Source organism: Heterocephalus glaber, unplaced genomic scaffold, assembly GCF_053883595.1.
Source record: "Heterocephalus glaber isolate CG9 unplaced genomic scaffold, H.glaber_assembly_v1.0 deba00001497, whole genome shotgun sequence".
Lineage (NCBI taxonomy): Eukaryota > Metazoa > Chordata > Mammalia > Rodentia > Bathyergidae > Heterocephalus > Heterocephalus glaber.
In genome coordinates this window covers 51,086,934-51,231,112 of record NW_028258320.1, presented here as the reverse complement: position 1 = coordinate 51,231,112, position 144,179 = coordinate 51,086,934, and the positions used below count along the sequence as shown (strand labels likewise).

General features: G+C 40.3%; 2 protein-coding genes, 1 long non-coding RNA gene and 8 pseudogenes across 4 annotated transcripts; 7 read left to right on the top strand and 4 right to left on the bottom strand.

Annotated features, from left to right (window-relative positions):
• The first annotated feature begins 5,979 nt into the window (after positions 1–5,979).
• On the top strand, positions 5,980–15,177 carry Scart1 (scavenger receptor family member expressed on T cells 1). Its single transcript, XM_087185353.1, is given in 11 exon segments — positions 5,980–5,986; positions 6,456–6,761; positions 6,941–7,262; positions 7,332–7,645; positions 7,724–7,792; positions 7,795–8,037; positions 8,389–8,454; positions 8,529–8,847; positions 11,720–11,820; positions 11,823–11,882; positions 12,407–15,177. Coding segments are annotated over 11 exon segments (2,094 nt in total). The 3' UTR covers positions 12,694–15,177.
• A 16,426-nt stretch (positions 15,178–31,603) lies between these two features.
• LOC147825693 (zinc finger protein 670-like) lies at positions 31,604–33,257 on the top strand (annotated as a pseudogene).
• A 9,924-nt stretch (positions 33,258–43,181) lies between these two features.
• LOC101706633 (CBY1-interacting BAR domain-containing protein 1 pseudogene) lies at positions 43,182–44,148 on the bottom strand (annotated as a pseudogene).
• Positions 44,149–49,486: 5,338 nt separating this feature from the next.
• LOC101724960 (scavenger receptor cysteine-rich domain-containing protein SCART1-like) lies at positions 49,487–107,378 on the top strand (annotated as a pseudogene).
• Positions 52,101–54,404, top strand: LOC101724957 (tudor domain-containing protein 3 pseudogene; annotated as a pseudogene).
• Positions 71,909–73,864, top strand: LOC147825692 (protein FAM24A-like; annotated as a pseudogene). Its single transcript, XR_015440412.1, has 3 exons — positions 71,909–72,018; positions 72,812–72,935; positions 73,578–73,864. The product of XR_015440412.1 is annotated as a protein FAM24A-like (transcript).
• Positions 79,619–80,767, bottom strand: LOC101708691 (centriole, cilia and spindle-associated protein pseudogene; annotated as a pseudogene).
• Positions 80,846–87,811, top strand: LOC101709053 (uncharacterized). The gene is made up of 5 exons (XR_015440413.1): positions 80,846–80,921; positions 81,168–81,271; positions 82,407–82,538; positions 85,433–85,583; positions 87,366–87,811. It is a non-coding gene; the product is annotated as an uncharacterized LOC101709053 (long non-coding RNA).
• LOC101724601 (KH domain-containing RNA-binding protein QKI pseudogene) lies at positions 91,351–92,590 on the bottom strand (annotated as a pseudogene).
• A 12,320-nt stretch (positions 107,379–119,698) lies between the features above and the next one.
• On the bottom strand, positions 119,699–121,218 carry LOC101724246 (actin-binding protein WASF3 pseudogene; annotated as a pseudogene).
• A 17,397-nt stretch (positions 121,219–138,615) lies between these two features.
• Positions 138,616–139,545, top strand: LOC101724604 (olfactory receptor 13A1). Its single transcript, XM_004838989.2, has one exon. It carries the CDS (start codon positions 138,616–138,618, stop codon positions 139,543–139,545), a length of 930 nt encoding a protein of 309 aa, XP_004839046.1.
• The last annotated feature ends 4,634 nt before the right edge of the window (positions 139,546–144,179 follow it).

Sequence of the window (144,179 nt, the reverse complement as noted above, 5' to 3'; positions counted from 1 at the left end):
CATGTTCTATGTGTGAGTATGTGGTCTATTTTGGAGAATGACCCATGTGCAGCTGAGAAGAATGTGTATTCTGATTTTGTGGGGTGGAAGACTCTGTAAACATCTGTTAAGTTCATTTGTTCAAGAGTTCGGTTGAGTTCTAGCATTTCATTACTTATTTTTGTCTTGTTGTTCTATTTTTGACAGTGGGATGTTGAGGTCCCCCACTACAATTGTATTAGTGCATATGTGACTTTTCATGTCCATTAGTATTTGTTTTATATAGTTGGGTGCACTAGTGTTTAGTGCATAGATATTTATGATTGTCATCTCTTCCTCTTGGAGTCTTCCCTTTACAAGGATGTAGTGTCCTTCTTTGTCTCTCTTAATCAGTGTTGGTTTGAAATCTACTTGATCTGCAAAGAGGACAGCTACTCCTGCTTTCTTTTGGGTTCCTATCACATTGAGTATTGTTTTCCACCCTTTATCTTTCATTCTATGAGTTTTCTTTTGAATTAAGTGTGTTTCTTGTATGCAGCATATTGTTGGATTTTGCTTCTTGACCCATTCTGCCAGTCTATTTCTTTTGATTGGTGAATTGAGACCATTAACATTGATGGTTATAACTGAAACATACTGACTTGTCATTGCCATGACTTTTTCTTTTTGTTGAGTTCTCCCCCTTTCCATTTAATTTCTTGTCATGCCAGATGGGTTCATTCTGCTTTGCTTCCTGGGGTTGTGATCCTCAATGTCTGTTCCTAGGATATTGTGTAAAATTCTTTGGAGTGCTGGTTTGGTATTCACGAAGTTCCTAAGTTGCTCTTTGTCATGAAAGTATCTTATTTCTCCATCCATTTTGAAAGATAGTTTTGCAGGGTCCATCAATCTGGGTTGGAAGCTGTTTTCTTTTAGGGCTTGGAATATGTCACTCCAAGCTCTTCTTGCCTTGATGGTTTGTGTTGAGAAGTCTGCTGTGATTCTGATGGGCTTTCCTTTGTATGTGATTTGTTTCTTTTCTCTGACTGCTTGGAGAACTTTGTTCTTCTGTTGTGTTTCTGGAATCTTAACAATTATATGTCTATGTGTAGATTTTTTTTTGATCAAGGCTATTTGGAGCCCTATATGCCTCACTTATCTGTATGTCAAGCTCTTCCCTGCTTGGGAAGTTTTCTGCCATTATTTCTGTGAAGAGATTTTTTATGTCATCTCCACTCTCTCCTGTTTCTTCATTGAGCCCAATCAGTCTTATGTTATTCTTCTTTGCATCATCTAGCAGCTGCTGGATTGATTTCTCATGTTCCCTTATAATTTTGAAGCAATTTTTCTTTTCCTGGTCACTAATTGCAATCTCATCTTCTATATCTGAAATTCTGTCCTCACATTGGCTCATTCTGCTGTGTAGACTTTCAATGGGGTTTTTCATGTCCTGGAAATCTATTTGCATCTGTTTTTTGGATTCCATTTGTTTCTTATGTTGGGATTCCATCATGTTCCTCAGCTCCTCTCTAGATTTATTAGTCATGTCTTGCACTGGGGGCACAATTTCTCCTGTTATCTCAGAAATTATTTCTGATTTCATTTTTTCCAGATCCCCTTTTGTTGGCAGTTCAGTGGGTCCAGGAGGTTGAGTATCAGAGTGTTCCATCTCATTTCCCTTTGGGGTTGCTGTAGGTAATCTGGAAGTCTGGTTTTGAGACTTATTTACGTGTTTTCTCATTTCGACTGGGGCGGGGGGCTGTTAGCGCCTGCACAGATTACCTCCTCTGAGCTGGGAGACGTGGGACAGGGGCCAGGAGCAGCGGTAGGGATGGTGACCCAAAAGCCCTTTCCTGTGGGCTGGGAGCAGCGGGAGGGATGGTGACCGGGAAGCCCCTACCTCTTGGGCCGGGAGCAGTGGAACTCAGTACCTTGGTCTGGTGGTCTGGTGTCCTCTGCATCTTTGTAGTGTGGAACCAGGTGGCTGCCTGTCTGCAATAGGGTGATTCAGCGTCTTCCGCGCAACTCGGGACCTCGGTAGGGCGTGCACAGACCTGCCTGTCTGCAGCGGGCTGATTCGGCGTCTTCCGCGGGACTAGAAATAGTTTTTAAAAAGAAAAATCAAAGCAAAAATTTTCTAGGTACTTGGAATCACTTTTCTCTGGGACGTCTAAGGTTGAAGTCCACTAAGTATGGAGGGGTTAGTGTTGCAGCTGCTGCCCATTGTGATCCCTTTCAGTTCACACCAAATAGTTGCAGAAATACAAGCAATGCTCCATGTTTCTTGCTGAACAGGTTAGCAGAATACTGACTATCCCTGAATTCTCTCCAGAAGCATTTTAGTATGTGGACCCAAGAAAGTGATGAATGTTGGAACTACAAGCCATTCTTTCCAACCAAGTTATGGAGGGTTATGATTGCACCAGGTGGGCATATACTCACACCAGAAGTTTGTGGCCTCTGCACCAGTGGTGTGGCCAATGCTGGGGACTGTAGCAAGCCTTTCTCCCTAAACATACTTTGGTAATATGTGGGTCATACTAGGTGAGTGTACATTAAAGCCAAAGGTTTCTAGTCTGTGTGCCTGGTGACCTGGCAAATGCCCAAACTCAGCACATCCCTGAAATGCCTCCAGGCATTGGGGGAGCAATCAAACCACTGATTTCTGTGCTGGAGGAGGGTTCAGCCAAGATACTTTCTGGCCCCTGCATGAAACCACATGTGCCTGGTGTTGCTTCTCATCACAGAGGGCAGAATCACTGATCCTTTTGCTATCTACTCCCCTTTGCATCATGGCCCATGTTCCCTTCGTCATAAACTTCCCGCTGGGCCCGTGTCAGACACTCCTCCAAGCCACAACTTTCCCATGTGATCATCTCCCACACAGTCAATGTGTGCAGAGGGGGGAGTTCATGGGGACCTAAACAGTGTTCTAGGTTTTCTGATCACTACAATAGAGCTCCTAATGACAGGGCTCTTCCTAAGGCGACCCCTTGTTGGCAGACCTCTGAGAGTTGGTGAGTAATGCAGTTAATTTCTTCTCTAAACCTAGTTTCTTTTTCTTCTTCTTTTTTTTTTTTTTTTGTTTTTTGGTACTGGGGATCGAACTTGGGCCCTTGAACTTGCAGGGCAGGTGGTGGAACCACTGAGCTAAATCCCCAGTCCTAAATCTAGTTTCTTGAGCAGGAAGAGTCACTTTTGAACAAAAACCTTGAAATAGATTTAAAGTTGTAAGAACTGTGAATTTCTCCTGCAATTAAGACCACTAGTCTGCTGTTATTATCAGAGGTGTTTGCATTCTCCATTTTACCTCATGCTTAAAAAAACAGGTTTCCTTTATTTCAAGAAAATTTTAAATTTCCTTCTTGATTTCTTCATGGACATATGGGTCAGTTTAAGAGAATTAAAAAATTTCCATATATCTGGAAAGTTTCTAACGTTTCATGTGTTGTTGATTTCTAGTTTTATTTCATTGCAGTCAGAGAAAACACATAACACAATTTTCAGTTTTTGGAACTTGTTGAGACTTAATTTGTGGCCAAATATATGGTATTGCATTTCTTAGTTCCTTGAGTTACATTGTTAGGTTGTTAGTTTCAAATCTTTTTATTTTTGAAGTACTCAGGATTGAACTTAGGGACTTCAACATACTAGGTGAGTGCTTTACCACTGAGCTTTATCCACAGACATCATTATTATTGTTATTGTTATTTTGAGACTGGTTTTTACTAAGTTGCTCAGGCTGGCTTCAAACTTGGAATCTTTACGTGTCAGTGCCCTTCAAGTATCTGAGATTATAGGTGCCTGACACTGTGCATGGCTTTTCCTGTTTTTAATTTTTTTTGCAGTAGTAGTTGAACCCAGTCCCTTCACAATGAGCTACATACCAAGTCCTTTTTTATTTTTTATTTTTGAGACAGAATCTTATTAAGTTACTAAGTTGTCCATTCTGGATTTAAACTTGTGATTTTCTTATCTCAGGCTCCCCAGATACTGGGGTCATAGGCCTACCAGTCATGCCTGGCTTCTTTTCATTTTCTGATGGGTGCACTTTTTGCTGTAACCTTTCCTCTAAGTATTTTTGCAGTGTTCTATGGGTTTTGGATCATTTTTTTCTTATTGTTTTGTTTGATTTTTCAATTGTTTGGTGGTGTTTCTGGATATTGAACCTAGGGTCTTGTGTATGCTCAGCACACATCCTACCACTGAGCTGCATTTCCACCCATTCACAGGACTTGCAATGTTGTGTTTTCATGTGCTTCAGAAAACTTTAAAGTTTCCTCTTGATTTCTTCACAAACCCATTGGTGGTTCAAGGGAATCTCTTTCAAAATGTCCATGTACTGTATCTTTATAATTTCTCAAGTCCCTCGTGTTGCTGGTTTTTAGTTATATTCCATTGTGGCCACAAAATACACTTGCCATTATTTTCACTTTTTGAGTCTTTGTGGCTTAACATAACCTGGGATATGTTCCATGTTCAAAGAGAAGACTGTGTCTTCTGAGGCTGTTCTGTAAATGTGTGTTAGGTCCACTGGTCTATACTACAGCTTGGTGTTTCTGTGTCATTTTTTTCTTTGAAGGATCTGTCAACAGATGAAGGTGGGATGTTGCCATCTCCCTCTGTTTTTGTAATGAATCTGGTTTCTTTCTTGAGATCTAATAATGTTTGTTTTATTAAATTGGGTACTCTGGTATTGGATGTACATATATTTATGCACAATTATTATAACTTTTTGTGTAAAAATAGACCATTTTGGTCTCTTTTATACTTTGAATTTAAGCCTGTCTTATTCAATGTAAATATAGGTACTCCGGCTTACTTTTGGTTTCTGTTTGTGTGAAATATCTTTTTTCTGTCCCTTTAGTTTCAGTCTATGTATAGTTTCTGGTGAAGTGAATTTCTTGTAGGGAGAATATTGCTGGGTTTAATTTTTTCATCTAGTATCTAATCATCCAGCATATATATCTTTTAATTGAAGAATTTAATAATGTTATTGCATTCAGGGTTATTATTGACAAGCAAATGCACATTCCCATAATTTTGTTAATGTCTTCTGTTAGTTTGGTGTATGCTACATTCATTTCTTATCTTTTGTTGTCCATCTTTGTGATTTGGTGGTTTTCTGAAGTGATGAGGTTTAATGAATTTTTTTTCTCTTTTGGGAATCTGCTCTACTGTTGAGTTTTGTACTTTTTTTTTTTGAGTTTTGTCTTTTGTGTGCTCTCATCCTTTTGCTTCTAGTGTAGCATGCCTTTAACATTCTTTTAACTTCTATCTCTTGCAGGGCTGGTCTACTGTTAATCAGGTTTTGCTTATGTTTCAAAGTCTTTAATTCTCCTTTTCTGAAGGAGAGCTTTTCTGGGTATAGCATTCTGGTTAGCAGTTTTTTCTTCAGGACTTTGAATATCCCATAGTCTTTTCTTTCTTGGTCTGTATAATAGTGTCCAATGAGAAGCCTACTGTTAGTCTTGGGGATTTCTTTTTAATGTGATTTGACACTTTTGCTATTTTTGGTGCTCTTTGTCTTGAACTTTTGACAGGTTTACTGTAGTATGGCTTGAAGAACATTTGGGTCACATTCACTGGAACCTACAACTTCTTATCTAAAATATTGCCAAGTCTCTATAACATCTCTCTATCATTTTTCTGCACTATATTAGTAAAATTAAATTTAAAAAACTTTTCCTGCTAAATAAAAAACGCAGTATTTAGAGATATATATGATCCTACTACACTTGGTTTTTTTAGTTTTAGCCCCACTGCTGTTCTGTAGATATCCTCTTTTTCCATCATTCTGTTTCTCATTCTTGAAAGTTCTACTTACCTACCACCAATACCATTCAACACTGAGATTTTTCTCTCTCATTTTCTTCTCTTATTTCTTCCTACTGATATTTTGAGGCCTAGCTCAAATATTTCTGCCCTTTTGGAGGTTGTTCTAAACAACAAATAATTCCCCATTTTCCTACAATCAAAATCAGGAATTAATTTCTCAACATATATCTTAAAGCTCCAGTTATGACAGGTATTGCTTGAGCTATGAACAAGAGAAAATTTCCATTGCCATTAGCTTACATCTGGGGCATATGTGCCTCCCCCCACCCCATATGTGGAGGGGGTGGGGTTAGAGAGAAGGCTTACTCTCCTAGTCTTTGCAGATTAATTGTGTTGTGTCCACTGACTTACTCTGCCTGGTCTCACTTTCTACTTATGCAGAAAGCCAATATAGGTAGCTTCTTTCTCATTAGAGTCCTCCCACATTCTGTATTCTGACAGTTGATTTTGACAGTTCCGCCAGCTTAATCACTGCTTTAGTGGAGGCATGGACATTGTAATTCCTTAGCCTAATTTTTTTGATACCACATTGCAAACCTGTTTTCTTGCCTTTAGCCTGACTCTTGAGAGCCAGTGTGCACTGTAAGGAGGCTCACATGAGCATCAGTGTCTCTGGGTGGTGGCCATCTGGAGCCTCACTGCTTCCTTTTGTCCCTCAGGGTTCCAGCTGGTCAATGGCAGCAGCCCCTGTGAGGGCCGTGTGGAGCTTCAGGTGTAGGGCATTTGGGCACCCCTCTGTGCAGCCCATTGGGACTTAGCAGATGCCACCGTCCTGTGCCACCAGCTCAATTGTGGGAACGCAGTGGCCACATTGGGAGGAGGTCACTTTGGGGACCAGGATGCTCCTACCTGGCTGGATGTGTTTCACTGTGTGGGGACTGAACTCTGTTTGTGGAATTGCCCATCCAGTACCCTAGGAGCGAAGCCCTGTGCCCCCGGAAACTCTTCCTCCATCCTCTGCTCAGGTTGGTGCCACTCTAGGACTGTGGTGGAAGAAGGTCAGGGAGCAGTGAACAGACCAGATGATGGATAAGAAGGGCCTGAGACTGGGTGGGGCTGCGTGGGAGTGATTGTCCTTCCCTTTTTCCATCCCTGTGACCCCCAATCTCAACCAAAATCCAAGATCCCTCGTTGTGCCTCCCAGGTCTCTCCGGAGCCCTTAGGTTGAGGGACAGACAGAGTAGCTGCGATGGTCGTGTGGAGGTCTCCTTGGACGGAGCGTGGGGCCGCGTCCTGCATGATGCCTGGGACCTGCGTGGTGCCAGCGTCGTGTGTAGGCAGCTTGGGTGTGGAGAGGCTGAGCAGGCCTACGACGCGCCAACCCCTGGCAGCGGTGCTGTCCCTGTAAGGCTGAGCCATGTGCGCTGCGCGGGCTCAGAGACCCGCCTGACCCAGTGCCATGTGTCTGTGTCTGTGCTGGTGGCCGCGGGGTCCTCATTGGACGTGGGTGTCGTGTGCTCTAGCGAGTGTGGGCCCCTGCTCTCCCTTCCCCTGATGTGGCCTCTCGTGTCCTTACTCAGCCTCTTCGCAGGGAGCCTCCAGGTGCGGCTGGCTGGGGGCCCTGGCCGCTGTGCAGGGTGTGTGGAGGTGCTGCAGGGAGGCACCTGGGGCACGGTGTGTGACGCCGCCGCCTAGGACCTGGAGGATGCCCACGTGGTCTGTGAGCAGCTGGGCTGTGGCCGCGCCCTCAACGCTCAGGTTGCCGCCCATTTCGGGAGGGGATCAGGGCCCGTCTGGATGGATGAGCTGGGCTGCCTGGGCAATGGGTCTGTGCTGTGGCAGCGCCCTTCGCAGGGCTGGGGCCGGCACGACTGTGGGCACAAGGAGGACGCCGGGGTCTTCTGCTCAGGTCGGTGCAGGGTCCAGTGTGTCTTGCATGTCCCCATCCTCCCATCTCCTCCTTGCTAACTGGCCTCTCTGTTTGCAGAGTTCACGCATCTCAGGCTGCAGAATTATGGTCAGCCATGCACAGGGCGGCTGGAAGTTTTTTACAACGGACTTGGGGTGGAGTCTGCCACGCCCCGAGCACTTCCTCCCTGGGGATCCTGTGTGGGCAGCTGGGCTGTGGGCCCCAAGGGCAGCTGCTGGCCAGGGCAGGGAGCTGGCCTTCCCCTGGGGCTTTCTGGCTGGCTTCTATTCAGTGCAGGCCCAGGCATGACAGGTCCCTGTGGCAGTGCCCTTCAGCCCCCTGGGACCAGCATTCCTGCTCCAGCGTGGAAGAGGCCTGGCTCCTGTGTGCAGGTGAGTAGGAGGCGATGTGCTTGTGTGCTTGTGTGAAGGGCGGTCACTGCTGTGCAGCTCCTGAGTTGGCTATGGACCATCTAGGGTCGTCTCAGACCTTTGGTTCTCCCCCAGTGAGGGAAGCAGGACTACTGGACTCCTTGGCATCTTCTAAGGACATACACAGGGGACTGGTGTGTGGAACCCCTCAGCTTGTGTGGCTACCCTCCCTTGAACACAAACAGTTCTGTTCCTTTCAAGAACAGAAACTGGTATGGAGATACAAAGGAAAAGGGAAGGAAAACAAATTTCCACAGAGTGTGAAGCTGCTGAGCTTGCAAATCCTGAGATGTTTCCTAATTTCCCACACAGAGAAGGCAGAGATTCCTGAGGACCATGAGCAGACTCTCAACTGCTCATCTGTGCTCAGCTGCCCAGGTATCCTTTCCATGTCCAGGTTCACCTGCCCATCCCACTGAGTCTCCAGAGATGACCATCGTCTCCTTTTTCAGAGGAAGGTGTACTGCGTGTTCGAGGGGGCGAGGATGGCTGCTCAGGGCGTGTGGAGGTCTGTCATGCGGGCTCATGGGGCGCTGTGTGTGATGACTCCTGGGACCTGGCCGACACCGAGGTTGTGTGCCGACAGCTGGGCTGTGGCCAGGCCGTGGATGCAGTGCAGGGGGCTGCGTTTGGTCCTGGATCAGGGCCTGTGTGGCTGGATGAAGTGGGGTGCCGTGGCAGTGAGGCATCACTGTTAGGCTGCTTGGCTGAGACTTGGGGACATGGTGACTGTGCACACAAGGAGGATGCAGGTGTGTGCTGCTCTGGTGAGTGGGTGGGGAGTTGGGGTGGGGAGAAGGGCACAGGGACAGTGTCTTTATTTTTATTTTTTTTCCATTTAGTTTATTGCTACATTTTAGGCATACAGTACAATTATGTTCATCATTGGGATCTTGTACCTGTGCATAATGTATCTTGGTTCTTATTTTTTCCCCATTTGCCTGCCCTCCCTTCATCCCCTCCACCGTTCCTAATTTACAAAAACTTTGTTTCCATTTTTTCCTTTTCTCATATTTTTTCTTTTCCTTTCTTTACTTTCCCCTACCCCTCCCACTTTCCCTACTCCTTTAGACCTTTTCTTCCTATTTCACAATATCAATTATATATTTTGATCCTTATTTACACTTTTAGTTTTTCACACTAAAGAAACTATTTAGTATTTACACATGTGTGTCCTATTTATTTCACTTAAGAGTATGTCCTCAATGTGCATCCGCTTAGCTATAAATGACTCTAGTTTCTCATTCTTTATGGCTGAGTAGTACTCCATTTTATTAAAAACCACATCTTCTTTATCCAGTCTACAGTTGATGGGCACTTGGGCTGTTTCCAAGCTTTAGCTATTACAAACTGTGCCACTATAAACATGGGTGAGCATATATCACTGTGGTATGATTCTTTTAATTTTTGGGGGAAGATACCCAGCAGAAGGATAGCTGGGTGAAATGGGACTTCCAATCCTAGTTGTTTGAGGTATCTCCATATTGATTTCCACAGTGGTTGCACCAGTCTGCACTCTCACCAACAATGAAGAAGGGTTCCTTTCTCCCCACAACCCCACCAGCAGTTGTTTTTGGTTGATTTCTTAAGTCTTCTTTTTTTTTGTTTGTGTTTTTTTGGTACTGGGGATTAAACTAGGGACCTTGAGCTTTCGAGGCAGGTGCCGGAACCACTGAGCTAAATACCCCACTCTATTGGTTGATTTCTTGATAGCAGCCATTCTTACTGGGGTGATGTAGAATCTCAGTGCTGTTTTCATCTGCAGCTCTCCAATGACCAGGGATGTTGAACATTTTTTCATATGTTTATTTGCTGCTTTTACTTCTTTGTCTGAGAAATGTCTGTTCATTTCAGATGCTCATTTTTGAATTGGGTCTTTATATTTGGGGGGTCTGATTTTTTTGAGTTCTTTATATGTTCTAGACAGTAGACTTTTGTCTGAGGAACAGCTGGTAAAATTTTTTTCCCACATTGTTGGTTGTCTCTTAGCTCTGTTGGTGGTTTCTCTCACAGTGCAGAAGCTTTTTAATAAGATGAGATCCCAGTTGTTGATTCTTTGTGCTAGTTCCCATGCTACTGAGGGTTTGTTCATAAAGTTTTTTCCTATGCCAATGTCTTCAAGAGTTCTACCTAACTTATCTTCCAGCAAGTTTAGTGTTTCTGTTTTAATATTTAGATCTTCAATCCACTTCAATTTTAGTTTAGTGCATGGTGAAAGATAGGGGTCTGATTTTAATCTTTGGCAAGTTGAAATCCAATTTTTCCAACACCATTGATTGAAGAGGCTATCTTTCCACCAGTGAGGACGGTTGACTTCTTTGTCAGGGATGAGGTAGCTGAGTATGTCTGGAGTTGTTTTTGTATCTTCTAGTCTATTCCGCTGATCCTTGGGCCTGTTTCTTTGCCAGTACCATGCTGTTTTTATCACAGTAGCTTTGTAGAGTAGTTTCAAGTTGGGGATTCTGAAACCCCCTGCCATGTCTCTATTGTCTAGAATTGCTTTTCCTATTCTAGGTCTCTTCTTATTCCAAATGAATTTTTGGATTGTTTTTTCTAGCTCTGTGAAGTATACTGTTGGGATTTCAATTGGGATTGCATTGAATCTATATAGTAGTTTTGGAAATCTGGCCATTTTCACTATATTGATTCTTCCTACTCAGAATCAAGGGATGTCTTTTCATTTTCTTATATCCTCTTTGATCTCTTTTTTTCAGGGTGTTGTACTTCTTAATGTAGAGGTCTTTTGCTTCCTTCATTAGATTGATTCCTAGATATTTCATTTTGTTTTGGATGCTATTGTGAAAGGGATTGTTTCCCTAATTTCTCTTTCAGGAGTGGACACTATCTTTAAATATCTGCTCTTTTCTCCTGAGCCTCATCCCCCCGCCCAGGTCTCTGGTGTGAAAAGTCTCATTTAGTGATCCAAACACAGGCTTTTACTCCTCTATCCTGTTGGGCTCTGGCTGAGTAGGACACGGACTACCTCTGTATTGGGCAGCTTTGTGCTACTCAGGATTGTCCACACCTCCTCATTTTGGTGCTTAGGTGTGCATTTTCCTGTAGGTGTCTTGGGAACTCAGTATCAGGTTGGTGACGCCTTCTCACCAGTTTTACTCTTGTTCCTGAGTGACCAGAGGGGCTTAGCTCTGCCTGGTCCTGGGGACGCTGGGACCCCATGTCCAAGACTGACTCTCTTTAAGTGTTCCAGGCATGTCAATTGCTTTCCTTCCCTCTGCATGCCTGAATGTGGAATCCTGGGCTGAGAGTAGCCACATGTCAGGGGGATTTCCTTTGGTGACTGTGGGGTTTGGCCTCTTAGGCATTGTGACTTTTTTTTTCCAAGGAAGGGGGCAGGGGCTTTCCTTTTTTCCCACACCTGGATCATATGTCCTGTGCCTCCTAACTCAACCCATCTAGTGGTTAGAAACCTACCTGGAATTTTCACCTGGGTCTTTTACCTAGCCCCTCCCACCTGGGCCCTGCACTTGGGCCATTCTCCCTTGTAATCTTGGGCCATCTGGAAGAATATCAGCTTGTCCAGGTAGCACTGTGGCCCATCTCTCTTGAGTCTCTCCCTCTACCTCAGAGGTTGAGGTCATCGAAGCACAGGGTCACAATGCCCTAGGCAACCAGAACACAGGAGACCCCGCCTTTCTCTATTCCCTACAGCCCCTTCCCTGACCCCTCCACCTGTTGCTGAGGCCTGGACTCTGCCTAAGACTGCCTGCCTGGTTCTTGGCTGCCTCGGGGGTTTGTCTTCCTTGTTCTGGGAGTTCAATATTGCTACAGCAGAGCTGCCTGCATGGGTAGGTAAATATGCCTGGGAATAATTAGAAAAGGGTCTGGGAGTGGAGGCTGGGTTAATCTTGGGAAACTCCAGCCATAGCAGGCCCTTCCTGTTCTGGTCCATCCCCTCCATACTGGCTTTCTTCATTCTAGCCCCTGTTTAGAGGCTAGGAAGGAACTATGAGGTGGATCCATCAAGTGTTGAGGACCTGGGGACTCTGAACTCATATTTCACTGTGTTTCTAAGATCAATAGATAAGGGCATGCCAACTCCTGTGGCACCACCAGCAGGCTTCCCCCTCCCCCCAACCCTTTTGCTGTCATTGCAGGTTGAAGGCCTCAGGGGTGGGTTTAGACCCTCTAGCGTCACTAGAATCCTGATCCCTGTGTGACCAGGAAAGTGCTTGGTTCCAGTGAGAGTGACTATTCTCAAGGAGACAGATGCAGAGGCACTGGGGTTCTCAATGTGCAGGGCTACAGGTACCAGGGAAGAGGGAGATTAGGCTGCAAGACTGTCCTTTCAAGTTCTTGTGTGTCCTTACAGGATCTGGACTTTCTGAGCCCCTGCCCTCTGAGGGTGTCTATGAGGACATCGAACCTGATCATGTGGAGGAGACAGAGGAGAGGCCCTCAATGTCTGGAGACCCAGTGCTGGAGGATTATGATGACATAGAAGAGCCTCAGCAAAGCCATGGGGAGGAAGCAGAGGAAGAGTCCAGAGTTCTCCTCAGCCCCTTAGGTGTGCATCTCTGTGCCTGTGGGTTCATTGTGCTCTTCTTGCTCTACTGCTTCTACTCAGAGAGCTCTGCTCTAGTTGATGCCTATATTTAAAATAACTGGGAGATGTTTCTCTGTGTCTGTGATCTTCATTTCCCTGTCAATCCTAGGATGTTGGTCTGTTCTCATATCCCTTCAAGAAGTTCCTTAGATTGGAGTCTTCTCATTGACATTTGACGTTGGGTCAGGGAATTTCTTTCTCTTCCTTTGGATATCTTTTGTAGCTGTTTAAAGTGTCTTTTTAGGTAGTTGGGTTGGGGGGTTTCAGGTTAGCGATAATCTTTGTGTCATATCACCAACTATATTGAACCTGTGTCAGCTTTGCAGGAGCTTTGCTTTGCATTGGGATTCCAGTAGGCCAGAACTCCTGGGGTTCTGAGAAATCTCTGAGGATTGCAATGCTTGTCTCTCTCCTTAAATGCAGATGGGGCTACTCTCTGCCTGAGACCTGAAGCTTAGCCAGGGATAAAGTCCTATTGTTGACCATAGCCCATCATATGATGCTCATGAGCTGACCATGGAAACCATGAATGTTCTCAGAGCATGAGAAGAACATAGGAGCCTGGGGTCTTCCTTATCCTCTTTCTTAAAGAAGATGTTATTAAATATACTTTGATTTCACCCATTCGTCAATAGTCCTACCTGGAAGGTTTTATCAAACTGCACCATGTTTCTCCTGTTCTGGGCCCGTTTCTCTGCCTCACCTTGGATGTTTATATTTTTGTGTGACACAGGCTTTTCATGTTTCAAGCTCATACATGTCCTTGCAGTTCTTCTCAGATTATGAAGTGGCCTTCCTTCATAAAGCCCATGTGGTAACCCCTCTTGTCATCTTGTCCTCTTTTAATGAGAGGTGGATACACCTGAAACTCAACTCTCACAACTGTCCTGTTTGATCCCGACAGGTCCTTGAGCACAGTCACACAGAATAACTCTGACCATTTTCAACTAAGACCATATCCTGAATGTCTATCTGGGACCACTTTTGCACACTAAACCAATCCATACTCTCACCCTCACATCTATCTCCAACCACAGACCCACTTGTGAGCACCAAATATGACCTGCCCCCAGTGTGATCAAAGCCTCTGTGAACACTCACATCCAAGACCTCCCTCCATGACTTCACTCTCTCTGGGAAAAAATTGCACTGTTACCCTCTTCCTTGTGATGTCTACAGTCAATCTGTACTGAATGGAAACATTTGTGGCCTGATGAAGGATGAACCCTCATGCAGTTCTGGTGGACAATTTGACCCTCATATTGTTCTGCTGTACAATTGACTCTCATGATATCACAGGGGAGAATAAGACCTCCCAGAATCCTTCTGGAGAATGGGCATGCCCTGCCAGACAGCATAGAGGCCTTGTGATGCTGGCAGTAAAAAGAATTTACCAACAAAGGATATAATAAAGGAATATACTTAGATCACTGGGTACAGTGGCAAAAAATCAGTGGGTAGGTTTCCAAGAGAATATATACAGTCAGGGTGAAAGATTGGAGGGAATGAAAATCTGGGAAAAGGCTTGAACTGGCAAAAGTAGATATTTTAGAAATGCATTTTCCAGGGCATCCTGTTCTTTGTTAATCTTTTAGGAACATCTATATTGTAACTGAAGTTGTACATCAAAGTTGCAAATTGTCAAGGCCCCAGAAAAGGCTCTTTAGACTTAAATGAGGATATCCATATATGTTAACTTTTCAGGAAAAACAACATTAGCTCAAGGGAGGAGTGGGTAGTTTCTGTATTTACTTTTATCCTGTGCTGATTTTAGTCCTCTTTAAGTAGTTCTTGATCAGCAAGTGCTGGACATTTTTTAGTATATGTACTGCTGGAGCAAGCACCTGGACACTTTTTTTTTAATGGATCCATATTAGTAATACAGGATAATGAGATTCATTTTGGAAAATTGATATGCGGACACAACTTGCATGAATATTTTTGCACATGTTACAGCCCTCTCCTTTTCCCTTAATCTTTCCCAGATCCCTTATCAAAAAAAATGTAGGTGCTGAGAACTTTAACCTTCTTGTTACAGGTCCCCATAGCTTTCTGGCAGATAATGGACCCTCATAATGTTAATTTTCTAATGTCCATTTGTATCTCCTTTTCAGAGTACTGTAGTTTTTGTTGTAGAGGTCTTTCACTTTGGTTAGGTTAATTCCTGAATGTTTAATTTTTCTTGTTGCTATTGTGAATGGTATTGTTTTCCTAAGTGATTTTTTTCGGTGGGATTATTATTGTTCTACAGAAACTGTCTTGGTTTTTGGTGTTGATTTTCTGTATTGTTTCATTGCTGAATTTAGTTATTAATTCTAGAAGTCTTTTGGTGCAACTTTCTGGGTCTTCTATGTAAAGGATCATGTTATCCATAAATAATGATAATTTGACTTCTTTCTTTCCTATATGTATCCCTTTTATTTCTGTCTCTTGCCTGATTGCTCTGGCAATGTTTTGTGTACTATATTGAATAAAAGTCGTGACAGTGATATCCTTGTCTTATTCCTGATTTTAGAATGAAAGCTTTTGGCTTTTCCCCTTTTGATACCATGTTGGCTATTGCTTCATCATAAATGGCTTTTAGCAGATTGAGATAAGTTCTTCTGTATTTATTTTCTTCAAATTTTAAAAATCATAAACCTATGTTGAATTTTGTCAGAAGCTTTTTCTGCGTCTATTGCTTTGATTATGTAATTTTTGTTATTGCTTAGTTTATGAAGTGTACTACATTTATTGATTTGTGTATGTTGAACCATCTTTGCATCTCTGGAACGAAACTTATTTGGTTATTATGTATAGTCTTTTTGATGATTTGTAGCATTCTATTTGCCATCTTGTTGAGGATTTTTATGTTAAAGAGAATGTTAGTTGAGTTCTTATCTGGCTTTTGAAGCAGAATAATGCTATCTTTCATGATTGAGTTTGGAAGTACTCCTTTCCTTTCAATTTCATTGAAGAATTGGAGGAGTATTGGTGTATCTTTCCTGTAGGTCCTATAGAATTTAGTGGTGAATCCATCAGGTCTTGAGTTTCCTAGTTTATATTTTTTACTGTTTCAGTGTCATTGTTTTTTATTAGATTTTTCATGTCTTCTTGTTTCAGTTTTGGTAATTCATGTGTGTCTAGAAATTTGTCTATTTCTTTGACATTGTTGAAATTTGGGGAAACAGCTTTTCATAGTAGTTACTAATGATCTGAATTTCAGTTATATCTACTGTAATTTCACCTTTTTAATTTTAATTGTGTTGATATTGGTCTTTTCTTCTTTTCATAAGTTTGGCTATGGGTTTGTCCATTTTGTTTATTCTTTCAAAGAACCAGTTCATTGATGCATTGATTTTTAAAAATATTTTTAGTGTAAATTTCTGCTCTGATCTTTTTCCCCCTTATGCTAGATTTGGGTTTGGACTGTTCTAGTCTCTTTCTTTCTTTTGTTCTAGTCCCTTTCTTTCTCTCTCTCTCTCTCTCTCTCTCTCTCTCTCTCCTTCCTTCCTTCCTCATACTGGGGTCAAACTCAGGACCTTGCACTTGCCAGGCAAGCGCAGTGCCACTGAGCTAAATCCTTGGCCCTTGTTCTAGTTTCTTGAGGTGCATTATTAGGGTATTTATTTGAGCTCTTTATTTTTCTCTAATGTGAGCACTGACTGTCCCTCAGGGGACAGCTTTCATTGTGTCCCATAGGTTCTGATAAGTTCATTTGGCATTATCATTTATTTCTAGGAATTGCTTAATTTCTTCCTTGATTTTTTTCCCTATGCACTATCGAGTGTTCTGGAGTGTATTAATGTCCAAGTGTTTGTAATATTTATGTGGTTTCTTTTGCAGTTAATTTCTAGTTACAGTATGCTGTGATCTGATAGTTTACATAGGATGATTTTGATTCTTTTATATTTATTTAAGCAATCTTTATGAACTAGTGTGTGTTCTATTTTGGAGATAATTCCATGTGCTGCTCAGAAGAATATGCATTCATAGTAGTAGCGTAGCTAATTATCTACATTCTGTAGATAACTAAGCCCATTTGTTCAAAGATGTGGTTCTTCATTAATTTTTTGTTTGGTTAATCTACTTGTGAGAGTGAAGTATTGAGGTCAGCCATTATGATTGTATTGGTGTTTATTTTATCTTTTGTGTCCAGCAGTGTTTGATTTTATCAAGTTAGGTGCACCAGTATTTGGTGCATATATTTATAATTGTTAATCTTTTCCTGTTAGACTCTTTTTTTTGGTGTCGGAGAGCGAACTCGGGTCCTTGCGCATGCGCAGAAGGTGGCGAAACCACTGCGCTAAATCCCCGGCCCTAGATTCTTTACTTTAATTAATTTGTAGTGACTTTCTTTGCCTCTTCTTATTATTCTTAACCTGAAGTTTACTTTATCTGTGAAAAAAATGCTACCCTTGCTTACTTTCTGGGTCCTGGTGTATGGAATATTAGTTTTCATCCTTTGAATTTTAGTCCATTTTTATTAGATGAATTTTCTTAAGGCAAAAGACTGCTGGGTTTTGTTTTTTAATCCAGTCTGTTAATCTGTGTCTCTTTATTGGGGAACAGACGTCATTTACACTGGCAGTTATTACTGATAGATAATGTCCCATTGTCATTTTCTTTTTCTGTTGTTGCTTCCTTTATTTTTCCCTTTTTTATGTACTTATTTTTTTGTGTATTAATTCTATTTAATTTTTTGGCTTTGTTGTCTGTGTACAAAATTTTTAGTATATTTTAGAATGCTGGCTTGGTATTCATGTATTTTTTAACATGTTCTTTGTCATGGAATGTCCTTATTTCTCCATTAATTTTTAAAATTTATATATTTATTGGTACATTTTAGGTATACAATACATTTACATTTATCATTGGGTGTTTGTACCTGAACATGATGTATCTTAGTTCTTATTTTTTCCCCCATTACCTCTGCGCCCTTCACCCCCTCCACCCTTCCCTATTTACATAGACTTTGTTTCCATTTTTTTTTCTTTCTCATAATTTTTCCTTTCCCTTCTTCCCTTTCCCCTTCCCCTCCCACCACCCCTACTCTCCATCAATTTTGAAAATCTTGCAGCATATATTAGCCTGGGTTGGAATATATTGGTTTTTTTTGACACCAGGGATCGAATTGGGCTTGTGAGGCAGGTGGTGAGACCACTGAGCTAAATCCCCAGACCAGAATTTATATTCCTTTAGAGCCTGAAACATCTCACTCCCAGCTCTGTTGGCATTTAAAATTTGTACTGAGAAGTTTGTTGTAATGCTAGTGGATTACCTTTATAAATGATTTTTTGCTTTTTTTTTGATAACTTTTATGATTCTGGCTTTCTGTTGGACATCTGGGATTTTAACTATGATGTTTCATGGGGATCTTCTTTTCTCATTGTAGTTATTTGGTGTTCTGTAATCATTGCTTACCTGTACATGGAGTTCTTTCCTTATACTTGGAAAGTTTTTTTTTAAAATTAGTGATGCAAACAGTTTATGCCCTCCCATATGACAGATAAAAACACATACATTCTCTAAGCACAAAGCTCATATTCACAAATAACTTTTGCTTAAAGACAAAATTTCAATTAACAAACACAGTGAGAATTTTATTTAATGCAACCACTAATCTAATGTCATCAATAAATTCTAAACAGTTTTACCACAAAACCAGGGTTATATTCAATGGACATGCATTAATAATCTATACAGTTTAACATTACACCAGAAAAGAAATTGAATATAATAGTATTCTTTAAGTTTTGGCAGTTTTCAAATTTCATGGCACAAATTACCAAAAAAAAAAAAAAAAAAAACCCCAAAAAACCACAACCCTGGAAAAACATATTTCAAATATTTTCAGTAAAATGGTAAAAAATTGAATAATCCTTTAACTTATCATATTTGGCTTAAAACTTAAAGCATCAAGCTGGACCCAATCTGTCAAAATTGACAGATAAATATTTACAATGAATAGACAGACTTTAGTTACAATGGTATGGCAGATCCAACCCCTATCAAAACCCTTTGGGGTTAATTTCTTAATGCAAACATGTTTGTATAAGTACTGTGGAAATATAAACCTGAAGACATACCTCGAATCAGGACAGGGATGAAAAATAACACACAAGTCAATCTTATTTTTGACCTGTCAGCACAAACCATTTTGGCTTCCAAACAGTCAATACAGTCCCTCAATAGAAAACTAAGAGTAGAATGTTCAGACCTTCTTCAATGTGATGAATGAGTGTTTTTCAACATATCCAAACAAATTGGGCACATTAATTTGCTGCGAAGACTTCTGGGTGAAATCACAATTTCCAAGGCATCATTTATTGCCTCCTGAAGTGTTCATTGTAATTTGTATAAGCTCAGTTCTCATGTTTGCTTAATGGCTGAGTTCCATTTGTCTGCACAGCCTGAGACATTGTGGCTCCTGTCCCAGTCCAGGGTTCTTCTGGCCACAGCTGGAGAGAGACTCTGGGGTCAGCTGCCACAGCCCCGGTACTGCTGCACAATATTGGAAAGTTTTCTGGTAGAAGGAAAAAAAACCCCAAAGCATTGGTTCCTTGAAAGTATAAACAAAATTGATAAACCCTTAGCCAAACTTACCAAGAAGAAAGAAAAACCCATATCAATGAAATTAGGAATGTAATGGTGAAATCACAAAGAACACCATTAGAGTCCAGAGAATTATAAGAAAGTACCTCAAAAACTTATATTCCAATAATTGGATAATCTAGGAGAAATGAAGACATCTTAGACCATATGAATTACCAGAATTGAATTAAGAAGATATAAAAACTCCAAAAGGGAAAATAACAGGCAAAGGTAATAAAAACTCTTAGAACAAAAAAAAGGCCAGGACTGGATGAACTCACTGGAGAATTCTATCAGAACTTCAGTGAAGATCTAATGCTGATAATCTTCAAATTCTTCCATAAAATTCAATGGGAAGAAGCACTGCCAAACTCATTTCTGGAAGCTGGCATTACCTTGATAACAAAACCAGGAAAGAACTTAACAAACAATGAAAACTGCAGACAAATATCTTTTAAAAAATTAATTTTATTGACACATATTTAATATACATAATGATCACATTCATCATAGGGTATTTGTACCTGTACATAATATATCTTGATTGTTGTTTTTTCCCATTCCCTTCCCCTCTTTGCAATGCTTCTTCTCTTCCTTATTTACAGAAACTTTGTTTCCATTTTTGTCCTATTCTCTTTTTCCTTTTCCCTTCCTTCCCTTCCAACTCTTCCTTCCTTGTTCCCCTTCCCATATGAACATTTTCTTCCTACTTTTCAGTATCTATTGTTCATTTTGGTCCTTATTCATTTGATCCTGCACTTTTGATTTCTCACACAAGAGAAACTATGTGTTTTTAAACATATATGTCTGACTTATTTCACTTAAAAGTATGATTTCAAGGTGCATCTATTTACCTGAAAATATCTGAAGTGTATCCTTCTTTATGGCAGAGCAGTATTCTGCTGCATATAAGAACCACATTTTCTTTATCCATTCATCCAATGATGGGCATCTGGGCTGTTTCCAAGATTTAGCTATTACAAATTGTGCTGCTATAAACATGAGTGTGCATATATCATTGTGGTATGATGCTTTTAACTCTTTTGGGAAGATAACAAGAAGGGGAATAGCTGAGTCAAACAGAAGATCTAGTTTTAGTTTTTTGAGGAAACTCCATACTGATTTCCATATTGGTGGTACCAATTTACACTCTCACCAACAGTGGAGAAGGGATCCTGTCCCCCCACAGCCTCACCAGCATTTGTTATTGGTTGATTTCTTGATGACAGCCATTCTTTCTGGAGCGAGATGGAATCTCAGTGTTGTTTTAATTTGCATCTCTCAAACGACCCCAGTGATGTTGAACATTTAAAAATATATTTATTTGCCATGTCTACTTCTTCATCTTAGAAGTGTCTGTTGATTTCAGATGCCCTCTTTTGGATTGGGTCTTTAGATTTGGGGGAGAGGTCTGATTTTTTTGAGTTCTTCATATATTCTACATATTAGTTCTTTGTTTGAGGAACAGCTAGTAAAATGTGTTTCTCATTCTGTAGGTTGTCTCTTCACTCTGTTGGTGGTTTCTTTTGCTGTGCAAAAGCTTTTTAATAAGATGAGATCCCAGTTGTTGATTCTTCCCAATACTTCTTGTGCAATTAGGGTTGTGTAAAAATATCTTTGCCTACATGTATGTCTTCAAGAATTCTACCTTTTCTATCTTTGAGCAGATTATTTTTTTTCTGTTTTAATGTTCATATCTTTGATGCATTTTTATTTTAATTTAGTACATGGTGAGAGATGTGGGCCTAGGTTTAATCTTTGACATATGAAAAGTGAGTTTTACCAGCACCATTTATTAAAGAGGTTATCCTTCTTCCACTTAAGGTGTTTGGCCTCTTTGTCAAAGATAAGGTAGCTGAATGTGCTTGGTGTTGTTTCTGCATCTCCTAGTCTATTCCATTAATCTTTGGGTCTGTTTTTTGCCAGTACCATGCTGTTTTTATCATGGTAGTTTTGTAATATAACTTCAAATTGGAGATTGTGATGACTCCTGTCTTGCCTTTGTTTGTTTTTTTTTGATACAGAGTCTTGCAATACAGTTCAGCGTGACCTTGAATTCACTATGTAGCTGAGGCTGGCCTCAAACTTGCAGCAATCCTCCTGTCTCAGCCTCCCAAGTGCTGGGATTACAGGCATACACCACCACGCCTGGAAAAAGGGACTTGCTTTTATTTTGTGCTATCAGGAATAAACTCAGGACCTTGCACTTGCCAGGTTGGCATGGTACCACTGAGCTAAATCCCCACTCTTTCCCCTGCCTTGTCTTTGTTGGTCATAATTGCTTTTGCTATTCTAGGTCTCCTCTGGTTCTATATGAATTTTAGGATTCTTTTTTCTAGCTGTGTGAGGTACGATATTGTTATTTTGATTGGAATTGCATTAAATTTGTATAATAGTTTTGGAAGTATGGCCATTTTCACTATATTGGTTCTTCCTATGGAAGAACAGGTAATATCTTTCTGTTTTTTAATAACCTCTTTGATCTTCTTTTTTCAGAGTACTGTAGTTTTCAACATAATGGTCTTTTACTTTCTTCTTTAAATTGATTCCTATGTATTTCATTTTTCTTGATGCTATTGTGAAAGATATGGTTTCCTTTATTTCTTCTTCAGTGAGTTTGTTATTTGTATACAGGAATGTTATTGATTTTTGAGTGCTGACTTTGTGTCCTGTTGTGCTGCAGAATTTGGTAATTCTAAGAGTCGTTTGATGGTGTTTTTGGGGTCTTCTATGTAGAGTATCATGTCATCCACAATAATGATAATTTAACTGCTTACCTTCCTACACTTATTGCTTTTATATCTTTCTCTTGTCTAATTGCTCTGGCTAATCTTTCCAGAACTATATTCAACAGAAGTAGTGATAGAGGACATCCTTGTCTTATTCCTGATTTTAGAGGGAAGGCTTTCAGATTTTGACAATTTAGTATGATGTTGGCTGTTGGTTTGTCACAGATGGCTTTTATCAGATTGAGATAAAGACCATCTATTCCAATTTTCAATTTTAGGGTTTTTATCATGAATGTGTGTTGGACTTTGTCAAATGCTTTTTCTTTGTCTATTGATGTAGTTTTTGTCCTTGGTTCTGTTAATGTGGTGTATTACATTTATTGATTCACTATGTTGAATCATCCCTGCATCCCTGGGATGAATCCTACTTGGTCATGACGTACAATCTTCTTGATGATTTGCTGCATTCTGTTTGTCAGTATCTTACTGAGCATCTTTGCATCTATGTTTACTAGGGAGATTGGCCTCTTTTTGATTGGGTCCTTCTCTGGTTTTGGTATCAGGGTAATACTTACTTCCAGGAATGAGTTTTGGTGTGTTGGCTTCCTTTCAATTTCATTAAAGAGTCTGAAGAGTAGTGGCATTGGATCATCTTTAAAGTTCTTGAAGAATTCAGCTGTGAATCCATCAGGAACTGGACTCTTTTTGTTGGTAGTTTTTTATTTGTTCTTCAATTTCATTGCCTGATATTGGGTTATTTAGAATTTTTATATCTTATTGATTCAAATTTGCTAATTCATATGTATCTAGGAATCTGTCCATTTCTTCTGTTTTCTGTCTTATTAGATACAAGTTCTCTGAGTAGGTATTGATGATCTTCTGGATTTCTGCAAGTTCTGTTGTGATTTTGCCTTTTTCATTACTAATTGCATAGATTTGAGTCTCTTTTTTTGTTTTGATAAGGTTAGCTAAAGGTTTATCAATTTTATTTAATCTTCCAAAGAAATAACTCTTTGATTAATTTCTATTGTTTTCTTAGTCTCAGTTGCATTAATTTCTGCTTTTATCTTTATAATTTCCTTCCTTGTACAAGCTTTAGGTTTAACTTGCTTATTTTCTAGAACCCCAAGGTTCAACATTAGGTTTTTTATTTGAGTTCCTTCCATTTTTCTGATGTGGGAATTCACCACTATAAACTTCCCTCATAGAACTACTTTCATTGCATCCCATAAACACCAGTATGTCATACTGGCATAATCATTCAATTACAGAAACTATGTAATTGCTTATTTAATTTCATCTGTGACTCACTGGTTGTTCAAGAGGGTATTATTTAATTTCCATGTGTTTATATAGTTTCTGTGGTTTCTTTTGCCATTTATTTCCAATCTCATTGCACTATACTCATAATATGCATGGTATAATTTCAATTCCTTTGCATTTACTTAAGCTTGTTCTATAAGCTAGTATGTGGGCTTTTGGAGAAAGTCTTGTGTCCTACTTAAAAGAATGTGTATTCTGAACTAGTGGGGTGGAACACTATATATATCAACCAAATCCATTTGTTCAAAGGTTTGGTTAATTTCTCATATTTCTTTGTTGATTTTTTTGTCTAGATGATCGTCTATTTGTGACAGTGGAGTATTGAGATCCCCATTACAATTGTATTGATGCTTATCTGATTATTCATGTCTGTTAATATTTGTTTTATATAGTTGCATGTGCTGGTATTTTGTGCATATATATTGATGATTATTTCTTCCTCTTGGATTATTCCTTTAACAAGTATGTAGTGACTTTTTTGTGTCTCTTGATAACTCTTGGCTTGAAATCTACTTTGCAAACAGGATAGCTACCTCTCCTTTTTTTCTGGGTTCCTATCACATTGAATATTGTTTTCCATCCTTTGACTTTTAGTCTATGCATTTCTTTTTGGCTTAAATGTGTTTCTTGGTTGCAGCATATTGTTGGATCTTGTTTCTTGACCCATTCTACCACTCTGTTTCTTTTAATTGGTGAATTGAGACCATTTACATTGATTGTTATTACTGATATGTATTGAGTTATCATTGTCATATTATTTTACTTTTGTTGGTCCCCTTTCTTTCCTCTCTCTTTAATTACGTGCCTTGCTTGGTGGATTCATTCTGTTGAGGTTGACAGAGTTGTCCTCATTATCTCTTTCCAGAATGTCTTTTAGAACATTTTGGAATAATGACTGGTGGTCATGAATTTCTTCAGGTGTTCTTTGTCGTGGAAGTATCTATCCTATTTCTTCATCAATTTTGAGAGTTTTGTGGGCCACATCAATCTGTGTTGGAGCTTGGTTTTTCTTAGGGCTTGAAATACTGCACTCTTCTTGACTTAAGGTTTTGTGTTGAGAAGTCTGCTATGATTCTTATGGGGTTTCCTTTATGGATGATTTTTTCCGTGACATTTTTAAATATCCTGTTCTTGTGTTGAATTTCTGCAATCTTGAATATTATATGCCTCGATGTAGATTTTTTGGATCATGGCTAATTTGGTTTCTATATGCCTCAGTTATCTGTATGTCACATTCTTTTTCCTAGCTTGGGAAGTTTTCTGCCATTACTCCTGTGAACAGGTTTTTTTAAAAATGTCATTTACACTATCTCCTGCTTTTTCATTGATTCTGATTAATCTTATCTTATTCTTCATTGCATTATCTAGCAGCTGTTGGAGTGATTTTTATGGTCCCTTGATATTTTAAAGAAATCTTTCTATTCAGGATTGTTAACCATAATCCTGTCTTCTAGATATGATATTCTGTCCTACATTGGCTCATATACTGCTGTGTATACTTTCAATAGAATTTTTAATCTCATGCATATCTGTTTGAATCTGTTTCATGCATTCTGTTTTTTTTCTATATTGGGAATTAATGGTTTCTATCATTTTCTTAAGGATCTCTATTTTTTAAAATCTATATCAACCCTAGCTTCACTAACCACGTTCTTCATTAGTGTCATCATCTCTGTAGTTATCTGAGAAATTATTTCTGATTTGATTTTTCTAGAAAAGTCCAGGTAGGTGGCTTTTGAATTATTCTACCTCATTGCCTCCTGGGTTTGCCTTTGGTGAGCTGTAAGTCTGGAATTGCATTTTGCTTTTCTGTCTTCTCATTTTCTTTTTCTTTCTTTTTTTTTTTTTGATTCCCCAATTTATGCTTATAAATTGCTTATGGTAGGTAGTTTTATTGCTAGCATTGAGAGAACCCTTGGGAAATGATTACTTCTCAGAGATGTCTTCCAGGTATAGCTGGATTTGGGGTTTCAAATCTGTTGCAGGATCCTCCCTGTTCAATTTATTACTGATTAGAAGTTGCTGCCTATTTGGCCTAGTGACTGGTTCTTTGGCTCTGGCCTATAGTTTTGTTTATAACTCTCAGGTAATCTCAGTGTTGGCTGCAAGGAAGAACAATTGATTAGAATAATTATGTCACCTTGGCTAAAGTAGTACAATCATAACAACAATAGCATCAAACACACCCTAGAAAATGACAAACTGTGGTAAAACTATTAATTTGTCACATTTAACCATATGAACAAGATTTGTAGTTATATAACAAAATCTAAAACAGATCAGAATATTATATACAGTAAATATCCCTTCAATATGGTGAATGTACCCTCAGGGGAGAAATTTAAAAGGGGTCAGGGGAAAAATAAAGAAATAGAAGAGAAAGAGATTAGAAACAAGGCTGGAGGACAAAGGAAGATTATGCAAGCTTTGGAAAACTGTTGAAGAATACAAGAAGGAATGAAATAAGGAAGAAACAGAACCAAGAATAAAACAAAACAACAACAAAAATAGACACAGTGTTCACACCCACATAAAAACAAGAACAAACAAGAAAACAAGGGGGAAAAAACTAAGGAAGAAAAGAAGAAAAAGAGAAAAAATGTTCACTTCATATCTATCTCTGCTGTCACTGGTAGACAGGTGGGGCAGATAGAGGCCACATCCATGTTGATTGATCTCGACAAGCCAAAAGTAGAATTATGGTGGGGTGGTGGATATTCCCAGCACACCTATGCTTTTAGTTCCACTGAAGTTCAGGCTGCTTCTGGATTCTGGCTGTGAGAGTGGGACCCAAACTATTCAGCCTGTAACACTCTGGGTGTCTCCTGCCAGCTAGAACTGGCTCTTTGACCTCCTGCTGGTTTGAACTTGGATCTTTACTAGCTTGAATGTGGCTCTGTGACTTCCTGCTGGCTTGAACTCATCTGTGCCTCACTCTGACACTGACAGCTGCTAGCTGGAGCCAACCAGCAACTGCTGTGAGTTGTGAGTTCAGTTGGTCCCTTTCCAAAATGACGACTGACCAATTGCTCTGTCCTGAGGGATATCTGAACCAGAAAAACTCACCATCCACTGCAGTCTGCAATATCCACTACTCCATTTCCACTGGTGTATTTCTCTGTGGAGCCCTCTGGGGTTGCCAGTAGTCATTATGCATCTGAAGGTTTGAGCAGCCCTGTCCATGCTGTGAACTGAGGCTCAAGAAGAAGCACCATTTCCCACCTTCCTCTTCTACATCGACCTCCCTGTCTTTGCTCTCTCCATGGGCTGCAGTGCTCACTTTAGATCCTTGTTTTGTCCCAGGGAACCATTGCCCTCCTTCTCTTCCTCACATTGCTATATTCCAGTGTCTGGACTCCACATCTTGGAGAGGCTGTTCTCTGCTGCTCACCACCCTGACATCTTCACAGAAGTCTACTGATATCTCTTGAGATGTTCTTTCTCATGAAATGTCCTTATTTCTCCATCTATTTTGAAGGCAAGTTTTGTTGGATATGTTAATCTGATTTGGAATTTATTTGCTTTTAGGACTTGAAATACTTCACTTCATGTTCTTCTGGCCTTTAAGGGTTGAGAAATATGCTGCAATTGTAATAGGTTTACCTTTATGCATCTTTTTTTCACAATCTGTTTTTAAAATTCTATTTTTTTGTTGAGCATCTTGCAATTTAATAAAGATATACCTTGATGAGCTTCTTTTTAAAATCATAGTTGTTTAGAGTTCTGGAAGCATTGGCCACTTGTATGTTGAACTATTTTTTCATAATTTGGAAATTTTCTGCTATGGTTTCTGTAAACATATTAGTTATGTTGGTCTCTAGTGTCTAGCTTTTTGGTGGTCTCTGTCTCTGTCTGTCTCTCTCTTTCTAAAGTTCTTTGTATACTTCATCATAATTTGCCATTTTGTCCTCAGTTTCAGATACTTGATATTAGTCATGTTTGCAATTTAGGAGTTCTAATACAGTTTTACATTTAGGGCATTTCTGTCTGATGCCTTTTCATCAATTCTATATCTTTGGTGAATTTGTCTTTCATGTTTTGAACTGATTTGGTCAAATCTTCCAATTTTTATTTATTTTTTTCTGCATCCTCATTGGGCATATCAAGTGATCATTCCTTGAACTCTTAGGCCATTTCCTCTTTGAACTTGCCAAGTTTCTTCATCCCTTCTTTAAACCATTTCATAGAGTTCCACTTCATGGTATTTGTTTCCCTCTCCATTTGTGCCTGTTTAGCTACCTTAAGAGAGCTGGAGGACCATGGGATTCTTCTGTTGCCTTACTTTCCCATGATCCTGTGTGTATGTATATCTATTTTCTTATTTTTTGTTTTTTAAAATCTCTCCTCTGTTTTTTTCCTTTATTTTGGTACTGTAGGTTGAAGTCTACTAGGATGGGGAAAGCTTGTAGTTTACATACAATTTTTTAGTAAGATATTGCCCCACAATGATGTATTTTTGGCTTTATATGTCCATAGATAATTTTTACCTCATCATTTGTTTCAGTAATTTGGATTGTGTCCCTGCATTTTTCAGAAAGAATTGCATGTAGTTATAACAGCGAAAGTAGATTTGATCGTATATCATATATATAATAAATCTTAGATTTATACTTTCGCACTTTATCAATCCTCTGTGTAGACTATGTTCATTTATTGTTAGCAGTTTTTCAGCAATGAGGTAGGAGAAGTGGAGATAAGAGACTGAACTGTGGCTGTAAGAGGAGTGTAAGACAGTAAATGGGTGGAGGTTGGTGGGGTGACAGTGAAAGGTGAGCAAAGAAAGTAAAGAAAATTTGATATGGGTGTCAGATTCTGTTGGAGTACTTTCAGTTGAGTTGAAGGGTTCATGTTGAGGGTTTTGAGAAGACGTTTGTTGGGATGAGGGTGAAATGTAGAGGAGGGAAGTGTACTTTGTGATTGAGGAAAGTTGTATGACTGCTAGAACTTGTTCATAAGTTTGTGTGCCTGTAATGTGGTAAAGAGGTACGGGGGGATGTGGGGCTAGGTAAGTTATGGAAGAGCCAAGGGAATGGGATGGGGAGGCTAAAGGGTTAGTATTGGAGATGATAGGAGTGGCTGTGAGAGAGCAGAATATGGCAAATTAAAAACTTGAGAGGAGTTTATATATTGGGAAATAGAATTAAGAAATAAGGTAATAGTATTGCTGTGGGGGCTCTAAGTGAAGAACCCCAGATAGAAACATGAGAAGGAAAAAAAATCTAGACACCAACTAAATCAGAGCAAATAGAATAAAAAATTGAACAAAACCAAAAATCAAATAAAGACACAAAAAATCTTAAACAAAACATAACCACACAATACAAAACCGAAGAACAACAACAAAACAAAAAATAAAACCTAGACAATATCTGATGAGAACCCATTTTAAATACTCCAACAAGATAATGTATATGTGACTCATATGTAGCTTTTTTGCCAGAAAGCCTGGGTGTTCATACTCCAATATCACCTTTGACCTTTCCACGGCAAAGCTGAAGCTAACCCATTCTCAGGATTTCATTCCACCAGGTTACAGGCATGCAAACAGAGTCTGATGCTGACCCCATTCATGGCTTAGGAACTCTTCCCATCCCCCTCCCTGGAGATGATGGTGGAATCGACAGGCAGATTCACTGGCAAATAAGGGTCAACTGAGTTGTGCCTATACACATTCTCCAGTGCATGTCCTCAGGAGATGGCAGCTTTCACATACTGGCAAGGAGTTCAAGAAATGGCTGTGACTGGCATGGAACCACTCAACTCCTCACTCTGCAGATTCCTCTGTAATGTTCTGCCCATAGCTCAGCTGATCTTCAGACCCACAGAGCCATGAGTGCTCATGGCAAGCAAAGGTGAGGGCCAGGGGCCATGAATGTGCATGCTGGGAATTAGCCAGTGGCCTGAACAGACAGACTTGTGAGCTGCATGGACTCAGCTAGGATGTCTGCCTGTGTGTCCAGTCTGGCCTGAGTCTAGTGGGGGGAGGAGTCCAGCTGCCACAGCACACGCTGGAGTGCAGAACTCAGGAATGCTTTCATACTTACTTTTATAAGAAGTTGCTGTATGTTATTCCTGAGCTTTCATTTGCCACAAGCTTTCATCTCCACAAACAATAAGAATGCTGCAGTTTCTTCACACCCTTGCCAAAACTTGTATCGTCAGACTTCCTCATGTTAGCTATTTTAATGGATGTGTAATGGTATCTCATTGAGGTTTTAATTTGCTTTTGCTTGGAGTGAAGTGAGACAATGGTGAGTGCAAGCCTCAGAGTGACCATCAGTGTTTTGCTTGCTCCATCCATCAAATCTTTCCTTCTGTTTTCCTGATTTTTGTTTTTAGTTTTTGTATTAAATTCATATTACTGCATCTATCTTATTTAAAAGATATTTTTTTGAGCAGTATTCGATTCAAAGCAAGATTGAGGAGAAAGAGCATATAGTTCCTAGTATTCTCTGGTCCTGTCCTTGTCAACATCCCCCACCAGATGAGGGGAATGATCGATGAACCTACACTGACACTTCATAATCACGCCAAGTCCATAATTCACATCAGCATCATTGTATACCTAAATAATCACCAGAGACAGATTCTCTAAAGAATAATGATATATATTTGGAAAGAGCAGAGCATTACACTGGGAACACATGTGTCTTAGTATACTTTGGGTGTTGTCAGAGATGTTGAGACAAGGAGACATTTTTAATCATCAAAATGAGGGACATTACTTTAGATATTTTCGAACCATAATCCTTTGCCACAAGGATTAACAAGGGTGATAACAGCCTGCAGTTGGGCACACAGTTGCTGGAAGAACATCCTTGCAGCAGTTTCCTTTGTGTGATTGTAGTCCAGAGTCTTCAGTGACAGTTAATCTCAGGCAGTATGTGTGTGACCTCTCTTTCTTTACCCCCCAGCTTTATTAATTTTTGACATAAGTGACTTCATTTTGATTGTGACAACTTTCACACAATAAATTTGAATGATAAAATGGCTAAAGCCTCTGAAGTTGATTTTTGTCACAATCCTATATTTAAATAACAGATATAAAAAACTGTAAAATTTAAGATGAATCAATCACAAGATGAGAAGATTTTACCTCAATTTTATCAGAATTAAATTATTAATAATAAAAAGGAAATCTAAAATTTGAGTGATATAGTGGGTCAAGGACTGCTTTAAGAACATCTGGTGCATTATGAATGATAACCTTCCTCTACACTATTTGGTGTCTAGTATTATGGCAAATTTCAGGTGAGGAACTGGCATATGGGAGTTTGATAAATCTTACACAATATTTCTCAACACCCTTACATTTCCAAGAGTTAATATTCTTTTCTTATACCATAGGACATATTTCATGAGGTGATACTTGCAAAATGCCTGGAGCAGTGCTTCGGTCATACATAGAGCAATGGGGCCATTTTTGTAACTGAGCATGCATTGAACCATAAAGAAATCTCAACACATACTTAAAAACTAGACCGAGTCTCATCATGTTTTTTGACCACAAATCAACTGTGTTAACTTTCTGTTACTGTATCAAACACCTGAAATAAACCAACTTAATAAGAGGAAAGGTTTATTTCAGCTCACAATTTGAGAGATTTGAGTCCATGGTTGATTGGTCCCATAATTTTTGGGCCTGTTGTGAGGCAGTACTTCATGGAATGAAGTTGGTGAAGGAAAGCTCACTTCCTAGAAGCTGGAAAGCAAAGAGAGAGGAACGGACCTGGGTTCTACTAGCTTCCTTCCAATGATATAGCTTCCTTCCACTAGGCTTCACCTCCTAAAAATCCTGCCACCTTCCAGTAATGCCTCAGACTGGAGAACACACCTTCAATGCATGGCCTTTGAGGGCCATTCTAGATTCAAACTATGGTGCTAATGGTTACAACTAATAAGAAGGGTAACTTTTAATGAACTCTTTGGATACTTAAAAACACTCATTCAAATTATTTGAGTCAAAGAGAAACTTAATTTGACACTAAGGACACAGAATTTGCCAATAAGGTTATGCCCCGGATCCCAATGACAGCACTGTGTTTTCAGAAGCATTTCAGTGAGTCTCTACCAAGGTACCTTGCTGGAAGGCTGCCTTAATCACACTTTGGGGGACCTCATGTACTCCTTTCTCTCTCAGGTTTTCAAACCAGAACATATCAAGAGTTCTGTGGGCTGCCAACATCCGGAGGTGGAAATATTTCTAGTCTTTCCAGTCCTTATGATTTCTTTCTTTCCTGATTGTTCACTTCCTTTAGCTGTTAAAACATTTTCAGTAAAGCAAACAAGAAAAAAATGCTTCAAACTTTTGCAGAAAAGAAATAAATTGTTTTACTCCATGGGACATACTGATGACCCCAGGTGAGTAAAGTTCATCAGTATCAGAGAACTGGCTCTCTAATGGTAGGTCTTTCTTAACTTGCTCTCCATCTGGGGAGCTTTACCCATTGCAGGTCCTGGTCTATCCATGGTCCCAGGTCATGCTTTTTGGGCCTGGGCTGTGCTGTCCATGGTGCCCTAATATTCAGCCAGGCTCTGGAAACAGTTTCAGCCTAGCATAGCTCTGGAGTGAGATGCTAAGCATAGTCTTGGGGTTTTTGCCCAGTAATGCCCTTGAACTAAAAGGGTTAGCTTCCTGCACCATGGGGAAGGCCTATCTCCATCAGCAAAGAGCAGATTTGACCAGTGGTAAAGGCCCCAGGGGAATGGATTTCCAGGAAGATTAGGCTGAGCCAATGAGTAGATATTGCTGGGGGTCTGATTCATTTCTTGATAGGGAAGGAGCCACTGCTGCAATTACATGGCAGGGACATTGAACATGGAGGAACTCAGGCCCTAGCTGATTCTGTACCAGTGAGAGTCCTGAGTGCAGGTGCCCTGACACCCCTATTCCTCTTTTGGTCCATAGGGCACTGTTAGATTCCTAGGTCAAGAAATACCTTCTTCCTCCGAGCACTGACACTGCACTTGCCATACTCAGCCTTCTCTAAGTGGCTCCCTTGAAATGGCATTTGAGTTTTTGTCTTTCTAGAAAGTTTGACCAGAACCTGCTGATTTCAGTGATTTACATAGCTGAAGGAAGATTTTTATTATGATATATTTTTATTTACCAGAGACAAAAGTTCAAGAAACAAGCAAAAGAAGACATGGATTTACATTTTACTCCACCTCCCCCCCCTCCGAAATCCATTAGCTCTCCATTCCTGTATCATGGCACCACAGTGTACACCATGATCAACAGAACATGGAGGAAGCTTGTATCAGTGGAGAAAAGTTTGGGTTGTATGAGCTGTCAGATGAGACTTGCTGGTCAGAGAATAGAATCCTCCTTTGTCAGGAACAGATGTGTAACACCAGCTCCATCATGAATCAGTATTCTATTTACCTGTGGATCCATTGAAGATTGTCTTTCTTTCCTGAGGAGGCTGTGACCCTTGAGGATGTAGCTGTGAACCTTACCAAGGTGGAATGGGCTTCGCTGAATCCACCCCAAAAGAAGCTCTACAGAGATGTGATGTGGGAAGCATATATGCATATGACTGCTATTGAAAGAACCTGTGGTAACCAGCAAATGGAAGAACAGTACAAAAATTGTTCAAGAAATGTAAGAAATGATGCAGACAAGTATTTGAGATTTGAAGAGATTCTGTATAAATGTAGTGAGCATGGAAAAACCTGCAGTGATTTCCAGTCCTTTCAGAAACGTGAAATGAGAAAGACTGGAGAGAAACAATGTCAATATGAGCAACGTGGGAAACCCTACTCTGATTTTAGTGAACAAATTCACCTTGGGGAGAAAACATTTCTAGGTAAGAAAAATGTGAAAGCCTCCAGCACACCCAGTGTTGTTCAAACCCAGGAAAGAAATCATGGTGTGGGGAGTCCATATGTGCACAAACAATGTGAAAAAACTTTTATGTCTTCATACAATATTCAAGTAAATGAAAGAATACATGCTGGAGAGAAGACCTATGTAACTAAGGACTTTGTGAAACCATTATCTCATAGTCATTCCTTTCACAAACATAAAATAATTTACACTGGGCAGAAACCTTATGTATGTAAGCAATGTGGAAAAACATTCACTACACAGAGTTATTATGAAATACATGAAGAAAATCACACTAGAAATAAACCTTATGTATGTGAACAATGTGGGAAAGCATTAAACACATGCGGTCAGTGTCATAGTCGTGAAAGAACTCACACCAGGGAGAAACCCTGTTTATGTAAGCAGTGTGGAAAAGGATTTGCTGATAAGTTCTCATTTGAAAGACATAGAGCGTCTCACATTGGAGAGAAACCCTATGTATGTAAGCATTATGGGAAATCTTTCAACTGAAAGAGTGATTGTTAAATACATGAAAGAATTCACACAGGGAAGAAACCCTATGTATGTAAGTATTGTGGGAAATTTTTCACTCAAAAGAGAAATTGTCAAATACATGAAAGAATTCACACTGGGGAGCAACCCTATATATGTAAGCAATGTGGGAAAGCATTCAGGACACACAGTCACTGTCAAAGTCATGAAAGAACTCACACTGGGGAGAAACCTTTTGTATGTAGGCATTGTGGCAAATCTTTCAACCGGAAGTGTGATTGTCAAATACATGAAAGAATTCACACAGGTGAGAAACCTTATGTATGAAAGCATTGTGGGAAAGCATACTGCACATTGAGTTATTGACAAAGACATGAAAGCATTCACACTATGGGGACCATATGTATGCAAATGATGTGGGAAAACTTACCCTACACAAAAATATTTTCTAATACATGAGAGAAATCATAGTGAAGAGAAACTATGTGTATCAGTAATGTGGGAAATCTTCAGCCAACGGAGTACTGGTCAAACACATGAAGAAATTCACACTGGGAAGAAACTATGTATGTAAGTAATGTGGGAAAGCACTCAGTACACAAAAGTGCCATCAAATACATGAAAGAAGGCACATTGGGGAAACTATGTATGTAAGCAGTTTGGGAAAAGATTTCATGCAATCTCTTCATTTTGCAGACAAAATTTACACTGGGGAGTAACTATGTAAGAAATGTGTGAAAAAGTTCTTCTGATACAGTGTCACTCACATGAACAAGGTGCCACTAGGGAGAAAGCTTATGTAAGCAATGTAGGAAAGCATTTGGCATACACGGGTATTAGTAAATACATGAAAGAAGTCACATGGTGGAGAAACCCTACATATGTATGTATAGAAACCTATATGTGTTGAAAATTCTGTGAAAATTACTCATGTAATGGAGACCTGTAGAAATAATATGAAAATTTTGATTTCAATATTTCTTCATTAAATTTCTAGAAAATAGGGCCGGGGATTTAGCTCAGTGGCTTTGCTGCCTGGTGTGCAAGCACAAGGACCCGAGTTCAAATCCCTGGTACAAAAAAAGAAAAAATTTCAAGAAAATATACTCCCAGATGGATATAGCCTAAAATGTATTCATTCTGTGTTTTTGAGTAAATTACTTGTAAATATCTGATCAATGTAACTGTGGTCTTTAGTATGCAAAAAAATTGAGTTGACATAATTATATATTTTTGTGTATGCTAATGTCATTGAACTTAACATATAATGTTTCCTAACTAAACAAGGTGAATTGAAGTGTATTTTTAACTTCCAAGTAGGGTTAATATTTATGTGATGTTTTGTTTTGTTTTTACAATTGGGAGGAATAGACCATGAAAAAGTGTACTTGCTTTTTAATTATTGGGATTTCCCACTAGCTTTGATTTGAATTTTGTAGGTATATACACACCATATTCTATATAACAAGATATTTTTGTATTTGATGTTATATTATATTTGATGGAGAGAGGCTTGTGAATGTGTTTTTGAGAAAAGTCAATTGTATTCACATGTGTATATTAGCAATATTGTGTTTTTCATATCCTGACAAAACACCTGTGTATATCCCAACATAATTGTATATTATATTATGTACATAATTTTGCCTAGTTGCTTTCACATTGGAGTCAATATTATGTCTTACATAAAATTTTGTTTCTTTCCAAAAAATCAGCTAGTTCTATCAAAGGAGGAAATCAGTGCTCCTTTTTAAGCATTACGTGCTTTTTGCAGTGACAATATGGTAAAGGGAGGTATGGACAGCTAACACCCCCACAGTTCATTCACTCCTAAAAAGATGTGGCTGGCTTCAGTTCTTGGTGAAGTGACCCCTGTCAGCTCATGCACAGTGCTCCCTGGCCACATCCAGCAGCAGTGCTTGCTTTCACCTTCCTCTTCCCTCCTGTCCTTATGGGAACTGAGTAGGGGGTTAGACACTGTTTCCACTGCCCCCACATGCACCCAACAAACATGGCTTGCCCCTTTATGGTTAAGGTTGTTGTGTAATTTAATTCCCTCAGGGACAAAAAATACTTTATGTGGACACCCTTAGAGTAAATGTGCGAGGGAGGGGAGAAAATTATTACTATTACTATTATTATTGTTATTTTTGGTACCAGAGATCAAACTCAGGACCTTGTGCTTGTGAGGCAGGTAGCAGAACCACTGAGCCAAATCCCTAGCCCAAGAAAATTATTTCTACCTCCACAGGTGAGAAATGAGCAACAGGAATGAAATACTCAGGAATAGTTCATCATGCTAAGTGCACAAATGCTTGTGTTCAAGGTTGCAATTTTAATTGTACACATGAAATCTTGTGATTTTCTGCTAATTGTCTCTTGTCCAGAAAACAAATGATCAGAAGCACAAGAGAGTGTTGGGGCCAATTGAAGCCTGGCTGAACCCTGCGGGAGAAATGAGCATCCCTGGAGGGGGACCTGCTGAGTGGGAGCCTAGGACCCTGTCCATGAGAGGCAGCCTTCCTGCCCAGCTCAGAGAGTGTGTTGGAGAGGTGGAGAGAATGCTGCAATATAGGAGTGGCTCCCTAAATGAACTTGTATAAATGTTGGGGTTCATGTCCATGTCCCATGAGTGACTGCCATTCTTATCTGATGCTGTGTTTTTCTGGAGTTAAGGAGTGAGCCTAGTGGGTATACTTTGGATTTATTGATATTATTACTGCACTTCTCTTTAGATAGCACAACTAAATGGAATCCCAGGGGATTCTTAAAAATTATTTATTTTTTATTAATACATGTTTGTAGTATAAAATGTTTACATTCTTTGTGGGGAACTGGTACGTGTATGTAATACATATTAATTCCTTTTAAAAATCCCCTTTCCCTTTCCTTCCTTCCTCCTCCATCCATCTCTTGATTCATTTTTTTGTACATGTTTGCAATACATAACATTTCCATTTGTTGTGTGGAGTTGACACAGTACATAACACATCTTATTTTCTTTTATCATCTCCTTTCCTTTGCCTCCGTCTCCATCTTTTGATCCCTTTTCACTTTTAGAAAGATCTACTTACCTACTTCTATTATCTATCTTTTACTTTGCTCTTTACTTATACTTTGGTTTTCTCATATAAGAGAAAATGTGATATTTAAGCTTGTGTGTCTAATTTGTTTCACTTAACATGATGACTTCAAGGTACATCCATTTTACTGCAGATGACTCAACTTTATCCTTCTTAATGGCAGAATACCACTGTATTGTGTGGAAACCCATGGTGTTTTTGTAGTTTGCAATAGTTGTGGGTGTCCTTGACATTAGCACTGCTGGCCTGGTCCAGTGTTTCTCCTTGGATCTCCCAATCTTGGGGCCTTACCTAGTGTCAACAGAGACAGGGTCCCCTCCCCGGGAGCTGTGCTGAACTTCTGGATTGCTTCATTTATTTCTCTGCATTGTGCTCCATTTCTTATCCTCTCTGTCATTTCTAATTTTTCTGTCATTTACCTTCCAATTTCAGGATATCTACTTTTTTTTCTCTTTATCAAATGGTTATTTTTCAAGTGTCTGGATTCTGGGTCACAGAGAGGCTCTATTTTGCTGCTGATTGCTACTTTGCCATTTTGGTTCACCTCTAAATAGCACATCTTATTTCTTTTTTCATTCCCTTCCTTTTCCCTCCCTCCTCTTCCTCCATCATTTGGTCCCCTTCTCTTTTGCAAAATATATATCTCTGTATTTCCTATTATATACCTTTTGTTATATAATTATTGTAGAATGTTATATAATTATTATACTATAATTATTTTCTTTTAATGTTATAATACATTATTCTGTTATATAATTATTATATACCTTATTTTGTTCTCTTTTACATTTTGTTTTTTTTCATTAAGTTTATTGGTACATTTTAGGTATAAAATACAGTTACATTCATCACTGGAATCTTGTACCTTTACTTGAGTATCTTAGTTCTTACTTTTTCCCTCTTCCCTGGCCCTCTCTTCACCCCTCCACCCTTCCCTGTTTGCAAAGACTTTGTTTCCATTTTTTCCTTTTCTCATATTTTTTTCTTTTCCCTTCTTTCCTTTCCTCAACCCCTACCACTTCCCCTACTCCTTTAGACCTTTTCTTCCTATTACACAATATCAATTATACATTTTTAGAATTACAATATCAAGATCTAGAAAACATTACCACAGATTTTACAGAATTTAAAAGGATATAGAAAGCATATTTCAAAAATCTGTTTTGAAATAAATTTGAAAACTTCTAAGAGGTACCTTGGAAGACAAATTAATGAAACTAACTCTGGAGGAAATATAAAATTTGAATAGCACCTATTAAAGAAAGTATATTCCTAGCTTAAAAACCTGCCTATATGACAACAACAGGCTCATATACATTTTAACTGATAAATTATATCATACATTTAAAACAGAAAAAAGAAGAAACACTTCTCCCCTCATTTTAGGAAATCAACATTGTGCTAATCCTAAAATTGGATAAAGATAATAGAAAAGAAAAGTGTGAACATAGATAGAAATTTGTTTAATGAAACAAACTATTAGAAGTCAGATCTGGCAGTATGTAGAAAGTGGTTTTATTATCGGGATGGCAGTGTTGGTTCAGGATTGGAAGATCCACCCTCAAAAGTCAACATTTTAATAGAGGAAAGGAAAAAACCATATGATCCTGTCAGTAGTTGGAGAAAAAGTTTTGGACTAAATTCTACAGCTGTTCATGGTAAAAGCTATCAGGAGACTAGAAGTAGAACAGAACCTGCTCAACAGATCAAAGACATGTACTCCATACTTCCAGCAAAAACACCTTATATGAATGGTGAAGACACAATGCTTTCTCCCTAAGGTGAGGAACAAGGGCAGATATGCCTACTCTTCTTCTGTCCATTAAACTTTGAAACATTGTCCCAAACCATAATAGTCTGGCAATAAAATGACACAATTAGTATAGGATTGGCAAGGTAGAACTAAAATCTTTATATGTAGATGAAATAATTATCTACAGAGAAAATACTAAGAAATCTCTAGGAGCCCCTAGAACTTGTATTTGAATTTAGCAGGATTAGAAAACACAAGGTATATATAAAAATTCAGGTCTATATATACTTGCTATAAATGAAGAATTGGATATTGAAATTTAAAAGTTATGTAGATGTAGAATGGACCTGGAAAAGTAAAAAGAAAAAGAAAACAGTGTTGGAAGACATTTAGTACCTAATTTTCAGACTTTCTCTAAAGCTACAGTAATCAAGGGAGTGTTGGTGTAAGGAAAGACATGTAGATCATTGGAATAAAACAGAAAATCTAGAAATAGAACCACATATATATGGCCCACTGAGTTTTGAAAGATTATTTAACAGTAACATTTTATAGAACATAAACTCAATTCAAGAGCAGAGGCAAAGATAGTGTTTTCAGCAAATGGCAGTAGAACACCTGTTATCTGTATGTAAAAAATTAACCTCAACCCTTTATTGCCATACTTAAAAAAATTTGAAAGGATCTATGAACCTAAATATGAAAGCCTAAATGTATAAATCTTTAAGAAGAAATTATAAGGGAAAATGTTTATGAATTTAGGGTAGGACAGAATTTCCTAGGATACAAAAAACATGATGTATAAAAGAAAAAAATGATAAATGAGATTCCATCAAAATTTAGAACTTTAAATGACATCGTTAAGAAAATTAAAAGTAGTCCTTAAACAGACCGTATTTAAAATACATATAACCTAAGACCAGAATATATAAAGAACTCTTACAGCTCATTAATAGACAACCCAATTAAAAAGTAGACAGAAGAAGATAATAAATAGCCAGTACAGCACGAGGAATGGTGTGCAACACTAGAATGAGAAAAATACTAATCAGTACAATAACAAGATTGAATTTATACTCATTAGGGATATGAAGTTAAATATTATAAAAGAACAGATGTCAGCTTAGGTGTGAACCAGTTAGAACTTTCTAATACTGCTAATGTGAATGTAAAATAATAAAACCATTTTGGAAAACAATATAGAAATTACCAACAGTTCTGTTCTTAAATTTTTACTTAAGAAGAATGAAAACACATATTCACAATAGATTTGTACATACAAGTTGACTACCCCTTATCTGAAATTCTTGGGACCAGAAATGTTTCAGATTTTGGTTTGAAATCCACTTGATCTGCAAAGAGGATAGCTACTTCTGCCTTTTTTCAGGTTCTTGTCACATGGAGTATTGCTTTCCACCCTTAACTTTTAGTCTATGAGTTTCTTTTTGATTTAAGTGTGTTTCTTGCATGCAGCATATTGTTGGATCTTGCTTCTTGACCCATTCTGCCAGTCTATTTCTTTTGACTGGTGAATTGAGACCGTTAACATTGATGGTTACAACTGATGCGTATTGACTTATCCTTGTCATGAGGTTTTCTTTTTGTTGGATTCTCCCCCTTTGCATTTAATTTATTGTTGCACCCAACAGATTCATTTTACTGGCCTACCTGGGGTGGTGATCCTCATTGTCTTTTCCTAGGATATAGTCTAAAATTTTTTGGAGTGCTGGTTTGGTATTCATGAAGTTCCTAAGGTGCTCTTTGTCATGAAAGTATCTTATTTCTCCATCAATTTTGAAAGATAGTTTTGCAGGGTACATCAATCTGGGTTGGAGGCTGTTTTCCTTTTAGGGCTTGAAATACATCACTCCAAGATCTTCTTCCTTGATGATTTGCATTGAGAAGTCTCCTGTGATTCTGATGGGCTTTCCTTTGTATGTGATATGTTTCTTTTCTCTCACTGCTTGTAGAATTTTTTTCTTCTGTTGGGTTTCTGGAACCCTAACTATTATATGCCTATGAGTACATTTTTTTTTGATCAAGGCTATTTGGAGTCCTATAAGCCTCCATTATCTGTATGTCAAGTTCTTTTCTCCTGCTTGGGAAGTTTTCTGCCATTTCTTCTATGAAGAGTTTTTTTATGTCATCTACACTCTCTCCTGTTTCTTTACTGACTCTGATCAGTGTTGTGTTATTCTTCTTTGCATGGTCTAGCAGCTGCTGGATTCACTTCTCATGGTTCCTTACAATTTTAAAGAAATTTTTCTTTTCCTGGTCACTAATTGCAATCTTATCTTCTAGATCTGAAATTCTGTCCTCACATTGGCTCATTCTGCTGCATAAGCTTTCAATGGAGTTTTTAATCTCCTGGAAATCTGTTTGTATCTGTTTTATGGATTCCATTTGTTTTGTATGTTGGGATTCCATCATGTTCCTCAGCTCCTCTATTTTTTAATCTGTGTCCTCTCTAGATTTATTAATCATGCCTTGCACTATGGGCACAATCTCTGCTCTTATCTGAGAAATTATTTCTGATTTCATTTTTTCCAGATCCTCTTTTGTTGCCAGTTCAGGGAGTCCAGGTGGTTGAGTATCAAATTGTTTCATATCATTTCCCTTTGGGATTGCTGTAGGTGATCTGGAAGTCTGGTTTTCTGGAAGAGGTTTGTTACGTATCTTCTCATTTCCTTAGCGGGGGGAAGGGGTATGTTACTTGCACCCATGTGGCTCACCTCCTCTGAGCTGGCAGCAGTGCTATGGTGGCCTGGGAGCCTCCTCCTGGGTGCTGGAAGTGGCTCCTCAGGTGCTCACTTTTTTATTGGGTTTTTTACGTGGATAGTTATAACTTTGTGGTTCTTTATATATTCTAGATATTAATTCTCAGTCAAAGGAATAATTGGGATTTTAAAAAAATTCTTCAGGTTGTTTCTTCACTCTGCTGATTGTTTCCTTTGCTCTGGAGAAATATTTTAATATAATATTATCTCATTTGTTTGTTCTTGGTACTATTTCTTTTGCCCTTGGGGTTCTGTTCAGAAAGTCATGTTTTCTTCAATCTCATTAATAGCCTTTCGAGATATATTAATCTACCATAGGTTGGCTGTTATTTCTTTTTAGGGCGCTCCTGACCTTCAGAATTTTTGTTGAGAAATCTGTTTCTGGCTGGTTTGCCAACATAAGTGAGTGCATTTTTCTCTATTTTCTATATTCTTCCTTTGTTCTCAATTATTGGCACTTTGACTATGTTATGTTACAGCAATGTTTTCTGTTTATATCTATTTAAATTTCTACATGCCTTCAGTATCTTAATAACCATCCCATTGCCCAGATTTGGAAAATTTTCTGCTATAATTTCTGCGAATGGTTTTTCTACCCCATTAGTCTGTACTTCTTTGCCTTCCTTGAGGCTAATGAGTCTTAAATTTGTAATCTAGAGTTGTTCAAGAGCTTTTGAATAATCTTCATTCTTTTTTCTTTATTACAGTCTGAATGTTGTAGCACATCTACTTTATCTTCACAATCTGATACTATTTCTTCCGATTTATCTTTCCTACTGCTGAAATTTTCAACTGAGGATTTTATTGACTATTGAGGATTCCATTTTGAAGATTTCTCTTCAGAATGTTTGTTTGTTTATTTATTTATTTATTTATTGGTACTGCGGATTGAACTAGGGTCCTTGCGCTTGTGCAGCAGGCGACAAAACCACTGAGCTAAATCCCTGGCCCCAGAATGTTTATTTTTAAGTGGCCTTTCAAATGTTGTAATGTGTTTCTTAATTTATTCAGCTGTCTATTTTTACCTCCTTTGAGCTCACTGATAAACTCAATAATTGTTTTATTTATGCTGGGGATCTGGCTGAGTGGCACCATGCCTGTCTTGCAAGCATAAGGTCCTGAGTTTGATTCCTGTTACTGAAAAAAAATAATTGATTCACTTAGATATTTAATTGTATCTCTTTAATATCATTAATAATTTGTCTCAGTTTTTAAAATTCTCTCCCTGTCCAATTTTTAGGAAGTTATTGATTTTTATTATTTTTTTAAATATTTCATGTTTGCAATATGTAATAGTGCATTTATTTTGGTGAGGTGGTATATATGTATTTCATATCTTAATCATTTCAATATTTTTACATACTCACTCCCTCACCTCCATTTCCTACACTCTATCTATGTTGTCTGTGCTCTGGAGATGCAAAGGATCCAGTCCAAGGTCGAGGGCCTGGAGCTCACTATAGTGTTCCATGCAAGTCTTTTGATTTATTTCACAAACACATGGAAATCGAACAACACAATTCTGAATAACAAATGGGTCACAGACGAAACTAAAGAAGAAATCAGACAGTTCTTACAATTAAATGACAATGACAATACAACATATCAGAATCTATGGGACACAATGAAAATGGTCTTATGTGGGAAATTCATAGCAGTGAATACTCATGTTAGGAAAACAGAACAAGCCCAATTAAATGACCATCACATGTCATATAACTATCGAAATTTGAATTAGGGAGAAGCTTGGCTTATGTGGAGTCTGCTAGCTAACTGGAGTTTTTTTTCCAGACCACTATTTGCTCAATGTTGGTTTTGGGGATCTTTCTGAAACAAATCACATCCTCTGGTGTCTTGTTGGTGCTTGAGATGCTTTTTAAAGTTTTTTTTTCAGCATGAATTTCCTTTATTTTTGCATTTATGGTAGGATTTTCTTTTGAGGTTTTCTTTATCAAGTGAGTATAAAGTTTTCAAGTCATTTAAGATGAAAATGGACATGTGGAAATTAATTTAAAATTAATTTTCTTCTCTGTAAAGTCTACCTCTTCATCTTCATCATCTTCTGCATGTTGATCCTTTCTTAATTGACAGGTAGATACCTGTCCTGTTTCAGATACACTCTTAGCTGACAGTGATCTCTGAAGAGGTGACTTTGAATTTGCTTTTACAATATCTAAATGAGATGGATAATCTAGTGGATACAGAGAATTTCGGAAAACCTCTAAATCTTCATCCTCATCAATCTTTTGTATATTTCGGTAGGCAGCAGTGTAGACCTCTAAAGCTTTGCCATGAAATAACATTTCGATTGTGATAAATTCTGAAAATATATCCTTGATATCCTTTTTTTCTGCTTTTCGAAATTGTCAATAGTTTCCTCCAGATGACGAGTTGTTCGGGTAACATCTGTTGAAGCTACGTGTAATTTGGTTTCTGCCTGTGAAGTTACACGTCTATCAGATGGGTTTCGTTGCCAGGTTCTTTCTAATTGAGTTCACTGCTTAGCTTCTCTATTCCTTGATGTTAACGCTGCTTTGAGACCATCCCGTTTCAGTTTTACAATTGCTCCATAAACTTTCAAAGGTTCAACCACTTTGGCTTCAAGTCTTTCAACCTCTGCTTGTCGATAATCCCGAAGTTTGGCAAACTCATCAGAGAAATTTTTCAGGTCTGCTTTAAATTTGGGGTCTCTGTAGAGGCATACATGTTAATTTCATTCGCCAGGAGGTCTGCTTTGTCTCGCAGTCTGGCAGTTTTGCGCACATAAGCAGCAAAGATTTGGCACAGCTCCCCAAAATGCTTCTCCACATTTGTGACAGCATCTTGCGGTTGTCTGATTTGAGCGTCCCGGCTTTCCAGGTTGAGCTTTAACATCTTGACTTGCAAAAGGCCAGGAGCCAGGGGCTGGAGCCCAACAACTGGGGCTCCCAGGCGCCCAACACGTGCTGGGCGTGAGCCACACGCACACCAGAGAGCCAGCCCCCAGGGCGCCGCCGCGCTGGCCCTGCTTTTTAAAGTTATATGGAGAATTTTTTTTTTGCTTAAATTCTTTTATTGATACATTTTAGGTATACAATACGTTTACATTCATCATTGGGTGCTTGTACCTGTACATGATGTATCTTGGTTCTTATTTTTTCCCCCATTACCTGTGCGCCCTTCACCCCTCCACCCTTCCCTATCCACATACATTTCGATTCCATTTTTTTTCTTTTCTCATAATTTTTCCTTTCCATTCTTTCCTTTCCCCATCTCCTCCTACCACCCCTACTCCTTTGGACCTTTTCCTATTTCAAAGTATCAATTATTAGTTATTAATCCTTTTAATCCTTATTTACACTCTCGGTTTCTCACAGAGAAACTCTTCAGTATTTACACATGTGTGTCCTATTTATTTCACTTAAGAGTATGGCCTCAATATGCATCCATTTAGCTATAAATGACTCTAGTTTCTCATTCTTTATGGCTGAGTAGTACTCCATTTTATAAAAAAACCACATCTTTATCCAGTTTCCAGTTGATGGGCACTTGGGCTGTTTATATGGTGAAATGTTTAAGTGCTTTTTGTTTTGTTTTGGTTGAGTTCTACTGCATTTGTATATTATTGTAGTTTTTTCCCTTGCACTGTTCTTTGAATGGTTTTAATTTTTGTATGTGTGTGTGTTTGATAATAAAGTTATTTTAAAAATAGATAGGAAATGAAGAAGCCAAATTGTCATTATTTGCAGATGACATGGTACTCTAAACAGAAGACCCCAAGAATGCCACCAAAAGTCTTCTAGACTTAATAACCAAATTCAGTAGCATAGCTGAATACATGGTCAACACAAAAAAATCAATAGCTTTCCTCTACACTAATGACAGACTCACTGAGACAGAGATAGGGCAAACAATTACTTTCACAATAGCATCCAAAAAACTGAAATACCTAGGAATCAACCTAACAAAAGAAATCAAAGACCTCTTCTCTGAAAACTATAGCACTCTGAAAAGAGAGACTGAAGATGATATCAGAAAATGGAAAGACATCCCCTGCTCCTGGGTAGGAAGGATCAACATAGTGAAAATGGCCATACTTCCAAAACTGCTATATAGATTAAATCCAATTCCAATTGAGATCCCAGCAGAATACTTCATGGACCTTGAGAAAACAATCCAAAAATTCATTTGGAACAAGAAGAGACCCAGAATAGCAAAAGCATTTCTAGTTAACAGAGACATGGCAGGGGTTATTTCAATCTCCAACTTGAAACTATACTGCTAAGCTACTGTGATTAAAAACTGCATGGTACTGCAAAGAAACAGACCTGAGGACCAGTGGAACAGATTAGAAGATGCAGAAACCATGCCAGACACACTCAGCCACCTCATCTTCGACAAAGGAGCCAAACACTGTCACTGGAGGAAAGATAGCTCCTTTAATAAATGGTGCTGGAAAAATTGGGTTGTAACTTGCCAAAGATTAAAACTAGACCTATATCCCTCACCATGCACTAAACTAAAATAAAAATGGATTAAAGATCTAAATATTAAAATAGAAGAACTGAACCAGCTGGAAGAGAGGTTAGGTAGGACTCTTGAAGACTTTGGTGTGGGAAAAGATTTTATGAACAAAACCTCAGTTGCCTGTGAACTAGCACAATCAATAAGTGGGATCTCTTCTTACTAAAAAAGCTTCTGCACAGCAAGAGAAACCACCAACAGTGTGAAGCGACAACCCACAATGTGGGAAAAAATTTTCACCTGCTGTTCCTCAGACAAAGATCTACTCTCTAGTATCAATAAAGAACTTAAAAAATTCAGACCCCCAAATTAAAGACCCAATCCAAAAATGGGCATCTGAAATGAATAGACATTTCTCAAAGAAGTAGAAATAGCAAATAAACATGTGAGAAAATATTCAATATCACTGGTCATTCGAGAGATGCAAATGGAAGCAATGCTGAGATTCAACCTCACTCCAGAAAGAATGACTGCTATCAAGAAATCAACCAATAACAAATGCTGGTGGGGCTGTGGGGAAAGAGGAACACTGCTGCTATGCTAGTGAGAGTGTGGACTGGTGCAACCACTGTGGAAATCAGTATGGAGATACATCAAAGTACTAGGACTGGAAGTTCCATTTGACCCAGCTCTTCCTCTGCTGGGTATCTTCCCCAAAGAATTAAAAGTATCATACCACAGTGTTATATGTGCACCCATGTTCATGGCAGCACAATTTGTAATAGCTAAAAGTTGGAAACAACCAAATGCCCATCAACTGGAGACTGGATAAAGAAAATATGGTTTTTAAATAAAATGGAGTACTATTCTGCCCCCCAAAATAAGAAATTAGAGACATTTATTGCTAAATGGATGTGCATTGAGGAGATACTCTTAAGTGAAATAAATAGGACACACATGTGTAAATACCAAATAGTTTCTCTAGTTTGAGAAACTGCAAGTGTAAATAAGGACTGAAAGGTATAATAGATAATGTGAAATAGGAAGAAAAGAGGCAAAGGGGAAGGGGAAGTGGGAGGGGTAGGGGAAAGGAAAGGAGGGCATGGAATTAATATGAGAAAATGAAAAAATGGAAATAAAGTCTTTGTAAATAGGGAGGGATGGAGGGGTTGAATGGAGGGCAGGGGAAAGGGGAAAAAGAGGAGAACCAAGAGATATTATGTAAAGGTGTAAATATCCAATGCTGAATATCATTATATTGTGTACCTAAAATGTACCAGTAAAATAAAATTTAAAAGAAAGAAAAATAAGAAATAACCATCAAGCTACAGAGAAGAAAAGGAATTAAAAGCAACATATCACAGTGATACATGCACATCCACATTTAGAGTAGAACAATTTGTAATAGCTAAGTCTTACAAACAGCCCAAATTGCCATCAACAAATGAGTGGATAAAGAAGATGTGTTTTTTTTATACAATGGAGGAGTAATCTGCCACAAAGAAGGGTGAGCTCCAGACATTTATAGCTAAATGGATGGACCTTGAGACCATGCTCTTAATTGAAATAAATGGGACACACATGTTTAAATACTGCATTCTCTGGTGTGAGAAACCCGAAAATGGAAGTAAGGACTGAAATGTATAATGGATGTTGGGGAATGGGAAGAAAGTGTTCAAATGGGAAGGGAAACAAGGGAGGAGGGAGTGAGAAAGGCAGGGAGGGACAAGAAAAAAAGTGAAAACAGAAGGAAAAAGTGGAAATAGCCCTTGTAAATGGAGAGGGGAGGGGATTTGAGGGGGGAAATTGGATAAAATAAAATAAAATTTATTTTAAAAAGAAGAGAAAGAGATTAGAAGCAAAGCTAGAGGATAAAGGAAGATCATGCAAATTTTGGGAAAGTAATGAAGACAGAAGGAAAAGAGAAGGAAGAAATAAAAACACACAGAACAAGACAACAACAACAAAAAACTAGAAAGTATGTTCACGTTCAGACTTATATAAAATAAGAGCAAACAAGAAAAGAACAGAAACAAAAAGAAAAGAGAAATGAGAAAAAAAAGAAGAAAAGAAAAAGAGAAGAAAATAGGAAAAAAGAGAAAAATGTGCATTTCAAAGAGTGTTTCTGCTGTCACTGGTAGACAACATGGGCAGAGTATGGACCTGAATTGATTAATTTTGGCAAGCCAGTCATAGCTTTACGGTAGAGTAGTGGACATTCCCAGCAAGGCTGCACCTTTAGTTTCACAGAAGTTCTGGCTGGTTTTTGGCTGTGACGGTGGAATTGGACCTGTGGAGCCTGCAGCAGTGTGCAAGCCACCTGCTAGCTTGAATTTGGCTCCTTCTGGTTTAAACACTGATATTGACCGTGGAAGCCACTAGATGGAGCTGGCAGCAGCTTTGAGTTCTGAGCTCAGTTGGCCCTTCTCCAAGATGGCTACCTTCTGATTGCTCTCTCCAAGGGACAGCCAAACCCCAACAACTCATCAACCACTGCAGTCTGCTGTGTCCACCTCTCTGATCCACTGGTGTGTTTCTCCGTGGAGGTCTTTAGGGTCACCAGTAGTTATGGTTCATCTGCATGTTTGAGCTGTCCTTCCCATGCAGTGAGTCTGGGCTCCAGGAGAAGGCACTGCCTGCATTGTCCTTTTTCTTTGTTGGTGACTCTCTCTTCACTGTCTTCTTGAGCTTTAATTCTCCCTTCAACTCCTTTTTGGGTCCTCAGGACCCACTTCCTTCCTTCTCTTCCTCATGTTGTTTTATTCCAGTGCCTGTATAAAAAATCTCAGAGAGACCCCCTCTCTAATGCTCAGCACTCTGCCATTTTCCCCAGGAATCCTGATATGTGTAATACATTCTTTTAATAATTTTGCTTCCTTGCAAATGGCATTCCATTGTCCACTATACTGAAAGTCCTGCTCCCCAGTTGGAATCTTGGGGTGCTGACCAAAATGTTCAAGAAATCTCAGAGATTTCCCGCTTATATTACAGTGATTAGTTTTCTCTCCAGCATCCATCTTACCAGGCTTACTAGGGAGATGGTCCATTGCTGAATACTTTCCATTATTTATATTCAAATCTGAAATATTATTTAAACTGAAATAAAAATTTGACTCAAGGACTTTGGGCTTAAGTCCTAATTAAACTCTCTCCTTATTTGATGTATTGGTAGTGGTAAATGCAACTTGCCACAAAAATCTTCCTTGACTTTCCTGGCTGGACTGAATTATGTCATCTACTTTCTGGACATCTGGGAAACTCTGGTTTGGGGGTTCTTCTACCATTTATGGGTCTGCTCCTCCCTCCAGCTTAAAGATTACCTCAGGTTGGGTGATGAAATACTCCAACAACATGAGGCTGTGGTTGATCTCCAGAATCACATCCCTCTACAGGGTCCTCTAAGCATCATCCAGGACCTCCCACTCCTCCCATGTGAAGTTCACAACTATGTCCTCAAACAATACCAACACTGGAGATTTTTTGTTGCTGTTGGAAAAATGTGGAGGACTCTAGATGGATAGAAGATCAGAGGTTGGGAAGTCCACAATAGCTATCTGAGTGATGGAGAGCCAGAGAATCTGGTAGGTATTCAGTCCAAGAAGAAGGAATCTACAGAACAAACAGGATCAAGGATATAACACAAGTCCCAAGTTGAAGGCCTGGAAGCTTGTTAGAGAATCACACATGCAAGTCTGTGTAGAAGACTGAAGAAACTGGAGACCTGTCTCACTCCAACATTCAAGTCTGGTCTTTTGCTCTTGCATCAACCTTCAGAGGCTCAGAAAGCAATGCCCCAACATATAAAGTAACTGTAGGGTGGGGCAGGATAGGGACAGGTAAGATGATGGTTGTGGGTAGGAGAAAACATGTTCAGGAAGAGGTTGAAAGGCTGTTTCTGGTTTTGTAGTGATGTCATTGAATGGTTAGACTGCATTTCTCACAACCATCTGTGCAGACTTGCAAGAGCAAAAGTGGTGATTGATTTAATAAGGAATGTGTCTTATGGAGGGAAGTTTTGAACCTGACAATTTGAGACTGGTCCCTAACTGCATAATAGCACTGTGGAATGCTGCATGTTTAACTCTAATCCAAGACCATCTCATCTTGACCAATTGCTCTATACTAAATCACATACCCAGAGCTGCTATTATTATTATTAGTTGTTGTTTACTTACTGACAGAATCTCCATAAATTGCCCAGGATAGCCTCGAGGTTGTGATGCTCCTTCCTTAACCTCCTGAGTAGCTGGGATCACAGGTGTGGGCTACCACACTTAGACAGAATTCTGCTCATTAAATCCTATTTAGACAAACCAGCAGATTGTGGTGTGAATTATTTGTTTGAAAATTTTTAACTTATTTGAAAGTATTACCTTTTAAATCCACCTCCATTTTGTTCACCTGCATTCTAGAGCATGAAAAAGCATATCTGTAAATTATTTTAAAATTTTAACAAGAAGTCCATATGCTACCTCTCTTCAAACCCATTTAAGAGGCATTTTCTCTAGACAAGGGTGGTGGTACTCATATGCAATCTCTTCCACTGGGAAGGTTGAGTAGGAGGATCCTCAATAGAAGCTGGCGTGGACAAATTTGCTGGAAAAAAGGGGGTCTGGGGATGAATCTCAGTGCTTAGGCCCTGAGTTTCATTCCTGATCCCCCAAAATAATAACAAAAATCAAAAGATAAAAAGAGTTGAGGATAGAACTCAGTGTTAGACCCCCTGCCAACATGAATCAGGTCCTGTGTTCAATCCTCAGTAACAGAATGAAAGAAAAAATGAAGGCAATTTTTTTTGTCACTCATTAATTTGTGCACCTTTGGGTGACTGTGTAAATCAACTGGAAACATTGCTGTGGTGTATGTACTGGAATAAAACAGCAAGATCTTAGGGAAATACTGTCTTGGTTACTTTCTCATTACTGGGACAAAGCACCTGACACTCACAAGTTGAAAGTTAATTTTAAAGAGGTTCATTTTAGCTCACAGTGTTTAGAAGTTTCATTCCATAGTTGCCTGGCTCCAAGACAGGGTTTTGTGGCAGAGGGGCATGACAAAGGAAAAACAGTCCATGGCAGGCAGGAAGCATTAGACCCAGAGATGAACATTTTTAACAGTAGGGATATATTTATTGATAATTTCCTTTGCATAGTGGCATAGAGATGTGCCCAATTACAAAATCCATCATAGTGTAAATTCCATGTTTTCCTAAGTCTTTTCCCTTTGGCAAATATTTATGGTAATTTCCCAATAAATAAAACTTTTGTGCTATAGTAGGTGAAACAAATCCCATTATACAGATGTTTCTTAGTTTATTTAAACAACCTCATGTAATTGACTTGGACTTTTAGCTGCTTCCCAAGTGTTTATAGCCCCACAAGAAGATGTGCATCTTTTCGGATTGCTGGTGACATGATATGTGTTGTTGTATTTTGATGAAATTGCTAAGTCTGTCTGTTTAGAACATACTGATCTTGGAAAAACCTCAGGTCTGCAGGCATATGCTATGTTGAGGCTGAGAAAGGCTATCATCCTCTTACCCAGCCCTGGTGTTGGAGCCGTGGACATCAGGGCTTTTTGCTGGGAAGTGGCTCCTGGTGCTTCTCTCACAGCTGGGACTATATTGGGCCCCAGTTGCCAGAAGCCCAGACTGGCCTCACCACTTGTTGTTGGCACTGTCTCTGCTTGGGAGAGGAGGTGAGTGGCTGCTCATTATGACAGATGAGGTCTCTGATCTGGGGGGAGGTGATAAGGTTGTTATGGGGTACTCTCTTAGAATGTCACTGCTGCATTAGAGTCGACTTTCCATGTGGAGGCAGAGCATACACGTCTGCTCTGAGACTGTCAGACTAGCAAGCTGCTGCTATAAGGCATTGAAGGCACAGCACTGTCTCCTCTGGTGCTGTGGTCCCTTCTCCTGGCCTGGTGGACCCTCTCTACAGGTGAGTATGTGCTGCATCTACAGGGTACTGGTGATCAGGTACACAGGTGTGCTGCAAGGCTTTTTTGGGGGGTGAAGGATCAGGGATTGTATAACAATGGTCATACCTGTACCTAATTTCTTTATGAATAGTTTTGCTAATTTTCATTTTATTAAAGCAAGCATTTTGATCCCAGGACATTCAAAGCATTAATGGTAGGAATTTCTAGGTAAAGTTGGGACTTGGCATTAAAAAGAAGGGCAAGCTGGCGCCTGTGGCCAGCAGGTTGTGGGCCGCAGCCTGGTAGGGCCAGGGCCCAGGTTGAGGCTTGTGCAGGGAGGTGGATGCTCCCCAAGAGACAGCGACAAGAAAAACACACTGACTCAACTGCCTGATTTTTACATGTTTTCTAAGTGCAAGTGTTTTTTGGGTGACTCATTCACTTTCATTGTGGTGTCCCTCAGTGGGGACTCAAAGCCCCAGCTGCATTCTTAACTCTAAGTCACCGAGGACCATGAGGCGAGGTAGGGACGAAGGCAATGAAGCTTGCACAAGTTCTCCTGACAAAGTCAATATAAATGACATCATCCTTATTGCTCTCAATACAGATTTGAGAACAATTGGCAAGAAATTCCTTCCCAGTGACATCAGCAGTGGTGGAAAGGTAGAAAAGCTTGAAGGTCCATGTGTTTTGCAAATTCAAAAAATTTGAAATGTTGCTGCACCAAAGGATAATGAAGAATCTCAGGCTGCACCAAGGATGCTGCACTTGCAGATGACGGATAGTCATATAAGTTGCACAGCAGTAGAATTTAGTTATATGTCAAAAATAAGCCTGAACACACCACCTGGATCTAAAGTCAAGCTGTCAGGTATTGTTTATATAAAAAATGGATTCTTGCTCTTGAATGACTCTAACACCACAGTTTTTGGCGGTGAAGTGGAACACCTTATTGAGAAATGGGAGTTACAGAGAAGCTTATTAAAACACAGTAGAAGCAACATTGGAACTGAAGGTGGATCACTTCCTTTTGTGCCTTTTGGACAGAAGTGTGCATCTCATGTTCAAGTAGATAGCAGAGAACTTGATCAAAGAAGATGTTACAAGTTACAATGCCTGTCAAACCTACAAATAATAATGATGAATTTGAAAAGCAATGGACTGCTGCTATTGCAGAAGTTGCAAAGAGCAAAGAAACCAAGACCTTTGGAGGAGCAGGGGGTGGTGCCATAAGTAATCTCAACATGAATGCTGTTGGTAACCGAGGTAGAGAAGTTTCACAGAAAGAAAAATCAACCAGATTGGAAGGGAAACATGAAGGTGTCTATAGAGAATTGGTTGATGAGAAAGCACTGAAGCACATAACAGAAACGGGTTTCAGTAAGGATGCATCGAGGCAAGCTCTTATGGATAATGGCAACAACTTAGAAGCAGCATTGAATGTACTGCTTAACAACAATAAACAGAAACTTGTTACAGGTCCACCTCCAAGAGGTAGAGGAAAAGGCAGGGGTCGAGTAAGATCAGAAGATGAAGAGGACCTAGCAAATGCAAGGCCTTCGGCACCAAGCACATTATTTGATTTCTTGGAGTCTAAAATGGGAAATTTAAGTGTGGAAGAACCTAAGTCACAGCCGCAGCAGTTTCATCAGGGACACCACAGAATGTCAAATAATGAACAAAATGGAGTAAAAGATAATAATCAACCAAGACATCTTCCTCGTAATGATACCAGGCAGCCAAGACATGAAAAACCTCCTCGTTTTCAAAGAGACATTCAAAATTGAAAGTCAGTTTTGGATGGCAGTGGATTGCCTAGAAATAGAGTTTCTGAAAGACCAAGTATTTCTTCAGGATCTGAAGTATGGGCTGAGGAGAGAATCAAGTGTGATAGACCATATTCTAGATATGACAGAACTAAAGATACTTCATATCCTCTAAGTTCTCAGCACAATGATGGTGCTTTTAACAAAAGAGATAATGCTATGCAAAGTAGATCAGGAAAAGGTCCAGCCTATGCAGAGGCAAAAGAAAATCTGCTTCCTCAAGAATTCATAGATTATAATAATCAGAAACGTGGGAAAAGAGAAAGCCAAACAGGTAATCCTGATCATTTTTATGACAGGAAATCATGAACAAAAAATAAAGCTTTCAGTGGTGTAAAAATTGAAAAACACTTTCATGTAAATACTGATTACCAGAATCCTGTCCGAAGTAATAGTTTCATTGGTATTCTAAATAGAGAGACAGAAATTAAGCCAGCAGGATCTGTCACAGTTATACCCTATGAAGATAAAATATTTTACAGTAGTGGGCCCAAAAGAAGATCTGGGCCAATTAAGCCAGAAAAAGTGGTGGAATCATCTATTCCTATGGAGTATGCAAAAATGTGGAAACCTGGAGATGAATGTTTTGCACTTTATTGGGAAGACAACAAGTTTTACCGAGGAGAAGTTGAAGCTCTCCATTCTTCTGGTATGACTGCAGTTGTTAAATTTATTGATTATAGAAACTATGAAGAGGTGCTATTAAGCAGTATCAAGCCCATTCAGACAGAGGCATGGGAAGAAGAAGGCACGTATGACCAAACTCTTGAGTTCCATAGAGGAGGTGATGGCCAGCCAAGATGATCTACTCGGCCAACCCAGCAGTTTTACCAACTTCCCTGGGCTCGAAACTAATATGAAAAAGGTCTTTGTGAAGAAAGGAGCTGTCAAAACCTCCTGGTCAAAACTTCTTGATAGACCTTCAACTTTCCCTTCAGAGTAAAATACAGCCATGGTGGATATCATTATTTGAAGAAACAAAAAGCAAATTTTTAGGGGGGAATATCCAAGAATGGGGAAAAAAATGAGTTAAACCTTTTACAAGTGAAAGGAAGATTTTTTTCTTCTGCCATCAATAAAACTATTGTGATATATATATATATATGAAGGGCAAGCTTTCTGATCCTGTATGATTATGAAACAAATCCCCAGAATCTTCTCCCTACATCCTGTGTTCTTGTCCCTTAAGGTCCTGCTGGGGAGGAGTCTGTGAGTCTCCTGGGTGGAGAAACTCGATGTGAAGGCCTCCTGCATGTGGAGCACCATGGGAAACAGGGCCTGGTGTGTGGGGACTACTGGGGCATGCAAGAGGCCTTGGTGATCTGCAGACAGCTCAACTGCAGAAGAGCACTATATACATCTCAATGTGTTTTGAGGCCCCAAGAAATGGGGCCACCCTGGCTTTATGGTGCTCAGTGCCAGGGTGACGAGGCCTATCTCTGACAGTGTTCTCTAGGTGGCTGGGGGCCAGTCAGTGGTTGCAACTGCCAGTGTGTGGTAGTTGTCATGTGCTCAGGTAGGTCCCCCTCCTGCTGGGAACCCCCTTCCGATGACTGGTTTTCAGAGGCACTGAGGTAAAGTCTCAGGGGATGAGGGAGGGTTTGGCCCAGATGTGAGTGCTAGTTTCCATGGGATTATTGGGGTTCTGGGGTTCCCTCTTGCTGCAGAAGGAGTCAGTAACTTTCCTTTTCTGTTCTGGATCTCAGTTCTCACTCTCCTGGAGCCCCTTCTCACTGATGTTTAACAGTGATCCCTTGGTTTCTGAATCAGCTGCAAAAATGTGCTTCTTTTGTTGTCCTCAGTGCCAGCTCAGGAAACACCTTGGGATGCCTCAATCCAGGCTTTCTGAAAGCTGTTCTCTGTGCTGTGTACACCCTGAGCATGACACACAGTCCTGAGAGGAGGGGGCACTGTCACTCCAGATATCCTGGGAACCAGCACAGGTTGGGGAAGCAATCAGGGGTCCTGACGATGCCCTATTTTTAGGCCAAATCCAGTCAGTGCTCAGCCCTTGTATGTGTGCCTTGGGCAGATGTTGGCAGGACCCTCTGTCTTCTGTGCCATCAGGTAGTTCCTTGAGACAAATAAGGCTGAGTGGAGGAGGCAGCCCCTGTGCTGGGACCCCTGAAGTATTGAACTCACCCATAATATTCTGAGATATGACTTGCAAAAGGAGGAAGCAGGTGTCTTGTGCAGAGAGCTGGAGTGTGGCAATGCTTTGCAGTGGTCCAGAGCCCACCCTGGAGGGCACACTGGTGTCCAGGAGCAGAGGATCATGACCTGTCATGGGACAGAGCCCAGCATTTTTAGTTGCAAGGTCAACTTGAACTTCCTAAATCAGTGTGACCTTCTGGCCTACACCGAGGTGGTGTGCACAGGTAGGCTCACCCCACACAGAGCCTGGACCCTTGTTTGTGTGTGAACAAAGAAGATCAAAACATCTGCACACAGGCAGTGTTAAGGGAAAGTTCTTCTCCTGTGTGGTGGCTGACATAACTGTGCATTGCCACTGAGCAGTGGTGAAGGAGCCCTGGAGTTCTCCTCTCTGGGGATTCTACTGTAGCTATGTCTACTCTCCTTGGGGTTCCTGTCTAGCCTGTGACCAGGTGGTGAGGCCCTGTTTGGACAGTGCTATCTACCTCTGCCTGTCTAGTCCCAGGAACCCGTGTCTGTCCTGAGGGTGAACATTCTTTGTGGCAATCACTTTGGGGGCCAGGGCCCAAGGATGATGCAAAGACCAGTGTCAGGGTCCTTGCTTTGCAGACCCAAGATCTTTCTTGTGGGCTCTTGCCTCCTGGGTCTGGGCCAAGCCAGGCGGTCCTGGATCCTCCTGCTTCATTCCACTATGTGGGACTGGATGGTGGGTTGTGGGGTCTCTCCATCCCTGTGCTCTTTGTGGATTCTGTCCTGCTCACCGATGCTCTGCCCCTAGGATATGTGGAGGCCTGGCTTGTTGGCAGTGAGGACCCCTGTGCTGGGCGCTTGGAGATTCAGCAAGGTCTGACCTGGGGCACAGTCTGCAGTGATGACCTGGACCTGGCCATGGCCCACGTGGTATGCTGGGAACTGCAATGTGGAGTGGCTGTGTCTACACTTGGATGTAGGGAACAGGGGAAGGGGACATTACCAGAACCTCTGCAGTGAGTCCTGGTCTCCTGCGAGCCAAGGCAGCACACGGAGAATTACACGAAAGGTAGAAAAATGAGACTGAGAAGAAGCTGAGCTTTGGGTCTGATCAGTGCTGCTCTGGGCCCCAAAGAAAAAAGCCCCCTAGCTTGCAGCACTTTTTATTCAGTAGATGGGGAAACAGATGTAAAAAGTGAAAATGCAGAGTTCAGTGCTTTACTTTAGGATAAACAAGGTGTAAAAAGACTGGGGGGCAGTGGAAATCTAAGAACGATGAGGAACTATGCAGATGAACATTTGGTTCCCCCCTGGCGTCTCCCGCAGGTGTGGTCTTGTCCTGGAGTGTTACAGCATCTGGGGATCACTGAGGTCTCAGTTGTGACCCGAGGCCAAAATGCAATTATGTCTGGAATGTCGTAGCTGGTCTGTAGGCAGGAGAACTAGGCCTACTCAAATGATTTTTCCCTAGAATTATGTAGCATTGCTCCCAACACTTGGGACTGCCCACTTCTGCTGGGGCTCAGGGCCTGTGTGGACAGAGGCTTTCCACTGTGTGGGCAATGAGTCTCTGCTGTTCCACTGCCTGCGGGAGGCTGGGAGTCAATGCCTGCATGACCGGGATGCTGGGCTCATGTGCTCTGGAGAGAGTGAGTCAAATCACCTGCCCCAGTGGGGTCTGGGCTGTGGTGTTGGTCAGAGGCAGGAGACTCTGAGGGGACTGGGCTGGGAAGATTTTAGGCAGTGGGCAGAGAGAGAGAGAGAGAGAGCTCAGCCTGACATTCCCTTCCATTTCTTTCTGTTTTGCATATGTTTATTCTATGTTCAGAGAATGGTATATTCAGTGTCGTTCTTCCACATCAGATATCAGTGCTTGTGTTTTTGTTTCAATCTTGTGAATTTTTAATGTGTTATATATAGCAGGCCCTTATTAATCTGTGAATGGCAAATATTTTCTCCCATTCTGTTTTCTGTTTTTAATTTTTGAAAACTGTCTTTTTTTTTTGGTACCGGGGATCGAACTCAGGACCTTCTGCTTGCAAGGCAGGCGGCGGAACCACTGAGCTAAATCCTCGCCACCCCCCCGCAAAATGTCTTTTGATACATGTAAGGATTTAATTTTGTTTAAGCACAACAGCATTGTTTTTCTTTTGCTCCTTTCTCTCTTGGTGCTGCATCTCTAAATATAATTCCCAAGTCCATAGAAATGAGGCTCCATTGCTATGCTTTGTGCTAAGACTTTTGTCTTTTGTGCTTGTATCAAGGCTTTTATCCATTTTGAGTTAATTTTGTACATGATACATGGGATTCGGCAGCTGGATATGTGAAAGTGGCTATCTGGTTTCACCAGCACTGTTTGTTGAAGAGATTGTTTCTTTCTCAATGAATGATCATGGCATTTTAAAAAACTACAATCATTAATCATATTAATTGTACAAATTAATCAAATTCCTTGTGATATTTCTATAGATGCATATACAAGGCACTGATTATGTCTAATCTCCCTGCTTCTACCATTACCTCTCTCCTCTCATTTTCCATTCCCCTGACTCCCTTTCCAGTCGCTTGTAGCTCTCTTCTACTTTCAGGTCATGGGTTTTTTGTTTGTTTATTTCTTAGCTTTCACATGAAAAAGAAAACCTATGTTACTTTTCTTTCCATGTATGACTATTTTACTTGACATGATACCCTCTAGTTCTATCCATTTTCATGCAAATGGTAGGAATTCAATGTTCTTTACTAGCAGTGTATGTATATATAATATTATATATTACAGAGTCTGCTAAAAAATATATACACACTTCAGGAAAAGACAAACTTTTATAAACATTTTAATACTAAATTTATCGAGATATCATGAGATTAATACAAGTTACCTTTGGCCTCTGCAATTACAAGAGGTGCTCAAAGTGGTGGCCATTAGGTTCCAGACCTTTATTTATTAGTATGGCACACTGCTGCTTGGATAAACTTGGTCATTGAGATTGCTGAATATGCATTTTCAATTTCTTCTGTTAGGGCTGGGAATATAGTGGTTTTCTGCAATATACAACATCCTCTAGGATCCCATACAAGAGTAATACTATCTGTTGAAAAAAATCATACTATTTTTCTTTTCCTGAAGTGTGTATACATTTTTTTGGTGGAATCTGTATAATATTTTCATATTCATTCATGGTTCTCAAGGCTAATTTCATATCTTGGCTATTATGAACAGTGGTCTTACACTTTTTCAAGAACAGATTGGGCCAGGGATTTAGCTCAGTGGTTCTGCCTCCTGCCTCGCAAGCGCAAGGACCTGAGTTCAATCCCTGGTACCAAAAAAAAAAAAAAAAAAAAAAAAGAACAGAGTGGTGATTAAGGTATGTGTTTATTTCTGGACTGTATAGTAAATCATTATTAAAGTAAGTCATTAATATCTCCAGTTCCATCCATCTTGCTGCAAAGACAGAATTTAGGTCCTTTTTTTTTTTAGGTCCTTTTTAATGGCAGAATTATATTACATTGTCTACATATACCACTTTTTTTCTTTTTTATACACCACATTTTCTTTGTCCATACGCCTAGCAATGTACACCTAGATTATTTAAGATCGTGATTATTGTGAATAGTGCTGAAATGAACATGTGAGTGGAGATGTCTTTTACATATCCAATTTCCTTTGGAATTACACCCAGTAGTGGAATTGTTGGGCCATATTGTAGTTCTGTTTCTAGTTTTTTGAGGACCTTCAATCCCGTTTTCCACAATGGCTATACTAATTTATATTCCCATTCACAGAATGTGAGAATTTTCCTACTGGGGACCTCTGAAATGTTATCAGAAACCTCTGCAGTAGGCTTCAGTCTCCTGCCCCATGTAGATGCAGGCCCGAGAAATAAATAAAACTAAAAGACAGAACTAAGAGAGACAGAAAGCGGAGTGCCAGGATGACCAATGCTGGTGCAACTGGCAAAGGCACTAATTTTTATTGGTAATCAATTGGGGTAAAGGCGAGCTATGTGCAAGGGCAGTACTATGTTCAAGAATGTGCAGTTGTGTGGTTTCTATGGAGATTAACATAAACAAAGCTCATAAAAGACAAGACAAAGCATTCTTCCATTAGTAACAGAATAGACAAACTATATGGCTGTAATTAGAACATTGTCCTTCTAGTTAAGAAGGTTTTAGTTGTGGAAATGGAATTTGTGTGCAAGCTACTCTGACCTTGGCACATAGACTTTGGTTGGACTCACTTCTATAAACAAGCCAATTGTGGGGTTAACTCTTTACAGCCTGCACTGCTTACAGCCTGCTTTGGGCATAATCAATATTGTGGTCCCCTGCATTTTTCTTTTTCTGCATTTTTGTCAGCATTTTTTATTTCTTGTCTTTTTGTTAATAGTCATTCTAATGGGGACAAGATGATATCTCATTGTGTTTTGATTTGTACTTCCCCAGTGATAAATGAAGTTGAGAATATTTTCATTACCTGTTTGTCCATTCATGCGTCTGTTTTGGGGAAATGTCTATATAGGTCATTTGCCCCATTGAATTGTTGCCCCAAACATGAATTGGTTTATTGCTGCTGAGTTGAGTTTTTTCTATATTGTGGATATTTAGCCATTGCTGGATGAATAGTTTGCAAATATTTTGTCCCACTTTTTAGTGTATCTCTTTACTGTGCCAGTTATTTCCTTTGGTGTGTATGTTGAGCCATCTTTACATTCCTGACATAAATCTTACTTATTTCTGATATAAAATCACTTTCTGCACCATTAGATTTGATTTGCTCATATTTTCTTGAGAATTTTTTGTGTATATGTTCATCATGGATATTGGCCTGTATTGGTCTCAGTTTTTTATGTCTGTCTAGTTTTGGTATTGGGATGCTGTTCATTTTACCAAATGAGTGTGAAAATGTTCTCTTCAATAATTTTGAATATTTTGAGAAGAATTGGCTTTTGTTATCATATAATATTTGGTAAAATTTAGCAGTGAAGCCATTCAGTCTTGGGCTTTTCTTTGTTGGGTGACTTTTATTACTGATTCAATCTCATTAGTTATTATTTGTCTGTTCAATATGGTAGGCTATATGCTTCCATAAATTTTCCATTTCTTTTAGGTTTTTGCATTTTTTGTCATATAGTTCATCATAATCCCTTGTATTTCTGCTATTTCAATCGTAATGTTTCTGTTTTCACTTCTGATTCTATTTATTTGCATTCTCTCTCTCTTTTCCTTGGGTAGCCTACCTAGCTAAAGGTTTGTCAGTTTTGTTTATCTTCTCAGAAATCCAACTCTTTGCTTCATGTATCCTTTGCAATGTCTCAAAGTCTGTATTTCAGTTGTTTTGCTCTTTTTTTTTATATCTTTCTTTCTATTACTTTTGGATTTTGTTTGTTCTTGCTTTTCTTGTACCTTGAGGTAAGTTGTGGGCTGTTAGTTTTAAATAAATTTATTTATTATGTATTTGCTTATTGTGGTACTAGGGATTGAAGCTAAGGGCTTGTGCTTGCTTGGTAAGTGGTCTACTATTGAGCTACATCCCTAGCCTGTATTGTTGTTATTATTATTATTAATAATTTTCATTCAAGTTCACATTATGTTTCCGAGGCTAGCGTTAATGTTGAGGTCCTCCTACTTCAGCCTCCTGAGTAGCTAGAATTACTGACATGTGACACCATGTGTAGCTCTTTCTGTTTTTTGATGTGCACAATTATTCTCCAAGAACTGCTTTTGAGAGGGTGCATATGTTTGGGGTCATTATTTTCTTTTTTCTTCAATGTTTCTGGTGGCTTTGCTGTGTATCAAACCCAAGCTCTTGCACATGCTATACACATACCCTACCTCTGAGTTATATCCATGACCCTCTCTAGGTTTATGCATGTTGTGTTTTCATTTTCATGTGTTTCAAGAGAATTTTAAATTTTCCTTTCAATTTCTTCATTCACCCATTGCTTATTTCACAGTATCTTTTAAAAAATGTCTCTATATTGCAGAATTTCTACAGTCCTGTGTTGCTGATTACTAGGTTTACTCCATTGAGGACAGAGAAGGCATATACCAAGATTTTCAGTTTTTGGAGTTTGTTGAGACTTTGTTTATAGCCTAACATGTGGTCTATTCTGGATTATGTTCCAAGTTCAATGAAAAGAATGTGTCATCTTTAGCTGTTGGAGGAGCGGTTCTGTATATGTTTGTTAGTTCCACTGGTGTAAACCGTAGTTTGACTACAGTTGTTGATCTTTTGTCTGGATGATACGTGCAATGATGTAAGTGCAATGTTGCTGCCTCCTGTTATTGTTGTACTGAATCCCGTGTCTCCCTTTAAATCCACAATGTTTGCTTATGTAATTGTATTCTCTGATATAGGTGCATGTAAATTTACAACTGTTATATTTTTTTGAATTGACCTATTAATCAGATAGTGACCTTTTCCTACATTTTGACTTAAAGCATACATTTTATCCAAGATAAGTATAGAAACTCCTTCCCACTATTCATTTCTGTTTCTGTGAAGTATCTTTTCCCATGCCTTCACATTTAGACTGTGTGCCTTTTCTGGTGAAGTGAGCTTTTTGGAGGCATGACATTGTTATTTTTTAAATTTTTAAATTAATTATTGGTACATTATAGGTATACAATATAATAACGTTCATCATTGGAAATTTGTATCTTTACATAATATATCTTGCTTCTTATTTTTTCCCCATACCCCTGCCCCTCCTTCAACCTCTCCACCCCTCCCTATTTACAGACTTTGTTTCCATTTTTTCCTTTTCTCACATTAATTACATTCCCTTCTTTCCTTTCCCCAATCCCTCCCACTTCCCCTTCCCCTTTAGACCTTGTCTTCCTATTTCACATTATCTATTATGCCTTTTGACTCTTATTTACACTTTCAGTTTCTCACACCAGAGAAACTATTTGGTACACATGCATGTCCTATTTATTTCACTTAAGAGTATTGCACAATGTGCATACATTAACTATAAATGCTGTAATTCTCATTCTTTATGGCTGAGTAGTACTCCATTTTATAAAAGAAACCACATTTTCTTTATCCAGTCTCCAGTTGATGGGCAATTAGGCTGTTTCCAAGTTTTAGCTATTACAAACTCCTGCTATGAACATGGGTGCACATACATCACTATGGTATGATTCTTTTAATTCTTTTGGTAAGATACACAGTAGAGGAACATCTGGGTCAAATGGGACTTCCAATTCTAATTCTTTGAGGTATCTCCATGTTGATTTCCACAGTGGTTGCAGCAGTCTACACTCCCACCAACAGTGAAGTGTTTCTTTTTCCCCACACCCACATCGGCATTTGTTATTGGTTGATTTCTTGATAACACAGCCATTCATTCTGGAGTGAGGTGGAATCTCAGGACTGTTTTCAGTTGCATCTCTCAAATGACCAGCGATGCTGAATATTTTTTCGTAAGTTTACTTGCTATTTCTACTTCCTTTTTTGAGAAATGTCAATTCATTTCAGATGCCCATTTTTGGATTGGGTCTTTAAATTTTGGTTCATACAAATGCCAAAATGTTGCATCCATTTTCAGGGTAACTGGAGGGTGTTTTTTTTTTCCCTGCCCAGAAGGTAAAGATCTCTAAAAATGCATGAGAGTTTGAACATCTCTGTGCTGTGGAACACTTGTGCAGAAAATGTTTACATCTCATATTTAGTAAAATTTGAGCTGAATTTAAAAGTTCTTCTTCCCTTGTAAAGAGAGTTGGTAAAAACATTATCCTTCTTTTAAAAATGAAAGATTTTATTGTAAGTCTATGATTCATTCTACATGTTTTAGAACTTGGATTCAAGATTTCAGGCATTTTCATCTTGTGGGTCCCCTTAGGATGTATGCTGTAAGCTTTTCACTCAGGATGCTAAGCAACAATCTAATCAAAAAGGATGAAGGCATTACAAGAGGACTTGATAGACAGAAGTAAATCTTTTTTTGTGTGCCAAAATGAACACAGGTTTTACTACACTAGAGAAGACAGTTGAGGGAACTTGACAGAGTTCCTGTCTATGTACACTTGGGAAACTTCTCGGTTAGCTACACTTTGTGCTTCTTATGGAAAGAATATGCTGGAGGATTTAAAGTTTTTATAGGGCTGGGAACTTGCATTTAGAATTGATTTTTATGTAACTGAAAAACTTCTGTTCCATTCTATCTCCAAGCTGTACCTCTCATCTCACACTTTCATTGTTCATGTCCCAGAAGCAGTCTTCAATAAAATATTTAAGGCATATAGTATTTTGACACAAAAGCTGTTATCTTGTGATTTAAGAAGATGATGTGTCTGCAAGAGTTATTCACATGTACGCTCTAAAATATTGCTGGAGTAAAATTCAAATTCCATCTGGTTCTGCAGGTGGAAGAACATTCAATTACTTACGGATCCACTTGCTCCGTTCGGAAGTCCCTTGAGGGCCCACTCACTCTGACCATCCTGCTGCCATTCTGCGAACAGGAGCCAGGGGCGGAGTCTCTGGCCTGAGTCCCCACTGCGCAGAAAGGTGCTGAGTCCAGAATCTTACAGCCAGGGCAGAACTCCTGGGCTTGGCCACAGGGCCAGGGCTAACGGTTTTGGGCAGGAACTTTGCCTGTCTCCTTCTCCTCCTCTGTCTCAGCTGAGCTGAGTGCAGTGTTATCTGGGATTCTTCAGAGCTGGAGCAGAGATGGCTGCTGAGATCCAGTGATTCAGGGCTGTTGGGGGACAGGGTTTCTGGGGTAGTGGACTTTGTCCAGAGCTGAGTCCATTGTCAGCAGGGCCCACCCCTTTCTCTCTGCCTGCCACTGTTCCCTAGTACTAGCCTCTACCATGTGATGCTTGACCAGTCCTCAGCTCCCAACTTTTTCCTTCCACTCCACTATTTGAAACTGCAGTATCTGCTATATTTAAGGGCAGAGCTCTTGGATGCTGGACCCGCTGTGCCACATCTGCAGGTGGGACCTGGACCAAGTCACTAATATTTCCTGGCCCTCAGGTTATCCATTTGGGAAATTAGGTCTAAAAATGTCCTGTTTTGGTTTGTTGACTTAAAAACTGCACGTTATGGACATAGCCATTAGAGCTCACTTGGATAGTGGAATACACTCCTTGCCACCAGATAGCCTTTTTGTGGCCAGGCCCAAGATGTGATGTCAGTGCAGGCAGAGGATGGAAGTGTTGCTCCACCCCAGCATCCAGGAGCCTTGTCGGGGGGTGTTCCAGTGGGCAGGAGCAAGGGGACCTTCCCAAATCACACCTCCTCACAGAGAGTCTCAGAACAGAACAAGTCAGTAACCCCTGGGGTCAGCTGATTGGAGCAGCTGAGATCACATGGAAGAATTAGCCACGGTTTATGGTTCTTTGCAAGGAGCCAGATCCTCCGAGAATGGTATAAATGTCAGTTTCACGAAAATCCACTCTAAAAGCCCGGATCAACTTCTCAATCATCCGCCCCCCTTTTTCTTCCCAGCTCTCCCAGAGTACCCAAGGAGATTCTGAGATCAGAGAGCATAATTACAAATGAGCTGCCCTTTCACCTATGGCCTCTGAGCCAGCTGCCTCAACCTGCAGAGCTCCAGACACGTGTGCGAATGGCTGATGGTGGGCTTCAGGTAGATGAGACCCCAGGATGATGTAAAAAGCAGTATTCTTTACCGTCCTGAAAAGATGAAATAATGGCAGGTAGACCGTGTGGGTATGGAGTTTTTAGATACCTTCTCATGAATGAGAAACCTGCCTCCATCAGGACTTCAGATGTCTGACACCCCTGTGACATATTGAGCAATAGGAATGAGTGACTTGAGGGCTGGAGATTTAGCTCAGTGGTGGCTGCACCTATCTAGCAAATGCAGGGTCCTAAGTTCATTTCCTGGTACCCCCCCAAAAGAATTTAGTGACATTAGAATCTTTGTTTGAGACAGGGTCTCATTATGTAGTCCAGACTGGCCCCAAACTCAGAATGATCCTCCTGCCTCAGCCTCCCAAGTGCTGGGATTCCAGAGGTCTTGAGCTCAGCTGGTCCCAGCACCCAGAAGGAAGCTTGCCCACTCCATCCCAAGGTCCTAGGGCAGAGAAGCTGAGCTGGTCCCAGAACCCAGAAGGAAGCTCCCTCGCTGCCATCCCAAGCTCCTAGGGTGGAGAAGGTGAGCCGTGTGGGTGCTAGAAGCACCCCCTCCCATGGAAATGAGAAGACACATAAACAAGCCTCAAAAACAGACTTCTGGATCACCTACAGCAACCCCAAAGGGAAACGAGATGGAACAATTTGATACTCAACCACCTGGACTCTCTGAACTGGCAACAAAAGAGGATCTGGGAAAAATGAAATCAGAAATAATTATTCAGATAACAGCCAAGATTTTACTCATGGTGGAAGACATGATTAATAAATCTAGAGAGGACACAGATTAAAAAAATAGAGGATCTGAGGAACATGATGGAATCCCAACATAGGAAACAAATGAAATCCATAAAACAGATACAAACAGATTTCCAAGAGATTAAAAACTCCATTGAAAGTCTGAGCAGTAGAATGAACCAATGTGAGGATAGAATTTCAGATATAGAAGATAAGATTGCAATTAGTGAGGAGGAAAAGAAAAATTGCTTTAAAATTGTAAGGAAACGTGAGAAATCAATCCAGCAGCTGCTAGACGATGCAAAGAAGAATAACATTAGACTGATTGGAGTCAATGAAGAAGCAGGAGAGAGTGCAGATGACATAAAAAACTGTTCACAGAAATGATGGCAGAAAACTTCCCAAGGAGGGGAAAAGAACTTGACATAGCCTTAATCAAAGAAAACTACACAAAGGCATATAATAGTTAGGATTCCAGAAATCCAACAGAAGAACAAAATTCTACAAGCAGTGAGAGAAAAGAAACAAATCACACACAAAGGAAAGCTCATCAGAATCACAGCAGACTTCTCAATGCAAACCCTCAAGGCAAGAAGAGCTTGGAGTGATGTATTTTAAGCCCTAAAGGAAAACAGCCTCCAACCCAGATTGATGTACCCTGCAAAACTATCTTTCAAAATTGATGGAGAAATAAGATACTTTCATGATAAAGAGCACCTCAGGAACTTCATGAATACCAAACCCGCACTCCAAAATATTTTAGACAATACCCTAGTAAAAGGCAATGAGGATCACAACCCCAGAAAACCCAGCAGAATGAATCCATTGGGTGTGACAAATTAAACGCAAAGGGGGAGAATCTAACAAAAAGAAAAAGTCATGACAAGGCTTTTAAATCTTTTAACTTCATCTCCCTAAAGAGTGTATAATTCAATCTTATTATTGTACTGATTAGTATTTTTCTGATTCTAGAGTTGCACACCATTCCTTGTGCTATACTGGCTATTTATCATCTTCTTACATCTACATTTTAATTGGGTTGTCTATTAATGAGCTCTAAGAATTCTTTATATATTCTGGTCATAGATTATATGCATTGTAAATATGGTCTGTTTAAGGACTACTTTTCATTTTAATGATGTCATTTAAAGTTCTAAATTTTGATGGAATCCCATTTATCAAGTTATTTTATACATCGTGTTTTTTGTATCCTAGATAGTTCTTGCCTACCCTGAATTCATAAATATTTTCCCTTATAATTTCTTCTTAAAGTTTTATACTTTTAGGCTTTCTTATTTAGGTTCATAGATCCCTTCAAGTTATTTTCATGTATGGAAAAAAAGGGTTGAGGTTAATTTTTTACATATGGATACCAGGTGTTCTAGTGCCGTTTGCTGAAGACAGTGTCTCTTCCTCAGCTCTTGAATTGAGTTTATATTCTATAAAATACTAATGTTAAATAATCTTTCAAAACTCAGTGGACCATATATGTGTGGTTCTATTTCTAGATTCTCTGTTTTATTCAAATGATCTATATGTCTTTCCTTACACCAACACTGCCCTGATTACTGTAGCTTTAGAAGAAGCCTTAAAATTAGGTACTAAATGCCTTACAACACTGTTTTTGGTTTTGTTTTTAACTTTTCTAGGTCCTTTGTACTCCTACATAACTTTTAAATTTCAATATCCAATTCTTCATTTATAGCAAGTATACACGGACCTGAATTTTTATATATACCTTGTGTTTTCTAATCCTGCTAAATTCAAGTACAAGTTCTAGGGGCTCCTAGAGATTTCTTAGTATTTTCTCTGTAGATGATCATTTCATCTACATATAAAGATTTTGCTTCTGCCATGCCAATCCTATCCTAGTTGTGTCATTTTATTGCCAGACTATTTTGATGGGGACTAGGTTTCAAAGTTTAATGGACAGATAAAGAGTAAGCATATCTGCCCTTGTTCCCCACCTTAAGGAGAAAGCATTGTATCTTCTCCATTTATATAAGGCATTCTTGCTGGAAATATGGAGTACATGTCTTTGATCTGTTGAGAAGTTTCTGTTCTACTTCTAGTCTCCTGACAGCTTTTACCATGAACAGCTGTAGAATTTATTCCAATACTTTTTCTCCAACTAGTGACAGGATCATATGGCTTTTTCCTCTCCTCTGTTTAAATGATAACTTTTGTGGGTGGATCTTCCAATGCTGAACCAACACTGCCATCCCTATAACAAAACCACTTTCTACATCCTGCCAGATCTGACTTCCAATAGTTTGCTTTGTTAAACAAATTTCTATCTATGTTCATACTTTTTTCTTCTATTATCTTTATCCAGTTTTAGGATTAGCACAATGTTGATTTCCTAAAATGAGGGGAGAAGTGTTCCTTCATTTTTCTGCTTTAATTGTTTGATATAATTTATCAGTTAAAATGTTTATGAGCCTGCTGTTGTCATATAGGTAGGTTTTCAAGCTAGGAATATACTTTCTTTAATAGGTGCTATTCAAATTTTTTATTTCCTCCAGAATTAGTTTCATTAATTTGTTTTCCAAGGTACTTCTTAGAAGTTGTCAAATTTATTTCAAAAAAGATTTTTGTAATATGCTTTCTATATCCTTTTAAATTCTGTAAAATCTGTGGTAATCTCTCCTAGATCTTAATATTGTAATTTAAAAAGTGTATAACTGATATTGTGTAACAGGAAGAAAAGCTCTAAAAGAGCAGGGGAATTGGGAGGGGAAGGGGAAGGGAAAAAAGGGGAAGGAAAAAATATGAAAAAAGGAAAAAATATGAAAAGAGGAAAAAAGTGGAAACAAGGTCTTTGCAAATAGGGAAGGGTGGAGGGGCTGGAGGGAGGGCAAGGGAAGGGGAAAAAAAATAAGAACCAAGAAACTCATGTAAAGATACAAGATACCAATGATGAATGTAACTGTATTTTATACCGAAAATGTACCAATAAACTTAATGGGAAAAATAAAGCCAGTAATGGTACCTTAATTACACTCTGAATAAATAGCAGGACAAAGGCTGCTGTTATAAATTTCACAAGTAGTGACTTAGTGTTAACCACGTTTAGATGTTGATGCCCCAGAACAGCTTTAATTATGATACTATCTGTTAACCTTCTGTGGTGAGAGTGGAATAAAGGAAGCACTCACTGTTTTGGGATTGCTGATAATAAACTACACAGCTACTGTGTTCTCACACAAGTCTATGTGTGGATCAAATTGATACACTTCCATGGAGGCCAGCAGGATACTTATTCACAAGATGATTATGACAGGCCAAACAGGTAGTCTTCAAAACTGACCTGCCATTTTCTAAGAGAGGCTATCAAAAGTCCTGTCCCTTTGTGCCTTCTAATTTTACCATGTTCTACAAATAAATTTGATCAAGGATGAAGGGACAAAGGAAACACAAGTTTTTAATGAGATTAGTTAAGTCCTTTCAAAGATTTAAAACAAAACCAAATGGGCTGGCAGTGGAATGCCTGTTTATCGTGTAAGGTCCTGGGTTCAATCACAACACTGCATGAAAAAGGTGGTAACATTTTAGGGCGGGGGTGTAGCTCAGTGGTAGAAGTGCTGGTCTACCATGGGCAAAGCCCACGGGTCAGTCCCTCACAGCACAAAAACAACCAGTCACCACAAACACACACTCTCACACATTCACACACACCCACAAACCAGTGTTGAACATAATATTGATAGGGAAAAGTTTTAGATAACTTAGTAGATTGAATATTAAGGTAGTTGTAGAAGCAAAATAAGTAATGTATTCCTTTAAGATTTGCTTTTCCCGTAACTCTTGTTGTTTAAGGTGATGGTTATCTGATTCTTTAACCAGTAACTTCATTATAGATAACACTTTAACCTAACAAAGTTTGCAAATGCCTGGGTATGCTTATCTTGTGTCTGTGACTTGTAAATAGGAATTGGAATTGTATTCACACATCAAAGACCACTAGGGATGAGATCATGACTAACAAAGGTGTAAAAAGAAGAGACTAACAGAGAACAGCACTGACAATGACCAGACCAGTTTCTGGCAGTACTGCCTGCTTGCAAGTAAAATTTTAATATTTTACCCGAATTCTGTGTCTCCATGTATTTCTTTCCGCAATTTCTAGAACAATATGGGAAACACTTGCTTTTATATAGTCCTAGTGGAAGGTGACATAATACAAGTACCACATGTCTTTAGGACAGCTAGACAATATATAAATATGTGGAATTTGGCCTGGTTATTTAAATTTGACTGATAATTCTATACTGAGAATTAATCTTAATATGATGTATAAACATGTAGAAGTGTTAATTATGATATGCTTATAATAGTAAGATATTGAAGACATACACTTTCACAGCTTATGTAAATTATGGTATGATATGCTTATAATAGATACTAGAACACACATTTTACAGATTATATATATTGCGGTAAACCCATGTAAAGAACTACCATATGTATAGTTACTTTTTTCAAATGAGGCAAATCTGTAGGAAAGATACCTATGATGTATATATGAAGAAAATCTATTCAAAGGATACAAAGTATGATCCTACTTAAATGTATAAAATATATGCAAATATTTGGAAAATCTAAAAGGAGAAAGTGGAGAAAATGTTTATATGTGAAATTATTAATAGTGTCTGTGAGTGGATGGGTGTACATAAAATTTTTTGGAATTATCTTTGCTTTCTGTTTTTCTGTAACATATTGCTCTTATAATGAGTTATTTAAAAGTAAGCAGATTAATGATTAAGGCTTTTTTCTTTATTTAGGGAATCACTCTTCAGCTGAGAACAAGAGACAAAAATAAAATGATTGTTCCTTTATACATGGTGATTACAAATCACAAGTCAGGGGTTACAATTTATATCTAATGTCCCCTCAAAGCCTCATAGACTCATAGGTGGGTTTTTGGGGAGCTCTACTTTTTTTATGTCCCTCTGGGGGCTGCCTCAAAATGTGGGTTATTTTCAAGGCTACTATGAAGCTAGAGGGTGAGTTATTGGACAGTGTCACAAACTTTATTGTTTATACTGAGCTTTGGTTGTTTCTCTTGAATAAATGCTTTACGGGATGCTGCAGAATTTTCAATGCTTTTCAGAGTTCTGAAAAAGCTGACTCTGAAAAAGTTTTGCTAGATTTTTCATTGTTTTGTGGAGAAAATTTTCATAGATTCTTGTGTTACCATTTTCTTGAAATCTTTTCTGCTGTTCATGACCTCATTCATGTTTTTGTCAGAGCAGCATGGAATTACCTGTGGTAGTTAAAATAACTCCCTCATTTAATTGAGTTGGCTTTGCTTGGTCAAATTACCTGCAAATCATAGAGACCTGGCTAAAACGTGTATCCTAATCCAGTGACTCTTTTGAGTTTTCTCCTCTTAATGTATGCTATGATGCCCATGAACCTATATTTGAATGGCTACATATTATTTCACTCTGTGAGTAAGACATAAAGTCTAACTAGTCTTGTTTCATTGACCTTTTAGATATATGAGTGCTTTTACATCTCTGCGCCCCCCACATTATTGTCTTTTATTTTTTTTTCCTACCGGGGATCAAACTCAGGACCTTGCGCTTGCAAGGCAGGCGGTGGCATCACTGAGCTAAATCCCCGGCCATTATTGTCTTTTTAAACTGATTGAAATCCCGTATTTAGTTTTGTTGTTCTTGTTTTGTTTTGTTTTTGTTTTTTGAGACAAGGTCTGGCTACATAGCTCAGGTCGGCCTTGAACTCACTATGTAGTTCAGGCTGGCCTCCTCCTGCCTCAGCCTCCCGAGTGCTGAGACTACAGGCTTGTGCCACCATACCCAGCTCACATCTGCTTTCAATTAGTAGTCATACCATAAGTTCCTCTGAAGGAAAGAAAACCTACAAAGGTAATGATTTAAGGTAATGTTCAGGCATTTCTATTTCCATTGGTGCTGAAATACATCTGAGCATGGACTAGAATTCAGAACTCCATGAAAGGGAGCTGCTATAGAGAGAGGTGATGTCACAAAGCCTGGGTACTGACTGAGGTAGGCATTGGAGTTAACAGTGGCTTTCTAGTCTACCTACTCTGGTGGAAGACTGAGCTTCTGAAAGTGAGTGATTTCTTCAACTTGAATCTTACTAATTGGAATTCTCCTTTTCAAATTAAAGGTATGAGAAACTTCTGGTTAGATGCTCTGTTTTCCTAAAGTGTATTTTAGTTGTATATATTTTTAAAACTTGGCCTTCATCCAGCCATGAATGATTAGAAGGTAGTAAGTATGCTTGGCAGTCAGACTGTTTTTTCTACTCCCCTTATTCACATTTTTCCAGTTTAAGAGAGTTAGACTAAGCAAAGTGATAAGTAAAAATTGAATTTCCCGGGAGGGTTTAAGATTTAGGATTTAGAAGCATAACAACAGTTTTTAGTAGAAAAACTCAAAATTTTTCCCTCCTAAAAAATGCAAAATTTGCAAAATGGATTTGGAGATTGTCAGAACAATAACATTTTGGAGCCATCATCCCCGTAGGAGACCCTGAGCCTGATGTACAGCGAGTGGTTACTTCTGACTGTGAACATAGTTTGGGAGGTCCAGGTGTCTGTGAGTAAAACCACTAGCTCCTGTGTACGCCTTTTTTTTTTTTGGTACTGGGGATCGAACTCAGGATCTTGCACTGTAAGCCTTTTTATTACATAAAGTCACATCACTGCCTGTAAAAGGTAAAGATTCTTTCCACTGCCTGTCATTCTGTTCTTCTTCTCTATGAATTTTGCATCTTAGTTTCTTTCATGTGGAAATAAACCATCTTATCCACACAGGGGGTCCAAGTTCTCCCTGAGAAGAGTCTCTGGAGGCTTACACATATAAAGATCTGTGTTTGGGCTCTCTTGCTTTTCTAGGCTACTTATTCCTGTGAGAGGAGGGAGGTAACCTTCACTGATTGTCTGTGCTTCTTTGCCTAGGTATGTCTGCAATTTTTGACCAGATAACGATACTACTTATCATTTGTAGTGGAACTGTGGTGACCTCGTTTGTCCTAATAGGCGCTGTCATCTGTCTTTATGCCAAAATGTTCCAGGCAGTGAAGTGAGTCCTGGGGATGAGTGAACAACACCCCCCTGAAATGGGACACCTGGGGCTGTCTGCTTGGTAGAGTCTAGTCCTCGCTACTGGTGCTATGCCCTAGGTGAGGTCAAGAACCACAGACAAATTTGCACAGGCAAAGTTGGGTGGCTACAGGATCTTGGGTTTGTTCTTGGGGTTGTAAGCTAGTAAGTAGAATGTTCTTAACAAAGAGGGAGTGTGTGACAGCAAGTGGTGCCTTTTTGGGGAGAGGATCCAAAAGATGGGACAGACTGGTTGTCAGCATCACAGCAGTGGTGTCCCCATTCTAGGGAGCTAGATGGTAGGCCCTGGAGCTCAGGACATAGCTTCAGCCCCTTCCTCCTTCCTCCTGCTTCTTCAAGGCCTGCAGCAACTAGCTGGGTGTTTTCCACTTGTTAGGCACTTTCCCTTACTTTTGTAGCCTGAATTTACAGGTACAGCAGCTGTAGGAGAGGAAGGGATGAGAGAGGAACTTGGCACAGGGGCAGGGAGCTATAATCCAGGGCTGGTGTCACATGTGTGGTTGGCTGCAGCCCTGAACTTCCCAGAGAGCTCTGAGAATTCTAAGAAATGCACTGAAAAGAGAACTTCTAAGCCTGTGCTTTGTATATGGCTTTTTTTAAGGGCTTCAAAGGAATGTGATCCTGAGGCTAACTGAGCCAACAACACCAAGGACAAGGTCATCCTGGCTGAAACCGCTGCCGTGGACTCTCGTCCCACCTTTCAATTTTGTGATGAATGCAAAATGTATGCAGATTATGATGCCCTACCATCTTGCTTTTGTGACATAAATGAGGGATTCTGATGTGGCCATGGGGGACACAAAAATCTTCATGAGCAATGTTTCTCTTAGAAGACTGTTTTGTTATTCAAATAAGTTATATAATTTTATTCTATACTATATACTGTAAGATGTTATTTCACATACATTTGAATAAATATGTAATATTGAAATGATCCACTCTTTAGTATTTTTTCTTAGTTATACATATCATATATATGTATGATATGCCTACTTTGAGACTTGGGGAAATAGCTTGTAATATTTTATGGCAATAGAAGCTAAAGAAATAAGGTAGAATATAAAGAGCAGCCAGCACTTTTCCAACCCCAGAAAGAAACCATACATTGACCTCAGGGCATTTTCAAGTTCAGCATCTGCTAAAGGTGCCACACTGGAGGAGTGTGCTCAGCGATCCTAAAGGGTTCCCATCTCACCCATTTCCTGTATTAGAGTCAGTGATGTCATATATCCTGACTAGGACACTATTCATCAGGACAGTGAGGACAGCTAGGCGGGACATCTCTGGGTATAAGTTGTCTGACCCGTGTAATTATGGGATGGAGCTTAGAGGCCTCAGAAGGACAAGTAGAAAACCTGAGAGTGGCCTAGCTGGCTTCCCCCATGTTCAGTGGCAAGTGCCCTCATCCAGAGATGACTTTCACATCAAAGTGCTGATTCAGCCCTCAGTGTTCTCAACTGTAGCAGGAAACTCTAGCCCAAGGCCAAAGCCTAGACTCCCTTTACCAAAGCACAGGAATGTGCCTCCACCACTTCTCCTTCTGCTGAACCCCTAGAACAGCTGTGGCAAACCTATGGCACATGTAGTATTGTGTTTTCTTTTTAAAATAAATGATGTTAATGTAGAGTTATTTTTTCTAAGTGAAAACTTCAGTATTCAGGTTTAATTGCAGCTCTGGCATTTTGCAATTAATAAGTGGGTTTTGGGTTGCAGTTTGGCATTCAGTCTCTAAAAGGTTAGCCATCGCTGCCCTAGGTCTCTTAAGTGCAGATGTACCACCTGTAATCACGGTATACTTCCTCTTTAACAAAACCCTCACTGATGAAGATCACAGATATGCTTCATCTAAAGAACCATTAATTAGCTAGTTACAGGAGATCACCTACTAAACAGGGATAACAAAGGAACAGAAGAATAGGAAATGAAAGAAGCCACAGCTGCATCTAAGCCACAGGGGGGTGTGTGGTATTGAGCTCTAGAAGAGGGCTTTGGGGTGGCTGAGTTTAGTCCAGTGGGTCAAGATGTCAGTGTTCGATAAAAGTGGGTGGGGCCTCACTGCCCTGCAGGATCTATCCTTGGATAGCTGAGCAGCTCCCTGGAGGCTGACACCCGCAGCCCCAGCAGGCTTTGGAAGCTAAATCAGGACTCTTCCCTGGAGGCTACTCTGAAACTCTAGCTGAAAATGACATGTCCATTTTCAGTTTCCAGCTGACTGTCCCCATTCCTCACCTGGCTTTGCTTTTCTCTTGTCACCACAAACTCTAAGCAGAGGGAGCATGAGGTCCCTTCTGACCTCATACAGTGGGCACTTGAATGTTAGCTCAGCCCCAGGAAGCCAGTGGCAGTGTGGTCCTGCATTGGCCTGGTCCAGGAATTGCAGGGAAAATGAGGCAGGTGGAACGAGAGGTCTCTGGGACACCCTTTGGTGGGCAGGAAGCCAGAGCCCCTGCAGCAGCTTTAGAGCCCCATGCATGCAGTTCACCTGCCAACTCTGCCTTCACTCAAGGAAGTTCCTTGACCTCACACAGCCTCCTTTATTTTTAGGTATGTAGGGGCTTGCACAAGTAACTGAGTGGATCAACTAGAGATGGTCTGGTTACCTGATAGGACTCGATAATTTGTGACCACTGGCCTGAAATTGGCTTTTTTCCTTTCTAGATCCCACGCTTGCTTCCTATTTTTGCCAGACAGCCTCTGGGAGTGACCACAAGATTCTCATATGTTGTCATTAACTGTGATGTGTCAACTTGGGTAAGAACTGCATAGGAGATTTGTAAAGGTTTGTGTGTGTTTGTGGATGACTGAGGTGTAGCCTATCAAACTAAGGTGGAGAGACTCATCCTGGAAAGAAGAGAAAGTCTGCCCTTTTTTCTTCAGAGGAGTTCTGGTCACCATTGCCTTTGAACATTAATCTCTATTTCCCTCAGGCTTCCAGAGCAGACTCTCCAGCCTTCCTACACAGATCCTCAGATTTCTGACTTAGAATCTTCCTGGACTCATTAATGACCTTCAGGCCTTTGACTTTCAACTGAGTCCCTGGCCTTTCAGCAGGCAGATGGCCATTTTTCATTCTTACACTTCTGATTTGCCAGATGGCCACTGGGAATCTTTGACTTCTTCTTTTTTTTTTTTTTTTGAGTGTTAATTAAGTTTATTTACCTTTTTCCAAACATATACAATATTAAATATAAGCTAAAAGCAATATATAGTTCTTAGAAAATACTACCCAATGGCCCCATTCATTGTCTGAGATTCGTGATTATAATGTGCTCAGCCTTTGTTCTTCCAGAATGTTAGTGAACGTGTTGCTCAAAACAAGCATAGAGTCACAGGAAACCTCCCCTAAATAAATTTTGTTATTATAAAACAAATCCAAAGAGAGGCCTCTAATGTCTTCATTCAGGTATCTGGAATTTCAAAATGGAAATAATTACTGAAGGAGCAAGCAGTGCTGTCCTATCTAACACTAGCAAGGAAAGGCAACTTTGGGCTGAAACTCTAAACACAGCGCCATGCAAGGGCTTGTTATCAAGCACACTTGCCCTGAATAACTCCCATTCATTTTGTTGCACAAAGACCCACTTCAAGAGCAAGTATTTTTAAACGACCAAGTCACAATTTTAGGATCACCTATTTTTAATAGGAACTGATCATAGACCTCACAGGAAGGACCTTCTATGGGTCTGGCATTGGCAGAATGAAACAGCACCAGCTTCACCCAGTTAAACATACAACACATGAACTACTCATCCCCAAAGCAGTCAACTCACCCAGAAGTTTGGCTTCACTTCCAAAAAGTGCTTTGCTTCTCACCCTCTTTGCCAGTAACACTTTAGGATATTGTAAGCACCAAGAACTCTAACATTCCATTTACAAAGTTTATGCCCACTACAGCAGTCACTTTAAAGGGATAGGGAAAGATGCTACAGGTGTTTTCTTGGGAAAATTATACAGGATTCTTTATTTGAAGTTAAGGCTACCAATATCCAAACAACCACTTTGCTTGCTCTCTTCTTGCAACTTTAGTTCGGGTCCCACAACCTAAGTGTACAGTCCTTTTGAGTTGCCAGCAACTGACGATGAAACACAAAGATACTATATATGAAATGAACATGTGCACTGTGTGCAAGTCAGATAACCTACAATCAATTATACCTTCAGCTCACTTTAAAAAAGAATAAAAGCTGGACACGGTGATACAGGCCTGTAATCCCAGCTAATATAGCGCCTCAGGCAGGAGGATCATGAGTTCAATGCTAGCTCCAACTTAGCAAGACCCTATCTTAAATAAAAAGTATGAAAGGCTGAGGATATATCTTAGTTGTAGACTGCTTGACTAGCATATCCAAGGCCCTTGGTTCAATCCCAGACACCATCACCAAAAAAAAAAAAAAGAAGGCATGAAAGCATTCAGGAATTTTATGGGGTAAGTGAGCAAACAACCAGGAGTGACATATTCAGACACCTTCTGTACAAGAGTAGTTAGAAGAATAGATTCATATTTTCTTCCTAATCCCTCAGGTCCTATAGAGTGCTAGACATTACTTTAATATTCTATTTCTAATTTTCAGTTAAAAGTAACTCCAAAAAACAAAAAATATGTTTAGGACAAATTGTTGTAATTAAAAACTTAAAAATTTACAAAGATTTGTGTAGCATTTTAAAAATTTCACTTGATTCTCAAATATTTTTAGACATTTTCCAACATGAAAGGTAATTTTGAACTATCTCACTATCTTGCATTTTGTCCCAAGAATTAGAAACATGATTAAAACCACAGTAGTTCTTAGAGTAAAAAAGGTATGACCATAAAAATCATTAGAACTTTAAAAATTTCACAGAAAATTTTAAGTATGAAAGGATAATTGCCAGTCTTTTTTAAAAGGGGGAAAAGAAATCTTAAGCATTAAGCACTTGAACATAGGAGGGGGATTCATAACTAATACATACTTATTTGTTTTGGGGTACATTAAAAATTCTTCAAAAATTGTGTTCATTTTTCCTCTACTTAAAAAAAAGGGAGGGTGATGCACAATATTCTCTTCTAGATCCACCTCCTCCGTTTGGAGTTTTCAGTGTTAAGCACAAACAGAAGTCTGTTTTCTAAGCTAGTGAGAAAGTCCAACTGTTCACAATCTGGTAGGGTTGGGCGGCCCACCTGTGAGGGCTTCAGCACTCCCAACCCGTCAGACACTGTCACATGTGGCTCATCCACAATGGATGGTAAGATGACCTGCGAGACATGGCTTTACAGGAAGTTTTCACAAAACAGCCTAACCGTCGACACAGGTGCCACACTCACATGATCTTTGCGTACCTGCAGTGTGCAGACTTACGAGGGCTAGCACCACAATCCACCAGAATTATGAGCAAGGTCGTATTGGACAGCATGTAGAATTTTCTCATTAAATCTACATCTCAATGACTAAAACTCTCTACACAAAGGGACTATGCAAAAATTCACAAATATTTTAAAGGGTTTTTTTCTTAAACCCTGACAATCTTTCAGTATGCATTGTTAAAGCTCAATAGTTACAAGGTGACAACGTGACAGTTTTATGCGAAATGTAACCAGCTTGTGTTCTGAAAATTAGCATACTTCAAAGTCTCAGAGTAAAAATATGAAGAATAAGCTCAACCTCATGCCTAACACCTAGTTTTCATCCACATGTCTTCAGACGCTAAGTGGGCACAAGCATGGTACACCTTTCTGATCTTGAAAGAACTTAGCACAAATTCTTCTAGGAGATGTTCTTGGGCAGGACGGAGAACACTCCCATTTGACGAGAAACCAGTCTTTTTCTAAAACCATTTTTCTACCCAAAAAGCAGCTATACTAAAGGGAAGAAGCACTATTTACACATTGTACCACTCTCTCGTTAAGGTTTAGCTAAGATCTACCAGCCAGGAATCAAATAGTAATGTATTCAACCTAAAGTATGAATATTGTACATCATCAAGACTTTGTTGAGTTCTTCAGAAGAAAAAGTAGAGACAGCAAGGGGATGGGGTGGGGGTGGGCAACATCCCTAATGGGTGTCTTACTCTTGCACCCCCTCCATGGACCAAACAATCTCAGTGCATTACATATAACTTCAGATTTTGTTTGTTTGTTTGTTTTTGGTACCGGGAATCGAACTCGGGTCCTTGCGCTTGCTCAGAAGGCGGTGAAACCACTGAGCTAAATCCCCATCCCTATAACTTCAGATTTTAAGCTCCCAATGTCATGGCCAGCTGTTAACAGAAGAGGCAAAAGTCCACAGCAGGTGCATGTCAAAAGACCAGACTGTACCTTGTGTGTGCTAAAAAAAAAAAATCTTGCAATTAAGAAACTGTGACACTCTTTGACTCAAAAAAAGCTTCATTACTACTCTACACACAGATTGCACTGCCACTCACTTATTGGAATGTATCTGAACTATTACACTATTAAGTGCCTAGATGATAATGTAAAGAGAATAAGGGATCCTCACCCAGCCCAGATAATTTTTAAGTATCACAATCTACATGCAAGTGATGTGAACTAAAATACAAGTTTGACTTCTCAGGATCTACCGAAGTTCCAGTTTCATTACAAATTCTTTGTTACTTTTTTGCAAAGAAAAGTACATTGAAGTAAGTAAAAATGAGTCTTATGTTGGAGGATGGAATGATCTTACTACCATGGCATCTGAAGTCACTGGGAACAGGATGATAACGGGCTCCACCTTCCTTGTAGAGGACATGGGATGGTAAGCATCTGTAGCCAATTAAAGGCATTTGGTGTCAGTATATTAAAAGATGAAGATGCTTTAAAACAAAACTCTTCCAAGAATATCAGAGGTTTCGGGACTTGTCTTCATAAATAACTACATGTCTATGGCTTCAATTGTCTGCCCTACTGCTGAGGTAGGTGACCAATATTCATCAAAACAAAATAATCTTTGAAAATTCCCAAAGAAAAGCCTTGCATAACCAGTTGGTTTCTTCAACCTATGTCCACTCTGGTTTAATAGTTTTCGTCTTGTCTTCTTATCTATGCCCTGGCCGAGTAGCATCGCATGTACTCAGTCACCCAAGGGTTGTCTGCCGAAGACCCTGTGGAGGCCTTGATCTTTCTGTGCTTCTCCACATCCACTAGTGGGCTCGGGGCCGCTGTGCAGCCAGTCTCCGTCTCTCCACCTGTCTTCTGCTCTTGGCTCGTAATGCTGACTCATGAATCTCGTGCACAGAGGCAGATGCACAGACACTGTGGGTCTTCTGGCTCCCAGTGTCTGTCTGTCTTTTTCCCCAGCTGTAAAGAGCAAAGGGGTGCTTGTTTTCTTTCATTTTACTCAAGGACCTCTGGGGACTTTTGGGGTCTTTCCTGTTTCCTCTGGCGAATAAGGCACTCGGCAGCTGTCGAGGTTTGACACTGGTGTGTAGCCTGTCTCTTCCTTTTCGGTGTGTTGTTTGGGTTTTTCTCCTACGTCTTCCACTGGCAGTGCTTCTGGCAGCGCAGCGTCCGGCTGGTCCCGGGTGTCTGCGCCCCCGGCCTCTGCGGCCTCCGGGGCCTCTGCGGCTTCTGGGGCCTCTACGCCCTGCTCCCCGGCCTCCCGGGCCTCCAGGAGAGAGGCAGATGCACACCGGGTCAAGGGGTCGAGGCGCCATCGGGGCCCCAGGAGTCCCACAGCCTGGGCGCGTGCGCCTGCTCCAGCAGCCGGCGGCCCAGGCGGTAGCGCAGCAGCTCGGGGTACCAAGACGCGTACTGGTCCCAGCGCGGCTCCCATAGCGCTTCATGTACTTGCTCTTCACCCCGCTACCCGGGAACATGGTGCCACGCAGCTCCGAATACGTTGCCAGGGGAACTCACGACGCAGAGACCATCCCGTGGCCCAGCCCGCTGCGCAGTTCAAACTTGAGCCCAGTCCCCAGAGAGGGAGGGAGGGGCGGGAATCTTTGACTTCGGATCCTGTAAGCCTACCTAGTAAGTTCTTTGTGTAATTATACATATATTTTATATTAACTCTGTTCCTTTAGGGAACACTACCCAGTACACACATAGCAGTGATGAGGGATCAGGGAGTTAGGAGATCCCAGCTACAGGAGAGGAGTGGAGTTCAGAGACAGTTCAGGGTGGGTGTGTTTCAGGATGCAACTGATGGTGAACAATCCTTAGTAATCAGGAGGATGCCCACAGCGTACCCACATTTCCTGCTTACTGCCATTCCAGGACACCCAGTCGCTGCCTCTTCTGTGGCTCCCTTGAGACAGAGCTATGTAGGGAACTTGGCAGGTGCCTCAGTTCCTTATAAACATCTATTTCTCACGTCACAGGTAAGGCTTTGACACTGCAACATTGGCTGTGGGGCCAACCCCTGATCCAGGGGCCCAACTAGGAATGGATCCCCTGGGGGACTATGCTGTCCCCCAGGAAGTCCATTCTCCTGGGGATTGGTGAGGGGTCCTGGGCTACAGAGCACTCAGAACAAGGTGAACACTCTTCTTCCTGCAGAGTGATCAGGAAGGTTCCAGCCTAGAAGATCCAGCCTATACCCACCTCAAACTTCCACAGAGTTGCTCAATGACTCTTTAAAAATCTGCCAGTTATGTCATGCTCAACTGAAAAATTCCATGTGAACCTAGAATAAAATTTAAATTTCTCTTCTCTCTTAAAGAGCCTTCCCCATTCTCCATCCTCTATTTTCTCTTTCATCTTCACCTTCATTTTCCTTCCTTTTCACTCACATCCAACCACACTTTCTATCATTTTCTTTCTTTTCTTTACTTTTTTTTTAGTACTGGGGATCAAACTCAGGTCCTTGTGCTTGTGCAGCAGGTGGTGAAACCACTGAGCTAAATCCCCGGCCCACTATACTTTCCTTGTACTGCAGAATTGCCCAGCTAGTTCCTGCCACAGGGCTTTAACATTTACCCTTTTATCTCAAGTGCAACCCTACTCCTGAGCCAGACCACACATAAATGCCTCTCTGTCCTTTCATCTTCTCAAGGTGTCTTCCGTCTACCTTCATATCGCATCATTCCTATACCCCCAAGGCAGCCCTTCTCTATCCAGTCCTCCTATTTCACAATAATTAAAGCACTCTCCCTAATTTGAATTTGTTAGTCATGTCTCCCCACTTGCAATGCAAGTTCCATGACAGCAGGGACTATGTTTCCCGGTTTAGTTGTATTCAGTTCTGTATTCCCAGGCCCTGGAACAGTGAGAAATGATGATTTGCTGAATGAATGAATAAATGAAAAGAAGGCGGCTTTCTCCACATGCACACTTGCTCTTCCTCATCCTACTTTGGATGCCAGAATTCCTTTCTGTGAGCTGCAAACTCAGTGCCTACAGGACTCTAACCCACCTGCTTCAGCCTCTGCAAACACGAATGTTTAGAATGCTTTACAGGGGAGCCTGATCTGCACTTTCTTTTCCTCACATCCTCTGGCTCCTCTTCCCACTCAGGGTCCGGCCTCTGCAGGCATTTGAGTGCTCCAGCTGGGCCCAGAGTGTGCCCAAGTGCTGCATCACCAACTCCTTCTCTGGGCCTTCAAACTTCAAATAGAAATTCCTGGAGCAGAGCAGCAAAGGCCTAAGGTATCTCTGACACTATCCCATTTGTGATCTGCACAGATACGGCCAAGGCTCAGGTCCAGGTTTGTTCCCCAGGTTTGACTTTTTGGCTGCTGTGCTAGCTGTTGAGACCCAGGGAGAGCCTAGGTGGGCACTGCCTGCAGCCCTTCCAGGACCAAGCTGGGGAATGAACTTACTGCTGGGATTTCTGGCAATGACACAGCCACACACCTGCTGTTTTCTCACGTGCAACTCCCCCGATGTGGCCAAACTGATACGTTTCCCTAGAGTTGGGCAGGAAGTGTGTGAATCCAGAGGAGTATAAAAGCCCATTATCCCTGAGAACTGCCCAGCCCTTTACACAGATGGAGGTCCTAAGAAGGCTCATTTTCTTGGCCCTTTTAAGCACCTCATGTCTGGCAGAGCTGAATGTGTCTGAGGCTGAAGGTAAGAAAATTCAACTGAATTTCTGCCCCAAACTAGAAAAGACCTCATTTCATCAGGCCTCTTCCAAAATTTTGAAAGATTTCCTATCTGCCGTTGGCCCTGTTGAGTCCGGGGTGGGGACTGCTGCTTCTCTGGGATGAGCGGCCAGCTGGGATTGTACACTCGGCATCAGTGATGAACTAAAGAGATGGAGTTTTTAAAAAGGAAGACACTTTATTTGTAAGGAGGAAAAAGATAGGAGATAGAAAGCTGCCCCAGAGAGGGGGCCAGGGGGCTCTGGAAAGATGGACACTTGTGGGCCTTTGTCCCCAGCTTCGTTTATCAGGTTTTGGGGTACTCTTCTTCCCTGGAACTTGTCACAACCAGACTGGCTCTCTAGGAGTCTTGCATGGAGCCCAGGCCACAAGACCCTAATCTGGGCAACATTGCTTTGGGTGGGCTTTGTTTGATTCCCTCCTTCCTGTTCTTGCCAGGGCCTTTATTTAGAGGTTGGTTAGGAGGAGCCTTAGAGAAAGTCAGCTTAGAGTTAGTGACTTAATTACAGGGATGTGTGTATCTAGTGCAGTAAAATAGTGACTGCAAATATATATGCATAGATGTGAGTATATATTTTTCTATATGAAATAAGAGCATTCCTTAGGTAGCCTTTGTCACCTTTGTGCTTTATTGAAAGTGGGGAGGGGTGGCTATCCTGGTTTTGTGCACCTGCTTCCTCTGTGCTCTGCCTATCACCCCTCCCTCTGGTCCTTTGATGTAAGTCCCAATGCCATTTGGTGTCTTTATCTGTTTTTCTTTCTCTCTGGTCTTTTTCCTTTTAGTTATTCTCTCCAGTAAATTTTTGCCTCTTTCTAATCAGGACTAGCCAGAAAACTTAATGAAGTCCTTATTCTATTGATTATAAAAATCACTTATGAAGGTTTTTTTATTCAAAATAAAATGTTTAAGTAAAAAATACTGATGCCTGGATCCTGTCTTCAGAGACTGTTAAGTAATTAAGAATCTATTATTTCCCTGCCTGTAGACGTGCTACCCCTACACCTCTTGGTGGGATTTTGGTTTAATACTAATTTCTTTCAAGCCTATGTGATAGCACACATTGAAATACACAAAGGACAATGGATGCATATAGAGGCCATACTCTTAAGTGAAATAAATAGGACACACATGTGTAAATACCAAATAGTTTCACTAGTGTGAGAAACTGATAGTGTAAGCAAGGGTTAAAATGATTAAAATGAATAATTGATAATTTCAAATAGGAAAAATGGTCCAAAGACGAAGGGGTGAAGGGAGGGGAAGGGAAAAGGAAAGGAGGGAAAGGAAAAACTATGAAAAAGAAAAAAAATGGAAATGAAATCTATGTAAATAGGGAAGGGGGGAGGAGTGAAGGGCGCACAGGTAATGGGGAAAAAATAAGAACCAAGATACATCATGTACAGGTACAAACACCCAATGATAAATGTAAATGAATTGTATACCTAAAATGTACCAATAAAAGAACTTCGAAAAAAAGAGAAATAAACAAAGGCCATAGAGTTTTACTGGCTAATTTCATTATTAAGAATGTATCTTTGGAAAATAATCATAAAGTACACAAAGTTAATGTGCAAGTGTGTGCATTTACATAATCATAAAAACAATATAAATTTCCACCACGGATTTTGTTATTGTAAGTTCATATGACACTGATAAGTTATAAAGGTGTCCAGTATCTGCATTAGGGGAAAAAACTGTTTGAAACTTATGATAGATTTTATAGTTATGATATATGCACTATAAAATTTAAGAAATCTGTAGAGGAGGAAGAACAGAGGAAAGGAAACATTCTGGATGTATTCACAGCAATATTTTAACGATGACTGGTGGTGTGCAATTACAGTTTTCTTCTTTGTCTTTACTTTTGATTTTTTTCTAATAAGTATATCAAGAGTTAGATAAAAATAAAAGACTTGGTATAAGGACATTTCCATTCATTAGTCAGACATGAAAAAGAAAATGATAATGTTTACTGTTATATAAGACTTTTTGATCCATAGATCTGTTTTAGGAAAAAGTCTATTCTCTTTGTCCATTTGTAATTGTGTTCTTTTTTAATTATAGAATTGTAAGGATTTGTTACACATTCTAGATATAAAGCTTCCTTTTGAAACTATGTTTCTTCAGGCTCTAATATATTCTTTTTTATGGACCATATGTGGAAAAGCTCAAGGGCTTCAAGAAGGAAAAATCGCTGGGGATCTAGCTCAGTGGTTCTACCGCCTGCCTCGCAATCAAAAGGTCCCAAGTTTGATCACCGGTACAAAAAAGAAGTAGAAGAGGAAGGAAAAATCTATTGCTCGTACTTTGGTTTGGAATGAGCAAAATAGCATTTGTGATTAGCTGCATGCTTGTATGGGTATGATGTGGGAGATATCTGTAAGAGGGGACAGGGGCTGGTGACTTTGCTCAGCAACAACTGCGTTCTCTCCCAGGCAGATCAAGTTGCAGTGCCAGCCTGGGAGGGGCCAATCTGGCAGATACACACAAAGCCCTGGTCCTGCAACTCAATGCCAGTGAGAACTGCACCTGGACAATAGAAAGACCAGAAAACAAGAGCATCAGAATTATCTTCTCCCACATCCAGTAAGTAGGATCTTCAGCTTCTCAAGAAGAGAATTCTGGCTACAGAATTCAACTGCTGCTAGAGGTGGTAGAGATGGTAGTAATTCCCATGATAATGATAATGATGGTGATGGCGATAACAATGTTTGAGAGTCATTGATGATGATGATGATGATGATGGTGAGTGATAGTCACTGCTGATAACTGCATGCCTCCACTGGCTCATGGAGCTCCCATGAGGTCATTACGACACAGAAAGGTTGAAAATGCTGAGGTCACCACAGTGAGTGGAATGATTATGGTTAGTAACCAGCTAGTCTAGTTCCCGATTCTACGTCTGGAAACAATAAACTTGTGGTTCTTAATTACATAACAGTCTCTGGAGATAGGACCCAGGAATCAATATTTTGTACTTAAACATTTTATAAGTGATTTTTATAAGTACCCAGGCAACCCAGTGTGAGGCCAATCTGAGAACAAAGTGCTGTCCTGTAGCTCAGCACTTCGTGAGATCTGTCCTAGGTAATCTTATCAACCATCTTATGAGTTGCATTTTAGACCCATTAAATAGATAAGAAAGACTAGAGAAAGCACTTAATGGACCCAAGGTCACAAAGTAATAAGAGTGGGAATGGGATTCTAGCACTCTGGTTCAATACATAGCTCCTACTCTTATTCTAGCTCAGTGCTCTTACTCAGTAATCAGTACTCAGTACTCCTTATCCCATCTCAAGGCACAGGTTTTTGGGCCCCACCCAGGGTCTCTACTAACTTATTCAGATGGTGGGGGTTACCTGAGAATTTGCATAGGATATATATTCCCAAATGACATTGATGGTGCTGGTCACTTTGTGAACTTTACCACTAAAGTTGGACTTGGCTGACACTGAAGGAAACAAAACAGAAGAGGACTTTTAAACTTCCTGGAGTGCTAGAGCTATCAAAAAATATACATCATTTTTGATATATAAAGAGAACAGAAAAGTGGGAAGAACAAACGCAGGTGAAAATCAACATTTAACATTTATTTGACACTTTCTCTGTGGCGGCCCTGTGGTAGGTGCTCTATGTTTGGAATGGTATAAATTTGACAAAAAGTAAAATGTATGCCATGACACTTCCAATTTTTTAGAAGAGAAAACTGAGGTCAAGGAAAGCTAAATAACTTGTCTGATGGTACGTAGCAGGTAAGTGACTAAGGTGGAAAGGGATTTCTCAACCCTTGTAGTATTTGCTCTAAGCCATGCTAGACATATATCCTCTGAGGGAATTTGGGGAGAGCCTGTCAAAATGGGCAGAAAACTGAAATCCTGGGCTGCCCTGCTCACAAGTTGGGACTGGCCATCCTTCAGAATTAGGAGGCAGTGATGTAGGAAGGGACAGGGAAGGAAAGGACAACTAGGGAGATTCTAAGCTTTGCTTTACCCTAAGAGGGGTGGCTGTGGGAGAAGAGTTGTTTTTCCATTCTAATTCAGAGGGTTTTCACTAAAAAGTGTCCTGGACAAGGGGAATAGGAATGAAGGAAATAGGGAGTAGGAACAGAGTCCAGGGTTCTAAGCCCATTTCCACCATTTACTTAATATGAGATGTAGGTAAATCAATTCAGTTTCCTGATCCCATAAATGGTGATGGTGTGTGGTTTGATCCTGAAGATAGTGGGATGATCTTAAGTCTTTGAGAAGTTTAAATAAAAACAGGTGTGCCACTGTTGTATAAATCATCACGCTAATATGAGTAGTTGACTCTGCTCTGAGAACCCACTTTGCTAGTGATTCTTCTGCCTCAAGTATGTTCTGTCTACAGGCTGGGCCCAGAGGGAAGATGTGAGAGTGAAAACATCAAAGTCTTTGATGGAAGCTCTACCAATGGGCCTCTGCAAGGGGAAATCTGCAGTAAAAATGACTTTGTTCCTGTGTTTGAGTCATCATCCAATAAATACACTGACATTTCAAATCATCCCAGACTCTGCAAGTATCCAAAGAAGTGTCTTTATCGTCTATTACTACTTCTCTTCTGGCACCTGTAAGTTGTTATCTACACATCTTTTTTCCCATGCTTCTGCAAACACAGGTTGGACCTTCTTCAGCTGTGATGTTTTCAGTCTTAGTTTGATCTATCCCCTCAGAGACCTCTCTGCTTGGGAGAGGAGCAGTTCTCCACCTTGACTATGCGCAGAATAACCTGGAGAACTTTTAAAATCACAGACTTGGGCCTCACCATGAAGATTCTGATTCCTTGCTTCTGGGGGAGCCCATGAATGCTGCCTTCTAACTAGCTCCCAGGTGGGGAAGAGGCCTGGGGAAGATCAGATGGTCACAGTAGCAGAGTAGCTGACAGTAGGGACCCTACCCTCAGCCTGTTCAGTAATAATGCTGAGACTTTTGAAATGATAATTTAGATCATTGGATGTGGATCGGGGCTGTGGACTCTTCATGCTTATCAAGTCCCCCAGGTGATTTTGACAAGAAAACTAGGGGGACATATGTGGAGTTGACTTAATTTTTTTAGACAGTCAGATTTTATACAGTTCTACATTCGCAGTATCTAAATTCCACTTTTACCCATAGCAGAATGCCATGAACTTGAGGGCATGGATTTGTGGGAAATGTACCTCTCTGGTTTTACTTTCCAAGGCCCAGAAGAGACTATCTTGATAATCTTCTGCTTAAACTACTGATTTCTTAGTGCCACCAAATTTTTAGTGTGGAGCAGTCAAGATTTTCCTAAGCTAGACCCAGACCACCTTTTCAAACCTGGTGTCTATCCCTTACCTGACACACATCCTATGATTTGGCCAATCTAAACCACTTTGGATCTCCCTAAAAAGAACCTTCAGTATTGCTTGTTTTATCTGTCCTGCTGTTTGCTGATGTACTTTTTTTTTTTAGTAGGTTGGTATTATACCATTTATTAAAATAATGCTATGGGTTAATAGAAACAGCAAAGAACCAAAGAATTAAAATGCAAGCTATGTAAAATCCCAACTAAAACTCAAAAGTGTCTAATGTATCCATTCATTAGCTAACTAAAAGCCCAAAAAAGACAAGACACCCAGTATAATAAACTACTGCAAAACAATTGGCAATTTTCAGTTATCAAAATTGTGGATTTTGCATTTTGTATCCTTTTCTCAATCAAGAAAAAAAATTCTTTTTGAATGTTATATAACATACATATAAAACAAGATAGAAAAATACATTATAAACTTGTAACAATGGCCGTAAATATATTATCTTACATCTTTCTCATAGGCAATAGGTTGGTTATGGTACATACATAGCATGAAACCACTACGGTAACAAAGAATAGACAAAAAATACATGTCAGCTGTACGATAACATACAAGCGACACTCCCATCTACCCATGCTAAAAAATTACATAATACCATCAGAAAAAAAGTCTTAAAAACTACATTAATAAGAAATAAATTCAAAAAGAATAATACTGAGAACCAAGGCATTCAGAGATTTCAAAATTCATGCTTTTTTTCAGTTGATCCAAAAATTTGTCAACTAAGTTTTCAAAAGTTTGTTCTGAGCCAACATTACTTATAAATGTCACACATTTATTATTTCATACATTTACTTTCTTCCCCATAAAAGACCTTTGATAAACATCTAAAATGTCCAGGTATAACACGGTTGAGATGAAACTGGATCAAATACTGGTATTTGTTTTCAACTATCACCTCAAGTGTTTCAGTGTCGCAAATTTATTCAACCAACCAAACACAATAAAAATCAAAATGGCACAGCATATATTGTAAATAAATCAAAACAACTGTGTGTAACAGAAAGACAAAGCATTGGCACATAAACCAAAGCTAGCTGAGTACAAAAGAATGACTGTCTATTGCAATAGTAAATAAACTGAAAAGGGTTCCGAGTGAGACAGCATAGTGGAGAGGTCACCGTGAAGGTGCCGACTGAGCTTCCTGCTGACCTTGACTGTGAGGCTGTGAAGGTATGGGAGAGGGAACGAGTTGATGAGTTGGAAGTCCACTGCCACTTGAGATTTGCCATGTTTGGTACTGAATAGTTACTGATCATTTCCTCAAGTGTTTAGGTGTAGGCTTTGGACACAAATTGTTTCAATTACAAAACTGATTGAACTTCATGAGAAACTGGAAGTTTAAACTGAAATGCTGTTGAGTGTTTACATACACAATGATGCTAGTTTTTCACATTCTTTTAAAGTTAAAAAAGGGACAAAAAAGGTGTATACAGAAGGAGGAGCAGTTACTAAAGCCAGCAGAGAGATGAACTACAGAGTTATCTGGTATGATATAAAGAAATATGATGAAATTTGGGTTTTTACAGAATACTGTTTTCTAGAATGAAGATCACAAAGATTTATTTTGTGAAAAAGTTTGCTAGGCATGCTATTATCTCCAATTAAAACATCCAATGCATCCCCCTTCTCCAAATACAATAAAGCTATAATTTTGTCTGTAATTTCTGATGCGACATCCAGATCTTACATAATTTCTATCTCAGAATCCTTTGGGCTAACTCTGAAGACTGTAATAACCTGGAGTACTCAATTATGATTTTTAAAAGAATGATGTTTTAAAACTAACTAGTCAGACATTAGAAAAGTTATCAAATTTTTTCACAGTATCAGATTTGGCAAATTTGCATCAAAATAATGTGGCACAAATCATAAAATAAAAACCATCAACTCATTTGTCTCCCCTCCTATATTCATTCACATACTGGGTGACTGAGTTAACATGCATTAACTTTTATCCCAAGGAAGGAGCTGATCTTACAAGACACTTGACTAAATGATCATGAAGGAAAATAAGGCACTTTCTTTTCTTTAGACTTATTCCAATACTTAAAAAATAAAAAAGAAAGACAAAAAGGCTCTTTTGGTCTTTTGTTTCTTGACAACCACCAGAAAAAATCATTTAATGAAATAAAGGGTTTCTTTGTTCTTTTTCTTTTTTTGTAACACTTGAAAGTATAAAATGCTACATTTCCAAATATATATTTTCTGCACCAGCACCCTTGTATAGTAAAAGTATCTACTTTTTGTTCATTTGTTTCAATGCACTACACTTTATCTACAATTTCATTACATGTATACAGCAATTAGGCAAGCATGGCTTTTACATCCTTAATGATTTTTTTTCTATACAGGGAGGTTTAAAAAAATATTTGAACAGTTTGCCCAGTAATGTGACACATAATGCATGTACCTTGTTCTCATATATATTTTTAAGGAGGTGTAAAATAAAGGTTCAGTAATTTTTACTCAGATATTCATCTTTTTAAAAATAGTGTTGCAGTTTTGTTCTTTGCATTACTTTTCAAAACTTCTTGTTAAGTTTTTTTCTCATGGCACACTTTTCTAATACTTCAAATTTTGGCAGGCAATATAAAAAAGGCTGCAACTTTTGCCCTTTGGGGGCACTGTAGTGACTAAACAGCATATCAAATTTTGAATACTTTTGAAATCACTTCACCAATGATATCCCTGACCAAAGGTTCATGCATGATGTATCATCACACAGTACATTCAGAGAGCTTTGACTTCGCTATGAGAAGAAAAAGATTCCTAGAAGTTTCTCACAGTAACTGCCTCTCTCATCGAGTAGAGGGCCATTAAGGGCCATGTCTCCCTTCTTAAGAGAGGCCTTCTTACCATTCGCTTAGGGTGGGATACTGAGAGATGATCGGTGCTGTGGGATGAGTTGGGCCTTATTGCTTTACTACTATTCGGTGCAGGTGCTAGAACCACTTTCACCCAAACGGGGGGAAAAAAAAAGCTGAGTTGGAGAACAACAATTTCTTTGTCTTTTGTTTGGTTAGATGGTAAGACCAATGGACAAGTGCCTCAGCTCGCTGCACTGACGACAGGCAAGCAAAGACGATTACCAGTTAACTGATCAGCAGGCAGGCATGGTCAGGTCATCATTGGGTGAAGAGTTCAGAGGTCAGAAGGTTATAGATTCGTTGCCGGTGGCGGCTCGGTCTGCGGTCACAATCCTTTGGTAAGGATGGACATGCATATCGTGCCTTCGAACTTTAGTAGCCACCGCACCTAATACACCACTGGGTTCAGTAGGGTACTCAAGGATCGATGTAGCTGGTGTCAACGTGTAGGGGTATTCATAAGGTGCGTAGATTAACCCAGCCTCGGGCGCTGGAGGGACTATTGCAGCAGTGGGGTGAGGCGTTCCGTTTGGCATGACAGCGGTCTGTATTTGTCTGATCAAAGGCATTATGGTAGGACCAGCTGGCGTGGGAGTACGAAGGGCAGCTGGTGGAAGGACAGGTGCAGGCCCAGTAATGAGCCTTGGAGCTGCCTGGGCTGTTGCTGCAAGAGAAAAGGCAAGGGCTGGTGATTTAATGTTGGCATCTCTGTAGGTGCCATTCAGAATTGCAAGCTCCATCAGCTGCATCTTCTTCAAGCTGTCTTCTCGTTCTGCTGCAGGTACTAGTAATTTCTTCACTTCTTCAACTGCTCTCTTCTGTTTGATCTCTGCTCTGTTCTGAGCATCTTCCACAGTGATTCGTACATGTAAATCTTCATTTAGATGCTCCCAATTGGGCTTGCCTCTATTTCGCTCCTCCTTCTTTTTATCCCTCGTTGAGCCTTTGCCTTGGACCATTATTTTACATCTGGTTTCTGCTTCGAGCTGTTTAGCTGTAAGTCCTCTGGGTCCAAGGATTCTCCCTACAAAATTAAAATCTGGGTATTCTTTAACAGGCACCTAAAGTTTCTCTTGTAACTGAACAATAGGTCCCACAGCATCAGGTAATTCTGCACTCCTTTTCTCTGCACTGCCATTTAATGTGTCATTGTACATGTGTTTCCGTACTCTGCTAATTTCTTCGTCCAGCAGTCGCTCGAGGTGGTTGAAGATCTCGCAGAAGTTGGGCAGGCTGCTCATGAGCTTCTTGTCGTTCATCAGCTGCATCAGGTAATCCGGGGTGGACTTCGGCTTCTCCTTAGTTTCCATTTCCCCGACCATATTCCAGTCTCCGCCGCTCACTCCGGCCGCCGCCGCCGCCGCCGCAGGAGAGGAGAGAGGCGCCCGCCGCGCCCCGACTCCCGCTCCGGCTCCCGCATTGAGCCTCGGGGCGGCCCGGCCGGGCCCGCGCGCCCGTCGCAGGCACTTTCCGCGGCCCCGCTCTCCCCGCCGCTCCCGGCGCCCTGCCTGGTCCTTCGGAGGCCGGCGGCGCGGGCCGGTCTCCGGTTTGCTTATGTACTTAATAGGGCAGAGAAAGATGAAGAGCACTTTCATAAAGGGTGCATCGGAGGTGAGCTTTGAACAATAGCGTGACTAGGGTAGGGAGAGGCAGAAGGAGCAGAAAAGGAATGTACGTTCGAGCCAGCAGCTCCAAGCAGATGTGGGAAGAAAAAAGCGGCTCGGGCAGCAGGTCATTTGCTAGTGGCCATTGAGTCTGAACACATAGGCTGGAGTTAAGGGAGGATGAGACTCCAAATTTGGTTCTAAGAGTGTGACTTTATTTTCTATGACTTAATTCAGGCAATGAAGAGTCTCTACAGCTGTGATAGATTTAGTATTATTCATTTGAAGCAGTATAAAGATTTGCTCTCTGCCTTGTACCAAGGGGCAGAAATTCCACTGATAAAGAAGAATCAAAACCTCAATATGCAGCTCCTGAGAAAGACAGAGATAAAATTACACTCAGGGGAGGACATATTAAGCTCTGTCCACAATGCATGAGTTGAAAGAAGTCTCTCTTTTGACTTACATTCTCGATCACCTTCATATCTCTTTCAGCAATTCCAAACTGTGGTGGTTACCTGAACACTTGGAAGGATCCTTTACCAGTCCCAATTATCCACAGCCACATCCTGAGCTGGCTTATTGTGTGTGGCATATACAAGTGGAGAATGGTTACAAGATAAGATTAAACTTCAAAGAGATCTTGTAAGTACTGGGGACCACTTCTGTGAGAGCAAATGCAGTGAACCCACCTGGCAACTAAGGAGCCTAGGGAAGAGAAGTAATCACATATAGCCCCTGTATATGGGAACTTTTCAAGGACTTGACATAGAAGGAAGATACTCAGCAATACTATTGATTCTGAGGTCCCATCAGGTGACAAAATCCCAGACTTGTCATCATAAACCTGAGAGGCCATTATAAGGAAAAATCCTGAATCTCCTAAGAATGGGATGATAGGCAGTCGTTTTGAATAGGTTTGAAAAGCTTTTTCACCACAGGCTCTTCTTCTTAGCCTAGAAATACATGACCACTGCAGATTTGACTTTATTGCCATCTATGATGTCTCCTCTACCAAGGCCGGCCTGATGGGACAAGTCTGTGGCCGTGTGACACCCACCTTTGAATCTTCTTCAGACTCCTTGACTGTCGTGTTATCTACAGATTATGCCAATTCCTACCAGGGCTTTTCTGCTTCATACACTTCAATTTCTGCGGAAAACTGAAGGACCCTAGTTAGCAAGACAGACTCCATATTGCTGCTTGACCTACCTGCCTGCCCTTTAGATGAACTCAGAAGAAGGAAGCTTAAAAACCTCCTCCCCTTAGAAAGTCTCTTTAAAAATAACGATTAATCAACTATTGTTTTACAAATGTTCTAACAACAGGACGTCAGCTTCTGTACCTTTTGCTTGCTTTACTAGTTCTATCCCACAGGGGGGCCTAGAAACTGCTGGCCTCAAAGGTGTATAAAATATGTTAATCTCCCCCCAGTGGAGGCTTGAGTCTGATGCTAGGCTTGGGTTCCGGCTAGTAATAAACTCCTATGTGCATTTAATATTAGTCTCTGGTTGGTTCTCTCTCACTGGGTGTAACAAAAACATCAATACTAGTAAGTCATATTTTATATTTTTTAGCCATTTTGAGCTCTGTACATAGAAACTGCTCCTTAATTCTTATCCTATTTGTGGTTAACTCTATGTGTAAGCTCGTTAAATATATTTGGAAACATAGCCGTAACCCAAGGCTTGCCAGTCATTTCTGTACATTGCTTAATATAAGAAGAAACAAACTATTTTATATACCTGGAAAAGATTTCTGTAGAAAATAGGGACTAGTTTCTTAATACCTTCTGAAAAAACATAAAAATATTAGATTTACAGATTCTAGTCTCAAGATGACAGTGAACACTGTAAAAAGTGCATCAATTTCTTAGCTATCTCAGGCTTCCCACTAACATTGAGGTGCACATGGATTTTTGGCTGTCCATAGATCCACTTGTGCTTGGAGGTCTTTGAGATGCAGAGTTCCTAACCAGCACAAATATGACCATCCTTTTCCTCCTTTGTTTTCCTGACAGCATCTTTAATTTGTGGCTCTGACAAGATGAGAGTTATCATAAGCCAATCCTATCTAGAGTCATTTAACTATAGTGAGGATAACTTACAACTAAATGACCCGACTTGTAGACCGACAGTATCAGATGTTGTAGAATTTGCTATCCCTCTGGATGAATGTGGAACAATCAAAGAGGTAAAGTGAAACCCTGACAGCTGGCCTATCAAATGCCAAATGCATGTTGGTAATGCAGTGAACATAATGACAAACCACAGTCAGCTCTTAGTGGCCGAACATAAGATGAACATATATAGACATATAAGTGCTCACAGTGGGGTTTGATTTTTTTAAAGTTCTTTATAGATACTAGAGAGTAGACCTTTGTCTGAGGAACAGCAGGTGAAAATTTTTTCCCACATTGTGGGTTGTCTCTTCACACTGTTGGTGGTTTTTCTTGCTGTGCAGAAGCTTTTTAGTAAGAAGAGATTCTACTTGTTGATTGTTCATGCTAGTCCATGTGCAACTGAAGTTTCATTCAGGAAATCTTTTCCTATGACAATGTCTTCAAGAGTTTTACCTAATCTTTCTTACAGCCTGTTTAATGTCTCTGTTTTAATATTTAGATCTTTAATCCATTTTGATTTTAGTTTAGTGCTTGGTGAGAGATATAGGTCTAGTTTTAATCTTTGGCAAGTTGAAACCCAATTTTTCCAGCACTATTTATTAAAGAGGCTATCTTTCCTCCAGTGAGGGTGTTTGGCTCCTTTGTCGAAGATGAGGTGGCTGAGTATGTCTGAAGTTGATTCTGTATCTTCTCATCTGTTACATTCATCCTTGGCTCTGTTTCTTTGCTAGTATCATGCTGCTTTTACCATAGTAGCTTTGTAGTATAATTTCAAGTTGGGAATTGTGATACTCCCTACTTGTCTTTGGTTCCTAGAATTGTTTTTGCTACTCTAAGTCTCTTTTTGCTCCAAATAAATTTTTGGATTGTTTTCTCAAGGTCTGTGAAGTATGCTGTTAGAATTTCAATTGGAATTGCAGTGAAATTATGTAGCAGTTTTGGAAGTATGGGCATTTTCACTATATTGGTTCTTCCTTCCCAAGAGCAAGAGATGTCTTTCCATTTTCTGATATCCTCTTTGATGTCTTTTTTCATAGTGTTATAGTTTTCAGAGTAGACGTCTTTGATTTCTTTAGTTAGGTTAATTCCTAGGTATTTCATTTTTTGGGATGCTACTGTGAAGGGAGTTATTTCTCCAATTCTTCTCTTAGTGTGTCTGTTTTTCATACATAGGAAGGCTATAGATTTTTGTGTGTTGACCTTGTATGCAGACAATGAGAATCCTGCTTTTTTCTGATACCTGTTTCATGGAGTATTGTTTTCCACCCTTTAACTTTCAGTCTATGGGTTTCTTTTTGAATTAAGTGAATTTCTAGTATGCAGCATATTGTTGGATCTTGCTTCTTCTTCTATTTTTTTTGGATCTTGCTTCTTGACCCATTCTGCCAGTCTATTTCTTTTGATTAGTGAATTGAGACCATTAACATTGATGGTTATAACTGATATGTATTGACTTATCCTTGTCATGACCTTTTCCCATTGTTAGATTCTCTCCCTTTGCATTTAATTTCTTGTTTTGCCTGATAGATTCATTCTGCTGGACTTCAATTGTTGCCCACATTATCTTTTCCTAGAATATTATTTAAAATTGTTTCGAGTGCTGATTTGGTATTCATGAAGTTCCTCAGGTGTTCTTTTTTTTTTTGTGACAGGGATTGAACTCTGGACCTTGCACTTGCAAGGCAGGCTCCAGAACCACCTCAGGTGTTCTTTGTCATGAACTTATCTTATTTCTCCATCAGTTTTGAAAGGTAATTTTGCAGGTTACATCAATCTGGATTGGATGTTGTTTTCCTTTAGGGCTTGAAATACTTCACTCCAGGCTCTTCTTGATTGGAGGGTTTTTGTGGGGAGGTCTGCTGTGATTGTCATGGGCTTTTCTTTGTATGTGATTTGTTTCTTTTCTCTAACTGCTTGTAGTATTTTGTCCTTCTGTTGGGTTTTTCTGAAATGTTGATTATTGTATGCCTTGGTGTCTTTTTTTTTATCACAGCTATTTGGTGTTCTATATGCCTCACTTATCTGTATGTCAAATTATTTTTCCCTGCTTGAGAAGTTTTCTGCCATTACTTTTGTGAACCATTTTTTTTAAGAGTAAGAAAAATTTATTGAGATAAAGAAAGCTTTTTTCTAAAAGAGACAGAGAGGGATTGGAAAGTGGGTTGCCTGCCCACCCCACTTCTCAAAGATGTTTTATACAGCAAAGCCATGTGGTGAAGTGGGTACAAAGTGGGACAAAACTATAGGATCCAGTGGAAGATTATAAGATGGGCATGAGGTGGGACAAAACCATGACCAACCAATAAGATTACAAGTACAGTCACCCAGGTAATATTGATTAAATGGGGGTGAAATGGGGGAGCAAGTCATGTAGCAAGTGTACAAGGATTTTCAGTAAGGGTGGGGGTCAGGGATATTTCTTGGAAAGGCTGTGTTAAGACCTAAGCGCCCCACCCAGGTGATTGATACCTATTTAGAATATCAATCACTGGTATTTATCCCCAGGGGGAGCACAAGGGTGTAGTCCTTTTTCTCCTTTTACAATTCTGGCCTTCAGTGAATGTATCTTGATTGTCCTCCATGTTGGCTCATCCCAGGCTGGCCCTATTTAACTGCCCACAAGATATCTAATTAAGTTATCTATCTGCAATATTCCCCTCTCTGAAGAAGTACCCCTAACTGCTGTGAGGGGGCAAATAGTGAAGACCGGTCTGGCAACTTCCAGATGAAGAGGGTCATAGTTGTGATCAGCGGTCAGAGTTATTCTACAGAAGGTCTATCTAAATACCTTTGATAGGCACCAGGCATTGTCATCTTGGGTAGCCTTATAGCTTTGAGTCTGGAGGAGACAAAGCCAAAGAAACAGTTAATACATGGGCCAAATTATAAGGTCAGCAGGATTGCAATGAATATAGCCAACAAGTGTTTCCACCAGGAGGAACTAGTAACAGCCTCCCACAAAAAGGATAAGGAGAAGGTCCAGTGGACTTCAAAACCCAACATAGAAGTCATATTGTATAGTTTAGCAGTTACAAGCTGTTTACAAGGTTGATCTGGTGGATCCCATTAAAAGAAGTCTAGCACATTTGTCACTGGTTCCATTTGTATGGCTGCTTGGAGTTTGGCAGCCTCTAGGCAAGAATAAACAAAACTTTTAAGAAATTAGAGCATGAAAAATCTAAGCATGAGTATGCTAGAATGAAAGGGCAAGTTGGGGAGAAAGTCACACTTAGAAATTGAAATAGTGATTGCAACTTGTTGGCTCTTAGATTTTTTTCCATTGATAGAGGTTATCTATAAGTCTGATACTTTGCCATAAGTCTTTAGTTTTATCTGTATAAGAAGGTAAGAGACAATTTGAAGAACAAATTTCACTAAGAAATTTAAAACAATAGCTGAGCTCTTATAGATTTTATAGTAGTTTTTTCATAATGATCCATAACCATGGCCAGCTACCAATGTAGCTGGAAACTGTCAGAAGGGGTCAGCAATTGGAGAATCCTTTTATATCTATCCAACTTTATTAGTATAGCATTATTTTTATGCCTCTTTTGATTTTTTTCTTTTCTGCTGGGTGTTTAAAACCAAGTTAAAGTGAGACCTGTGTCAATCAATATGAACATCTTGCTATCTATCAAGGTTAGTTAAGTCTCCTCAGGCATTATTTTGGAACCATGCATAGAGCCTCTCAGCTCCTGTCAGTGTCAGCCATCAGGATGGGTCATAGTCTTGCTTGACCATGTTGCTTTCAGTGAAAGCATGGGAGCCTCTTCCCTCTTGGTGATACTCCTTTGGCACATGGTACATTTGTCCACTGGTGCCCAGCAATCTCCCTGATCAGGAGGTTGAGTGACTTACCAAAGATGTAGGATCTTGTAGAAAAGATTCCCTCATGCCCTCATGTCTTTGTTGACCTTGAGGGCCAGGGCAAAATATTGGCTATCCTCACAGCCCAGTTACCTTTCTAGTTTTGGTCTCCAAACTTTAGTTGTTGAACACCCAGAAGAGAAGATCAGTGACATTAGTAGTGCAGTAGGAGCAGTGAGCTTAACTATTAGTTTTGTCTGGACATTAAGCACTTTGAAGTATAAAGCACAGTTAGAGGGGCTGTTATTTCTTACCAGCCATGGTTGTTTCAGTAGTTGAATCCCTCTGACCAGTAATCTTGGTGGAAGACCTCCACAATGATATAGAGGGAAGAGATGTAAATCCCAAACCTGCTAGATATACAAAACACAAGTTTGTGTTCTCTAAAATTGAAGAATTAATTCTAGGAACAACAGAGGTTACTAATAGGAAAAATTTATTGAGAGAAAGAAAACTTCTGTCTAAGAGAGACAGAAGGGGGTCGGGAAAGTGGGTTGCCCCTATGAACTATTTTTTTATGTTCTTTGCATTCTCTCCAGTTTTTTATTGACTCCAATCAATCTTATGTTATTCTTCTTTGTATCATCTTGCAGCTGCTGGATTGATTTTTTTGGATCCTTTGCTATTTTTAAGAAATCTTTCTTTTCCTTGTCACTAATTGCAATCCTGTCATCTATGTTGGATATTCTGTCCTCACATTGTCTCATTCTGCTGTGTAAACTTTCATTGGAGTTTTTCATCTCCTGGATATCTGTTTCCATCTGTTTTGTAGATCCCATTTGTTTCCTCTGGTGGGATATCATCATGTTCCTCAGCTCCTCTATTTTTTTTTTAATCTGTGTTTGCACTAGAGTTATTAATCATGCCTTTCACTATGGACACGGTCTGTGTTGTTATCTGAGAAATTATTTCTGATTTTATTTTTTTCAGATTCTGTTTCATTGCCAGCTCAGGGAATCCAGGTGGCTGAGTTTCAGATTTTTCCATCTTGTTGGCCTTTGGGGTTGCCTTTGATGATCTGGAAGTCTGATTTTGAGTCTTTTTTAGGTGTCTTCTGATTTCAACCAATGCAGTGTGCTGTGCCTTTATTGAGGTGATTCTTTGCTCTCATATTGGGTTTCAATTCTCATCAAGCCTGAGAGGCCTTCTCTCTACTGCTCACCACTCCACCAATTCCTGGGTTCAGAATGATCACCTTCTGAATCCCCACATTGGGGTGTTGTCCCGGAAGGATTGTGGCTGGGTCCTGTGGGCATTTAGTGATGATATCTGGGTGGACTACTGGCTTGGGCCTTTGCACCTGTGCAGCTGTTGTCCATGCAGGCCTTTGGCTGGGGCCTCTATGCCTGCACAGCTATTGTCCAGGTGCACTTCTCTCTGGGGGCTGTGTACACTTAGCAATGGTATCTTGGCAGGCCTCTGGCTGAGGCCTGCACACCTGTGCAGCTGCTGTATGGGCAGGCTTCTGTGGTAATGTGAAATTTTGATACATATATTCTGTACATTGTGCAGTGTTCAAATCTGGATTAATATATTTATTCTCTCCAAAATTTATTATTTTTGTGGTTGAAAATATTTGAACTCTTTTCTGTATATTGTTTAAAATTATATAGTACAATATTGTTTTACAGAATACCAAATTTAGTTTTCCTTGTAAAATGTAGCTTATGCCCATTCACTAACGTTTTTGTCATTCACCCTTGCCCTCTATTCACCCCAGTGATCACTCACTATTTTGTGCTCCATTTTTCTGAGATAATTTTTTCATATTTCATACATAAGGTGTGATTGAAATACATGGTGAATATTTAAATTTTAAAAATTTATTGCAGTAAATGACACATTGCTCTTAATCCTCCCTCAGAATACTTTCCCTCATTTTTGAATGCACTTATCCATCCCATCATTTTTACCACTTTCTGAAGCCATTCTGGAACTCTTCTTTTGTGTCTTTACAAGGCAAACTGTGATAAAAAATAACATGGTGACTGCTGCCGCCAAGTGGCACCCAACAGAAAAGCAGGCTTATGATGTGGTGTCATCCACTTTATTTACTGGATCCTGAACCAAACATCTTCTGACTCTTTCCCAACATCAAAATGATCAAAAGTAAATGTTTTGAATTCATTCAGACATCAAAGCAACCACACAGTGCAGATGAAGACACTCACAAAAAAGGAATTCCAGCACTGGTTTAAAAAGTGACAAGAGTGATGGCTAAATGGGTTTGTGGTGAGGGGGAAAATTCTGAGAATTAATGGCAATTGTCCTTTACTGTAATAAAAATTTTTTAAATTTAAATACTATTTACTCTATTTTTTGATCACATCTTATTTGAATGAGATCACATCATACTTAGATGTCTATTTTGGCTTATGACATTTAATATAATGCCTTCCAGCTCCATCCATGGTGTTCTGGATAGTATTCACATACCTTTTCTTTATATGTTCATTAGTTGAAATTTATTTCATATCTTGTCTCCTGTGATTGGTACTGCAATAAACACAGATTGGATATATTTTAAAATTATTTTCTTAAGATTACTTTGGAGACTACAATTAATATCTTAAATTTATAATATTGTATTTTGAGTTGATAGTAACTTAAATTCAAAGTTTGAATTATACCATAATTCTGTTCCTGTATAGTGCTATCTCTTCCTTTACATTGTTTTCTCAAATCACATCTTTATATGTTATGTGAATTTTTAATGTAGAGTTATGCACTGTTGTTTAAACCATATGGGAGAATAGGAGTTACATTTCAACCAGATTAATACTACTTTCTGTATTTACTTATGTAGTTACTTCTGTCAGTACTGTTTGTTTCTTCCTGACTTCTGGATAGTACATAGTGTCCTCTTGTTTCAACTTCAAAGACTCCCTTCAATGTTTCTTGTAGGGCAAGTCTACTAAAAAGGAATTCCCTTCTAGGCTTCCTTTATGATTTTGATGAGAAGTTGGCTGTTAATCTTATTGAAAATGTCTAGTGTGTGACAAGTCCTCATTTTGTTGCTGGTCTCAGGGGTCTCTTTGTCCATTGACAGTTTGAATATAATGTATTTCTGTCTTTTTAGAACTTGTTTACGATTTATATTTTATTAAAAAATTTCTTTTCAATTTAGCATTACTTAATACTTTTAGTTGTTACAATCTAAATGGACAAATAACAATTATAAGTATATGTTTAAAGTGTACAACATGACATTTTGTATATGTATATATTGTGGAATGACTAAATCAAACTAATTAACATACTTATTATTAATCTTTAACCTGTAGTAAGAAACTGTTTGTGGTGAGATGCTACTCTTTTGGCTATTTTTAAGATATAACACTTTAATACCAACTGTCCTGATTATGCTACACGGTTTCAGTATTAACTTATTTCTCTTAGTTGTAGTTTTGTACCTTTTGAAAATATCTCTCTAATCTGTTCATTCCCTAACCTTGTCCCTCTACCATTCTTCTCTGCTTCTAGAGTTTAATTCTTTAGATGCTTTATATCAGTGGGATCATGTAGTGATAACCTGCTGTGCCAGGCCACATGCTAAGACATACTGTCTTCCTGGTTCATCCTCATTAAGAATAACAAAATTTCCTTATTTTGAAATACTAAATAGTATTGCACTCTGCATATAAGCCACATTGTCTTTATCCATTCATCACTGAGAGACACTTAGGTTTTTCCGTGTCTCAGCTCTTTTGAATATTGCTGGAATGAACATGGGAGTGTAGATATTTCTAAAATATACTGATGTTATTTCTTTTGGATATATACCACTTGGTTATGATTTTCAGTGTATTCCTCTTGGAGCAAAACCTAGATGGTACTGTTGAGCTTTTTGGATGTGTAGAGTCAGGTAATCAAATTTGGGATGTTTGTGTCATGGATTCTTCAAATATTGCTCATATCCTTTTTTCTCTTCTGGGACTTCCTTGATGGGTATGTTGGTTAGGTTGTTGATACCCCACAATTAATTTAGGCATTGTTTATTTTGAATTATCTCAGTTTTTCTATCTTTACATTCATTGATCCTTCCTTCTGTCTAGTCACATTCCCTATAGTATTCTCTTGTACCCCTCTATAATTATTTTTATTTTAGATATTGTATATTTCAGACAGAAATTCCAGTTAGTTTGTGTCTGTGGAAACTGGGTGTGCACTATGTATAAGAAGTCTGACATGAGCATCGGTGTCTCTGTGTCAAGCATTTTGGGCCCTCACTGACTCTACTTCTCCCTAGAGTTCCAGCTGGTCAATGGCAGCAGGCCCTGTGAGGGCTGTGTGGAGCTCCAGGTGCAAGGGACCTGGGCACCCCTCTGTGCCACCCACTGGGACTTAGCAGATGCCACTGTATTGTGCCATCAGCTCAACTGTGGGGATGCAGTGGCCACACCACAAGGAGGCCATTTTGGGATTGGGATGCTCCCATCTGGCCAGATGTGTTTCAGTGTGCAGGAACTGAGCTCTATTTGTTGAGCTGCCCATCTAGCACCCTGGGTGTGAAGCCCTGTGCCAAGGGAAATTCTGTTTCTGCCTTTTGCTCAGGTGGGTGCAATGCATGCAGTGTGTGAGAGATGGGCAGCTGGGTGGACTCAGGCACTGAGAAGTGAGCCATGGGCAGAAGAGGGGGTTATTCAGGTAGACAGTCACTGGGTCATATGTGAATGAAATGAATTAAAATAGGTGGATTAACATGGTGCAGACCAGACAGACAAGGCTACAGTTGGGGGTAGTTTGGGGAGAAGAAAGAGAATAAACAGAAAAGATACACAGAAAGAGGGCTCAGAGAGGAGAAGAGACAGGGGCACCGATAGGTGGACAGGTAACTGCCTGCCAGTCAGTAGAAGCCTGGGCACTCTCTGGTGCTCCACAGTGGCTTCTCCTTGTCCCTCCCAGGTCTCCACAATGGCCTTAGGCTGAGGGTTGGACAGAGTCACTGTGATGGTCGTGTGGAGGTCTCTCTGGATGGAGTGTGGGGCCATGTCCTGCATGATGCCTGGGACCTGTGTGGTGCCAGTGTTGTGTGTAGGCAGCTTGGGTGTGGAGAGCCCCAGAGAACCTACGATGCATCAGCCCCTGACCAGGGTGCCATCCCAGTGGGGCTGAGCCAGGCATCCTGTGTGGGCTCAGAGACCTGCCTGATCAAGTGCAATGTCTCAGTGTCCCTCTTGGTACCTGTGGGGACCTTATGAGATGCAAGTGTTGTATGCTCTGGGGAGTGTGGGCCCCATGCTTTCTCTGCTCTGACCTTCACAGACCTGGCAGGTTCTTACTCAGCCTCTTCTCAGGGAGCCTCCAGTGCGGCTGGCTGGGGGCCCCAGCCGCTGTGCAGGGCGTGTGGAGGTGCTGCAGGGAGGCACCAGGGGCACGGTGTGTAATGCCGCCGCCTAGGACCTGGAGGATGCCCATGTGGTCTGTGAGCAGCTGGGCTGTAGCTACGCCCTCAGTGCCCCAGGGGCTGGCTACTTTGGGGGAGGATCTGAGTCCATCTGGATGGATGAGCTGGGCTGCCTGGGCAATGAGTCTGTGCTGTGGCAGTGCCCTTCACAGGGGTGGGGCCGGCACGACTGTGGGCACAAGGAGGACGCCGGGGTCTTCTGCTCAGGTCAGTGCAGGGTCCAGTGTGTCTTGCATGTCCCCATCCTCCCATCTCCTCCTTGCTAACTGGCCTCTCTGTTTGCAGAGTTCACGCATCTCAGGCTGCAGAATTATGGTCAGCCATGCACAGGGTGGCTGGAAGTTTTTTACAACGGACTTGGGGTGGAGCCTGCCACACCCCGAGCATTTCCTCCCTGGGGATCCTGTGTGGGCAGCTGGGCTGTGGGCCCCAAGGGCAGCTGCTGGCCAGGGCAGGGAGCTGGCCTTCCCCTGGGGCTTTCTGGCTGGCTTCTATTCAGTGCAGGCCCAGGCATGACAGGTCCCTGTGGCAGTTCCCTTCATCCCCCTGGGACCGACATTCCTGCTCCAGTATGGAGGAGGCCTGGGTCTTGTGTGCAGGTGAGCAGCAGAGGATGTGCAGGTTTACGTGTGGGTGTGAAGGGTGGTCACAGACATGAGGCTCAGAGCTGGGTGTGGGCCATTTTGAGTCATCTCAGTCCCTGGTTCTTCCTGGGTCAGGGAATCAGGACCACTGTGCTCCTGGGGATCTTCTGAGGACATTCACCAGGGAACCTGTGTGTGAAACCCTCAGCCTGTGTACTTACCTGCCCTTGAACACAAACAGTTCCATTCCTCTGGGTGCAGACACTCCTTGTTATGGAGACACAAAGACAAAGGGAAGGGAACAACAATTCACAGAGTGTAAAGCTGCTGAGCTTGCAAATAGTGAGATGAATCTTATTTTCCCATGCAGAAAAGGCCGAAATTCCTGAGGATCCTGAGCAGACCCTTAACTGCTCACCCACACTCAGCTGCCCAGGTACCCTTCTTTGTATGTCCTGGTCTACCTGTGCATCCCAGTGGGGTTCCCAGGTTAAACACTTTCCTCTTTCCTAGAGGAGGGCATACTGCGCCTCCCAGGAGTTGATGACGACTGCTCTGGGCATGTGGGGCTCTGGCATGCGGGCTCCTGGGGCACCATGTGTGATGACTCCTGGGCCCTGGCAGATGCAGAGGTTGTGTGTCACAAGCTGGGATGTGGCCAGGCTGTGGATGCTATGCAGGGGGCTGCCTTTGGTCCTGGGTCAGGACTTGTGTGGCTGGATGAGGTGAGGTGCCATGGAAGTGAGGCTTTCCTGTTGGGCTGTCACACAGAGCCACTGGGACAAGGAGACTGTGAACACAAGGAGGATGCAGGAGTGCACTGCTCTGGTGAGTGGGTGGAGAGTGAGGGTGGGGAGAGGGGCAAAGGCACAGTGTCTTTATGTTTCTGGTGCTTTCTGCTGAGCCAGGTTCCCTAGCACTGGGCTTTGCTCCATGAGGTTCCATTTGGTGCTTCAAGCATAGGCTTCTTGTGTCCCTGTCATGTTGAGCTCCAGCCATGTGGGATGGGACACTTCTGCTAGCTGTGGGCAGGTCAAAGCTGTAGGGTGCCATCCACACCTCCCCATCTGGGTGCTCAGGTCTGCATTTTCCTGCTTGTGTTTCAGTATCAGGTAGGTGGCTCCATCTCACACTCACTATCCTTCTGTCCCTCATTGCCCAGAGGGGCTGCAGAGTTTCTAAGCTGGTACTGGCCTTGTACCATGTGCCAGTTACTCTTTTCAGGTGTTCCAGGACAATGGTGATGTACACCCAATTGATGCCAATTGCTCTCCTCTCTCTCCATCTGAGTGCGGAATCCAGTGTGGGGACAGAGGTCCCAGGCTGAGAACAGCCACATCTCTAGGGATTTCTTTCTGTGACTATGCGGTTTGGCTCTAGTGCCCTTTGGCCTCTTGAACATTGTGGCTTTTTCCCAAGGCAGAAGTGAGGACAGGGGTAGTGAGGGCCATCAGAGCTATCCTTCAGCACACATTGAGGCATCTGTCTAGGTCCTCCTACCTTAACCCTACTTGGACGAAGAAACCTACCTGCAATTTCCACCTAGGCCTTCTACTTAGTCCCACCCACCTGAGCTCAGTGCTTGGGCTGCTATTCCTTGTAAAGTTGGCCCATATCTGGGAAAGCATCAGCCTGTGTAGGTAGCAATGAGGCCCACCTCTCCGTCATGCTGTACCCTCTTCCTCAAAGGTTGAGGTTATCTAGGGCCAGAGTCATAGTGCCCAAGGTAGGCCAGGCACACAGTCAACCCTGCCTTTCTCTATTCCCCAGTAGCCCCTTTCTTGGCCCCTTTATTTGTTGCTGAGGTCTGGACCCTGCCAGAGATTGCCTGTCTGGTTCTTGGATGCCTATTGTGCCTCATCTTCCGGGTCCTGGGTGTTCAGTAGAGCTGCAACAGAGCTGCTTACATGAGTATGTGACAGTGGCTGGGCATGGAGAGCAGGGGCCCTGTCAATGGAGGTTAGAGGATTCTTGGGAGGCCCCAGCCATGGTAGGCCCTCCCTGTTTTGATCACCCTATTAGCCACTTGTTGTTGTCTTTCTGTATCCATGAGATGTTGAGGACCTGGGCATCCTGGACTCATGTGGCACCATGTTTCTGGGATAAGTTTATGTTGAGAATCCCCACCAATCACTACAAAGGGTCTTGACAACACAGCATTGTGTTGTTATTCTCTGTTGGGGTTCTCAGGGGTAGATTCAAGGCCTGAGATTCTCAAGCTTCACCACTATGTCTAGCACTGTGTGAGTGCTTAGCTCTGGTGAGAGTGACTGCTCTCAAAGGGGCTGATTCAGTGGAACTGGGGATCTCAGTGTACATGAAGGGCTGCAGGATATAATGGTGAGTGCTCCTTAAGATTCTCATTTGGCCTGTACAGGTTCTGGAATGTCAGAGCACCTGCCTTCAGAGGGTGCCTATGAGGACATTGAAGCAATTCCTGTGGAGAATAAAGAAGAGAGGCCCTCAGTGTCTGGTAACCTGGTGCTGGAGGAGCATTATGATGATGCAGAAGAACCTGAGGAAAACTGTGGGGAGGAGACAGATGAGGTGGAAGAGTTGGGTCACTGCTGAGTCATGTGGGTACGTACCTATGCACCTTGGGGTCTATCTCACTCTTCCTGTTCTACTGCTTCCATGAGGAGAGCTCTGCTCAGGCCAGGGCTTACATTTAAAAGACCTGAGAGCTGCTTCTCTGTCTGTTACCTTTATTGCCATCTCTGATCTGGGGCTTTCTGCTCCTCCCTTTTCCTTCAAGGTGCACCTTAGACTCAGTCTTCTCATTGGCTGATGTGGTGTTAGGAAGGTCTTTGGTTTTCCTTTGGGTTTCTTTTGTAGTCATCCAGTGTTATTCCCAGTGCCTGGTTGATGATAAGTTTCAGGAGATGCCTGGGGTGGATGATGTGTGGGTTTGGGATCCTCCAGGTGAGAAAAATTCTCATTGTTACCTGACCTACTTCATTCAATCCTGGTCTGTCTATGACTGTTTTCTTCAGTGGTTACCAGGAGCTCAGTACTCCTGTGGTTCAGAGTAATCCATGAAGATCACAGTTCATGTCTCTCATTATACTCAGGTGTGGATCTTTGCAATATGGACTTTTAAAATTAGGTTGGGTTGGAAGATGGCAGTGGTTCTTGGCCCAGTACCTCAGCATCCTGAGCTGACCATGGGGACCATAAGCATGTCTGGAGGATGGGAGTAACCTGAGAGGCTGCCATCTTTCTTGTCCTCATTCTTAAAATAGACTGTATTAAACAGACTGTAAACTGACTGTTTCTTATTCCCTCTCAGACAGCTTTAACAGGCTCCACCATGACTTTCTTTCTATTCTGGGTCCATTTCTGTGCCTCACCTTGGACTCCTGTCTGATATAATCTTTGTACTTTCCCTTCCCATCTTGTTCTTGCAGTTTTTCTTACGTGTGGGAGGGTAATTCACTGATAAAGTATGTGTGATAACCCTTACTGTCATCTGTAGGCAGTGCTTGTTCTTTAGTAGGAGGTGAAAGCACCTGAAACTGTCACAACTATCCTGGTCTTGATCAACAAACCCTGGATGCTTGATAATGTCATCAGTTTGTTTGTGACCATACCTGACAGACCACCCCTGGTCACTTTTATGGAGGATCATATCCAGCATATCCAAACCAACATGTGATTGCTTTTTTTAATAAAACAATCCATGCTCATAATTCTTGGTCACATCCATCCACAATCATGCCTACTCATGAGCACTACCATGACCTCCCCTGGAGTCACCAAACCCTCCTTGAACACTCACATCCAGGACCATTTTCATGACCACACCCTCTTTGGGAAATAAGTTTTTTGGTATTCTATTCCCTCGCTACCCAGAATAGGTTTGAAAAGGAATGGAAATATTCATGGTCTGATGAAGGATGGGGCCTGAGGAAGTTCTGGTGGATTATGGACCTTCATGGTGTCCTCATAAAGAATGGACTCAGGTGCAGATTGGAACACTCTTGTGCCCTAGAGGAGGATGGATCTTCCTATTGTTATGTGGAGAATAGACATACATGCTGGTGTAGGAATACTTTTGATCTCTGCCTACTTTGAGTTGCTTGGAGTTAGGTAGTATTCCAGCTGTTCATGGGAACATCCATGTCATATAGATCTCTAAGGAGTCTAGGACCAAGCCATGACGTCTGGACTTGGAAAGGACTATGGAAGCTTGTGATCAGGGTAAATCAGTTGAGTTAAAGTCTCAGAGTCTACAGGGGATTCTAATAGCAGAAGTCTGTTTGGACCTTTACTTTTTTGTCTGTTTTCCCCTCTGACTGAGACTCTGGTCTTCTTCTTTGTGCTACAGGCCTCACTCTCTCTTGCCTCTTCTCCTTTCCCACATTGATTGTCATGTACCTGAATGGAAGTGTCAGGGCCCTTTCTCTGGTAACATCTACTTTTACCTTCCATAGCATGTCCATCCATTTATCTATCTATCTGTTTATCCATGAATATATTTTTTGAGGTTGTTATGACTTGTATCTAGATGTCCTCCTCCAACCTCATTTACTCGTAAGTGGAGCTTTGAGAGTGACTGGATCATGGGTGTGTAATACTGGATCACTCTACTGATTGATTTAGTGTAGTTCCAGAGTGGCAACCACCAATAGTTTGTAGCCTGAATGGAATAAAAAAGAAAAAGGAAAGAAAAAGGAAGGCTTCTGCCTCCTGCTTGCCATGCCATGGACTTCTTTCCTCTGCCATACACCTCTACCATGCTGCCCTGCCTTGGAACAAACTGATTATGGACTGAAACCTCTACTGATTATGAACTAAGATAAACTTTTCCTCCTTTAACTTTTGGGTGTCGGGTATGTTGTCTCTGCAGTGAGAAATTAACTAAGATAGATGTCTTTTGAACTACACTGAGATGTGGGTGCACTGCTTCTCTAATGCTTCAGCTTGTGCTAACTAGAGTTCAATATTTTCTTATAGATTTTTCTTTTGATGTGATTTACACACATCAAACTTTTCTTTTGTATGATTTACACACATTAAACTCATGTCTATTCTTTGACTCTGACAAGTGCATAAAGTTATGTATCACAAACCCCTATCAAGTTTAAAACATTGCCACCATCCAGGTCCCTTTCTAGTTCTTCCTCTCCACTCACAGTCCTGAACTTTCCTATATAATGTTTAGTGTGCTCTAGGACTTCACATAGAGTGGAATAACATAAAGTGCACTCTTAGTAAAACGATGCTTTGGAGGCTCACTGTTGTATGTGTCTACCATCTGTTTTTTATATTGCTCTGTGCTATTTACATTGCTCAGTAGTATTTGTTTTTCCCTTTCTTTCTGATAGATACTGGGCTTGCTTTCACTTTTTGGGTATTATAAACACCACAGTTTGTGTTTTTACTTTCTTTCTAATAGACAAGTGAACTATTTCCATTTTTTGAGGACTATGAATAAAGCTACTCCAAGCTTTCTCATGTGAGTCTTATTCATAGGTATATGTTTTGATTTATCTTAGGTGTGGAGATTCCAGGTGGTTAGGTGCATATTTAGTTTTATAAGAAGTTGCCATATTTCACTCCTAAGTGGCTCCACCAGCGTTCACACTACCAACAATATTCGTCCTTTAGTTTCTTCACATCCTTGCCAACACTTGGTATTGTCAAACTTCCTCATTGTATCTGTTTTAATGGATGTGTAATGGTATGTCATTGTGGTTTTAATTTGCTCTTCTGTGGAATGAAGTGAGACAGTGATGGGGGCAAGCAAGCCTTGGAATGATCATTAGTGTTTTGCCTGCTACCTCTATCAAATCCTCCCTCCTTTTAACTTTTTCTGTATTAGTTTTTGCTTCTTGGATTAAATTCTTGTTGATTCATTATATTTTAAAGATGGTTTGTATTTTAAAGCAGTTTTTGGTTCAAAACAAGATTGAGCAGAAAGGACTTATAGTTCCCAATAGCCCCTGCCCCCCACAGTGTCCACATCACCCACCAGATGAGGAGGATGATTGATGAACCCACTCTGACACATCATAATCATTCAAAGTCCATAATTCACACTAGCATCCATTATAAACCTAAATAACTATCAGAGACAAATTCTCCAAATGGCAGTGATATGTAGTTGGGAAGAACAGAGGGTTATAATGAGACCACATATGTCTTAGTAATCTATGTGTGTATTCAGAGAAGTTGAGTGATGAAGTTTTTAAAGGCCAAAATGAGGACAATTACTTCAGATATTTTGAAACCATAGTCCTTGGCTACAAGGCTTAACAAGTGTGATGTCAGTCTGAGGTTGGACACACAGTTGTTGGGAGGACCACCTTATAGTGGTTTTCAATACATGACTGTGATCCAGAATATTTTGTGGTCACTATTCTCAGGCATTGTGTGTGAGACCTTTCTTTCATAACCTTCTAGCTTTATTCATTTTTTTGTTCAGGTTAAAATAAGTGACTCTGCTTTGATTCTGACAACTTTCTTTCTTTTTATACTTTTTATTTTTATCACTGCATGTTTGCAGTACATAATGATTCCTTGTATGGAGTTGGTGCATGTACATAATGCAGCTTAATTCCTTTTTTTCTTCCCCTTTCTCACCACCCCGTTCCTCCATCTCTTGGTTCTTTTCTCCTTAAGGAAGATCCATCCCTACTTCTTATTATCTATCTTTTATTTTGCTCTTTATGTATTATTTGGGTTTCACATATAAGAGAAACCTTGCTTTATTTAAGCTTTTGTGTTTCATTTAGTTCAAATAACGTTATGGTTTCAAGGTGCATCTGTTTTCATATAAATGACTCAAGTTTATCTTTCTTTATGGCAGAGTAATACACCATTGTGTGTAAATATCACATTTTCTTTATCCATTCAACTGCTGAAGGACATATGGTCTGCTTCCAAGATTTAGCTATGATCAACTGTGCTGCTATAAACACTGCTATGCATGTTTCACTGTAATATGATGTCTTCAATTCTTTTGGAAATATATCTAGGATTGGAGTAACTGAGTGAAATGGAATTTCTAGTTTTGTTTGTTGAGAAATCTCTGTGCTAATTTCCATAGTTGTAGTAGTTTATATTCCCATCAACAGTATAGAAGGGTTTCTTCTTTTCCAGTCTAGACAGCATTTGTTACTTGATTCCTTGATGATGGCCAAAAAGCCTCTGAGGTTGGTTTTGGCCTTGATACAAGTACTAAATAACAGAAATAAAAAAGAGTAAAATTTAAGATGAATCAATCACAGAATAAGAAGCTTTTGCTCAATTTTCTCAGAATTCAACTATTATTAATAACAAAAAATGAAATCTAAAATCTGAGTAGTAGTGTAGGTCAAGGTCTACTTTAAGAACTCTCAGTGCATTATGAACTATAACCTTCCTACACACTGTATGTGATGTCTATTATTATTGCAAATTTCAGGTAAGGAAATAAGGGCATGTGGGAGTGAGATGCAATATTTCTTTTTTACATTTCCAAGAGTTAATATTGTTTTCTAATATCCATAGGACATATGAAAACATGAAACGAAGTGTGGTGGTGCATGCCTGTAATACCAACACTCATGGGGCTGAGACAGGAGGATAACCACAAGTTTGAGATCAGCCTGGGCTACATAAATCACTGAAGTCCTGCCTAAAGTAGATACCATGACCTTGTCTCAGAAAACCAACCAACCAACCAACTAACCAACCAACCAGCAGCACAACAACAACAACAACAACAGCAACAACAAAATGAAAAACCTAATTATATTTAGTTGAAAAGGATTACATGTAGTGATACTTGAAAAATGCCTGGAGAACGGCTTGGGTCATGCATAGAGCAATGGGGCCACTTTTGTAACTGTGCATGCACTGAGCCATAAAGAAATAGCACAAACCCTACTCCTCTGCTGGTGGGAGTGTAGACTGGTGTAACCACTGTGGAAATCAGTATAGAGATACTTCAAAGAACTAGGATTGGAAGTCCCATTTGACCCAGCTATTCCCCAGCTGGGTATTTTCCCCAAGGAGTTAAAAGAATCATACCACAGTGAAATATGTCCACCCATGTTCATAGCAGCATAATTCATGATAACTAAAATTTGGAAACAACCTAATTTCCCATCAACTGGAGACTGGATAAAGAAAATATGGTTTTTTAAAAAATAAAATGGAGTGCTACCCAGTTGTAAAGAAAGAGAAACTATGACATGTATAGCTAAATGGATGCATATTGAGGTGATACTCTTAAGTGAAATAAATAGGATACACGTGTGTAAATACCGAATAGTCTTTCTAATGTCGGAAACTGAAAGTGTAAATAAGGACTAAAAGGTATAATAGATAATGTGAAATAGGAAGAAAAGGGGCAAATGGGAGGGGGAAGTGGGGGGAGTAGGGGAAAGGAAAGAAGGGAATGGAATTAATATGAGAAAAACAAAAAATGGAAACAAAGTCTTTGTAGATAGGGAGGGGTGGAGGGGTTGAAGGGAGGGCAGGGGAAGGGGGAAAAAATAAGAACCAAGAGAGACTATGTAAAGGTGCAAATTTCCAATGATGAGTGTCATTATATTGTATACCGAAAATGTACCAATAAAATTAATAAAAAACAGACATCTCAGCACATACTTAAAAACTAGACCCATTCTCATCATGTTTTTTGACCACAAGTCAACTGTGTGAACTTTCTGTTAATGTACCAAACACCTGACATAAACTAAGTTAATAAGAGGAGAGCTTTATTTTGGCTCACAGTTTGAGAGATTTAAGTTCATGATTGCTTGGGCCCACAGCTTTTGGGTCTGTGTTGAGGCAGCACTTCCTGTCATGGGCTGGGGAAGAAAAACTCACTTCCTAGCAGCTGGAAAGCACAGAAAGGGAGGAGGGGACCTGAGTCTTAGTATCCCCTTCAAGGTTATGCTTCCAATGACATAGCTTCCTCCCACTGGGCCCCACTTTTTAAAGGTCCTGCCACCTCCCGATAATCAGATAGACTGGGAAACAAATCTTCAATGTTGGATTTTGGGGGCCATTCTAGATCCAAACTGTGGTATCAGTAATAACAAAAGGGTATCTTTTATAATGAACTCCTTGGATACATAAAAACATTTGTTTTTTTAAAAATTTATTTTTATTGGTACATTTTAGGTATACAATATACTAACATTCATCATTGGAAATTTGCACCTTTACATAATCTCTCTTGGTTCTTATTTTTCCCCCTTCCCCTGCCCTCCCTTCAACCCCTCCATCCCTCCCTATTTACAAAGACTTTGTTTCTAATTTTCCATTTTCTCATATTAATTCCACTCCCTTCTTTTTCTTCCCCTGCCCCTCCCACTTCCCCTTCCCCTTTACCAATTTTCTTTGTTTTCACATTATCTATTATACCTTTTAGTCCTTATTTACACTTTCAGTTTCTCAAACTAGAGAAACTATTCTGTATTTACACACGTGTGTCCTATTTTTTTCACTTAAGAGTATTAGCTCAATGTGCATTCATTTAGCTATATATGATTCTAATTTCTCATTTTTTATGGCTGAGTAGTACTCCATTTCATAAAAAAACCACATTTTCTTTATCCAGTCTCCAGTTGATGGGCATTTGGGCTTTTCCCAAGTTTTAGCTATTATAAACTGCGCTGCTATGAACATGGGTGCACATATATCACTGTGGTATGATTCTTTTAATTCTTTGGGGAAAATGCCCAGCAGGGGAATAGCAGGGTCAAATGGGACTTCCAGTCCTAGTTCTTGGAGGTATCTCCATACTGATTTCCACAGTAGTTGCACCAGTCTACACTCCCACCAGCAGTGGAGCAGGGTTTCTCTTTTCCCACAGCCCCACCAGCATTTCTTATTGTTGATTTCATGACAGCAGTCATTCTTTCTCAAGTGAGGTGAAATCTCAGTGTTGTTTTCATTTGCATCTCTTGAATGACCAGTAATGTTGAACATTTTTTCGTATATTTATTTGCTATTTCTACTTTGTGTGAGAAATGTCTGTTCATTTCAGATGCCCATTTTCAGATTGGGTCTTTAAATTTGGGAGGTCTGATCTTTTGAAGTTCTTTATAGATTCGAGATAGTAGATCTTTGTCTGAGGAAGAGCAGGTGAAGTTTTTTTCCCACATTGTGGGTTGTCTCTTCACACTGCTGGTGGTTTCTCTTGCTGTGCAGAAGCCTTTTAATAAGAAGAGGTCGCACTTGTTGATTGTTTGTGCTAGCTCAGGGGCAAGTGAGGTTTTGTTCCTAAAATCTTTTCCTACACCGATGTCTTCAAGGGTTCTACCTAACCTCTGTTCCACCTGGTTCAGAGTTTCTATTTTAATATTTAGATCTTTAATCCATTTTGATTTTAGTTTAGTGCTTGGTGAGAGATATAGGTCTAGTTTTAATCTTTGGCAAGTTGAAACCCAATTTGTCAAGCACCATTTATTTAGGCTATCTTTCCTCCAGTGAGGGTGTTTGGCTCCTTTATCAAAGATGAGATGGCTGAGTGTGTCTGGCATTGTTTCTGCATCTTCTAATCTGTTCCACTGGTCCTCAGGTCTGTTTCTTTGCCAGTACCATGCTGTTTTTATCACAATAGCTTTGTAGTATAGTTTCAAGTTGGGGATTGTGATACCCTCTGCCATGTCTCTGTTACCTAGAATTGCTTTTGCTATTCTGGGTCTCTTCTTGTTCCAAATGAAGTTTTGGATTGTTTTCTCAAGGACCATGAAGTATGCCTCTGGGATCTCAATTGCAATTGCATTGAATCTGTATAGCAGTTTTGGAAGTATGGCCATTTTCACTATATTAATCTTTCCTACCCAGAAGCAGGGGATGTCTGTCCATTTTCTGATATCATCTTCAATCTCTCTTTTCAGAGTGCCATAGTTTTCAGAGAAGAGGTCTTTGATTTCTTTCGTTAGGTTGACTCCTAGGTATTTCAGCTTTTTGTATGCTATTGTGAAAGGAATTATTTGCCCTATTCCTCTCTCAGTGAGTCTGTCATTAGTGTAGAGGAAAGCTATTGATTTTTGTGTGTTGACCTTGTAACCAGCTACTTGACTGAATTTGGTTATTAAGTCTAAAAGACTTTTGGTGGAGTTCTTGAGGTCTTCTATATAGAGTATCATGTCATCTGCAAATAATGACAATTTGACTTCTTCATTTCCTATCTTTATTCCTTTTATTTCTTTCTCTTGTCTAATTGCTATGGCTAATGTTTCCAAAACTATATTGAGCATGAGTGGTGATAGTGGACATCCTTGTCTTGTTCCTGATTGTGGTGTGAAGGATTTCAGTTTTTGACCATTTAGTATGATATTGGCTGTTGGTTTTTCATAGATGGCATTTATCAGATTGAGGTAGAGAGTATCCCAATGTTCTGTAGGATTTTTATCATAAATAGATGTTGGATTTTGTTAAATGCTTTTTCTGCTTCGATTGGGATGATCATAGGTGTTTTGTTCTTGGCTCTATTGATATAGTGAAATACATTGATTGATTTGCATATGTTGAATCATTCCTGCATACCTGGGATGAATCCCACTTGATCAGGGGGTGTGATCTTCTTGATGATCTTCTGCATTCTATTTGTCAGTATCTTATTAAGGATTTTTGCATCTATGTTCATTAGTGAGATTGGCCTATAGCTCTCTTTTTTGGTTGGGTCTTTCTCTCCTTTGGGGAATCAATGTGACGCTTGCTTCCAGGAATGAATTTGGGAGTGTTGCTTCATTTTCAATTCCATTCAAGAGTTTAAAGAGTAGTGGCAATAGTTCCTCTCTAAATGTCTGGTGGAATTCAGTGGTAAAACCATCAGGACATGGGCTTTTCTTAGTTGATAAGTTTTTAATTACATTTTGAATTTCAGTGATTGATATTAGGTTGTTTAGAATTTTTAAGTCTTCTTTGGTCAACTTTGGTAATTCATACGTATCTAGGAATGTGTCCATTTCCCCTGTGTTTTCCATCTTATTGGTGTATAGTTTTTCAAAGTAGGTATTGATGATCCTCTGGATTTTTGCTGGGTCTGTTATAATTTCACCCTTTTTTTTTAAGGTTAAAGGTGTGATTTTATTTAGATGTTACTTGTACATAATCTACAGTGAGATATACAAACAGATAAAAATTGTTTGACAGAATTTTTAATACTACTTTCAATTTACAATAGCATTGGTAATACTGCAAGATGACAGATACTCTGCTTTATAAAACAAAAATTATTTGCTTCTCTGGTTGATAGATTCCCACTAATCTTTAATGGATTAAAATGTATAATGTATTTCCATTGCAAATTATTATAAAACTTTTATAATTTAGACACTTGGTACTCAAAAAAGATGCTGATGTTGCTAAAAATTTACTGAAATGAAAACATTAATTCTCTAGTATTATCCTTAGTAAGAACATGAGCTACCAAATCTCATGGTTGGGGCTAACAGTGCACAATCATTTGCCTTTGGCTAAGCCCCATGGTACTTGTGTAGCGACCCATGGGCTCAGTCATTTTTCTATCCTTCTGTCTGGGTCTACACCATGAGAAAAAAGCTTGTAAGACAGCCAACTAAAATATATACAAGAAGTAAAATTGGGAATAATTTATAATTGTGTTTAAAACCTAAAATTTATGAAGTGAAATGTGCTGCTAAATGATTTTCTCTATTTGTTTTGGTAAATACTTTTCAAAAATGAAAACTGAAAATTCAGACTTCACTTTGTTCATGCAATACCATATTAGATCTGAATTTAAAATTTTAGACTAAATCAAATTTGTTGAAAAGATACTCTAAAAATAATTTAATTTAAATTTTTGTTATTTCCCATTATCCTAAAGGTTACAGAAATAAACAGAGCAGAGCTTTCTCACTAGTCATAAAATCAAATTATAACTTGTTGATTAAACTATAGGACAACTAATAGTTAACAGGCTCATGAATATTTATGATAAAGTGACACTAATTTTACTGTAATAGGATATAAATAGAAGAAATCCTGACATAGACAGTAGTTTTAATGTGCTCCCTTCATCCTGAAAACATAGGGCCACATAAAACAAAGAAGTGCTGCCAAATGAGCCCTAGAATTATTCAGGGCACTCTTGACATAAAAGTAATATAAAGGCCAACTATTATACTAAGGAGGAAATAAGACTGAAAATGGTCAGAGTCCCAAGAATAATGCCAACATACCAGCTCTCCTTATTGGAAGAAAGAGAGAGAGATTTAAGTTTACTAATAACAATTAATATTCAAGGAAATTAGAGTGACGGCTCAGTGGTGACCAGCTCCAGAGAGAGGTGCTCAGGGAGCAGGTGCTGGCAGCATGCTCAGCAGAGAAGGCTCAAATATGGCCAAATAGACTCTTGGAAGAGAGTGCAGACATTGGGCTTTTTAGTTTCAAATCTAGTGACTGGAGTCCAGCACATAGGAGGGTGCCTAAACAGACACCCCAAGTCACCAGATGTCCATGTAGAGACACATGGGGGTGAGGCATGGGCAGCTGGCTGGTTTCCCCAGAACTCTCCCTACTGGCTTGCTGACATAAGCACAGTCTGCTGGAGCTCACAGGAGCTTCCTAGACCTGCATCCACTGGAAACACTGCAGGCTGGTTAAGCACTTCTCACCGAAGGAAGTGTCTCAGCATACTTCAACCTCCTATCTGCAGTACAAGCCTGGGCAATTACTTTCTCTGAACAAGCAGTTACCTTCCATCCAGAATTACAAAGCAGAAGGTGGGCTTCTTTATTCCCTGTTATGCTTGAGTGGATCTGTCGGATCACCATGTGGCAAGAAAAACAGGGCAGAAGAGGTGAAAGCAAGGTGCTTAGCCACAGCTACAGGTCAAAACAGGGTCATCTGGTGAGGTACTTTTAAAATGCAATGTGCCAACAATACAAGAGATGAGAGCCATGTACTTCTAGGATGGAGGGAAGGCTCTGCTCACAGGGATGACCCCTGGTCTGGCCACAGCACCGTGAAAAGAGCAGAGCTATCATCCTTCACCTCAACCTAAGCTTCTGTAATTTGAACCTAGTGGAGCAGGCTCCTCTGCACCCAGGGCCCATAATACCACTCTGCCCAGCTGGGTGCTACAGTCCCCAGACAGCCTGCATCTGTTCTGGCTGGCTGCTGCCCAAGCCATCAGGTCTGGCCAATATTGTAAGCAGCACTGCAATGGCCCTGAAGGGGAAAGGAAAGGAACTTGTTCTCATTTACATTACTACTGAGTTGCTGAAAGCTCACATAAATCACCAACAAGTATTTACTAAGTGAACTGAATGTCCACAGGGAAACCTGCCTGAAAAAGGCCCTTCCAATTTCATATTTGATGAGTGAGTGCAAAGGCAAGGAAATTATTCGACCAAGCATTCAAATTCACTCAGAGGCTACCAAGCCAAGAAACTGAGTGCAGGAACATTTGATTCTCCTGATCTGTTAAACCCTTCCCTTTAGAACCAATTTCTTCTGAAACACATTGTAATAGAGAAGAAAAAAGAAAGGTAAAACAGTATCAATTACTGATTGGAAGACATCACTCTGACATAGTCATTAATCTTGCAAGGACCTAACACCAGGCAGCTTCACAAACACACAGCAAGTCTACAAAATCATAATGATCAATAAGAGTAAAGTAAATACTTTTACAGCCAAAAGGGAAGCAATATGCACTTTTCAGGACAATGCAATAGTTACAGCATATCTCCTCATGTGCAGCATGATGTGCTATGTTTAGTGGCACTTAAGTATCACACAGTAAATACAGAAAAACCCAGAATTCTTGGATGTGCAGAAGCAAGATAACATTATTAATACAAAAGGTGCTAAGTTACAGGATTATAATACCACTATCTAGGTGCTGAGACCACGTGAAATCCCCAGTACACTTCCACAGTGTCCGGGCTGTCCTCTGTCACTAGCCCTTCACAGTCTCAGTCGGACCAGTCATTCTCATCAAATTCAGAGTCGTCATCAGAGTCGCTGTAATCCACAGCGATGTGTCTGGATAGGATCGTGGCCACATCGTTCCCAACGGGTTCCCACTTCTCTTCCTGCTCACGTTGCTCCTGCACCTTTTTCAGCTGGATTCTCATCCAAATGGCAGCAAGGAGATCATTTCAAGCATCACTTATGGGTGGCTGTGCAGGCTCTGGATGTTTTGCCTCGGCAACAGGCGGTCCATGCATTGGGAAGGATGAAAGGAGGGCCTGGTGGGGGAGGTGGTGGACCTAGGGGAGGCAGCACTGTGACCAGGAGCCCAGCAGAGGGTGGGTGAGGAGGAGCCGAGTATGTGGAGCCAGCCGATGCAGGAAAGGAAGGTTGTGAAGGGATCTGGAGGAGGGCTGACGAAAGCAGTTTGGGCTGAAGGAATCATGGGTGGAGAGGAGGAGGTGGTGGTCCTGAAGGGTTGTAATATTCAGTTATCTGTGCTGGAAGCATCCCATAATCTACTGGAGCCATTGGTGCAGAGGCCTGAGACCCCTCGGAGCTTGGGGAGGAGGCAGAGGCGGTGGCAGCGGCTGTTGAGGTCTATTTAGGGCCATGTGCCTCGATGAGGGAGGTGTGGGCCGGTACTCATGCTCAGGGGCATGGTTTGCAGCCCCATGCAGTGGTACATGGCCAATAGTCTAGGAAGGGGTCACTGGCTGGGGGTGCAGAGAATGGTTGGGGGTAGCCAGGTAAGAGTAATCCGTAACATCTGAATCATGGGACCTAGTGTCTGGGGACAGGGATCCCTCAGAAGGCACTCCATGGTGCATACTCTGAGACAACCTGTTGTCGGGTCTAAGCACTTTGTCATATGCCATCATGTTCCATTCCTGGCGCCTGTTTCTGGCTTTTCTAACCTTTTTCAGCTCACTTGTGGCACCATCTATACACTTTTGCTCCTTTTGACATCGTTTCTCTTTCCTCTTGTCTTCTGTGTCCTGTAGCATTTTTTTCTTTCCAGAGGTCAAAGAAATAGGAAGGATCAGTATAGAACTTCAGCCCATCCTTCTTATCATCTCTGTAAGGGGTCAGGATGTTCAGAGGAGGTGGTTTATCACTCTGGTTGTAAATATCAGCAACAGGATTAGGAATGCTGTTCTTTGAAACCACGTGCTGGTCTTCGATGGTGGAACTTTGGAAAGCTTTTTTCATGTTGATAACTTGTAGTGACACCTCTTCCACTGTGGAATCCACTTGTGTGACTTTGACAGCGAGGCGATCAATTCTATCTTGAAGAGAATTTGCTCTGATGCATAAGTTATTGGACTCAGTAAATAACTCACCAAAAATGTCTTCAGCATGTTTGCTGAGACTGCTTAGCTGGCGTATGATTGCGGAAAGAGTACTATTGGTTACACATTCAAGTTCACCGGTAATTCCTTCGGGTAGAGCTCCCCGGCACAAGTGCCGGGATTCAATGTTCCTCTTCACTAAAGGCATGGCTCACAATCATGTAATTGTTGACTATTGGTTGCAGAGATTTCCCTCAGACAGCATTACCACTTTGGCTCAGTTATCACAGTAGTAACAGCAATCAAAATTAAGGTCCGCGGTCTCGCTGCCGGCACCAGGGCTGTTCTTGGAGCTCCATGGTCGCGCTGCGCAACCGCCTCCCGATGCCCCCGCCCTGCACTACACTGCACGCAGCCCTTTTCATTCCTAATTGCATGGATTTGGGCCTTTTCTTTCCTTTTTCTGATAAGGTTGGCTAAGGGTTTGTCAATTTTGTTTATTCTTTTGAAGAAGCAACTCTTGGCTTCATTGATTTTTTTTATATCAATCTCTTAGTCTCCATCGCATTGATTTCTGCTCTGATCTTGATAATTTCCTCCCTTGTATGAGCTTTGTGTTTGTCCTGCTCTTCTTTTTCTAGAAGCTTGGGGATCAGCATCAGGTTATTTAATTGGCCTCGCTCCGTTTTTCTAATATGAGTATTCAGCACTATGAATTTCCCTCGTAAGACTGCTTTCTTTGTGTCCCATAGATTCTGATGTGTTCTATTGTCATTGTCATTTAATTGAAGGAACTGTCTGATTTCTTCTTTAATTTCCTCTGTGACCCATTGGTTATTCAGAAGTTTGTTCCTCAATTTCCATATGTTTATGAAATTCTTGTGGTTTCTTTTGCTATCAATCTCCAGTTTCATCACACTATGGTCTGATAATATACAGGGGATAACTTCAATTCCTTTGCACTTAATTATGTGTGTTCTATGAGCAAGTATGTGGTCTATTTTGGAAAATGTCCCATGTGCAGCTGAAAAGAATATGTATTCTGATTTTGTGGGGTAGACCACTCCGTAATCATCTGTTAAGTTCATTTGTTCAAGAGTTTGATTGAGTTCTAGTATTTTGTTGCTTATTTTTTTTCTAGTTGATCTATATATTTGTGAGACTGTGGTATTGAGGTCCCCCACTACTATTGTATTAGTGCTTATATGACTTTTCATGTCCGTTAGTATTTGTTTTATATAGTTTGGGTGCACTAGTGCTTGGTGCATAGATATTTATGATTGCCATCACTTCCTCTTGGATTCTTCCCTTTAGAAGGATGTAGTGTCCTTCTTTGTTTCTCTTAATCAGTGTTGTTTTGAAATCTACTTGATCTGCAAAGAGGATAGCTACTCCTGCTTTTTTGTGGGTTCCTGTCATATGGAGTATTGTTTTCCACCCTTCAAATTTCAGTTTATGAGTTTCATTTTGAATTAAGTGTGTTTCTTGTATGAAGCATATTGTTGGATTTTACTTCTTGACCCATTCTGCCAATCTATTTCTTTTGATTGGTGAATTGAGGCCATTAAAATTGATGGTTATAACAGAAACCTATTGACTTATCATTACCATGACTTTTTTTTTTGTTGGGTTCTCCCCCTTTACATTTAATTTCTTGTCATGCCAGATGGGTTCATTCTGCTTTGCTTCCTGGGGTTGTGATCCTCAATGTCTGTTCCTAGGATATTGTGTAAAAGTTTTTGGAGTGCTGGTTTGGTATTCACGAAGTTCCTGAGGTGCTCTTTCTCATGAAAGTATCTTATTTCTCCATCCATTTTGAAAGATAGTTTTGCAGGGTCCATCAATCTGGGTTGGAGGCTGTTTTCCTTTAGGACTTGGAATATGTCACTCCAAGTTCTTCTTGCCTTGAGGATTTGCGTTGAGAAGTCTGCTGTGATTCTGATGGGCTTTCCTTTGTATATGATTTGTTTCTTTTCTCTAACTACTTGTAGAATTTTGTTCTTCTGTTAGGTTTCTGGAATCTCAACAATTATATGCCTATGTGTACATTTTTTTTGATCAAGGCTAGTTGGAGTCCTATAAGCCTCCATTATCTGTATGTCAAGTTCTTTTCCCCTGCTGGGAAGTTTTCTGCCGTTACTTCTATGAGCAGTTTTTTTTTAATGTATTTTTCACTCTCTCCTGTTTCTTCACTGACTCTGATCAGTGTTATGTTATTCTTCTTTGCATGGTCTAGCAGCGCTTGATTGATTTCTCATGTTCCCTTACAATTTTAAAGCAATTTTTCTTTTCCTGGTCACTAATTGCAATCTTACCTTCTATATCTGAAATTCTGTTATCACATTGGCTCATTCTGCTGTGTAGACTTTCAATGGAGTTTTTAATCTCCCAGAAATCTATTTGCATCTGTTTTATGGATTCCATTTTGTTTCTTATGTTGGGATTCCATCATGTTTCTCAGCTCCTCTATTTTTTTTTTTTATCTGTGTTCGCTCTAGATTTATTCATCATGTCTTGCACTATGGGCACAATCTCTGCTGTTATTTGAGAGGTTATTTCTGATTTCACTTTTTCCAGATCCTCTTTTTTTTGCCAGTTCAGGGAGTCCAGTTGGTTGAGTATCAGAGTGTCTCATCTTGTTTCCCTGTGGGGTTGTTGTAGGTGATCTGGATGTCTGGTTTTGAGGTTTGTTTGCATGTCTTCCTATTTCAGCAGGGAGGGGTCTGCTGCTGGTGCCTGTGAAGCTCACCTCCTCTGCAATGGGAGCAGTGGTACAGAAGCCTGGAAGCCTCCTTCTCTCCAGAAATACTTGTTTGAATACTTTGGGTCAAAGAACTCTATATGACATTAAAGATGATGCCGAATTTGGTGATTATGAGTTTATATCCCAGTCCCCATGGTTTGTAGTCTACTGTCAGAGCATTTCTGTGAGGTTTTTACCAGGGTACCTAGCTGGAAGAGTGCCTTGGTCACACTTTGGGTTCCACAAATACTCTGTTCCCTCCTAGTCCTTCAGACAAGTATGTGTCAAGAATTCTGTGGGCTTCCAATCTCCAGAGGTGGAGACATTTCTCATTCTTCTATCTTTATTATTTTTGCTTTTTCTGATTATTCACTTTCTCTAGGACTTTATTCACTTCCTCAAATACTTTCAATAAATGCAAATAAGGAAACAAAGAAAATACACAAAAGTGCTGCAAGCTTTTGCAGAAAAGAAAGGAACTGATTCACTTTGTACTGGTGAACTTACATTAACAAAGTGCACCACTGCTGGAGAACTGGCTCTCAGATGATAATTCTTTCTCAGCCTTGACACATATTGCTATCTTTTGGGGGGAGCATTAGCCAACCCTAGACCTGGTCTATCCACAGCCCCATGTCATGCTTTGGGCCTGTGCTGTGCTCTCTGTATACTCAGCTTCATATACTCAGATACTTCCATATACTCAGCTGAACCAAAGCTTCAGCCTAGCATAGCTCTGGATTGAGAATCACTCATGTTAAAGACACAAGCCATAACTCTAAGCAGTCTGTGCCCAGGAATGCTCTTTGGCTAACATAGGACGAACTTCTTGCACCATGGGGCATGCCTGTCTCCATCAGCCCAGAGCAGATTTGACTGGTGGTAAGGGATCCAGGGGATTGTGTTCCCATGAGTATTAGGCTGAGGCAATGGGTAAGTATTGCTGGGGGTCTGAGTCATTTCTTGGTGGGGAAGGACCTGCTGCAGCTTTGATGTGGAGGGGCCTTTGCACATGGAGGAACACAGGCCCTCAAAGATTCTGCACACTGGGAGTCCTGGGTACAGATGCCCTGACACCCCTCCTCTTCCTTTGCTCCATATGACACTGTTGGATTCCTAGGTCAAGAAACACCTGCTCACTCCAAGCACTGACACTGCACTTGGAATACTCAGCTTTCTTTAAGTGGCTCCCTTAAAATGGCATTTGAGTTTGTATCTTTCCAGACAGTTCAAACAAAATCTGGAGTACAATGGTTCACATAGCTGAAGGACGATTTTTATTTTTATGTATTTTTTTATTTAATAGAGACAAAAGTTCAAAAATATGTAGGCAAAATAAGACACAGATTTTCATTTTCTTTTTTCTGAAATCAGCTAGCTTACAGTAGTGATATCAAAGGAAGAAGTCAGTGTTCTTTTTTAAGTACTGTTTGTTTTTTGCACTGACAATGATGCTAAAGGCAAGTGTGGAGTGTCAAAACTGTAGTTCATCCACTCCTAAAAGGACCTTGGTGAGGTAACCCCTGCCAGCTCATACACAACAACCCTTGGGCCCTCACAACATCAGTGTTTGCTTTCTTCTTCCTCTCCACTCCTGTCCTTACAGGAACTGAGTGGGGGTTAGACACGGTTTCCACCCTCCCCACATGTGCCCAGAAATGATAGCCCTTCCTTTTATGGTTTAGGGTGCTGTGTTAGTTACTTTTCTCTCCTTGTTAAGACAAAATATCTGACACCCAAAGTTAAATGGGGAAAGGTTTATTTGGCTTTCAGTTCATAGATATTTCAGTCCATAATCAGCCGGCTCTAAGGCAAGGTGTCAGAGGGGCAATAGTTCATGACAGCAGAAGCAGCATAAGCAACAAGAGGATTTAACAGTGAATTTCTGCCTCTCATCTTATTCCTATTATTGGGATTAGGGGGGTGCCAAACCAATCACTCATGTGTAGTAGTTTAGTAATCACATGACCTTAATCCTAGCATCACACACTCTAGATTCACCCACCTCTGAAAAAGACTGCATGAGTCTTTGGGGGGATATCTAGACACAAACAGTAACAGGTACTGTGCAAATTGTTTCCCTCAGGAACAAAAGCTGCTTTGTGTGGTGAGCCCTGGAATAGGTGTGCCAGTGAGGGGAGAAAAACTGTGGCTACCTGTCCTCACAGGTGAGAAACCAGCAACAGGAATGAAATACTCAGGAATAGCTGATGAGTATTAACCAGGCAACACTTGTGTATAAGGTTGTAATTTTTAATGTACACATGAAATCTTGTGATTTTCTGCTATTGTTTTTCCTAGTCCAAAAAGCAAATAAAAACTTTCTAACATTTTGATCTAATGATCAGAAGCACAAGAGGCCACTGGGGGACAATCAGAGGTTTGTTGGACCCTGAGGGAGAAGTGAGAGCTTCTCTGGGGTGATGCCTGCTAGGTGGGAGTGCAGGATGCTGTCTATGAAGGCAGATTTCCTGCCCAGCTCAGAGAGTGTTAGAAGTTTCCTCCTATAGAACCTGAGCTCCCTAAATGTAGGGAGAATGCTACAATGTATGAGGGACTCCCTAAAGGAGCTTGGATGAATGTTCAGGTTCTTTTCTTCCATCTTGCATGAGTGACTGACTTGTTTCTCTAGAGTTATGGAGTGAGCCTAGTGGGTATAATTTGGATTTGTGATGGATGTGTTGAAATTATTACTGCAATCTTCTTTGGCTATAATGACTAAATGTAGTCCTGGGGATTCTTAACATACAAACTGTTAGATGGAAAAGGATTAAAATACAAAGGGAACAAATCCAAACTGGTTCCCACTGGCATGAAACCTGGCACTGTTGCAGAGTTCCCACAGGCACCAGTCCCCCAATGAAGTTCCCAGAATCTCCCCACCTAGAATGCCTGGACTCTGTAGACAAAGGGAAGTAAATGTTGAGCCCTTGCTTGACCATATTATCTCACTGGGCAAAGGAGGGTCAAAAAAACATCTTCAGCTATGTTCTTGTCATTTAGTACTTGAGAGAAATTAGAAGGCAGTCATTAAGATACTCAAACAAGGGCTGGGATGTAGCTCAGTGGTTTTGCCACCTGCTGTGCAAGCGCGAAGACCCGAGTTCAATCCCCGGTACCAAAAAAAAGATACTCAAAGTGAAGTTCTCTTTGTAATTTGGCATGTGCTAGCCACTGCACTGTGGTGGACATCCATGCTTCCCATTTATCAAATGGAGGACCAGCAGAGATGTGGCTCCAAGGGCCATTTACTGCTGCTAGGTGCCCAGCCCTCTTGGCCCCTGAGAAGAAGAATATGTGGGAATAAAGACCAGGTGTTCATCTGCAGAGGCAAGGCCCTGTCTTTACATGTGCTAGTGGTGTGATTTTGGACACATTTCCTGACTCCCTCTGTTTTCAGCTTCCACCTCTATAAATGGGATCTTTAGTAGAACAGATTGGTTTCAGTGTGATTAGAAAAATGTCCTGCACATTGTATACACTGAATGAGTGGACTTATATTCTTATTGCTATTGTTACTTTCTTCACATGCTATTATTTTATTTTACTTGCTGATGATCCCAAGTGAAGCTGTGGTAGGACTGAGGTGCCTCCAGAAAGGGGATGGGAGCCCTGGGGTCTTATTCAGGGATCAGTGCATGGGCTCTGGGCAGACGTTTAACCTCAAGTTCTCAAGGACAGGGACCAACACTGTCTTCAGATACATCTAGCTCCCATGCCAAGAGCAATGAGGCTGTTCTGAATAAATATTCACTGGACTTTTTGGGTAATAGCTTCATGAAGAATTAAGGTATGATAAAATCCATCCATTTGAGTATATAATTCTGTAGTTTTTAGTATATTTTCAGTGGTGTAATGGTCATAATAATCAATTTGAGATCATTTTTATTACTATACAAAGAAAGACTGCATGTACAATTTTCCCTTGACCCCACCTTCCAAAAACCCCTCCCCCAACAACTTGAATCAGCCATGGACACTTTACATAAGTGGAGTCATAATATTTGGCATGTTGTGACTGCTTTTTGTTTTTTACTTAACATATTATTTTCAAGGTCTATCCATGTTGGAGCATGTTGTTATTTAATGAATAATAAACAAGATGCAGCTTGTGTCAGTATGTCATTACTCTTTGTGATCAAATAATATGTAATTTTATAGCTATGTCACATCTAGTTTATTCTAATTATTACTTAATGAACATTTGTATTGTTTCCACATTTTGGCTATGACTAATGTTGCTATGAATATTCATATAAATTTTCTCTCTCTATATATGTTTTCATGTATTTTGGGTATATATCTACAAGTAGAATTGTTGCTCCAAGCTGTAACCGTTTTTTTTTTTTTTGGTACTGGGGTTCAAACTCGGGACCTTGGTCATGCAAGACAGGCACCAGAACCACTGAGCTAAATCATCCCTGGCCATGTAACTCCTTATTTAACATAATAGTGAGGTTTCAAACTGTTTTCCAAAGTGCTTCCTGAAAGCTGTGTATGATCTGATTTCTCTACACCCTTGTTATTGTCGGTCATTCAAATATTACTATATTTATTCTAGTGGTATGATGTGGCAACTCATGTGGAATTGATTTTAATTTTCATAATGACTAATGATTGTGAACATCTTTTCATATGGTTATTAATCCTTTGTATATGTTCTTTGGAGAAATGTCTATTTATATTCTTTGCCCATTTTAAATGAATTATTTATATTTGTATTATTTAAATGTAAGAGTTTTAAAATTTCTAGATACAAGGTTCTACTGGGTATATAATTTACAATTTTTTTTTGCCCATTCTGTATGTTGCCTTTTCAAATTATTGATAATGTTTTTTGACATATTGTGTAAAGTTTTAAACTTTGAAGTTCACTTTGCTTTTCTTTTATTGTGCTTTTGTGGTGATATCTAAGAAACTGTTACCAAATTTAAGGTCATGATGACTTTTCCATATGCTTTTTTGAAAATGTTTTATAATTTTAGCTTTTACAATTAAGGGTTTGACCATTTTAAGGGAGTTCTTAAATATGTATAAGGTAGGAGTTCAACTTCATTCTTTTGCCTGTGGCTATTACAGTGAACTAGAAAAGACAATTCTTTGTGTGGCACAGAGGAGAGAAGCCCTTCTCTGGAAGTGAAACTACCAACTTCTAGCTGGCTATGCTCCGTGTTTCTCCTCAGCACAGAGTGGCAGTAGTGATAGTCAAAAGATTGATCTGATTGAGGATGAGACCAACACCCCAGACAAGAGTTTTACTCCAGGACTGAGGTGTTACCCTACTGCAGAGTCTGAGTTGTAGACAGCCATGGGAAACAAACCTAAAAAGGGTGAAGGCCAGACATAGATCCCCTGAGAAGTTCAAACTCAGGATAGAAAGATCACAGGGGTCTGCATTCTCTAGTGGGAGATCAGGTTTGGTAGGTGTAACCTTCAGAAGAGCTGGATCTGAAGGTGATGCCACTGAGTCCAGTGGTCTTGTGTTCTTGCACTGCTGCCACATCCAGTGGAGGCCAGTGGTCTGATTTACTGTGGATCAATATCTGGGTTGCCTAAGTGTCTACAGTAAAGTTGTAGATCTCTGCTTTGGTTAAAGGCAATTTATGAGTGAATCTTATGGTTTGTCAGAAAACAGTTTATATTTGACACTATTGTTGTTGCTGACTTTACTACTATAGCCAAGATGACATAGTTGTTTCTGTCAGTTGGTTTTCTCTCTAAGCCATGGCAATATCTGGATAATGTGGGACCAATAAGCAATACTGTTGGTAGGTTTTTAATTATATCTTCAATTTCATTGATTGATACTGGGTTATTTTGAATTTTTATATCTTCCTGATTCAGCTTTGATAATTCATATGTATTAATGAATCTGTTCGTATATGAAAAAATGTTCAATATCACTGGTCATTTCAGAGATGCAAATGAAAAAAATGGTGAGATTCCACCTCACTCCAGAAAGAATGGCTGCTATCATGAAATCAACCAATAACAAATGCTGGCAGGTCTGTGGGGAAAGAGGAACACTGCTCCACTGCTGGTAGAAGTGTATATTGGTGCAACCACTGTGGAAATCAGTATGGAGATACTTCAAAGAACTAGGTCTGGAAGTCCCATTTGACCCAGCTATTCCTCTGCTGGGTATCTTCCCCAAAGAATTAAAAGAATCATACCACAGTGCTATATGTGCACCCATGTACATAGCAGCACAGTTTGTAATAGCTAAAATTTGGGAACAGCCCAAATGCCCATCAACTGGAGACTGGATCAAGAAAATGTTTTGTTTTTTTTTTAATAAAATGGAGTACTACTCAGCCATTAAAAACGAGAAATTAGAGACATTTATTGCTAAATGGATCCACATTGAGACGATACTCTTAAGTGAAATAAACAGGACACACATGTGTAAATACCGAATAGTTTCTCTAGTCTGAGAAACTGAAAGTGTAAATAAGGACTAAAAGGTATAATAGATAATGTGAAATGGGAAGAAAAGGGCAAAGGGGAGGGATAGGGGAAAGGAAAGAGAGGAATGGAATTAATATGAGAAAACAAAAAAATGGGAACAAAGTCTTTGTAAATAGGGAGGGATGGAGGGGTTGAAGGGAGGGTAGGGAAAGGAGGAAAAATAAGAACCAAGAGAGTATGTAAATGTGCATATCTCCAGTGATGAATGTCATTATGTTGTACACCTAAAATGTACCAATAAAAGGATATAAAAAAAGAAGAATGAATCTGTTCATTTCTATTGTGTTTTCCATCTTATTAGAGTAGAGGTTCTCAAAGTTGGTACTGATATTCATCTGGATTTTTGCAGGATCTGCTGTGATTTTACCCTGTTCATTCCTAATGGTATGGATTTGACCCTTTTCTTTCCTTGGTTTAATCAGGCTAACTAAAGGTTTGTCAATTTTATTTAACCTCTCAAAGAACCAACTCTTTGATTCATTGATTCTTTGTATTGTTTTCTTAGTCTCAATTTCATTAATTTATGCTTTGATCTTTATAATTTCCTCCCTGGTATGACCTATGGATTTAACTTGCTCTTTTTTTTTGGTAGGTTGAGGTTCAACATTAGATTGTTCATTTGATCTCATTCTGTTTTTCTGATGTGGGAATTCAATGCTACAAATTTCCCTCTTAAGAGTGCTTCCATTGTGTCCCTTAAGTTCTGGCATATTGTATTGGCATTAGTGTTGAAGTGTGTGATTCTGATGGGCTTTCCTTTAAAGATGATTTGCTGCTTTTCTCTACTGGCTTTTAATGTATTATTATTCTATTAAATTCCTGGAATCTTGACTATTGTATGCCTTGATATTGATTTCTTTTTGATCATGGAACTGGAGTTCTATATACCTCACTTAACTGTATGTGAAATTCTTTTTTCATGTTTGGGAATTTTTTGCCATTACTTATTTGAACAGGTTTGAAAAAATATCCTTTGTGCTGTTTCCTGATTTTTCATTGATTTGGATCAATCTTATGTTATTCTTCTTTTCAATCTCTAGCAGCTGTTGGGCTGATTTTTTGTGGTCCCTTGCTATTTTAAAGAAATCTTTCTTTTCATGATCGCTATCTGCAAATCTATCTTCTAGATCTGCTATTCTGTCCTCACATTGATTGATTCTCCTGAATATACAGTGGACCCTTGACTTATGAACTCAATTCATTCCTGAGGGCTGGTTGTAACTCAAGTTGGTCAATGAAGGTTCAGGCTCCTTCACACAACCTTTAAAATCTCTCTTCAGTATACAGGCAGATCTCAGTGTTCTCACAGAGACACTGGCCCAGGATTTCTCAGTTCCACACAGGAAAGGGTATCGTAATGTTCCTTCCAGAACTCTTTAAAAGTTAAATCTGAATCTGAGACCATTTGGAAGCATAAGCAGCCAGAATTTTGATCATGACTCAAGACTTTGGTTATAAGTTAAAACTAAAATCCCAGTCATAACCCAAATTGTTCTTATGCCAGGCTGGTTGGAACACGAAGGTCCACTATACTTTCAATAGCATTTTTAATCTCCTGGATATCTGTTTGAATCTGTTTAATGGATTCCATTTCTTTCATATATTGGGCATTGATGAGCTCCATCATTCTCCTAAGCACCTCTATTTTTGTTGTCTCTATCTACTATAGATTCACTAATGATGTCCTCCATTATGGTCAACATCTCTTTAATTATCTGAGAAATTATTTCTGATTTGTTTTTTCTAGAGCCTCATTCATCTGCTTTGTTACTTCTGCAGTTACCACTTCAGGTGTTTAGGTGGGTGGCTTTTGATTTGTTCCACCTAACTGCCCCCTAAATTTGCCTTTGGAGCTGGAGATCTGGAGTTGCATCTGCTTTCATGTCTTCTTTTTTCAATAAATTTATTTTCTGCATTGATAGTTGCAAATTGCTTATGGTAGGTACCTTTATTACTAGCATTGAAGACTCCTTAGGAAATGACTACATTTCAGAGATGTCTTCTTGATGTAGCTGGATTTTGGTTTTGAGTCTGTTGTAAGACCCTACCTCTTCAATTTATTAGGGATAAGAAGATCCTGGCTATTTGGCCTAGTACCCATTCCTTTGGTAACGGACTATGGTATTGTTTATGTCCCTCAGAGAATGTTGGTCTCAGCATACAAAGAAGAACAATTAATTAGAACACCTATTTCATCTTGGCTAAAATAGTACAATCAGTAGTAACAATTGGATCTAGCACAGCCTAGAAAATGAGAAGTTGTGGTAATTTAATTTGTCACCTTTAACCATATAAACAAGATTTATAGTTATATAAAAATATTAAATAAACCAGAAATTTATATACATTAAATATCCTCTCGATTGAGTGATTTTACCCACGGGTGAGAAAATTTTAAAAGGACAGGAGAAAAGGAATAGAGAAAGAGAAGAAGAGAAAGAGATTCGAAGCAAGGTTGAAGGAGAAGAAACAAAAAAAAGAACTAAACCAAACCAAAAAACTAAAAACAATGTTTACACTCATGAGATGTTGGGTCATCTCTACTTTTGGCTGTTAATGCTCCCCACTGAGTGTGACCATGATGCCAATCCAGTCCCCACAGCACCTATGACCAACTCAAGACCTCTCCCCTGCCTCCCCTATGGTCTTGCTCTTCTCTCAGGCTGCCTGACATGCACTGGGTTAGTTCTCTCATGCAAGTTTAGTGATCCAGGACTCCAAGTTGCCCCTGAATCAATCCTAGGTGAATGGGATGCCACAGCAGGGTGCTCTTCCCCTGAGTTTCCTTCTATCTCCCCTGCCAAGGAAACATTCCTGTATCTTGTCATGTCTTTTTAGTTCACCTTATTTCCCACAGGCTTATCCATACCAGGGGATGGTGCATTGACATTCACTGGGCACAGTGGTATCCTGGCAGCCTCCCAGTGGTCTGCCCTGCTGCTTTAGGAATCCTGAGGCCACTAGAGGAGAGATACGTCAATGCTCTGAGGGCCGTCACCACCCAAGAATGGCCCATGCATGCAGTAGGTACTTGCCAGATTCTCATTAGCTCATTTAGTCTGATTTTGAGGCTTATTTGCTATAAATATTGTTACTTATTGGGGATCATTAGGTAATCTTAAATCTGTTTTTCAGGGACATGTGATCACTGTTTATTTTTATGAATCAACATTGCCCCATTGTGAAGAATAGCATGCTTCATTAGGGAAATCAGGCATAGCTGAAGGTTATGTGGCATCTGAATTTCATTAGAGTAATTGACCAAATCTTGTGTTGCTGAAAATGTTAGATTCCCTGGGCTGTGAAACAGCTAACTATTGATAAGAGATTAAAGACATGTGCTGATTGTTTCAATTGAAGAACATTAAGAGGTTTGGAAATCTAGAAGGACCAGTTGTTTTGTTTGTGAAGGTAGGATCCACTTTAAATTTACAATAGCCTCTTTGGTTCTATGCAATTACTGACTTCTGAATGTGCTACTTTCTGTACTTGGTCATTAAGTTACATAGCAGGATTTATCTTGTACAGATGATCTTCTAAGCTCTATAATGATCATGCTCTATTATCCCAGGAGATGCTTCTTCAACCAGCTATGCACCTTTCAGGAACTCAGGGACATTGACCACTCCAGTGAATCTACTGTTTCTCGTCCCCACTGGGAGAGCCCACTGAGGTCCAGTTTATGACATGGTCCAGCTCACTGGTGCTGTCCCTTGCCTCCATAGACCCATTTACATGCTCTGTTCTCAAGGGTGGACTTGAAAACTAATAAAATTATCCATCTCCTCATGTTCGACATTCACAGTGATGCAATCTATGAACTGTGTGCTCCCATGTGATATGATGCATATGCATATGTCCTTGTGGTCTTATCACCCCAAATCTTACAAATTTACTCTAATCATGAGGGAAAAATCAGGCATATCTGAACCAAGGGAACTCTACAAAATACCTAACCATTATTCCTCCAAACTGTCAAATTTATATATATAAGGGAAGTCTGAGAATCTTTCACAGTCTCAAGCCTGAAAAGATAACTAAACGTGATGTAGACAGAAAGATATTTACAGACACTTAGAAGGAGCATAGAGATGACGGATCTGAGTTATAATAATAGATCAACATTGGCTCATCGATAGAAAGATTTTGCCACACAAAGGTAAGTTACTAATGATAGGGGAAGCTGGCCAGGGGTAAATCTAAACACTGTTTATAAAATGCAGTCTATTTAGAATACAACCCCATCTCTCTGCAGAGAAGGGTACACATGACCTTGACTAGGCCTTTTGGAAGGGCATCATCTAGGGCAGGGGCTCAAGGAAGGGGAGTTCTCAGATCTTGCAGCATTCACTCTGACCAGACCTGTCATTCTGGATCTATACTTGTGGGCTCCAGTCCCTCACATTCCACTCCCATCTTAGCCTGGAGACTATGGCCTGCAGGGACACCTATTTACTTTCAGTTGGGTAATTGCTCCCTGAGAGCTGCTTATGGGGGCACCCTAAGATCCTCAGCAACCTCAGAGTCCACCCCAAGGGAATGGACTACATATAATTATAGGTCATCAGCAACAAAGGAGACATGGAAGACAAGACAGGCTCTCGGTTTTTGGCTACATCACTAGTTTTTGTGAAATGTGGACATCTCCAGTTTACATGGGATGAGTTAGGGCCAGTCCCTCCATTGCTGTGAGTCACTTTGTCCCTTAACCCTTCCTTTCTTTCAGATTACCTATCTATGTCTTTGGGTGGGTGTTTTTCAAGAGAGATTTGTTTTTATCGTGACCTATTTTAACATGGAAAAAAGTGTTACTGACATCATGTTGCCCACTTCTTTCATGATTTCAGTTTGAAATTGCAAACACCCAGGGCCTCCACAGGTTTTCTCTGGTCTCTGCCTGAGCTGTTGATCAGTATGAGCAGATGCCAAACCCTATCGTTTGGCTTTTGAGGCAGATCAGGATCTTCAAAATAGGCAGGGTGGTTTCCTGTGAATCTGGTGCAAGGCTCTGAGCACAGAGCCACCTGCAGACCAAGGAAATGCAGCCTGGTGGGGATTAGGGGCTCAGAAGCTGCAACCAGAGGGGGCTCTGGGTAATCTTGCTGGCTCAGCATAGACCTTGGCCATTTGCTGAGAAGCCATATATATGGTGTAGGTGCTGGACAGGGCCAGCAGGGACTTGCAGTAATACTCACTCACTAATCCTCAGGTCTACAGAGATGAGCCTCTCATCCTTGAGGGTTTATGTGTGCCTCAGCTCTTTTGTAAGTAGGTGGCTCAGCATTGTTTTAAGAGAGAGGGTAAAAGCCACCACAGGAAGAGCTGTCAAATCCCAGAACAGCTCTGTTTTCCAACCTTCACCAGTAGGCAGGCAAGGCCCCAACCTCTCTGTAAATTAGTAATGTCTGTTCAGGTGAGAGGAGACAGGCTTCCTTGTTTAGGACATACCAATGTTGACATGCACTCATAGATCATGTGAGTGTCCAAGGAAGTTTATGGAGCCTCCAGTCTCCTACTTCTATGAGGATGACTGGGCTGGGCATAAGATAGTAGTGCATTTTGCACTAATGTTATTTATAGTATTTATTTATTGAACCCAGGTCCTCACACAAGATAGGCAAGCACTGCACTGCTGAGCTACATCCCTAGTCCATTTTGTTTCTTTATTTTGTGGTAGGTCTAAGTTGCTCACACTGGCCTTAAACTCCCTATCTCTTGCTTTAGATACCTAAGTAGCTGGGATTATAGGCATGTACCACCACTCCCAGCTTGTTCATGCAATAATAGACATTCCGACAGGTGTAACATGACAGCTGACTGTGGCTTTAATTTGCCTTTCCCTAATTATTAGTACTATTGAGCATTTTCCCATACATATGTTAGCCATTTTTATGTCTTCTTTTGAGAAATATCCATTCAGGCCCTTTGTCCAATTTGTAATTAGACTATTTGTTTTCTTTATATAGACTTGTTTGATTTCATTATATCAGATGTATGGCTTGCAAATAGTTTCTTCAATCAGTAGCTTATCTCTTTTTCTTGGTTAATAGTTTCCTTTGTTTTTCAGAAGAATTTTATTTTGATCAATCAAATTTGTCTACTTTTGCTTTTGCTGCCTTTGCTTTGGGGTTTATATCTAAAAACAAATGTTGTTGTCCAGACCAATGTTACTCTGTTTCTCCTTGCTGTATTTTCTATCAGTTTCATAGTTTCAGGTCTTATGTTTAAGTGTTTAACCCATATTCAATGCATTTTTACATATGGTGTGAGGTGAGGGTTCAATTTCCTTCTTACATGAGAAGATGTGTATATCCAGTCTTAACACCATTTATCAAAGATATTTCCAGTACTGTCCTCTTCCTAATAATGTGTACTTCTGTTTCTGGCCTTTTTCTATGTCTTCTCCTCTATAAATAAGTAAAGTCTTTCAATGGTGCTCAATAATTCCGGTCATCTTTATTCTTTTTTTTCTTTTGCTCTTCTTTTTGGATAATCTTAAATATTGTATCTTCAAGTTCACAGAATCTTTTGTTAGCTGGGTTGAATCTGCTGTTGAAGCTTTCTATTGTTTGACTAGAGTGTACTCTTCATCTTCAGGATTGCTATTTTATTTTATTGTCTCTATTTCTTTGTCAAGTTTCTTGCTTTGTTTGTGTATTGCTTTCCAAATTAATTTAATATTTTATTCATGAATTCTCATAGTCCACTGCACTTTAAGAGAATTACTCTGAATTCTTTGCCTGTCATTTCATAGGTTATTTTCCTTTAGGGTCTATTGTTACTTTGTTAGCTCCTTTTGGAAGAGTCATGATTTCTTGAATCCTTGCAAAACTGCTGAACTTTTCTTGGTATCCAGAATTTGAGGAGACAGTAACCTTCTCCAGCCAACAGTGTCCTTTATCCCATTGGTATTCAGTCCTGATCCCTGGAGACAAAGCTTTCCTTCGGCCACTCTGGAGGGCTGCATGTCTCCTGTGCAGTCACTCTGTGCACACTGTGCTCTGTCAAGAGCTTCTTGGGGCTCTACTTTGCTTTGCTTCTGCTTGGCCCAGGGTGCATACCCTGCCCTGACAGTTTCTGTACTCATGAGATAAGGCCAGGGCGGGCTTCTGGGGAAGGGTCTTGGAATCCCAGAAGATGAGCATCTGCCTCTAGTTGTTCCTTCCCTCTGTCAATGCTGTGGTTTGGGTGAGGCTGCTCTGTGCTCCTGGCTGACTTCAGAGGCAGGAGATGACACAGTCACTTGGAGAATGCTCCTCCTACCCTTTCCATGCAGTTTTGATTCCACTGGAAAGGTCATACATGTGACCTCATTATTCTCAATCTTTCTTGGACAGTATTTGCCTGGTAATTCTTCCTCATCTGTTCTTCCACATAAACTGTAAAATCAACTTACTTCGTTTCAGAAAAGAAGAAACTGACGGAGTTGGCCCTGAGGTGGTGCTAAAGGTGCAGACAGAGGCGTGCAGGCCTGCCCTAATGTTTATTGCTCTGATTGCTCCTTGGACTGAGCTGGCCCCGTCCTGTCCTAGTGGGTCTGGGTGAACAGAGATGGGTGATGGCACAAGCATATGAGTTGTATATAGGGTGTATAGGCTTGGGAGATAGGTGGTACATTGGCTGGAAGATTTGGAGGCTGGTCTGAGGCTGAGTACAGTCCCATCTTGCTGTCCCCAGCCCTAGCATAGCTTGACACCCACTGAGGGACAACTTTCATTTGGCCCAGGGGAAAGGGATGACCTCATTCCCTCCCCACCTCAGAAGTGACTGCTCTGTCCACAGGAGCTAGGATGAGTGGCAGGGCAGGGATAGTCAGATGGGTCTATGAAAGTATTGTGTGCACATTGATCCACAAATCTGATCACCAAGGGCAATTGCTCTCAAGAACCACAGCTTTGTATCTCCCAGCTCCATGTGGGAGCTGCTCTACATCCCACAACCCCTTCTGATCCCTAGGCATGCCCCTCCCCTTGACAACAACCTCATCAGCCTCCCCTTGAAGTCCACCATAGCTGACATGTCTCATCCTCTCTAGGGTCTCTGCCTGTTAGGAGGCTTGGTCCTCTGCCTGCCGTGGTCGATCCTGCACATGGTGTGCACAGTGAGCTCTGCATCTTGGGATAATGTAGGACATGTTCAAAGTCAAAGTTCAAAAGACTCATGCTGCACTTTCTGTGACTTAAGAAGTGAAGATACCTGGCATAAATAGACAGGAGTCACTTTCGAGGACCATTGTCTCAACTGGAAGGTTGATGCTCTGTTGAGCATAGGAACTACATAACCATCTTAAATATGTGTTTTCTGCAGCAAAGGTGACCACAGCAAATATTTCTAGTCTCTATAGGACCCATTGCAAAAGAACAGGCCATCCTTCACCTTTTACTTCATCTACCAGGCTCAATGATGTCAGGCAGAAATGGCAGGGAATAACCACACAGATGTAGCAGAGTTTGTCCTGCAGAGTTTCTCTGGAGACACTCAGCTCCAAGCTTTGCTCTTGACATTCTTCCTCCTCCTTTACCTCATGGCTCTTGCAGGAAATGCCCTCATCATCATGGCCATCAGCCTGAATCCTGGCCTCCACACGCCAATGTACTTCTTTCTGACAAACCTTGCCCTGTTAGACATCGTCTGCACATCTACTGTCCTCCCCAAACTGCTAGAGGGCCTGGTGGCCAAAGGCAGCACCATCTCCTACAGGGGCTGCATGGCCCAACTCTTCTTCCTAACATGGTTTCTAGGGGCTGAGCTGCTGCTGCTTACAGCCATGGCCTATGACCGCTATGTGGCTATCTGCTGCCCACTGCACTATAGCACGAAGATGAGCCAGCCTGTCTGCATCCTGCTTGCAGGCAGTGTGTGGGTCATCAGTGCAGTCAGCACATCTGTGCACACGGGCCTGATGGCACAGCTTCATTTCTGTGGTCCCAATCAAATCCGTCACTTTCTGTGTGAAGTCCCCACACTGCTATTGCTGTCCTGCAGCTCAACCACCCTGAACAACATCATGATCGTCATTGCAGATGTTTATTTTGGTGTGGTCAACTTCCTCCTGACTATGGTATCCTACAGCTTCATCATCGCCAGCATCCTGCGCATCCGATCTATGGAAGGCAAGAGGCGTGCCTTCTCCACCTGTTCCTCCCACCTGCTGGTGGTCTGCATGTACTATTCCACAGTCATCTACACCTACATCCTCCCAGGTTCTGGCTCATCCATGGAAAATGGCAAGGTAGTTGCTTTGCTGTACACAGCAGTCAGCCCTACTCTGAACCCCCTCATCTACTCTCTGCGGAACAAGGATGTCAAAGTCGCCCTTAGGAAAGTATTTCCTTGCATCAAGTAAAGGAGAGGAAAGGAAATCTATGGATCATTCCAGGTATTAACCAGCTAATTTCAGCATATGTCATGGAGCCTTTGCAGGGGCAAGGAATAAGACACTAATTTATGTGATATACTTATTATTAATATGCTTTCCATGGAGCTACTAGAATTCCACGGCCTGATATTCATACATCCCGAGGCCTGAGGGTGGATGTTGTGAGGACTGCAGGCAGCAGGGAGCACGGGAGAGCCAGCAGGTAGTTGGAGAAGCAAGGCCAGCAGAGTCTTCTCATTTCTCCTTCCTCTGGTCCCACTCCTGTTCACCAGCTTGTGGACCCCAAGAGCAGTGCTGAAGCTTTCCCTGTGGGCTATCACTGTCCACTTTCTATTTCAGGATGGGGATATAAATATAAGTTCAGAGTGAATATCAGACCTGCCCATGCCTATGGCCAGGTGCAGCTTCTCTAAAAGGGGCGTCTCTCTATGTCCTGCTTTGTAGAAAATTATGTAGGCTCTGATGTGACACAGTCCTTTTGATGTGATTTGGGTGAGAACACAAGAAACACTGCTCTGCACTTTGTTTGTGATGAGTGATGCCAGCACCTCTAAAAGGAGCGAGTGTGCAATACAGCCTTCCATGCTAATGGCCTGTGGAAAAGATATTGTTTTTAATTTATCCATTTCAGGAAAGAGCAGCACACTCTCCAACCAGAAAGCCTTGCCATTATAGTAAAGTGGTTTCTGATTCCTTAGTTTTTACAGAAACTTCTGCAGGATTATTTTTGATGTTTTCTTTCCTTCTCACTATCCTTATTATTATTTGCCTTACCCACTGCTTCTGGCTTCTGAGTTCTGGTATTCATGTTTTCCTGAAAAACCATCTTTTCCTCTCTCTCCTCTCCTCTAGGCAACTTCTAGGCTGTGATAAACTCATATGAGTCATTCCTGTTTGGCGATGATATACAAAGGTTCATCTATCTCTGTGCCTCTCATCTCAATCCTAGCCCATCACTGTAGCTACCTAGCTAATGCTCAGCTAATACAGGGCCCTAAAAGTCCTCCAGGGTCCTAACCCAGCAGATATAAAGCTCCATGTTCACCTTTCAGATTTGTCTACTTGCAAAATTTTATTGACTTTTTTCCTAACTTCTACATCCAATTTATCCTAAAGCCTATCCATTTAATCCAAACATCTGTTAGATCTGACTCCCATCTCTCACCCTGCCCCTGTTGCCTTACTGGATACCCTGATACTTTCCACCCAGTCGCCTACATCCATTCTTGAGATGTGTTTTCTGCCCTATATCTAGAGTCATAATTTTCAAAATGCCTTTTTTTTGCTTAAATTCTTTTATTGGTAAATTTTAGGTGTACAATATGTTTACATTTATCACTGGGTGCTTGTATCTGTATATGATGTATCTTGGTTCTTATTTTTTCCCCATTACCTGTGTGCCTTTCATCCCTCCTCCCCTCCCTATTTACATACTTTGTTTCTATTTTCTTTTCTTTTCTCATAATTTTTCCTTTACATTCTTTCCTTTCCCCATCTCCTCCCACCACCCCTAACCCTTTGGACCTTTCCCTGTTTCAAAGTATCAATTATTAGTTATTAATCCTTTTAATCCTTATTTACACTCTCAGTTTCTCACACTAGAGAAACTATTGGTATTTACACATGTGTGTCTTATTTACTTCACTTAAGAGTATGGCCTCAATATGCATCCATTTAGCTATAAATGACTTGTTTCTCTTTCCTTATGGCTGAGTAGTACTCCATTTTATAAAAAAACTCACATTTTCTTTATCCAGTCTCCAGTTGATGGGCATGGATACACATATATCGCTGTGGTATGGTGCTTTTAATTCTTTTGGGAAAATATCCAGCAGGGGAATAGCTGGGTCAAATGGAATATCCAGCCCTAGTTCTTTGAGGTATCTCCACACTGATTTCAAGAGTGGTTGCACCAGTCTGCACTCCCACCAGCAATGGAGAAGGGTTCCTTTCTCTCCACACCCCTGTTGGCATTTTTTTATTGGTTGATTTCTTGATAGCAGCCACTCGTTCTGGGTTGAGGTGGAATCTCAGAGTTGTTTTCATCTGCATCTCTCGAATGACCAGTGATGTTGAACATTCTTTCATATGTTTATTTGTTGATTTTACTTCTTTTTTTTTATTAAATTCTTTTATTGGTACATTGTAGGTATATAACACAATTACATTTCTCACTGGGAATTGTACCTTTACATAATGCATCTTGGTTCTGATTTTTTCCCCATTCCTAGCCTTCCCTTCACCCCCTACACCCTTCCATATTTACAAAGACTTCATTTCCATTTTTTCCATTTCTCAGCATTTTTCCTTTCCCTTCTTTCCTTTCCCCTGCCCCTCCCACTACCACTAGCCCTTTGGACCTTTTCTTCCTATTTTGCATTATCGATTATTCTAATATTCTAATCATTAGTACATTTTAGGTGTACAATATAATGACATTCATCATTGGAAATTTGCACCTTTACATAGTCTCTCTTGGTTCTTATTTTTCTCCTTTGCCCAGCCTTCCCTTCAACCCCTCCATTCCTCCCTATTTACAAAGATTTTGTTCCTATTTTTCCATTTTCTCATATTAATCCCATTCCCTTCTATCCTTTCCCCTAGCCCTCCCACTTCCTTCCCCTTTGCCCCTTTTCTTCCTATTTCACATTACCTATTATACATTTAGTCCTTATTTACACTTTCAGTTTCTCACACCAGAGAAACTATTCGGTATTTATACATGTGTGTCCTATTTATTTCACTTAAGAGTATGGCCTCAATGTGCATCCACTTAGCTATAAATGTCTCTAATTTCTCATTTTTTATGGCTGAGTAGTACTCCATTTTATAAAAAACCCCACATTTTCTTTATCCAGTCTCCAGCTGATGGGCACTTGGGCTGTTTCCAAGCTTTAGCTATTACAAACTGTGCTGCTATGAACATGGGTGCACATATATCACTGTGGTATGATTCTTTTAATTCTTTGGGGAAGATCCCCAGCAGTGGAATAGTGGGGTCAAATGGGACTTCCAGTCCTAGTTCTTTGAGGTATCTCCATACTGATTTCCACAGTGCTTGCACCATTCTACACTCCCACCAGCAGTGGAGCAGAGTTCCTCTTTCCCCACAGTCCTGCCAGCATTTGTTATTGGTTGATTTCATGATAGCAGCCATTGTTTCTGGAGTGAGGTGGAATCTCAGCATTGTTTTGATTTGCATCTCTCGAATGACCAGTGATGTTGAACATTTTTTCATGTATTTATTTGCTATTTCTACTTCTTTGTGTGAGAAATGTCTGTTCATTTCAGATGCCCATTTTTGGATTGGGTCTTTAAATTTGGGAGGTCTGATCTTTTTAAGTTCTTTATAGATTCGAGATAGTAGATCTTTGTCTGAGGAAGAGCAGGTGAAGTTTTTTTCCCACAATGTGGGTTGTCTCTTCACACTGCTGGTGGTTTCTCTTGTTGTGCAGAAGCCTTTTAATAAGAAGAGGTCGCACTTGTTGATTGTTTGTGCTAGCTCAGGGGCAACTGAGGTTTTGTTCCTAAAATCTTTTCCTACACCGATATCTTCAAGGGTCCTACCTAACCTCTGTTCCAACTGGTTCAGAGTTTCTATTTTAAGATTTAGATCTTTAATCCATTTTGATTTTAGTTTAGTGCATGGTGAGAGATATAGGTCTAGTTTTAATCTTTGGCAAGTTGAAGCCCAATTTTTTGAGCACCATTTATTAAAGAGGCTATCTTTCCTCCAGTGAGGGTGTTCGGCTCCTTTATCAAAGATGAGATGGCTGAGTGTGTCTGGCGTTGTTTCTGCATCTTTTAATCTGTTCCACTGGTCCTCAGGCCTGTTTCTTTGCCAGTACCATGCTGTTTTTATCACAGTAGCTTTGTAGTAGAGTTGCAGGTTGGGGATCGTGATACCCCCTGCCATGTCTCTGTTATCTAGAATTGCTTTTGCTATTCTGGGTCTCTTCTTGTTCCGAATGAATTTTTGGATTGTTTTCTCAAGGTCTATGAAGTATGCTGCTGGGATCTCAATTGGAATTGCATTCAATCTATATAGCAGTTTTGGAAGTATGGCCATTTTCACTATATTAATCCTTCCTACCCAGGAGCAGGGGATATCTGTCCGTTTTCTGATATCATCTTCAATCTCTCTTTTCAGAGTGCCATAGTTTTCAGAGAAGAGGTCTTTGATTTCTTTCGTTAGGTTGATTTCTACGTATTTCAGTTTTTTCGATGCTATGGTGAAAGGAATTATTTGCCCTATTTCTCTCTCAGTGAGTCTGTCATTGCTGTAGAGGAAAGCTATTGATTTTTGTGTGTTGACCTTGTAACCAGCTACTTGACTGAATTTGGTTATTAAGTCTAGAAGACTTTTGGTGGAGTTCTTGGGGTCTTCTATATAGAGCATCATGTCATCTGCAAATAATGACAATTTGACTTCTTCATTTCCTATCTTTATTCCTTTTATTTCTTTCTCTTGTCTAATTGCCATGGCTAATGTTTCCAGAACTATACTGAACAAGAGTGGTAATAGTGGACATCCTTGTCTTGTTCCTGATTGTGGTGTGAAGGATTTCAGTTTTTGACCATTTAGTATGATATTGGCTGTT

Coding starts and splice junctions, on each gene's coding strand:
- LOC101724604 (XM_004838989.2), top strand. CDS start 138,616: ATGGCAGGGAATAACCACACAGATGTAGCAGAGTTTGTCCTGCAGAGT.